The following is a 122,752-nucleotide window of genomic DNA, read 5'->3' on the forward strand; positions in this document are numbered from 1 at the left end:
GCGATAGGCAAGATGCCGAAAACGCCTATAAGGGGAGGAATGGATGATATAGTGTATATTTACGCATGTTCATTTTGTACATTTCTAAAAATAAAGTGATGGAAATGCTTAGGCCTATCCTTTCTCCCTGAATGATTTGCTCCTATAACATATTCATATATAGCAAACCATGATTTGATTTCTCATCGAACAGTAGTAGTTTATTACAGGTAAAAATAACTTACTAACAGTTGTAGGTACAGTTCGGTTAGTTAGCGTATAAAATATACGGCTGTACCGAGGCCATAAGACTGTTGTTCCGCTGAGAGAGAGCCGAAAAAAAGCACTGTTAGACATGGGCGGAGCCTCTCTGGTGGTTGACTAATCAGAACAGAGTGGCCGAGCTGACCAATCGGAGCACACTAGGCTCACAGGGAGGGGGGGGCAAGAGCTCCAACGCACCGTTTAGTGGAGAGAGTGAATACACATGCTTTACAGAGATGCTGTATGCGAAACCAATGTGAGTTTGGAAAATTGCACAGTTTAAATCTATTTTAGTGTACCTCAACAATGGAATTATGATTAGTGGAAATGGCCATGACATGGGCCCTTTAAGGTTAGTTGTGTGTTTCCTAAAGGCGGAAGTGACGACACGCAAAAAAACATCCAATCACGTTTTAGTGCGTCTCAAGTAGGCGGGGCTTATCAATAGGGCAATAACAACTTCAGAATGCATTTCATTTTGAGTTGTTTATTATATAGGATATCATTTCTACATATGTTGATGCTTCTCTGCATTTTCTTGGAGTTATGATGGGCTGGTTGACACAGAACCTGCTTTTACTAATATGTCACTTAAAATTGACCACAGAAGATGCAACACATTGATAAAAACAACTATATAAATAAATAGGCTTTTATTTATTTTGATTTGTTTATTTTTTCAAAATACACAAGTCGTTATTGTCATCCATCAATATAAAAGGCAGTACAGTACATTGATAAAACTGTGTTCCCTGGTCCTGGCCAAACAATGAACAAATGTACATAAGGTGCAAACGACAAAATGTAAACACTTGTAGAAAATATTCAGAGGTAGACAGAATAATTGCCCCAGAGGAGATCTGCCTTTGGCGTGTTGAGTCGGTGCTTCTTCGCTCTGCAAAACAAGTAAAGATTAACAGCTGCACATCCAGATCGACTACATTTGTTCAGACTCGATCACTTACCCCTTTTTACACCTGCAGGTCTTGAGTAGCTCTGACCTGGAGGATGCACACACTGGCCTCTGCAGGAACCATCTGCCTGGCTGGTTGTGTCACAAATCACTGCATCACAGTGGACATAGATCTGTGGACAGACAGGATGATTTACTACACAGGCTACATGCAGCAGTGGCCAAAAGACTCCAGATTTGGATTTACAAGTCTTACCTGGCCTTTCAGAACCTCGTATCTTTAGTGAAAGTGAACATCTTTACAGAGAAGCGCTTGATGTGGGACGGGACTAAAACTCTGGAGTCACTCACAACGGGATGGAAAATTGTTGCATAGCTGTCATCGCGATTCTCACAGCTAGTGAAGGAATTTGAAAGTTAAAATAAAGCAGCCGTTAAATGAAATTAGAATGCTTTTTAGTGGATTATTAAGACGTGTTTATACAACTCACTTCTGACCAAAGGTCTCAGTCGAGAACAGTAGTAGTTAGTTTTGCACAACATTACCTGTCCACAATGATGTCCCAGCTTGGCAGAGATGTCCTATCTTCATAAAGGGTTGCCCAACAGTTCTCAGCAATGAGTTCCAAGTAAGGGTCGGTAGAATGCATCAGCTCCACCTCAAAATACAGAGGCTGCCGCAGATATTTCACCACTGGATAATCCTCTGCTTGGTAGAAGAGCTCGTAGGATGGATCTGCAGGAGAAGAGTCCCGTTAGAGAAAGGAGGCCTGGACATTTACAGTGTTTTGTATGCATGAACAAGATTAGTAAAATTCCACCATGCCTTGGGCTAGCCTCATCTGCACCATCAGCTGCCCGGTGCCGATCTCTGCAGCGGGCTCATAGGTTCTTGGTTTAGCGCTGAAGGCAACAGTCTGAGTCTCATTGACACATAGAAGCAGGAAATGGTTTGCCTATTAGGGGAAAATAAAATATATAAATGCATACATTGAAGGTGTTCATCTCCAATTATACAGAATCAAATATTTTACCTGTAATCAGGATCAACTGGTGATGTGTTGGCTGCTCCTTTGGCGTTGTTGTAAGACAGGCGGATCTCATTTTCATACATCATGTAGTTGTCAAAGAACTATTTAACAAAAGAAACGCATTAACATTTGACAAAAAACCCTTTTGATATTTAAATGTGATTCAAACTCACCGTTCTGGTGGTTCCACAGGTATCCACACTGAAGGAGAAATATGCAAAGCGATCGTCGCTGAACTGTGGTGTGCAGGACTGGTCCTTTAGCGTCAGCTGACTTGGCTTCAGATTACGAGTGGATTCAACCTTCACAGCCAAAGCGGTCATTGTGCCATTGGGGTGGCACTCTGGAGGAAGAAGCAGGCAATGTGTAAAGCAACAAAAATCCATCAATTAAAGCAGCAAATATACTTACATGTTGCATCTTACCAGTTGCTTTTAAGGGGAAGTAGCAAGCCAGATAGAGATCAGCAAGCACCCAGTCGTTTGCACGATCCAACAGAAGCAGGTCAATTCTGGATTTGACTGATTCTGCAGTGAGCAGCTGTGGAAAAGAAAGTAAAGTTAGCCAATGCAGAAGATCTATGGTGGGATTTTGTAGTTTTCACATACCTCGAAAACAGCGTCCTTGGCAGTGTATGGCAGAATGAGGCTGAGGTGTGTGCCGTTCTCATAGAAATTGTAGTCTTCAGCCATCTCAGCAGTCAGCTCTCGAGGTCCAACGATAGCCTTGAAATTAGAGCCGTGACTCCCGAACTTCACGCTGATGTAAAACTGGTTCTGGTCACAGGTGCCAGACATGATGGGTAGCACTAGAGCAGTAAAACATGCATTATCCATTTGATTGTGTAGCTTTTACTCAATATGTTTTATTTAATTTTAGAAAAGACAATTTGCATAAAGATATTGTCAAAAGCAAATTCAATATGATCTCACCAACATCCTGCAGAGAGGCCTGCAGGTCGACCGGGAGAGCAAAAGGATTCTTCAGGCAGGATGATCAACCCAAAGATCAGAGAGGAGGAAGTAGGATGTAACCATGCGCTCAGGATTCTGCAACAAATGAAAGAAAAGCTCAGCAACACTGAAAATATGCTGGTACAAAGTGATGTTTGAATCTATAATGTCATACATGTTTTAAGACAACATCGGCATCAAAGGGCACTTGAAGAGAGAAGATCTTGGAGCCATTAGCCAAGCTGTGTTCCTGGACTGTGAAGCCTTTGGCATTGCTCTCCTCAACAGTGAGGACCCCGGTGGAGAAGGTGATGTTCCTCAGCTCAACGTCATGGAGGAAGGTTCCCAAGAGAACGCTGAACACCCGAGTCTCTGGGACAGTGTCTGAGGAACAGAAAGTGGCAGGTTTAAAATTCTAAACCAGCCTGAACGTTGAGAGAACAATTGAGTAGTTGGCTTGAGTGCTACTTTAAAAAAAAAAAACACTAAATAATTAAAAAAGGCACTCTTTGTAAGCAAAAGTGGATTATACTGTACTTGGCTTTCTTGAATTCCTATGCAAACACACCATTTTGCAAAAACTGACCACTGAAACAGGTGGACAGCCTCGAGTGTTTTGTGTCAGACTTGTTGATCCAAAGCTAGGTAAAAGTCTAACCTCTTTTTGGTCGCCAACATTTTTTCATACCCACTAGAAAATGTGACTTACCATCCTGGATTTGGGGAGATTGAGGCATCAGAGGGGTCATGATGGGGAACAAAACCTTGTATCTGGTATCATCTTGGGTGTCATCTGCCCTCCACAGTACCTCAAGCATGGGCTCCACGAAGTAGGTGATGTGGTACTGGTAATTGGGGCATGGCTCTGCAATCATTTATGACATTTCAATAAAACATGCAAATGCACTAGTGACTCTTGCATTTCTAATCTAGAGATTTCCCCAACCTTGTAGTAACCATCAGGCGAGCCCAATGGGATCTCAACGACGATGTGGAAGTCTGTGGTGCTCAGTGTGTACCCCCGTGCGGCATGCAGTAGGGTGGTTTGTGAACTACCTCTCTGAAAGGTCCCAATGCGTTCATTTTGATGGGCTGTCTTCTGAGTGGTTAAACATTACTAATGGTGTTCCTCAAGGTTCTGTTTTAGGTCCACTTTTATTCTCCATCTACATCAATAGTTTAGGTGAAAATGTCGATGGAGCAACCTTACATTTTTATGCGGACGATACCGTTATGTACTGTGCAGGTCCCTCCATTAAGGAGGCTGTTGTTGAATTGCAAGCTGTTTTTAACATTATTCAGACTCAGCTCTCTGAACTAAAGCTTCTTTTAAATGTTGATAAAACTAAGGTAATGCTCTTTTCAAAAGCTAAAAAGACACCAGAGCCTGTTTTAGATATTGTAACTACGCAAGGAATAAAACTTGAAGTGGTTACCTGTTACAAATACCTTGGTATCTGGCTTGATGAATGTCTCACTTTTAAACGTCATGTCAATAACCTGCTTAAAAAACTGAGGGTTAGGCTAGGTTTCTTCTACAGGAACAAGTCCTGTTTCTCGCTCGAGGCCAGGAAAAGGCTAGTCACTGTGACCTTTTTACCTGTGCTGGACTATGGTGATTTGATTTATATGAATGCACCTGCCAATTGCCTGGTCAAGTTAGATGCTGCATATCACAGTGCACTGAGATGTGTGACAAACTGTAAAGCATTAACCCATCACTGTACCCTGTATGCAAGGGCTGGTTTGCCTTCGCTAACTGTACGGAGGCTCAGTCACTGGTACATTTTTATATACAAAGCCATGTTAGGGAAACTTCCATCCTACATCTGCTCCCTGATCTCACGGCGAATTGTAAGTGGCTACTGCCTGAGATCGCATGCTGTGGTTTTATTAAATGTGCCAACTGCTAGGACTGTCTTAGTGAAGATAGCATTTAGATGCGCAGCTCCACTGTCTTGGAATAGTCTGCAATTTAAATGGAAACTGAGCAATCTGGTGCCACTAAATGTTTTTAAAGCTTGGTTGGATGCTACTCAATCGGAAGCTGTTGGTACCTGTTCGTGTGGATAGTTATGTAAATTGTAATCCCTGTAATGATGCTGTATGATGTCCTTTTTGTTGTTCTGTTTATGTTTTAATGTTTCATGTGGAACCTACTTGAGCAGGTCTCCCTTGAAAAAGAGATCAATGATCTCAATGGGATACTCCTGGATAAATAAAGGTTTGAAAAAGAAACAACGTTAGCTAACAGTTAGCTTTAGCCAGGGACACAGAATTGGACGGATAACAGAAGCTGTAACACTAAAACGACTACAGACTTGCTATACATCGCCAAAAAAGGAACAAACAGTACCTGGTCTGTAAGCAGGACGAGATAAACTTTGTGTACAGTAGTTCTGCACATTTAAAGTTCTGTTTTTTAAACTCAGAGTGAGCATGTTCAAGTATTTGAGGGTTGTCTTGCTCCATTGGCTGTGAATTCTGTTAAGGTTAGTTGTGTTTCCTAAAGACGGAAGTGACGACATGCAAAAAAACGTCCAATCACGTTTTAGTGCGTCTCAAGTAGGCGGGGCTTATCAATGGGGCAATAATAACTTCAGAATGCATTTCATTTTGAGTTGTATATTATATAGCAGAGGTGGGGACTCGAGTCACATGACTTGACTCGAGTCGCATATCTTTTGACTTGAGACTATTGATAAAAGACTTGACTTGAACTTGGTATTCATGACTTGAGACTTGACTTAAGCTTGAGACAGATGACTTGAAAGGACTTGACTGTTTAAAATTAAATATTTGCGTTTGTTTTTGTATTGAGATATTACGTTTAGTTTTTTCGAAAAACGTGATTGGGTGATTATAGCGCCATGCGCGCAAACCTGGCAACCCACTAGACGGCAGGAGTGTCAGTTAACATGGCAGCGGCTAGCGTTACTCCAAAAATAGTGAAGTTTGGATTCAAGGATTATGTTGTCGATGACGCCAAGAGAACAGCGGTATGCAGGGTCTGCAGCATAAAGATCAGTGACACGACCACCAAAACATCCAACTTCATTCGTCACTACAAAAAAACCCACAGAGAAAGGTGCGTGAATGTGTTAGCTAGAAAGCTAACGTTAAGTTTAAGCTACGTCAGACTTGGTTTCAAATCGATTAAGCATTACAAAGAGAAGACAAAACGGTAAATGAACACTAGAACCGCCAAGGGATTCATTTGTACTAACCCTGATACTGACGGGCTGTCAGGAGAGGGAGAGAGAGGAAAAGAGATGCCTCGTTTATTTCCCGTGTTATCAGAAGTTACTGTAAACTGTTGAATAATGTAGTTCATCTACTTTTAGTTTGTTTAAATGTTTTTATGTTGTTTGTTTGAAGTGCATCATTCCTTGATTTATTGTAAAATTAATCTGAACTTTTTGATCTGTTATGATAAACTGAAGCAATTTCTAAATTAACCCAATTAACTGAGTTTTAAATCGTCCTTAGTTTATAAGGAAATTATGAACAAATTAAATGATTTGAAAATGATATCTATGTAGGTGCTGATGCTGTTGGCGGTTCTAGTGTTTACAGAAATTTAAATTAAATATGTGAAATGGCAAATGCCATAGGCCTATACGATTTTCTTACCTGGAATTCCGCCTTTTTGATTGAGTCCTAGCTATATTGCCTGCAGTTCCAGGGTTAATATTGATCTAATATGATTGTTATCGGTCTAAATTAGATTTCAAATGATTAACTGTGTATGTGATGAAGATCATAGTGTGGGTTAAATCCATTTTCATAACCACTGTCTTTTAACCGATTTAAATGCGGAAACTGGGCTTATTCATCAGAATTTCGTATGACTTGACCTGAGCAATGACTTGCCTCTCACCACAGTGACTTGCACATGTAGGACTTACTCCCACCTCTGTTATATAGGATATCATTTCTACATATGTTGATGCTTCTCTGCATTTTCTTGGAGTTATGATGGTGCTGGTTGACACAGAACCTGCTTTTACTAATATGTCACTTAAAATTGACCACAGAAGATGCAACACATTGATAACGACTATATAAATGAGGCTTTTATTTGTTTATTTTTTCAAAATACACAAGTCGTTATTGTCATCCATCAATATAAAAGGCAGTACAGTACATTCATTGATAAAACTGTGTTCCCCTGGTCCCAAACAATGAACAAATGTACATAAGGTGCAAATGACTAAATGTAAACACTTGTAAAAAATATTCAGAGGTTAGACAGAATAATTGCCCCAGAGGAGATCTGCCTTTGGCGTGTTGAGTCGGTGCTTCTTCGCTCTGCAAAACAAGTAAAGATTACCAGCTGCACATCCAGATCGACTACATTTATTCAGACTCGATCACTTACCCCTTTTTACACCTGCAGGTCTTGAGTAGCTCTGACCTGGAGGATGCACACACTGGCCTCTGCAGGAACCATCTGCCTGGCTGGTTGTGTCACAAATCACTGCATCACAGTGGACATAGATCTGTGGACAGACAGGATGATTTACTACACAGGGCTACATGCAGCAGTGGACAAAAGACTCCAGATTTGGATTTACAAGTCTTACCTGGCCTTTCAGAACCTCGTTATCTTTAGTGAAAGTGAACATCTTTACAGAGAAGCGCTTGATGTGGGACGGGACTAAAACTCTGGAGTCACTCACAACGGGATGGAAAATTGCTGCATCGCTGTCATCGCGATTCTCACAGCTAGTGAAGGAATTTGAAAGTTAAAATAAAGCAGCCGTTAAATGAAATTAGAATGCTTTTTAGTGGATTATTAAGACAGTGTTTACACAACTCACTTCTGACCAAAGGTCTCAGTCGAGAACATGTAGTAGTTAGTTTTGCACAACATTACCTGTCCACAATGATGTCCCAGCTTGGCAGAGATGTCCTATCTTCATAAAGGGTTGCCCAACAGTTCTCAGCAATGAGTTCCAAGTAAGGGTCGGTAGAATGCAGCAGCTCCACCTCAAAATACAGAGGTTGCCGCAGATATTTCACCACTGGATAATCCTCTGCTTGGTAGAAGAGCTCGTAGGATGGATCTGCAGGAGAAGAGTCCCGTTAGAGAAAGGAGGCCTGGACATTTACAGTGTTTTGTATGCATGAACAAGATGTCGTAAAATTCCACCATGCCTTGGGCTAGCCTCATCTGCACCATCAGCTGCCCAGTGCCGATCTCTGCAGCGGGCTCATAGGTTCTTGGTTTAGCGCTGAAGGCAACAGTCTGAGTCTCATTGACCACATAGAAGCAGGAAATGGTTTGCCTATTAGGGGAAAAATAAAATGTATAAATGCATACTTTGAAGGTGTTCATCTCCAATTATACAGAATCAAATATTTTACCTGTAATCAGGATCAACTGGTGATGTGTTGGCTGCTCCTTTGGCGTTGTTGTAAGACAGGCGGATCTCATTTTCATACATCATGTAGTTGTCAAAGAACTATTTAACAAAAGAAACGCATTAACATTTGCCAAAAAAACCTTTTGATATTTAAATGTGATTCAAACTCACCGTTCTGGTGGTTCCACAGGTATCCACACTGAAGGAGAAATATGCAAAGCGATCGTCGCTGAACTGTGGTGTGCAGGACTGGTCCTTTAGCGTCAGCTGACTTGGCTTCAGATTACGAGTGGATTCAACCTTCACAGCCAAAGCGGTCATTGTGCCATTGGGGTGGCACTCTGGAAGAAGAAGCAGGCAATGTGTAAAGCAACAAAAATCCATCAATTAAAGCAGCAAATATACTTACATGTTGCATCTTACCAGTTGCTTTTAAGGGGAAGTAGCAAGCCAGATAGAGATCAGCAAGCACCCAGTCGTTTGCACGATCCAACAGAAGCAGGTCAATTCTGGATTTGACTGATTCTGCAGTGAGCAGCTGTGGAAAAGAAAGTAAAGTTAGCCAATGCAAAAGATCTATGGTGGGATTTTGTAGTTTTGACATACCTCGAAAACAGCGTCCTTGGCAGTGTATGGCAGAATGAGGCTGAGGTGTGTGCCGTTCTCATAGAAATTGTAGTCTTCAGCCATCTCAGCAGTCAGCTCTCGAGGTCCAACGATAGCCTTGAAATTAGAGCCGTGACTCCCAAACTTCACGCTGATGTAAAACTGGTTCTGGTCACAGGTGCCAGCCATGATGGGTAGCACTAGAGCAGCAAAACATGCATTATCCATTTGATTGTGTAGCTTTTACTCCAATATGTATTTCATTTTAGAAAAGACAATTTGCATAAAGATATTGTCAAAAGCAAATTCAATATGATCTCACCAACATCCTGCAGAGAGGCCTGCAGGTCGACCGGGAGAGCAAAAGGAGTTTCTTCAGGCAGGATGATCAACCCAAAGATCAGAGGGAGGAAGTAGGATGTAACCATGCGCTCCGGATTCTGCAACAAATGAAATAAAAGCTCAGCAACACTGAAAATATGCTGGTACAAAGTGATATTTGGAATCTATAATGTCACATACATGTTTTAAGACAACATCGGCATCAAAGGGCACTTGAAGAGAGAAGATCTTGGAGCCATTAGCCAAGCTGTGTTCCTGGACTGTGAAGCCTTTGGCATTGCTCTCCTCAACAGTGAGGACCCCGGTGGAGAAGGTGATGTTCCTCAGCTCAACGTCATGGAGGAAGGTTCCCAAGAGAACGCTGAACACCCGAGTCTCTGGGACAGTGTCTGAGGAACAGAAAGTGGTAGGTTTACAAATTCTAAACCAGCCTGAAAGTTGAGAACAATTGAGTAGTTGGCTTGAGTGCTACTTTAAAAAAAAAAAAATACCATCCTGGATTTGGGGAGATTGAGGCATCAGAGGGGTCATGATTGGGAACAAAACCTTGTATCTGGTATCATCTTGGGTGTCATCTGCCCTCCACAGTACCTCAAGCATGGGCTCCACGAAGTAGGTGATGTGGTACTGGTAATCTGGGGCATGGCTCTGCAATAATTTATGACATTTCAATAAAACATGCAAATGCACTAGTGACTCTTGCATTTCTAATCTAGAGATTTCCCCAACCTTGTAGTAACCATCAGGCGAGCCCACAGGGATCTCGACGACGATGTGGAAGTCTGTGGTGCTCAGTGTGTACCCCCGTGCGGCCATCTGAGATCCATCAAGCCTCTGCCCGTTGATGCCCATGTGCATTTCTGAGACTGTAATGCTGCCGTCCAACAGAGGAGTCACACGGCGAGGTACGTGCCAAGAGATCATATCCTCGGTGAAGAGGACACCACCTGTTAATGACAAAATGGAGCTGTTGAGGTTAACTGTGCAACAATTAAGCTTACTGTGAAGGCAATATGTTGCTCAGGACTCACCTTTGGGACAAGCAGCTGCCAAGTTCACTACATTCAGACCCTGTGGTGCCATGTAGTAGGTGCTCACCCTGAAAACTTCCATGGGGACTCCAGCCACCTAAAGAGAGGAGAGGTTTAAAATAATTGACAAGGAGGGAAAGGAAAGAAACACTGTATAGGAGTGGGTTGCTTACATCCTCTGAATAAGTCTCTGCTGTATTGTACGGGCTTCGCATAACCAGACGACTAGAGGTAGTTTTGGCAGCGTAGCCGGCTTGTTCAGCCTCTTGCAGCACCATGGCCACTGGTTCTGGGGTGTAAAACGTCATCTTCCAGATACCTTGTGATGCACCAGAGGCCTACAGGAAAGAAAAAAAGAATGAAATCCTCATTGGTGTAGAGAGGAATTAAACTAGTATCTGAACAGTTTAATTCAACATACTTCAGGATTGACGTTGAGCTGGTCGTCTTTACCATCCCGAGTCTGACCCTTAGCTTCAGCATCAAGGTTAGCTATGTGGTGCGAAACCTAAAACAGAAAATTGTGGTTTTAGCATTTGTTTCCATACACACAAGATGGTGGAATCATCAATGTAAAGATGACCTACTTCCATGTAGTTCCTGTCGCAGAGGACCTCCCTGGAGGCCCAGCGAGTATAGCTGCAAGTCTGAGACACGTCATGACTGACCACGTCTAATGGATTCTCGCCGTACATCTGGAGTCTCAAGCCAACTTTAAATGTAGCATCATCCTATAAATATAAAAAAAACTAAATTAAGTGAAACTCCCCAATATTCTTTGGTTCCAGCGTCTTTGTCATTGAAAATGTAATATCCTTCCCTTCAGGGACACATTTGAAGTCTAAATGGATATGTTTGTATGTAACAAATGAGTCAAGAAAGTACCTAGTAGAGGAATTGAGGAATACAGTTTTGAGTGGAGCAGTGTTAACATTTTAGGGATGTACCAAACAAAAAGGGAAATGTACTTTGTGTCTTGTAAGGGTAAGGGGTTAAAAATAAATTCAGGGAGCAACCATGTGCTTGTTGAGCCATTAATTTGTTACTTGAGACAGAAATAGCACATGTGGCACCAACTAAACTTGATAGAAAATTACATTGGATGCTGCTAAACCACTTTAGCTCTGATGAGTTTTTAGTTCTGATGAGCTTATCTCTATGTTTGTACACTAATATTGGATTCTGTTGCTCCTTTTACGCACCAAAGTTCTCTCTGAGCCGTGGCTAAATGACTGTACTCGTGCTCTCAGACGCGCTTGCAGGCGTGCAGAGAGAAAATGGAAAAAGGATAAACTCCATGTCTCCTTAGAAATCCTTCGTGCTTGCCTTTCTGACTACCAGACGGCAGTCAAAACGGAGCACATTTCTCTATTAATCTCCAAAAACCTCAAGTTCTTTTTAATGTCCTCAACTCGTTCATTAATCCCTGTGATGTTTCTCCAATTGTGCCATCGACTACTCTGTGATAAGTTTCTTACATTTTTTATTGAAAAAGTATCTGCTCTTAGGCTAGCCCACACTAGTGCTACCCCAGATCCTGCTCCTTTTCTGTGCCCTGCTGTCATCGACCACTTTGAGCCTGTATCCCTCTCTTCTCTCTCGGATGTAGTCATGCACCTGCGGCCGACAAACTGCACCTCAGACAGCATTCCCTCTCGCCTTCTCAGAGATGTCTTCGAATCAGTTGGAGCAAGTATTTTATTACTTATAAATACCTCTCTTAGCTCAGGATGTGTCCCAGCTGCCTTCAAACATGCCGTGGTCAAGCCACTACTTAAAAAGAAAAATCTCGACCCTTCCATTCTCGCAAATTTTAGGCCCATCTCCCAGCTACCTTTTATCTAAAGCCCTGGAGCGAGTAGTCTACGCCCAGCTGCAGTCTTTTTTAACCATGCATGGCATCCACGAAAAGTTTCAGTCTGGCTTCAAACCCATGCACAGCACTGAAACAGCCCTTTTAAGAGTTTTTAATGATCTGCTCCTAGCCGCCGACTCAGGTAGCCCAGCTGTCTTGGTGCTGTTAGACCTGACAGCTGCCTTCGACACTGTGGACCATAGCATCCTGTTGTCACGGCTTGAACAGTCCGCTGGCATCACAGGCTCTGCCCTTGCATGGTTCAGGTCCTACCTGACAGACCGTAGCTTCTTAGTGCAGCTAGGTGCCTTCTCCTCTGCCAAAGCCCCTCTTACCTGTGGGGTTCCCCAAGGCTCAATTTTGGGCCCCATCCTTTTTCTACTGTACATACTGCCCCTATAGGTTCAATTCTCACAAAACACAACATCCCCTTCCATGCCGACGATGTACAGATCTATCTGCCACTCAATTAAAATGTAAACTCATTACAGCTATTGATGGACTGCTTAGCAGAGATCAAATCCTGGCTGAGCCAAAATGTCCTCAACCTCAATGAGAGCAAGACTGAGGTTATCTTTTCTGGACCCCAACCTCTAGCCTCCCAGGTTGATATTCTGGGATCCCTCAAAAATAATATCCTCCCCTCTGTCACGAACCTTGGAGTGACCTTCAATAGCGCTTTTAAATTCGATAAGCAGGTCAGCAGCGTAGTCAAAACCTGCTTTTTTAAAATACGACTATTGGCCAAGACCAAGTCGTTTTTATCTTTTAAAGACCTGGAAAGGGTTATTAACGCCTTTGTTACCTCGAGGTTGGACTACTGCAACGCTCTGTACGTGGGTATGGACCAGGCGTCAATTAAACGCCTGCAGCTAGTGCAAAACGCAGCTGCACGTCTTCTGACTGGCCACAAAAAGCGTGACCACATCACCCCAATTCTGGCCTCACTGCACTGGCTTCCAATTCGGTTCCGAATTGATTTTAAACTCCTTTTATTTGTTTTTAAAGCACTAAATGGGCTGGCTCCGGCCTATATAGCTGAACTCCTCCAGCGCTACACCCCAGCCAGAGCTTTAAGGTCTGCTGACCAGCTGCTGCTGATAGTGCCCAAAACCAGAGGGCACCGAGCCTTCGCAGCAGCTGGCCCTAGGCTCTGGAACACTCTGCCCCTCCATGTGAGGTCGGCCCAGACCCTAGGGGTTTTTAAATCTACTCTTAAAGCACACTTCTTCTCCCTGGCCTTTTAGTTTTTTTTAATATATATCCGTTGTAATTTATTGTGATTGTAGTAATGTGTTTTTATGATTGTCGTATTTATTACATGTACAGCACCTTGGCCCGACCAAAAATCGCTTTTAAATGTGCTTTATAAATAAACTTTGATTTGAAAACAAACCTTGTTGTCCACAAAGCAGCCCATCAGGGAGGTGTAGATTCTGGTGTTACCCCACGGGTCAGACTCCATGCTGTATCCACACCGAGCAGCCATGCTAGGTGTCAACAAAATGTGCTTGGTGCCATCTGAGGGGAGAAAATAAGCTTTGTCAGGGACCCCTTTCCTCAGTGATGAACCAATCAGCTCATTATTAGCAGTTTAAATACTTACTGATAGCCTCCACCTCAAGCTGGTTTCCCACTGCTAAAGCCTTGTCCAACGACAGTCTCATTACATTTGCGGCACAGTCAGACCTTAACCCACTGCCTGTTCAAAGAAAAGGCTTGTGAGGATAATGTAAACCGAATTAACATGCTGTATAAAATGACTTAATGAGAATTGAAGCTTACTTGACTGCGAATGTAGCTTCACATTAGGCCTGGCTTTACCCAAGATGATAGCTGCAGCCATCCATAACAAACTTGAACACATAAAACACATCATTTAGAGACAATTAAGTATACACATAGAAAGAAATCTACAAGAAATGTAACTTACATGTTCCCAAGCCTCAGCATGTTGCAGTTCGTAAGCAGCAAAACCCAAAACTACAAGAATACAGCCAGTATCAGAGTGTGGCAATGTCCAGCACACCTTCCAACAAAAACACAAGACTAAAATGAAGGGGACTGGATGATTAACTGAGACATCAGCAGCTGCTTTATATTCCACTTAACGACAAAGCACAGGTGAGGCTTGTTAAGGATTCTACACACACACACACACACACACATGCGGGTTTTTGTGAACTAAAAGGACACTTTGACCCAAACACGTTTTTTCCATCATTAGGTGGACACCCCTTTCCACTAGCTTTACAAAGATGTTTTGAATATCAAAAAATCTATTTTGAGCCATACAACACAAATCCCACTTCAAATGTCCCATACACATAGCACAACTCAAAATACAACAACCTGACACCATGCTTCATTAAGAGGACAGCAGATAATGAGCTGCATAAGCCCCGCCCATGACACAATGGTTATTTGTGAGGACAGTAGCTATACAACACACAAACATGTCACTGAAGTGTATTAAAGGGACAAACATGATTAAATGGAACATAACTTTACACAAACGTGTTGGATTGTGCATTACAAGAACAAACCTTTTATAAACGGACAAAATGTTTTGCACAACAGCATAGGAATACCTGATTTGTGATGTAATATTTTAATAGACAATATAGTGCACCATAGATATATAGCTTAAAAGTATGTTAATGTGTTTTGGTTATTGCTTGCCTCCTGTTTGCAATCTGTTGTTTTCATGCAAATGTAGAACCACATTCTAATACTCTCCAGAGGGGTATACTACAAGCAGGTCTTCCGAGACTAATTAAATCCATTTGCAAGTAAATGCTTATATTTGCAGCACTGCTAATTGAAATTACATCATCGATATGAAAAGAACCGATAACCATTTTATAGCAAAGTGACCGAACTGGTTTATCACTAATACAAAATGCTATTTGCTCTACAAGACTGCTCATCTACTTGGAGCATTACCGTTTAAAAGCTGATACAAAAGGACATATTGCACCTTGCACAGTGAACAATGAGCCAAGTTTAATGGTTATTTTCACATAACATTTTCTCACATGAAAATTGAGCTAAGACTAAATCTTTATTATTTTAAACATATAACTCTCCTTCCAGCATTACCTTGGTACGACAGAGGATTAGGGCCACACAAAAAAGAAAAGATAGGAGAATAAAGTCTTAATTACGAGATTAAAGTAGCTATGTTAGGAGAATAAAGATGAAATTATCCCGGGGGCTGAGGGGTCATTGCAGCAGATCTTCAAGGAAGTTATATTGACAGATTGGAACTGGAACGGATCAATAACTCATAAACAAAACTTTGCTAAAACACAAACTAACTACCGTAATAAGGTAAACAACTATCCACAATCCAATTTTCATCAAAACAACCTCACACCGGCCGCCCTCCAAGCTGGACACATAACACAGGTGTCTGTCTGCAGCCGGAGGAGAGAGGAGGGGTCATGGACCGTCTACAAAGTGCAACGCTGAAGAAAATACTGCAAATAAACTACTAAAACCACCTATTTTCGCAAACTTGCATGTGTAGTTTAAGCAACAGTATATTATTGTGTGATTTAAAATGTGATGTTTGTAGCTTTATAACAGAGCAGTTATTGAGTATAGTATCTTTATTCAGCGTTGCACTTTGTAGACGGTCCCTGACCCCTCCTCTCTCCTCCGGCTGCAGACAGACACCTGTGTGATGTGTCCAGCTCAGAGGGCGGCGGGTGTGAAGTTGTTTTGATGAAATTGGATTGTGGATAGTTGTTTACCTTATTACGGTAGTTAGTTTCTGTTTTAGCAACGTTTTGTTTATGAGTGTTTGATCCGTGAAGTTCCAATCCTTCAATATAACTATCTGCTGCAACGACCCCTCAGCCCCCGGAATGATTTCATCTTTATTCTCCTAACATAACAGCTTTAATCTCGTAATTATCCTTATAATAAAACATTGCTCCTACATGTAACATAATAATGAAAAGTTTAACTGTGAACTGTCCTCACTGCATGTTCGATTAAATCTCATCATCTTTTTTGTAGCAGTGCTTTTTTCTTCTGAGCCGTGCCTTGGTTCCTGACGAAGTCTCTAATATTTTGCAAAGAGCGACCAGCCAGAATAGGATGCTCTGCTGCTTTGCACTGTCTGCATTCTATCATCGTGGCCAATTTCCCCTTGGCAATGTGTGCATTAAAGTGTCTCAAAACTGCTGCCACCTCTTTTGGAGACCACTTCTGTTTTTGCATCCTCCTGGGATTCCTCTCCACAGCATTTTCAAGAGACTCTACAAACAGAAAAAGAGATCAGTCAATGGTAACCACGTTAACACGTATTTTATTTAAGATGTATTATGTTACTTACTAAAACTATAACTACAAATGGGTTTGGGATGAAGGAATCGAACTGTCTTTCCGGCTTTCATTCTTCCAATTTCTGATATTGTGCTGGTTCTGAACAATAGCATGTAGGGATCAAATGCTAATGCTTGCTCTTTGCCATATTTAAACATCTGTAAGTCTAACTGTGCAGAGCTTGCAGGAATGATTCTTCTGTATGTAGGGTTACGTTTTCTTTTTTTACTTAAGCAGCTTAAAGTTAGTATTTGACATAATAATAGTACTAACAGGATCAAGTTTTCTGAGACTTGTATTTCGTCCTCACAATGTTTTTAAATGACTTCTTAACAGGAAAAAGACGCATGTAACAATATAGTTTCAGGAAACCATATTCTGATCATTTTTGGTCATGATAAACTCAAATCTTCCAGTTTAACAGAAAAATTCAGTTCATGGCTTTAACGTTTAACGCTTCACGATAACCTGAACCAGGGTTTAACCTCCATGCTTGAGAAAGTGACTCATTGGTAGTAGCAGAGTATTTTGTGTACATTTACCAGGTGGCTCATGCATGTCCCCTCTCCTGCCAGGCTCCTTGTCATTCTCATCTGCATTTGTGTTCAATGATAGAAAAGAAGAAGAAAACATCCATCTTAACCAAGAGATTTGTGTAAATATTCAATCTTCATTTCAGCTATTATGTTATTACATGATTACAAAAGCAGGGAGTCTACACCCGCACCTTGACAAAAAAGAAAGGTGATACTTAAAGTTGTGCACCTACTGAGCAGCTCTTACTGTGGATTAGCTTATTTTAAGTAAATGTTCCAGCTCAGCTCTTGTTCTTACAATGTTGTGTCGTTTATTGTAAGGCGCTTTGGACCAAAATTAACAAAATGTATGTAGCCTTTGCTGAGAGTGATTTTAAGATATCAAAAACATTTGAAGGAGCACCGACATTTAGATGATAGCAGCTTGATAGAAGAACAGCGGCTCTTCATCCTCCGCAGAATGTGGAGGTTCAACATGGACTCCAGGATACTCTGCAATTTTTACAGGTGCACCATAGAGAGTATCCTGACTGGCTCTTGTTGTGAGTTATTACAATCAGGTAGAAAGACACTGATTATAGTATTTAATATCTAAAGAGTATGATCATTAAGTTTAACAGAAGAAAAACAGCATTGAAACACAGTCCTCTTAGTGTCTAAAGCTGTCCAGTAGTGTTAAGCATATTTGTATATGAACAAAGTCATGTTTCAGTTCATGTGTATGACATCATCAGAATGTGCCTGAGTGAAAGAAACGTGGTCATGCTAATGAGCATGCGCAGATTCAATAAACGGCCCCGTACTCCAGGCCAAACTCTGAGCGATGTGGTCGTGTGTGTTTTTCTGTCCGTAGCATACTTACAAACTACTTTGGTTGACTGCAAACGTGGAGACTTCTGCTGAATATAATGTCTCACGCAACAGGTTATGGGCCCAGTCAAGGAGGCCAAAGGTGGTTTAAGTTGTTATTCGACGGTGACGAGAAAAACTTTGAGTTATGGGAGACGAGGTTTTTGGCGCACATGGAACTCCGCGGCCTCAGTGAAGTTATCCTGGAAGAGCCAGCGATAGACTACAACAACGAACAAGCACTTGAAGAAGACGCAACAAAGAATGCAGAAGCATATGCTGAATTAGTGCAGTGTCTAGATAATAAGAGTTTATCACTCATAATGAGGGACGCAAAACGAGATGGAAGAAAAGCGTTGGCAATACTCCGAGAGCACTACGCAGGAAAGGACAAACCACGAGTCGTGAGCCTGTACTGTGAACTCTCTTCTCTCCACAAAGCAAGCAACGAGACTGTTACTGATTATATTATTCGAGCGGAGACTATATTCACGTCTTTGAGAAGGGCCGAAGAAAATATCAGTGAGGGGTTGCAGATTGCCATGGTAGTGAAGGGGTTACCGGACTCATTCAACCCGTTTGTCGTGCACGTCACTCAAACCAACGACCGTCTAACGTTCGGTGACTTCAAAGCTAAACTGCGGAGCTATGAGAGCACTGACAAATATAGGACGAGTGACATGAATGCGGATGAGGACGGCGTTATGAGGACTAGCGGGGCAAGGACACGAGGACGTGGAAGAGGGAAGAAGATGGACTTGGCCGACACTGAATGCTACACATGCGGAAAGATGGGGCATATGGCCAGGACATGCCCTAACGAGATCCAAGCGAGGCGAGAGGAGCGACGGTGGGACACGCCACACCGAGGAAGGGGGCGAGGCCGAGGCAGAGGGCTGGGCCGTGATCAGGTGAAGAAGGCAGACGGAGACACGGAGGATGATACCGGTGCATCATTCTTTTTCAAAATAAGTGACTGTCAAAATCAAGTAGGAAATAAGAGAGGTCTTATGGTCGACTGTGGTGCCACGACGCACATGATTAATGACCCGGCAAAGTTTAAGACAATCGATAAGAGCTTTAGACCCGAGGACCATGTGATAGAGCTGGCAGATGGAACGAAAACGACCGGGATGGCGAAGATGAGGGGAGAAGCCGAAGTTGTTCTGCTAGACAGCGAGGGACGGCAAGTGAAAACGAGGCTCAAAGGAGCGCTTTACATCCCATCTTTTTCACAGGACATTTTCTCCGTGAAAGCAGCGACAGCCAGTGGAGCTGAGGTCCGCTTCAAGGACGGTGATGATTGGCTGATTCATCAAAATGGTACCAAGTTTAAAATGGATGTGTATGGTAGGCTATATTACCTTAGCACAGTAGAGGATGAAAATACTGATGATGTTTGTAATGGTTGTCATGACATCCAGACATGGCATAGAATACTTGGTCATTGTAATTTTGAGGATGTGTCTAAACTAGAGAAAGTGGTTAAAGGTATGTCGATCAAAGGGAAACATGACATGTCTAACCATAACTGTGAAATATGTACGCAGGGAAAATGTACTCAAAGCAGAAACAGGCAGGCAGATGTAAAAGCTAAGACAGTACTGGAGCTAGTACATACAGACCTATGCGGTCCAATAGAACCAGCAGATAAAGACGGGTACAGATATGCAATAGCATTTACTGATGATTATAGTGGGATGATTTTTCCCTACTTTATCAAAGCAAAGAGTGATACAGCAAAAGCTACTGAGAAATTCATAGCGGATACTGCTCCATATGGATACATTAAGTGCATAAGATCTGACAACGGTACTGAATTCACCGGGCATGAGTTTCAAACTTTACTTAGGACGAAAGGGATAAGGCACGAGACAAGTGCACCATACTCACCTCACCAGAACGGTACTGTCGACAGAGGTTGGAGGACCTTATTTGAGATGTCACGATGCATGCTATTAGAGAGTAACCTCCCAAAGCAGTTATGGACATATGCTGTACAAACAGCAGCACAGATACGTAACAGGTGTTACTGTAAGCGTCTAGAGCAGACACCATACCATGTTTTTACTGGCAAAACACCCAACTTGTCCAACATGAAAATATTTGGCTCTGAATGCTACGGGTATAAGCAGGATAAGAAGAAGCTAGATTCTAGATGTGCAAAGGGTATTTTTGTAGGATACGACAAATATAGCCCAGCATTCCAAGTATTTTATCCTGAGACAGGGAAAGTCCTGAAACATAGGCTGGTAAAATGTATCACAAAGAGTAGCGCAGATAGTCAGACTCAGACAAATCGTAATATGGATGATGACACTTATGGAGAAATTATTCCCACAACACCAGCAGGGACAAAAATGGTCAACCAGAATCAGAGAGAGCCTAATGTGGGTGTACAGTCCGATAGTGAGGAGAATATTGAGGCTAGTCAGATCCAGACAGATAGTACTCAAAGAGAACAGGGAGAGAGTGCACGACGCTATCCCACTAGACAAAGAAACGCTCCAGAATATTTATTGGAGTGTCAGTGTAAGGCTGATTGTAATGATGAAGGTGAAAATGTAGATTATTTCTACAGAGTTGCTTGTGACGTACCCAAAACATACATGCAGGCTGTAGGCTCTAAGAAATCAAAAATGTGGGCTGATGCAATGAAAGAGGAGATTAACTCTTTAACAGAGAATGAGACCTTCAGTCTGACCACACTGCCAAAAGGCAAGCAAGCAGTGGGAGGTCGTTGGGTATATGCAGTAAAGGAAAGCCCAGATGGATCTGAGATTTTTAAAGCCAGATATGTAGCTAAAGGCTATAGTCAAGTAGAGGGAATTGATTACAAGGAAACTTTTTCACCGACAGCAAATATGACTTCTGTACGTACATTGATGCAGGTGGCTATACAGGATGATCTTATCCTACACCAAATGGATGTGAAGACAGCTTATCTCCATGCACCAATAGACTGCGAGTTATATATGGAACAGCCCGAAGGTTTTGAGGCAAAATCTAAAACAGGGGAACACTTAGTGTGCAAACTCAACAAGTCATTGTATGGTTTAAAGCAATCCGGGCGGAACTGGAACAAGTTACTGCATGATCATCTTACAGAGAATGGGTTTGTGCAAAATGATGCTGATCATTGTGTCTACAGAAAAGAGTCTGAGAACGAAAGAGTTATTCTGTTGATATGGGTAGATGACCTACTCATAGCAGCCAATAACAACGGCTCACTCAGTGATGTCAAAGAGATGTTGAAGAGGAAGTTTAAAATGAAAGATTTGGGTGAACTTAAACACTTCCTAGGTATCGACTTTACACAGAGTGAGGGGGAGATCAAAATGAGCCAAAAGAGACACATAGCAAAGATGCTAGAGAGGTTTGGCATGTCAGAGTGCAAACCAAGGTCAACTCCATGCGAGCAAAAGTTACATTTTGACACTGAGGGTGAAGTTATCGATTCAACAGGATACAGAGAGATAGTAGGTAGCTTGATATACATTATGACATGTACTAGACCTGATCTGAGCTGGATTGTGAGTAAACTATCACAACACTTAGCAGAACCAAAACAACAACATTTGGCTGCAGCAAAACAACTGTTGAGGTATCTAAAGGGTACTATAGACCAAGAGCTACATTACAAGAAAAGTGAGGAAAGCCTAAAGCTTGAGGGATACAGTGATGCTGATTGGGCAGCCGATCAAAATGATAGGAGAAGCACAACTGGATATTGTTTCAGCTTAACTGAAAATGGTCCAGTTATATCCTGGAAAAGTAGGAAGCAGCCAACAGTGGCGCTATCGACCTGTGAGGCCGAGTACATGGCATTAGCGGCTACTACTCAAGAGAGCATGTACCTTGTACAGCTATTAAAAGGGGTAGACCTTAATAGCCCACATGTACCAGTGAAGATATATGAGGACAACCAGGGAGCAATAGCTCTATCCAAAAACCCTGTATCCAGACAGAGAAGCAAGCATGTAGACATCAAATACCATTTTGTACGATCTGCACATGCTGAGGGGAAGATATCTATTACATATTGTCCTACTGCAGATATGGTAGCTGATGTCCTAACCAAGCCGTTGACAAAGGCTAAATTTGACAAGTTCAAAGGGTATTTGTTTGGAGAGTAATGTGAATTGCAGGTGTAAAAATTGAACACTGCTAGAGAAGTTTTTTTTTGTTTATTTGGATTCTGTGTACCACTGTAGAGAGTTATTAACATGTCTTTGAGTGGGAGTGTTAAGCATATTTGTATATGAACAAAGTCATGTTTCAGTTCATGTGTATGACATCATCAGAATGTGCCTGAGTGAAAGAAACGTGGTCATGCTAATGAGCATGCGCAGATTCAATAAACGGCCCCGTACTCCAGGCCAAACTCTGAGCGATGTGGTCGTGTGTGTTTTTCTGTCCGTAGCATACTTACAAACTACTTTGGTTGACTGCAAACGTGGAGACTTCTGCTGAATATAATGTCTCACGCAACAAGTAGAGTGATACACAGGACCTGTGTATCTAACCTCAGCATTCACATCCAGTCTTCATGGTTTATAACTGGAAAGAAACATGTAACTAATACCAACATTGAGTTGTGGTTAACTCACCTGTTGAATGTCATCATAGTGGGACTCAGATGTCATGGCAGCATCTTCATACAGAGGCCGTTTCTCAATCGTGAGGATGCTTGCTTGGTAGCACAGCCGAGCCGAGCATCTTGCTTCAGAAGCGAGGCAAGAATACTTCCTGGCATTCGGAAAACAAAGTGTGGAACAGGCTAGCAAGTGTGCAGGTGTGCATCATATGAGAGGCCTCACCTTACATCTTCCGCCACAGATTTGGGGAAATTGGTCCATGCGCAAAGCATTGTGGGGATTTTAAGACCACGGAGTCTACTCATGTGCAGCCTCGAAATTTCCCCCAAACCATGGACGCGGCCTCGGTAGAATTCCAAGTATGGAACAGTCCTTCGGCGGCACTCGATGACGTAGCATCCTTGAAATATTGGCTTGGAAGCCAATATCCTCGCGATTGAGAAACGGCCAGAGTCTCTGCCTCAGTGGAAATCTTGTGGATGAAGAAGGACTAAGTTTAATCACGAAACATCCAGAGTAGTACACAAATGCTTCACTGGCTCTTGTTGTGAGTTATTACAATCAGGTAGAAAGACACTGATTATAGTATTTCATATCTAAAGAGTATGATCATTCAGTTTAACAGAAGAAAAACAGCATTGACACACAGTCCTCTTAGTGTCTAAAGCTGTCCAGTAGAGTGATACACAGGACCTGTGTATCTAACCTCAGCATTCACATCCAGTCTTCATGGTTTGTAACTGGAAAGAAACATGTAACTAATACCAACATTGAGTTGTGGTTAACTCACCTGTTGAATGTCATCATAGTGGGACTCAGATGCCATGGCAGCATGTTCATACAGAGGGTGTTTCTCAATCGCGAGTACACTTGCTTGGTAGCACATGTCTGCCGAGCATCTTGCTTCAGAAGCGAGTCAAGAATACTTCCTGGCATTCGGAAAACGAAGTGTGGAACACGCTAGCAAGTGTGCAGGTGTGCGTCATATGAGAGGCCCCGCCTCTTACATCTTCCGCCACAGATTTGGGGAAATTGGTCCGTGCGCAAAGCATTGTGGGGATTTTAAGACCACGGAGTCTACTCATGTGCAGCCTCGATATTTCTCCAAACGGAGTACGCCGGGCTCGGTAGATTTCCAAGTATGCTGGAGATTGGAACAGTACTTCGGCGGCACTCGATGACGTAGTATGCTTGAAATAGTGGCTCTGAAGCAGCTTTACTCGCGATTGAGAAACACCCAGAGTCTCTGCCTCAGTGGAAATCTTGTGGATGAAGAAGGACTAAGTTTAATCACTAAACATCCAGAGTAGTACACAAATGCTTCACTGGCTCTTGTTGTGAGTTATTACAATCAGGTAGAAAGACACTGATTATAGTATTTCATATCTAAAGAGTATGATCATTCAGTTTAACAGAAGAAAAACAGCATTGACACACAGTCCTCTTAGTGTCTAAAGCTGTCCAGTAGAGTGATACACAGGACCTGTGTATCTAACCTCAGCATTCACATCCAGTCTTCATGGTTTGTAACTGGAAAGAAACATGTAACTAATACCAACATTGAGCTGTGGTTAACTCACCTGTTGAATGTCATCATAGTGGGACTCAGATGTCATGGCAGCATCTTCATACAGAGGCCGTTTCTCAATCGCGAGGATGCTTGCTTGGTAGCACAGCCGAGCCGAGCCGAGCATCTTGCTTCAGAAGCGAGTCAAGAATACTTCCTGGCATTCGGAAAACAAAGTGTGGAACAGGCTAGCAAGTGTGCAGGTGTGCGTCATATGAGAGGCCCCACCTTACATCTTCCGCCATAGATTTGGGGAAATTGGTCCGTGCGCAAAGCATTGTGGGGATTTTAAGGACGCGAAGTCTACCCATGTGCAGCCTCGAAATTTCCCCCAAACTAAGGACGCGGCCTCGGTAGAATTTCAAGTATGGAACAGTCCTTCGGCGGCACTCGATGATGTAGCATCCTTGAAATATTGGCTTGGAAGCCAATATCCTCGCGATTGAGAAACGGCCAGAGTCTCTGCCTCAGTGGAAATCTTGTGGATGAAGAAGGACTAAGTTTAATCACTAAACATCCAGAGTAGTACACAAATGCTTCACTTGCTCTTGTTGTGAGTTATTACAATCAGGTAGAAAGACACTGAATATAGTATTTCATATCTAAAGAGTATGATCATTCAGTTTAACAGAAGAAAAACAGCATTGACACACAGTCCTCTTAGTGTCTAAAGCTGTCCAGTAGAGTGATACACAGGACCTGTGTATCTAACCTCAGCATTCACATCCAGTCTTCATGGTTTATAACTGGAAAGAAACATGTAACTAATACCAACATTGAGTTGTGGTTAACTCACCTGTTGAATGTCATCATAGTGGGACTCAGATGCCATGGCAGCTTCTTCATACAGAGTCTCTGCCTCAGTGGAAATCTTGTGGATGAAGAAGGACCAAGTTTAATCACTAAACATCCAGAGTAGTACACAAATGCTTTACTTGCCTGTTGTTGTGAGTTAACACACAATATCCACCTCATAGTTCAATAACAGGTCATCAAGTCAATGGCCATCATTTAAAATCATCTTTTGTATTAATAGCATTTTGTATAGAACTGTTGAAATTTCAATTTTCCATGTGACTAACATATTGGACATGGCAGAGCTAAGTTTGTTGTGAACATAGTGTTAAATGATAGATTTACATAGCAGAGTGTTGATACAAGACACCATTCGTAAATACCTTGCATCTCCATGGCCAATCAGAATCACTGTAGTCATAAGCTATCTCTTCTCCAGGACTGATGTCTTTGAGTGCAAAAAGACAAAGATGGGGCTTTCCATCCACTTTGTTCAATTTCATTTTGCAGTTCGGGTTCACATGGTCATCGTTGACAAGTCTCCCTAGGGAGTTGTCCTCTTTGGCAGCATCAACACTGATTGGGCAAGGACACAATTCTGATTACAAACTAACAGTATTACAACCACAGCAAACTAGCATTAGATAAAATACATATAGACAAAAAAAGGCTCAAAATGTACACTGTATGCCCAACTTAACATCAAGATAGCAGCGTTTGTATGTCTGGGTAACTACACATTTAGAAATAACATTACAATATTTACTTACCATAACTCTTGTCCATTTATACGAAAGTCAAACATGAAAACCTTAAGTGCACAATGGTATACTTGTTGCTGGTGTTCACGTTCAGATTTAGTTATGACTTCCCCTCTATATTCAATTAGGAAGTCTCCGTTTTGAAAGGGTCGGCAGCTGAACACTCCTCGACCTAACAAAGATCAGAGGATGGGTCAGGAGAAGTGATGAGGTTAAACAACAATACACATTTGTCATGCTAATGACAAGAATAGTAAGCAAATACTTTTGTCACTCACCTTTGAAGGAATTTATGAACTTCACATCAAATCCATCCTTGTCTTTGCACAAGGATGTAAAATGTGCAGCCTCTTCTCTAGGTTTAATCTTTGCTCTCCGGGGTCTTGCTGATGCCATATCCAGCAAAGGGTTCATTTTCACTGTTGGTGAGAAAACAGACCCTTTGATTATCTACGCAAGCCATGCCACTGAAACAGCTCAATATGTGTAACAATGGCTGCTAAGTCAGTGCATTTGGCATCTATAAACAAAATAAACTGTTCAGCTTCATGTTTTCACTGGATGCTTCCCTCACAATCTCAACCACAGTGTTAACGCTGTTATGTATAGGTTATTGTATGGGTTTAAATGTACTTTACACTCAGATGCAGAAACAGATGACTAACTAACAGGCTGCTTCCAGCAGCTAACAGCTTGAAAAGTGCAGACAAATGTAAGACATGGAAAGCTGTGATTATAAGACGGCAATAACATAGGTAACAGTCAGCAATCACGCTAAATATCTGAGATATTTCATCAACTTAATCAGAGCATAGTTCACTGTTTACGCAGCAACGGGCTAACAGCTATGTCTGTGAAGCATGCTACTTTTACAATGTTTTACTCACATGGAATTGGAACTTACCAGGATGAATTACTCTCATCAATATTATCTACAAATGCTTGCTCAATAAATGTATGGAAAAAACTGCCTTAAATAACATTATTTTGAATAAAAAATTCAAATGTAGGCCTACTGACTAGATGAATGCTGACACGTGTCCCCAATTAAGCTAGCATTAGCCGTAGCTGCTAACGTTTTAGCCTAAAACGTGTCTCTAATTCCAGTGTTTCCCCTACCATTGTCTTGGAGGGGCGCTGCGCCCCGCCTGAAATTCAAGGTGTTTAAAAAAAAAATTGCAACTAATCTATAGCCTATCTACTGTCACTTTTCACATTGAACATGTGCTCTTTTATTAAATAAACTACATGCTTTCATTTTAAGTTGTGAGTTTAGTGTTTTTGACCCTAAGAAACAATGACGCATTAATCAATAACAATAATCCACAGCTCCTCTCTCTGCTCCAGAGGATTTAAAAAAAATATATCCTAATGCCACCCCCCCACCCCCAAAGCAGTAAACCTAGGGGAAACACTGAATTCCATACAGTTTCAACAAGCTTCCAATATAAAAACATTGAGAAGCCTCGAAACAAGAATGAAAACATAACATATTAGCTGTGTCATTTAAGTTTTTACACCAGTCCTACCTTGAACTTCTCCTCACGTCTGGCGAATGAAATGCGAATATGCCCTGACTGTCACCGCAGTCCGGGGAGTCCCTCCCCCTTGTGAATTTCCACGGACTGCTGATTCCCAAACGTCAAGATATTATTAAGGGCAAATGTATACATTCACGATTGGATGCATGTAAACAAAGATAAAGTTACCTTATTAAAAGTAAATTATAATTTATTGTAACATTTAGCTGAGCTCCATGTAATCCGGATACTCTGCCTATTTTTCGGACGTATGATGATGCCTGCTCGGCCCGGGCCCGGACACAGAAATAATTTGCGTGGTTACCCGCTGGGGTATTGCGAACTAAAAAGTTGCCTGGCTGGTGCATGGGCTGGAGCTGCGAACCAAAACGTGAGAGGGTTACGTTGCAGGCTGTGGAAAGATTAACCTGAACTATATAGCGAGTACGGAGAAAACAATACAGTTGCTACATAAGCAGTAGAGCTGAGAACGCAGTGATTAAAACACAACCCCACATATTAATGTACATAGCCTATGTAGTAATGTTACGTAACATTAACCAGTACCCGTACATTTTCCACCACATTTTAGCTGACTATCCGTTACTATCATTGACCGTCATAACAGCGGCACAAGCCATTCTTCTGTTGTTGTTTTATACAATAATGACATAATATAGTATTAAACAAAAGCCTGATAATTAAATGTCTAAACTGCAATGAAATGTAGGTAGTATTAGACATAATAATAATAATAATAATAATAATAATAATAATAATAATAATAATAATAATAATAATAATAATAATAATTACATAATAATAACATAATAATAATAATTATTATTATGTTATTATTATTATTATTATTATTATTATTATTATTATTATTATTATTATTATTATTATTATTATTATTATTATTATTATTATTATTATTATTATTATTATCATTATTATTATTATTACACACACAGCATTTTTCACAGAAACATGAATTGTCAGGACCATCCGGCAGTCAGCCAATCAGAGCTCCTTCTGTGTGAATATTCATGAGCGGGTGCAATACCCAAAACCAGCTGTATGAGCGCTGTTCTGACACACAGAAAATACACAATTTCTGGGTTTTGTGTATAAAAAGGTATTTTTTTTTTTTTTGGGTATTTAAGCTTTCTACACCTATAGAAACACTTCTACGCTTTTAGAATTTGTATTTATTAGCAGGACACCGACCCTGTCCTGTTAATACAAAATGTCTGGCTAATGTCGGTGTGTATTCATACCAAAAGTCCTCTTAATTAACAAAGGTGCACACACACACACACACACACACACACACACACACACACACACACACACACACACACACACACACACACACACACACACACACACACACACACACACACACACACACACACACACACACACACCTAATGCTGGGATCGCACCACAACACAGACCGTCTGCACCCCTTTCTGGTGGATTTTAGTCCCATTTAAAGAAAGCTTGGTTTCTATAGTTCACTGAGCCAGTGCTGTGCTGTTTTGATTGATCATTTTACCAATCTATGTATCTACTGTACCACAATGTGACCATATAACTCCAAATCAATGCAGCATTGTATTAATACACCTGGATTTTAGTCAACCTATTCTATTTTATTTTATTTTGTTTCCTTTCTGGCATCATTATTTAGTGTTGCTATAATAACTGCCTTCACAAAAGTAATCTCTTCAGCCAATCAGACGTACGAACTATTTTCTCCCACAACAGTCCCTGCTCTCTAGCAGGGACTGAAAAGCGGGTCAGACGAACTCATTTGAACTACTTTAGTTCCTGGGGCTTTTTGGTGTGAACGCAAATATATCGTAGTTCTGATGAACTATTGTGGGAAAAGTACTCCAAAGTACTCCGGTGTGAACGCGCCTATAGTGAGCAGATGTATGCCTAGTTCATTAATGAATACATCAGCTCACCCTGTGTGTGTGTGTGTGTGTGTGTGTGTGTGTGTGTGTGTGTGTGTGTGTGTGTGTGTGTGTGTGTGTGTGTGTGTGTGTGTGTGTGTGTGTGTGTGTGGAGAATCCTTAACAAGCCTCACCTGTGCTTTGTCGTTAAGTGGAATATAAAGCAGCTGCTGATGTCTCAGTTAGTCATCCAGTCCCCTTCATTTTAGTCTTGTGTTTTTGTTGGAAGGTGTGCTGGACATTGCCACACTCTGATACTGACTGTATTCTTGTAGTTTTTGGTTTTGCTGCTTACAAACTGCAACATGCTGAGGCTTGGGAACATGTAAGTTACATTTCTTGTAGATTTCTTTCTATGTGTATACTTAATTGTCTCTAAATGATGTGTTTTATGTGTTCAAGTTTGTTATGGATGGCTGCAGCTATCATCTTGGGTAAAGCCAGGCCTAATGTGAAGCTACATTCGCAGTCAAGTAAGCTTCAATTCTCATTAAGTCATTTTATACAGCATGTTCAGTCGGTTTACATTCTCCTCACAAGCCTTTTCTTTGAACAGGCAGTGGGTTAAGGTCTGACTGTGCCGCAAATGTAATGAGACTGTCGTTGGACAAGGCTTTAGCAGTGGGAAACCAGCTTGAGGTGGAGGCTATCAGTAAGTATTTAAACTGCTAATAATGATCTGATTGGTTCATCACTGAGGAAAGGGGTCCCTGACCAAGCTTATTTTCTCCCCTCAGATGGCACCAAGCACATTTTGTTGACACCTAGCATGGCTGCTCAGTGTGGATACAGCATGGAGTCTGACCCGTGGGGTAATGCCAGAATCTACACCTCCCTGATGGGCTGCTTTGTGGACAACAAGGTTTGTTTTGAGCTAAAGTGGTTTAACAGCATTCAATGTAATTTTCTACCAAGTTTAGTTGGGGCCACATGAGCCATTAATTCAGAGACAGAATTAGCACAACAAGCACATGGTTGCTCCCATTTTTGTGTTTCCCTGAATTTATTTTTAACCCCTTACCCTTAAAAGACATAAAGTACATTTCCCTTTTTTGTTTGGTACATCCCTAAAATATTAACACTGCTCCACTCAAAACTGTATTCCTCAATTCATCTACTAGGTACTTTCTTGACTCATTTGTTACAGAACATATCCATTTAGACTTCAAATGTGTCCCTGAAGGCAAGGATATTACATTTTCAATGACAAAGACGCTGGAACCAAAGAATATTAGGGATTTTGTTTTTTTATATTTATAGGATGATGCTACATTTAAAGTTGGCTTGCGACTCCAGATGTACGGCGAGAATCCATCAGACGTGGTCAGTCATGACGTGTCTCAAACTTGCAGCTACACTCGCTGGGCCTCCAGGGAGATCCTCTGTGACAGGAACTACATGGAAGTAGGTCATCTTTACATTGATGATTCCACCGTCTTGTGTGTATGGAAACGAATACTAAAACCACCATTTTCTGTTTTAGGTTTCGCACCACATAGCTAACCTTGATGCTGAAGCTAAGGGTCAGACTCGGAATGGTAAAGACGACAAGCTCAACGCCAATTCTGAAGTATGTTGAAATAAACTGTTCAGATACTACAGTTAAATTCCTCCCTACAATCAATGAGGATTTCATTCTTATTTTTTTCTTTCCTGTAGGCCTCTGGTGCATCACAAGGTATCTGGAAGATGACGTTTTACACCCCAGAACCAGTGGCCATGGTGCTGCAAGAGGCTGAACAAGCTGGCTACGCTGCCAAAACTACCTCTAGTCGTCTGGTTATGCGAAGCCCGTACAATACAGCAGAGACTTATTCAGAGGATGTAAGCAACCCACTCCTATACAGTGTTTCTTTCCTTTCCCTCATATATATTTAATATTTATATTAAACCTCCTCTCTTTAGGTGGCTGGAGTCCCCATGGAAGTTTTCAGGGTGAGCGCCTACTACATGGCACCACAGGGTCTGAATGTAGTGAACTTGGCAGCTGCTTGTCCCAAAGGTGAGTCCTGAGCAACATATTGCCTTCACAGTAAGCTTAATTGTTGCAGTTAACCCCAACAGCTCCATTTTGTCATTAACAGGTGGTGTCCTCTTCACCGAGGATATGATCTCTTGGCATGTACCTCGCCGTGTGACTCCTCTGTTGGACGGCAGCAATACAGTCTCAGAAATGCACATGGGCATCAACGGGCAGAGGCTTGATAGATCTCAGATGGCCGCACTGGGGTACACACTGAGCACCACAGACTTCCACATCGTCGTTGAGATCCCATTGGGCTCGCCTGATGGTTACTACAAGGTTGGGGAAATCTCTAGATTAGAAATGCAAGAGTCACTAGTGCATTTGCATTTTTTATTGAAATGTCATAAATGATTGCAGAGCCATGCCCCAGATTACCAGTACCACATCACCTACTTCGTGGAGCCCATGCTTGAGGTACTGTGGAGGACAGATGACACCCAAGATGATACCAGATACAAGGTTTTGTTTCCCATCATGACCCCTCTGATGCCTCAATCTCCCCAAGTCCAGGATGGTAAGTCACATTTTCTAGTGAGTATGAAAAAATGTTGGCGACCAAAAAGAGGTTAGACTTTTACCTAGCTTTGGATCAACAAGTCTGACACAAAACACTCAAGGCCTGTTTCAGTGGTCAGTTTTTGCAAAATGGTGTGTTTGCATAGGAATTCAAGAAAGCCAAGTACAGTATAATCCACTTTTGCTTACAAAGAGTGCCTTTTTTAATTATTTCGTTTTTTTTTTATTAAAGTAGCACTCAAGCCAACTACAGATGAAGCGTCTTATTTTGGACAGTTTAAAATGCGAGGGTCGTGATCGGTTCGTGCACGTTCCGTGATGGCCGGCCGGCCCCCAGTCTGACTTGATACCGCCCCCGTGATAAATACATTTAATTATTGTGAAGCCAGCTGCAATGGATCATTGATCCACCAGGGGGTGCAGTGGGGTTCCACACTGGAGTCATGTGAAATCAACTTCTTTGTTGTTAAGATCCATATGTCACGGATAGGATCATAGTCTGTGCTAAATAAGACATGTAATCATTTAAATAATGTTGTTTAGTCGGAAAAAACGAACGAGCCGGCTCTCCCGATTTTTAATCCTAATTTAATCATCATCATTGATGTTTATGTTCGCCGAATTGACATGAAATCACTGACAAATATGAATATTCTGTATTCAACTTCATTGAAACGATCAGGATGGGTGTTATTTTTCCCCACAATGACCAAGTCGCTGCAAATGATCCCATGTATTACATGTACATGGCCACATTCTCAACAAAGTTACGTAACGAAACATTCTGTATTCCTTGCTTACTTTTTATTTAATGCTTTATAACGGCTGGAATAGTTCGTTTAGAACAGGCACCTCACTCGCAATCTGCTCCTCCGCAACGCCTACCACCTACCTCCGGCTGAAATTATGAATGCATAGTAATCATAGATAACACGGCAGGGTCCGTTACAGTTTGTTTTCATCTAATTGGTTCTGTTAGAAGGTGCGACGGGGGAGAGAGTTAGACGCTCGTGAATTGTCAACGGGGGGGGGCCTCTCTGCACGGAGGAGCCGCGGAGAAGTGAATCACAGTGATCTCATAAACATATGACCAATGTGCGAGGGTGATGACATCAGAGCATCGTCCTATGGGCTTAGCCCCGGACAGGTACAACAGGTATTCACTCAGAGGGGGGTAGTTACCCATTTACATGTCAAAAAGCAACAAACAGTGGGCGGGTGGGGGAAGTATACTGAGAAGTATATAATGAGAACTGCTACCAATGGTGGCCTATTTAGTTTATTAAGAAATGCATATTTGTAGCTTTTTTTTTTATCTGCAGTAGGAAATGCAGAGAGTAGCGACAGGGCTGGTCCAACCTGATCTGTAAAGTGATCTAACTAAGTGCTATTCATTTTCTTGACGGGGAAGTGCAGTGTAAATGGGGGGGCTTATATGCATTTGAAAAGCAATATAAATCACACAGTTCGTATACAATAGGCATTAAAAGCACCGTCGATAACCATTGCCCTTCTCCTATTCAAACCAAAAGAGAAAATGCAGATATTACACTCTGAAAAGAAAGGGTAGACATATCTGTACTCTTAGTGCCAAGTAGCTAAATAAATTCTCCAAATCAAACCAAGATATCTTGGGTATTCACTCAGAGGGGGGTCGGTGAACCGGGCAGAGTTTTTCGCCGGTCAACGTGTGTGAAAGTTTAAAGTTTATCATCTAAATTTGCCGAAACAAGTTTAATATTCTGAAAGCCAAGACTTTGTTTATTTGAAATCAGATGAAAACAAACTAACGGACCCATATTATTCATATTCCGAGTCATAAAGACTTTATTTAAAATAAACATTTATAACTAGTTTAGGTTGTTTGAGAGGTACAGCTACCATTCTTTAATTAGATGTTTGATAAGTGCATGCAGATCACATAAAACACGTACACAGATACATTATTTTGTATTTTTATTAAATTCGACAATGTCAATTTCACTTTCCACTATGTCCACCGTTGTTTTTCTCAACCAATGGCAGAACTTTATTGAGGCCTGTAATTAGTCAACTACAGGTCTCTTGAAGTCTTTTTCTTCCAAAAAGCTTGTGACAAGATGTTATTGCTCTTGGGGCATTAAAAACAAGATTTTAACTTTAGTTTTTTATATAATATCTGCATTGTCTCTTGTGAAAAACTAAGTCTTAGTTTGGCCATAGTTATTTAATATATAGCGCCATCTCCTGGTTAAACCCTGAAATTGGAGAATAGTGGGAGGGCCTAACATTCCTGAATACTGGTCTTTGGCAGGTCTTAGGCAGGTAACTGGCTGGCAGTAGGCAGGAAGCTGTATGCTGTGGTCCAAAATAAGAGGCTCCATTTTTTAAAGTAGCACTCAAGCCAACTACTCAATTCTCTCAACGTTCAGGCTGGTTTAGAATTTGTAAACTTACCACTTTCTGTTCCTCAGACACTGTCCCAGAGACTCGGGTGTTCAGCGTTCTCTTGGGAACCTTCCTCCATGACGTCGAGCTGAGGAACATCACCTTCTCCACCGGGGTCCTCACTGTTGAGGAGAGCAATGCCAAAGGCTTCACAGTCCAGGAACACAGCTTGGCTAATGGCTCCAAGATCTTCTCTCTTCAAGTGCCCTTTGATGCCGATGTTGTCTTAAAACATGTATGACATTATAGATTCCAAACATCACTTTGTACCAGCATATTTTCAGTTTTGCTGAGCTTTTCTTTCATTTGTTGCAGAATCCTGAGCGCATGGTTACATCCTACTTCCTCCCTCTGATCTTTGGGTTGATCATCCTGCCTGAAGAAACTCCTTTTGCTCTCCCGGTCGACCTGCAGGCCTCTCTGCAGGATGTTGGTGAGATCATATTAAATTTGCTTTTGACAATATCTTTATGCAAATTGTCTTTTCTAAAATTAAATGCATATTAGAGTAAAAGCTACACAATCAAATGGATAATGCATGTGTTGCTGCTCTAGTGCTACCCATCATGGCTGGCACCTGTGACCAGAACCAGTTTTACATCAGCGTGAAGTTCGGGAGTCACGGCTCTAATTTCAAGGCTATCGTTGGACCTCGAGAGCTGATGGCTGAGATGGCTGAAGACTACAATTTCTATGAGAACGGCACACACCTCAGCCTCATTCTGCCATACACTGCCAAGGACGCTGTTTTCGAGGTATGTCAAAACTACAAAATCCCACCATAGATCTTCTGCATTGGCTAACTTTACTTTCTTTTCCACAGCTGCTCACTGCAGAATCAGTCAAATCCAGAATTGACCTGCTTCTGTTGGATCGTGCAAACGACTGGGTGCTTGCTGATCTCTATCTGGCTTGCTACTTCCCCTTAAAAGCAACTGGTAAGATGCAACATGTAAGTATATTTGCTGCTTTAATTGATGGATTTTTGTTGCTTTACACATTGCCTGCTTCTTCCTCCAGAGTGCCACCCCAATGGCACAATGACCGCTTTGGCTGTGAAGGTTGAATCGACTCGTAATCTGAAGCCAAGTCAGCTGACGCTAAAGGACCAGTCCTGCACACCACAGTTCAGCGACGATCGCTTTGCATATTTCTCCTTCAGTGTGGATACCTGTGGAACCACCAGAACGGTGAGTTTGAATCACATTTAAATATCAAAAGGGTTTTTTGTCAAATGTTAATGCATTTCTTTTGTTAAATAGTTCTTTGACAACTACATGATGTATGAAAATGAGATCCGCCTGTCTAACAACGCCAAAGGAGCAGCCAACACATCACCAGTTGATCCTGATTACAGGTAAAATATTTGGTTCTGTATAATTGGAGATGAACACCTTCAAAGTATGCATTTATATATTTTATTTTCCCCTAATAGGCAAACCATTTCCTGCTTCTATGTGGTCAATGAGACTCAGACTGTTGCCTTCAGCGCTAAACCAAGAACCTATGAGCCCGCTGCAAAGATCGGCACCGGGCAGCTGATGGTGCAGATGAGGCTAGCCCAAGGCATGGTGGCATTGTACTACATCTTGTTCATGCATACAAAACACTGTAAATGTCCAGGCCTCCTTTCTCTAACGGGACTCTTCTCCTGCAGATCCATCCTACGAGCTCTTCTACCAAGCAGAGGATTATCCAGTGGTGAAATATCTGCGGCAGCCTCTGTATTTTGAGGTGGAGCTGATGCATTCTACAGACCCTTACTTGGAACTCATTACTGAGAACTGTTGGGCAACCCTTTATGAAGATAGGACATCTCTGCCAAGCTGGGACATCATTGTGGACAGGTAATGTTGTGCAAAACTAACTACTACATGTTCTCGACTGAAACCTTTGGTCAGAAGTGAGTTGTGTAAACACCGTCTTAATAATCCACTAAAAAGCATTCTAATTTCATTTAACGGCTGCTTTATTTTAACTTTCAAATTCCTTCACTAGCTGTGAGAATCGCGATGACAGCTATGCAACAATTTTCCATCCCGTTGTGAGTGACTCCAGAGTTTTAGTCCCGTCCCACATCAAGCGCTTCTCTGTAAAGATGTTCACTTTCACTAAAGATGACGAGGTTCTGAAAGACCAGGTAAGACTTGTAAATCCAAATCTGGAGTCTTTTGGCCACTGCTGCATGTAGCCCTGTGTAGTAAATCATCCTGTCTGTCCACAGATCTATGTCCACTGTGATGCAGTGATTTGTGACACAACCAGCCAGGCAGATGGTTCCTGCAGAGGCCAGTGTGTGCATCCTCCAGGTCAGAGCTACTCAAGACCTGCAGGTGTAAAAAGGGGTAAGTGATCGAGTCTGAACAAATGTAGTCGATCTGGATTTGCAGTTGGTAATCTTTACTTGTTTTGCAGAGCGAAGAAGCACCGACTCAACACACCAAAGGCAGATCTGCTCTGGGGCAATTATTCTGTCTAACCTTTGAATATTTTCTATAAGTGTTTACATTTTGTCTTTTGTTCATTGTTTGGCACCAGGACCAGGGGAACACAGTTTTATCAATGAATGTACTGCCTTTTATATTGATGGATGACCATAACGACTCGTGTATTTTGAAAAAATAAACAAATACAAAATAAATAAAAGCCTCATTTATATAGTCGTTTTTATCAATGTGTTGCATCTTCTGTGGTCAATTTGAAGTGACATATTAGTAAAAGCAGGTTCTGTGTCAACCAGTACCATCATAACTCCAAAAAAATGCAGAGAAGCATCAACATATGTAGAAATGATATCCTATATAATAAACAACTCAAAATGATAAGTTGTTTTAGGCGCTAAATGAAATACATTCTGAAGTTATTATTGCCCCATTGATAAGCCCCGCCTACTTGAGACGCACTAAAACGTGATTGGACGTAAACACAACAAACCTTAACAGAATTCACAGCCAATGGAGCAAGACAACCCTCAAATACTTGAAAATGCTCACTCCGAGTTTAAAAACCAGAACTTAAAATGTGCAAAACGACTGTATACAAAGTTTATCTCTTCCTGCTTACAGACCTCTCACTTGTCATTTCATTACATGGATTCTTTTAGAGACTTTCTTAACGCTGTTATATTTCCACAGGGAATGTGAAGCCAGTCATTTGGCCACTGCTTACAACAACCGCGGACAAAGTACCACGGGGTGGTTTTTGGTGAAGCAGTGGAGGACTTCTCTTTAGCGATACAGAGTGACAGAAGCTACGAGACACCTTCTACAACAGAGGACTCATCCACTATAGACTAGGTAAGGGTGCAGAGACCCCTTTTAGTCGAAAGTTCACAATGACACAGGAGCGAGCAACTTGTTATTTTCAAGCCTGATGGAACAGAATAATTGACTTCTGCTCTGCTTCAAAATAATTGTATATTTAGTTTGGATATTGGATTGATATTCATTTAGGTCCACAGACCGTCTGCACCCCTTTCTGGTGGATTTTAGTCCCTCTTATTTTTTTATATGAATATAAAACAAATCTTTCAACAAATGGCTTCCATATAATGTGACCTATTGACCCCAAATCAATGCAGCATGGTACAACATAACTAGACGAGAAGGATACACACCTCTTTCTAGAATTCAATTGCCTTTTATATGAATATTGTCATTGTTGGGGAATAATTTGCCCTGCATGTCCTCCTTCGCCCTCTGACGCAGCTGACCAACCTTGAGCAGCCATTATCTCCCATAAGGAGGGGCTGCCCTAGCACAGTGGTTCCCAAACTTTTTGGGCCCAAGGCACACCAAAGGACAAAGAAAAATCTCAAGGCACACCTATTGTGCAAAATAGCCCGTATAACACGTGTTATCACTCGTATCATGTAAAATATCTGTAAATGTGCATAATTATTTACTAATGCCAAATAAAATGTATTTATTAACGAAATATTTCAATTAATTTGAAACTTTATGAAATTAGGCTTCATCAAAGCAGCAACACACTCATTTAAACCAGACAGGTCACACAATAAAAAATGAGGCAAAGGAAACTCAGCAGAAATTCAGCACAGAGAACTGTCAATGCAAGGAAGCTGCACTGTCCATGGTCCTGAACTACAAATTATAAATATAACATTTCAGCAATCAGCATAGAAACATGTGCTATTGTAAATATTTTTGCCGACTTACCAATTAGTGAGATACATGTGCCTGTCGGGCGCGCAGATTTTTTTAATCCTTGGTGGCACTGAGGAGAGGGCCACTCGCAAGTCCTGTTCAACAGAGAGCTGTGACCTGTTGTTCTTCATGCCGCTCGCCCGCAGTTTCTCTGTCAATTGTTGCTCAATGTCTTCTGACATGTCGTCGATTCTTCTTTTGATGGTATTATCAGACGACGGCACTTTGGATAGCTCATTTGCGGCATCTGGACCCAGCATGATACCTACAATTTTTTTGCAAGCGGGGAGGATGAGTGTCTCCGCTATTGTGTGAGGTTTATTCTGCTTTGCAATGAGCTCACCTAGCATGTAACTAGCCTCCATTGCCTTTTCAGACACTTTCACACAATCCAACAAACGGTCTTGCTGCCTCTGGTTCAGATCCCGCGCTCTTATGAAGTAGGCCAAGTTTCTCTGAACATGGAAGGGATGTTTGGTTTCCAAGTGCCTCTTCAGCTTGCTTGGAACCATGTTCGCATTAGCTGACTTCTCCCGACAGACGACGCACTCGGGTTGAGGATTGTTGCCATCCCCGGTCCAACTGAAGCCATAAGACAGGTAACTGTCATGATACTGTCTGCTGACAGTTTTTTTCCTCTTTTCTTTCGGTGGTGGGTTTTCGGCAATCTCTGCACTGGTGGTTGGTGGTTTGCTCCGCACAAGAAAGCGCTCCATTTTCCCTCTTGCGTGTTTCTTTGTTTTAATGTTGTCCTTCAGCCTTCGGTGTGTCACGGTCGTATAATTCCCACCTGCAACTGCGTTACCTGCGAAATATGGGGTTCCGTGAGGATTTTTATTAAAAGAATTGTTTTTAGGTATAGAGTTTGCCTCTGTATTATGAAATGAGTGCATACAAAGTACTGATATAGTAAATTAAAAAATAATTATTTTTGTGTAGTTATATAATCACGTATGGTTGTCACAAAATCCCACGGCACACCCGGACTTGCCTCACGGCACACCAGTGTGCCGCGGCACACAGTTTGGGAACCACTGCGCCTAGCATATTGTTGTTGCCAGTTTATGACCGGGCAACTCTCTGTCAGATAGTTAATGTTGTGGGACACCTGGAACACATCCTTCACAGGGTGTAGATGACCCGAGCCATAAGCGACAACAACTGTGATTCAGTGTCCTCAGCTGTTTAGTCAATCTATTAAAGAATGTTGATTATTCTCTCTGAACTAGCTAAATACATGGGTCTGGGGTAGAGTTCTTCAGAATTGATTCTGGCATCTCAACCGTGTGGACAGATTGTGGCCCGTGACATGTCTTGTGAATTCTCCGGCCGAAGCTCCAAATAAACCGTCAGTGTTTGCCATCAAAGCTCCAGCTCTCCTCGTGTCTCTCTGAGTCCTAACTCCAATTGCTTCAGAAGTTTCCCCCACAAATTTCAAATCCACATTTGGTCATTGCCTTACCAGAGTCTGTGATTGACGGTATCCTAAAATTACCTGTGAAAGTGAGCGGTTGTGTTTCGTTTTTGGTTAATGAACATTTGGTGCTAGTAACCCCAGGGAATCAGTGTCTGGGGACTTTGTCCTGGCTGATTTTCTGTGTATGTGCCATACAACTGTGTGTGTTTGTTACTTACTTGCCAGCCAACCCTCCCGATTTTCGCGGGAGACTCCCGATTTCATTGACCTCTCCCGGTTTCCTCCCAGGGTCATATTTCTCCCGATTTCTGACAATCTGATTTACAGCTACACCATTGATTGGTTTCCATGGTAGCGCGTCTCTTTAGCAGCGCGCGCAACTCAAAGTCTGAGAGGGTGAGGAAGATAGTCACAGAAAACTGAACAAGAATCGACAACTCGACCCTCTACTCACTCCTTTCCTGTAAAATACAGGTCCAGCCCACACATATGCTCCATGGTGCTAGAGGCATTGCACTTACAACTACAATAAGCATGTTAATCTCCAGCTCCAGCGATCCACTAGCACCCGGAGTCTCTCCACCTGCAGACGCAGCCATCCTCCTCAACTAATGTAGCGTCACCTTGGATACGAGTCCAAACAACTCACTGACTGCATTGGGCTCTGAAATTGCCGCCTTATGACCATCAGATCTGACGACGCTGATTGGCTGAAATTATGTTTCGGCGGCATAGTTTACAGATAGCAACAGTCAGCAATGTGTTGGCTGCTGCTGCACTGACTGAGGGCTCCTTTCTTAGCGCCCAGACGAGAGAGGGTAATGATACTGTACACGCTGCGGCCAGGCAGGAAACATGTGACTTATCAGTAACTTTAGACATCGTAAAACCATTTTAAACGAGATTTTATTGTAGATTATACATTTTACTGATACCAACTATATAATATTTACCTTGTTCATTAAAAATAAAAAAAAAAATAAAAAATATATATATTGTTTAAATATATTTTAAATTTTTAATGACAATCAAACGTGTGGGAAGAGGGGGGGGGGCGGCGCCCCTAGCGCCCCTATGGGCCGGCCGCGACTGGTTAGCATATTAATCTAGCTGGCAAGCTAACGAACCGAAAACAACTAAGTTTCTCTAATATTTTGTGATTTGCATTTGATTTCGACACAGACAACACATGACGGGATGACCACTCTGATGCCTCGTCCTAAAAAGCCCCAGCACAAGCTTACAAAGCTGCGATAGGCAAGATGCCGAAAACGCCTATAAGGGGAGGAATGGATGATATACAGTGTATATATGTATATTTACACATGTTCATTTTGTACATTTCAAAAAATAAAGTTGGATGGAAATACTTAGTAGCCTTTCTTCCCTGAATTATTTGCTCCTATAACATATCATTGTTGATGTTCCGCTCAGAGCCGAAAAAAGCACTGTGTTAGACATGGGCGGAGCCTCTCTGGTGGTTGACTAATCAGAACAGAGTGGCCGAGCTGACCAATCGGAGCTCACAGGGAGGTGGGGGCAGGAGCTCCAACAAGCCGTTTAGGACAGAGAGTGAATACACATACTTTACAGAAATGCTGTATGAGAAACCAATGTGAGTTTGGAAAATTGCACAGTATAAATCTATTTTAGTATACCTCAACAATGGAATTATGATCAGTAGAAATGGCCATGACATGGGCCCTTTAAGTGCAAGAGATGATACAAGAGATGCATAAAGTGCAAGAGGAGATACCCCATATAACAGTTACGTAGCATATTTGATCCTCAAATTAGAGAAGTATAATTTAAAGAAATTGATATTCTATATTCAACATTAGATAAACACAGAAGAACCCTTTCAAAGTACCATAAGTAGATTTTCAGGTAAGTATGGCTAATAAGAATAATTAATTGAGTTAATTTGGTACAGATCAGTTGTAGCATTTACAAATGTATGAATTAAAGTTTTAGGAATGTTTAATCCTTCCTTTCAAGGTTTTTACAAATGTCTTTGAATATTTGCCTAACTTTTCCCTTTCAGATTTTGAAATGACATGAGTGATAGTTTAAGTAATGTAATTATGTTAACATGCCATAGTCTTTTGATTTAATATGTAATGAAGCTAACGTACATATAATCTTAAAGTGGACCTATCATGCTATATTTGAATAATATAGTGTAGGACCATACCTATATAAGGCATATTTATACTTTTTTTTTTTTCAAAATACCAAACAGATCATGCATTTTAGCCATGCCTCATTTTGCTCAATTTGACATTTTTTAGCTCTGTTTTTGCAAGGGCAGATTCTGTGAGCAACAGCACCACCTACAGGCCTGGCATATGTACTACAGCGTCTCCAGCGCTTTCGAACGGCAATGGCCGTGGCTGTCTCCTCCTGATTGGTGGAGTTGGCCCACTAGCCGTAGTGCCACTGTCCTGACATCAGGACAGTGTTCAAATCTGGATCAGTTTTTACAGTATCAGATCCGTTGCAGCCCCTTTTTTAGAGATTTGGGTATGGAGGAAAATAGAGAGGGTTGTGTTTTCTGACACTTGGTGTGTTCCCTGGAACACCGGGGACACATATTCATGTATAAAAGACGTACAAAAGTGCATTTTGCATGATAGGTCCCCTTTAAATTGAAGACACTGCAATTTTGCAGATTACAGATTGATTAGATCACCAGTGTGAATTGTTATACCTTAGCTGGATCTCTTATGATCCTGAGTTTTTAAATGCTTTGACTAGTGTTTGCCTTGAAGTAAATCTTTAAAGGGGACCTATCATGCAAAATACACTTTTGTACGTCTTTTATACATGAATATGTGTCCCCGGTGTTCCAGGGAACACACCAAGTGTCAGAAAACACAACCCTCTCTATTTTCCTCCATACCCAAATCTCTAAAAAAGGGGCTGCAACGGATCTGATAAAAACTGATCCAGATTTGAACACTGTCCTGACGTCAGGACAGTGGCGCTACGGCTATGGGCCAACTCCACCAATCAAGAGGAGACAGCCACGGCCATTGCCGTTCGAAAGCGCTGGAGACGCTGTAGTACATATGCCAGGCCTGTAGATGGTGCTGTTCTCACAGAATCTGCCCTTGCAAAAACAGAGCTAAAAAATGTCAAATTGAGCAAAATGAGGCATGGCTAAAATGCATGATCTGTTTGGTATTTTGAAAAAAAAGTATAAATATGCCTTGTAGGTATGGTCCTACACTATATTATTCAAATATAGCATGATAGGTCCACTTTAAGCTGCAAGCTAGTTTGGATGTTATAGTTTGATAAGTGAGATTAACTGAGTAAATGTTAAAACATATTAGTTTTCAAATAAATGTTTTTGCTATTATGTATCTGTGATTTTACGTGTGTTCATTATTATGCTTTTGACAAAAGATGCTCCAAACACTGACGAGAGATGATTTTTCTATTATGATTGGCTGTCTCAATCATTGTGATTGAATGTTTCAATCTTATTGTGTTATTATTAATGTGATTGTTATTAATGTGATTGACATTGTGTAAGTCCACACTCAATTCTGAAGATTCTCATTGATTTAAGTATTGAACAAATTATTATTAAAATAGGGTTTTTTAGGTTATCAAAATTGATAAAAAGAGAGGAACTGTTGGGGAATAATTTGCCCGGCACGTCCTCCTTCACCCTCTGATGCAGCTCACCAACCTTGAGCAGCCGTTATCTCCCATAAGGAGGGGCTGCCCTAGCATATTGTTGATTTAGCCAGTTTATGACCGGGCAACTCTGTCAGAGATAGTTATTGTTGTGGGACACCTGGAACACATTCTTCTCGGGGTGTAGATGACCCGAGCCATAAGCGACAACAAATGTGATTCAGTGTCCTCAGCTGTTTAGTCTATCTATTGAAGAATGTTGATTATTCTCTCTGAAATAGCTAAATACATGGGTCTGGGGCAGGGGCGGACTGGCCATCGGGACGAATCCCGATGGGCCGGTACTGAAGTGGGCCGGTCGGATAAGTCACTAGCACCCCCCCCGTTAGTATTTTACCGAGGTGGGCCGGCGGTACCGAAGTGGGCCGGTCGAGAGTCCCGGGCTGATTTGTAGTCCCAGTCCGCCCTTGCGGGGTAGAGTTCTTCAGAATTGATTCTGGCATCTCAACCGTGTGGACAGATCGTGGCCCATGACAGAAGTTTTCCCCACAGTCATGACAACTATGCAGTTTCTTTATTGGCTGCAATGTTCATTGGCTTCAATATGATATTTGTCCATTGTAGGATTAATATCTGGTTTGCTTTGGGGGGACAATGCTTCACATGATGCCAGAAAGGAAACAAAATAAAATAGAATAGGTAGACTAAAATCCTATAAAAAAGAGATGTATTAATACAAAGCTGCATTGATTTGGAGTCACATTGTGGTACGGTAGATACATAGATTGGTAAAATGATCAATCAAAAAAAAGCACAGCACTGGCTCAGTGAACTATAGAAACTAAGCTTTCTTTAAATAGCCTTTCCACAAGCTTCCTGTTGGTTGTTTTAGCAGAATACCTTGTGGCAGTGACTCTTTCTTGAGAAGTCAACCAGCTCTCTTTTAATATAGATCTATAACATCTGTCATTAACTGTGTTGTGGTGCGATCCCAGCATTAGGTGGGTTAATGCGTGTGTTTGAGTCAGTTGGTATGTTCTTCTTTTAACACCAGATGGAGCTGTGTACTCACTCGTTCTCATGATGCCCAGAACTTAAAACTGCTGACTCTTAATGAGCTAGTTTGGCAGTACATTACATATCATGACATTTTTATCTATGAACATTTTTAATGTCTTACAGGTTTTTTCGATGACGCCAAGAGTGACTTCCAACAAGTATTGAAGATGAATCCAGATTTTGAAGATGCCAAAGTGAGCCTGAAACAAACACTTCTGGACCAGCAGCACAAGATAGACAGGGGATACTGACAATTCCATAAACTATAAAACAAACATTTTTATAAATCCTGAAATCTGTTGGCTTGAAGAAACAATCTGTCAAGTTTTGTCAAATTATTTACAATAATGTACAGCTATCGTATAGAAAATTGGAATTGTATTTGATCTGAACATGAACCCTTTGATTAAAGATATCAGCATGAAGATGAACCTTAAAGTAAACAAAGACCACATCCAAAATAACCTACAAAAGGAACAGAAACAATGAAAATAAAACTATTGCTGCAAAAACATTCAGTTAGAACCTATAGAAATCCCACAGGGATGGGTGTGACATTTTTATAGGGTTTTTGTTAAGCAGAGCATTGATTATTCCTTCTTCTGCACTGACTCAACACTCTTCCAGTTGGAAAATATTGTTATGGCCTCATAAATGAACATATATCATTGCATAATTGGACAGAGCATGTCGACCCGGGTGAAACTGTCTTTAATAAATGTTAGTGCATCATCTTGCAAGGAGGTTTGAGAATATATACAAACAATAATCAAGTGTTAGATTACAGTCATTATGAGTCTCTTTAGCAAAGGAAAAATCAAAAGCACATGTGGTTTTAAGGAAAAGTTGAATTTATTATTAATTGTGGATTATTTTGTTGCTTCTTGAAATATAAAAATGTAATATATGTATAATACCAAATACAAATCTATATACTTTTGCTGAACAATAAATACTTTTTTTACACTACTGAAAAATGTGTGTTTTTCCTTTCCATACACATGTTTTTACAATATCTTCTTAATGAACTAGGCATACATCAGCTCACCCTGTGTGTGTGTGTGTGAGTGTGTGTGTGTATGTGTGTGTGCGTGTGTGTGTGCGTGTGTGTGTGTGTGTGTGTGTGTGTGTGTGGAGAATCCTTAACAAGCCTCACCTGTGCTTTGTCGTTAAGTGGAATATAAAGCAGCTGCTGATGTCTCAGTTAATCATCCAGTCCCCTTCATTTTAGACTTGTGTTTTTGTTGGAAGGTGTGCTGGACATTGCCACACTCTGGTACTGACTGTATTCTTGTAGTTTTGGGTTTTGCTGCTTACAAATTGCAACATGCTGAGGCTTGGGAACATGTAAGTTACATTTCTTGTTGATTTCTTTCTATGTGTATACTTAATTGTCTCTAAATGATGTGTTGTATGTGTTCAAGTTTGTTATGGATGGCTGCAGCTATCATCTTGGGTAAAGCCAGGCCTAATGTGAAGCTACATTCGCAGTCAAGTAAGCTTCAATTCTCATTAAGTCATTTTATACAGCATGTTCAGTCGGTTTACATTCTCCTCACAAGCCTTTTCTTTGAACAGGCAGTGGGTTAAGGTCTGACTGTGCCGCAAATGTAATGAGACTGTCGTTGGACAAGGCTTTAGCAGTGGGAAACCAGCTTGAGGTGGAGGCTATCGGTAAGTATTTAAACTGCTAATAATGAGCTGATTGGTTCATCACTGAGGAAAGGGGTCCCTGACAAAGCTTATTTTCTCCCCTCAGATGGCACCAAGCACATTTTGTTGACGCCTAGCATGGCTGCTCAGTGTGGATACAGCATGGAGTCTGACCCGTGGGGTAACACCAGAATCTACACCTCCCTGATGGGCTGCTTTGTGGACAACAAGGTTTGTTTTGAGCTAAAGTGGTTTAACAGCATTCAATGTAATTTTCTACCAAGTTTAGTTGGGGCCACATGAGCCATTAATTCAGTCACTTGAGACAGAATTAGCACAACAAACACATGGTTGCTCCCATGTTTGTGTTTCCCTGAATTTCTTTTTAACCCCTTACCCTTAAAAGACACAAAGTACATTTCCCTTTTTTGTTTGGTACATCCCTAAAATATTAACACTGCTCCACTCAAAACTGTATTCCTCAATTCATCTGCTAGGTACTTTCTTGACTCATTTGTTACATAACATATCCATTTAGACTTCAAATGTGTCCCTGAAGGCAAGGATATTACATTTTCAATGACAAAGAAGCTGGAACCAAAGAATATTAGGGATTTTCTCTTAATTTTGTTTTTTTATATTTATAGGATGATGCTACATTTAACGTTGGCTTGAGACTCCAGATGTACGGCGAGAATCCATCAGACGTGGTCAGTCATGACGTGTCTCAAACTTGCAGCTACACTCGCTGGGCCTCCAGGGAGATCCTCTGCGACAGGAACTACATGGAAGTAGGTCATCTTTACATTGAAGATTCCACCATCTTGTGTGTATGGAAACGAATGCTAAAAACACAATTTTCTGTTTTAGGTTTCGCACCACATAGCTAACCTTGATGCTGAAGCTAAGGGTCAGACTCGGGATGGTAAAGACGACAAGCTCAACGCCAATCCTGAAGTATGTTGAATTAAACCGTTCAGATACTAGTTTAATTCCTCCCTACACCAATGAGGATTTAATTATAATGTTTTCTTTCCTGTAGGCCTCTGGTGCATCACAAGGTATCTGGAAGATGACGTTTTACACCCCAGAACCAGTGGCCATGGTGCTGCAAGAGGCTGAACAAGCCGGCTACGCTGCCAAAACTACCTCTAGTCGTCTGGTTATGCGAAGCCCGTACAATACAGCAGAGACTTATTCAGAGGATGTAAGCAACACACTCCTATACATTGTTTCTTTCCTTTCCCTCCTTGTCAATTATTTTAAACCTCTCCTCTCTTTAGGTGGCTGGAGTCCCCATGGAAGTTTTCAGGGTGAGTGCCTACTACATGGCACCACAGGGTCTGAATGTAGTGAACTTGGCAGCTGCTTGTCCCAAAGGTGAGTCCTGAGCAACATATTGCCTTCACAGTAAGCTTAATTGTTGCACAGTTAACCTCAACAGCTCCATTTTGTCATTAACAGGTGGCGTCCTCTTCACCGAGGATATGATCTCTTGGCACGTACCTCGCCGTGTGACTCCTCTGTTGGACGGCAGCATTACAGTCTCAGAAATGCACATGGGCATCAACGGGCAGAGGCTTGATAGATCTCAGATGGCCGCACAGGGGTACACACTGAGCACCACAGACTTCCACATCGTCGTTGAGATCCCATTGGGCTCGCCTGATGGTTACTACAAGGTTGGGGAAATCTCTAGATTAGAAATGCAAGAGTCACTAGTGCATTTGCATGTTTTATTGAAATGTCATAAATGATTGCAGAGCCATGCCCCAGATTACCAGTACCACATCACCTACTTCGTGGAGCCCATGCTTGAGGTACTGTGGAGGGCAGATGACACCCAAGATGATACAAGATACAAGGTTTTGTTCCCCATCATGACCCCTCTGATGCCTCAATCTCCCCAAATCCAGGATGGTAAATCACATTTTCTAGTGTGTATGAAAAAAATGTGGTGACCTAAATTGGCTTAACATTTGAACTCCGCCTTGTTCGGATATATCCTAAAGACTGCTAAACCATTAACGTCTTCAGTTTCTGCAAAATGGTGTGTTTGGATGGGATTTGAAGCCAAGTACAAAATCCACTTTTGCTTACAAAAAGCACCTTTAAAAAAAATAGCACTCAAGCCAACTACTCAATTGTTCTCTCCGTTCAGGCTGGTTTAGAATTTGTAAACCTGCCACTTTCTGTTCCTCAGACACTGTCCCAGAGACTCGGGTGTTCAGCGTTCTCTTGGGAACCTTCCTCCATGACGTTGAGCTGAGGAACATCACCTTCTCCACCGGGGTCCTCACTGTTGAGGAGAGCAATGCCAAAGGCTTCACAGTCCAGGAACACAGCTTGGCTAATGGCTCCAAGATCTTCTCTCTTCAAGTGCCCTTTGATGCCGATGTTGTCTTAAAACATGTATGACATTATAGATTCAAAACATCACTTTGTACCAGCATATTTTCAGTGTTGCTGAGCTTTTATTTCATTTGTTGCAGAATCCTGAGCGCATGGTTACATCCTACTTCCTCCCTCTGATCTTTGGGTTGATCATCCTGCCTGAAGAAACTCCTTTTGCTCTCCCGGTCGACCTGCAGGCGTCTCTGCAGGATGTTGGTGAGATCATATTGTATTTGCTTTTGACAATATCTTTATGCCAATTGTGTTTTCTAAAATTAAATAAAACATATTGGAGTAAAAGCTACACAATCAAATGGATAATGCATGTTTTGCTGCTCTAGTGCTACCCATCATGTCTGGCACCTGTGACCAGAACCAGTTTTACATCAGCGTGAAGTTTGGGAGTCACGGCTCTAATTTCAAGGCTATCGTTGGACCTCGAGAGCTGACTGCTGAGATGGCTGAAGACTACAATTTCTATGAGAACGGCACACACCTCAGCCTCATTCTGCCATACACTGCCAAGGACGCTGTTTTCGAGGTATGTGAAAACTACAAAATCCCACCATAGATCTTCTGCATTGGCTAACTTTACTTTCTTTTCCACAGCTGCTCACTGCAGAATCAGTCAAATCCAGAATTGACCTGCTTCTGTTGGATCGTGCAAACGACTGGGTGCTTGCTGATCTCTATCTGGCTTGCTACTTCCCCTTAAAAGCAACTGGTAAGATGCAACATGTAAGTATATTTGCTGCTTTAATTGATGGATTTTTGTTGCTTTACACATTGCCTGCTTCTTCCTCCAGAGTGCCACCCCAATGGCACAATGACCGCTTTGGCTGTGAAGGTTGAATCCACTCGTAATCTGAAGCCAAGTCAGCTGACGCTAAAGGACCAGTCCTGCACACCACAATTCAGCGACGATCGCTTTGCATATTTCTCCTTCAGTGTGGATACCTGTGGAACCACCAGAACGGTGAGTTTGAATCACATTTAAATATCAAAAGGGTTTTTTGTCAAATGTTAATGCGTTTCTTTTGTTAAATAGTTCTTTGACAACTACATGATGTATGAAAATGAGATCCGCCTGTCTTACAACAACGCCAAAGGAGCAGCCAACACATCACCAGTTGATCCTGATTACAGGTAAAATATTTGGTTCTGTATAATTGGAGATGAACACCTTCAATGTATGCATTTATATATTTTATTTTCCCCTAATAGGCAAACCATTTCCTGCTTCTATGTAGTCAATGAGACTCAGACTGTTGCCTTCAGCGCTAAACCAAGAACCTATGAGCCCGCTGCAAATATCAGCGCTGGGCAGCTGATGGTGCAGATGAGGCTAGCCCAAGGCATGGTGGAATTTTACTGCATCTTGTTCATGCATACAAAACACTGTAAATGTCCAGGCCTCCTTTCTCTAACGGGACTCTTCTCCTGCAGATCCATCCTACGAGCTCTTCTACCAAGCAGAGGATTATCCAGTGGTGAAATATCTGCGGCAGCCTCTGTATTTTGAGGTGGAGCTGATGCATTCTACCGACCCTTACTTGGAACTCATTGCTGAGAACTGTTGGGCAACCCTTTATGAAGATAGGACATCTCTGCCAAGCTGGGACATCATTGTGGACAGGTAATGTTGTGCAAAACTAACTACTACATGTTCTCGACTGAGACCTTAGGTCAGAAGTGAGTTGTATAAACACTGTCTTAATAATCCACTAAAAAGCATTCTAATTTCATTTAACGGCTGCTTTATTTTAACTTTCAAATTCCTTCACTAGCTGTGAGAATCGCGATGACAGCTATGCAACAATTTTCCATCCCGTTGTGAGTGACTCCAGAGTTTTAGTCCCGTCCCACATCAAGCGCTTCTCTGTAAAGATGTTCACTTTCACTAAAGATGACGAGGTTCTGAAAGGCCAGGTAAGACTTGTAAATCCAAATCTGGAGTCTTTTGGCCACTGCTGCATGTAGCCCTGTGTAGTAAATCATCCTGTCTGTCCACAGATCTATGTCCACTGTGATGCAGTGATTTGTGACACAACCAGCCAGGCAGATGGTTCCTGCAGAGGCCAGTGTGTGCATCCTCCAGGTCAGAGCTACTCAAGACCTGCAGGTGTAAAAAGGGGTAAGTGATCGAGTCTGAACAAATGTAGTCGATCTGGATGTGCAGCTGTTAATCTTTACTTGTTTTGCAGACCGAAGAAGCACCGACTCAACACGCCAAAGGCAGATCTCCTCTGGGGCAATTATTCTGTCTAACCTCTGAATATTTTCTACAAGTGTTTACATTTTGTCGTTTGCACCTTATGTACATTTGTTCATTGTTTGGGACCAGGGGAACACAGTTTTATCAATGTACTGTACTGCACTGCTTTTATATTGATGGATGACCATAACGACTTGTGTATTTTGAAAAAAGAAACAGATAAAAAATAAATAAAAGCCTCATTTATAGTCGTTTTTATCAATGTGTTGCATCTTCTGTAGTCAATTTTTAAGTGACATATTAGTAAAAGCAGGTTCTGTGTCAACCAGCACCATCATAACTCCAAGAAAATGCAGAGAAGCATCAACATATGTAGAAATGATATCCTATATAATAAACAACTCGGTTATCACCGGTTCATCCGCCGGGCGGCCCACACCATGCGCCCGCTGTACGAGGCCCTCAAGGACAAGTCCCCCGGCCAGGCCATAGACTGGACGGCTGAAAGGGAGGTCGCTTTCAACGCCACCAAAGCCGCCCTGAGCAAAGCCGCCATGTTGGCTCACCCGTCACACAGGGCCCCTATTGCTATCACCACCGACGCGTCTGACTACGCAGTGGGCGCGGTGCATGAACAATGGGTTGACGGCGCCTGGCAACCGCTCGCCTTTTTCAGCCGCCAGTTGACGCCCAGGGAGCGCAAGTACAGCGCTTTCGACAGAGAACTCCTTGGTCTCTATTTGGCGGTTCGCCACTTCCGTTTCCTGCTGGAAGGCCGGGAGTTTGCGGCGTTCGTGGATCACAAGCCACTTACCTTCTGCATGTCCAAGGTGGCCGAGCCGTGGTCCGCCCGACAGCAACGCCAGCTTTCGTACATCTCCGAGTACACCACGGACATACGACACATCGCTGGTAAGGCTAACGTGGTCGCGGACTGCCTCTCCAGAGCGGTCATAGGAGCTGTGCAGCTGGGCCTCGATTACCTCCGCATGGGCGCTGACCAGGCCTCCGACCACGGGGTCCAGACCCTCAAGGCCTCGGTCACGGGATTGCGCCTGGAGGAGGTCACGGTCGGTGACTCGGGTGCGAAGCTGTGGTGTGACGTCTCCACGGGCCAGCCTCGACCGCTGGTCCCTGCGGACTGGCGCCGACCAGTTTTTGGTAGGAAGGAAGCCGTCCGTGAAGTAGGTGCCGCTGCGTGTCGGGGCCAGCACCTCAGGGGCAAAACGCTGGGTGGCCAGGAAGAACCGGTCAGCTTCTTCGGCTAAAGCGCGGGGCTCAGTGATAGCCGTGATGGCGAGCTGATATTGCGTTTGTTACTTTCGTTGCAGTTGTATGTCTTAAGTGTAATTTGGCATGCTTTTATTTTGAAGGCGAGTTCACGCTGTTGACAGGAAGTTGTTGCTATGGAAACAAGAAAAGTTTCACAGCGGGCGGAACTTGTCATAAAGTCCGCGATAATAAAACCCACCCTTTTAGAGGGAAGATATGATTGGTCAATTGTACTGTCATTTGACTTTACTCTCTCGTTCAGTTACTATAGCGGGCCCTGTGTGAATCGCAGAGAGGGCCAGACGAGCTTCTTTCATGTAACCCTTCACATTCAACAGACTGAACAGGCAGATTCGAAGGATTTATTTCTTTGGAAATGTTATTTTAAATACAATTAAATCAAGTTTTTTTTCGGTAAAACTAATGAAAAATATTATTAAATATATATTTTTTTTAAATGTTTTTAAATATTATTTTTTAGAATATCTTAGGCCCTGACGGCTCGCCACTGTTCAACGAGACCTGCGTCAGGGTCACCAATGTAGTGCCGAGAGAAAGGAGACGGAGGCGGTGTATCAAAGCTACATGCTAGGCTTTTATTTATCATCTGTACAGGAATGTAAACAACTTCCAGACGGGAAGTGAAGAGCCCGGAAACCGGCAGTCCGGTCCCTTAAATGGGCCGTGCGGAAACAATAACCCCACCCATAGATCCGTGGGTGAATAATGTCAATCACCACATTATTCTGTTATCCGTCCAATTCTGTGTCCCCGGCTAAAGCTAACTGTTAGCTAACGTTGATGTTTCTTTCACTTTGTTAGAAATTAAAATCAATATTCAATGATGTAATTTAGCGTAAACACATAGTAAGCTTTAAAAACTGTTTTATTCTGAAAACAGTTCAGAGTAAAGTTTATTTTGAAAAGCTGTATCTAAAGACGTTGACAACAATGACGACTTCCTGTGCTACAGTACTAACGGTCTCAGCCGTTAAAGAATGACCATTTCCGGTATTACTAGAGTAACGATTACAGCCGTAATAATGCATTAAATAAAAAGTAATGAAAGAGAGTAGTAGGAGAAAAGGCGTGTGGAAGTGAGCAATGAATACAAAATATCGAAATCCTCTGTTATGCGCGATCTCGGACATGAAGACCGAGGTGTGCGCCCCCCTACGTCACAGCCCCCCAGAGAGGAGGAGCGAAGGAGAGATACAGGCGGGAGAATCAACGTGTGCTGGCTCTCTTCTCTTGGTACCGCGGGACAACATCTGCTTTTGTCTCCCAACTACCCTTTGTTTGTTTCACTACCACGCTGCTTAAATTAAAGTAACCAATTTGAACCCTTTCAGAGACTCATTTGTCTCTTAATCTTTTAATTTCTTCCTGGACGCGAGAAGATCACGATTTATCAACAATTGGTGACCCGGACATGTGATAGCGACACCAGGAGAGAAGATGCAGTTTTTCAAAGGAGCTTGAAGCAATGCCGGCAGACATACACTCGGGCCCATACAGAAAGGTAAAGAAGTACCTGTTTATTCAAAATCTTCAATAGATTACATCGTAAATAATTAGGAGTGTGTGTCTGTCTGGTAAGTTGGACTCCTGAGAAGGACTGCCTAGTTTAATGTTAAAATATCCACATTTATAGCAAATACATATCACGTGGCAATGTTCTGAGACAAACCAAGGGTAAGTATTTTCCTTTCTTTGTTCATTAATTAACTGCATGATTATAATGTGTGTGTTTTCCAAGCCGGATATATATTAATGTGCTTTTAAGCCGGTATTTATATATTATATTGTGTTTGACGAGTTATAGATGGACTCTTCTCGTTAGTATATTCTCAAGACAGATGGTATCTTCTTGACAGAGAAATAGATGGTATCTCTTCTCGTTTTTATTAGCAAGTTAAAGATGGACTCTTCTTGTTAAAGAGTTAATTCTCGTTTTTAGTCTCAAGATCAGATGGAATCGTCTTGTTTCATTGTCACAAATAAGTGAGATGGTCTCTTGTTTAATTGGTGATAAGAGTCTGTGGAAGTCTGAAGTATACTCTTTAATCATTGCGTGTGCATTACGGAAAGAAACGCGGCATTCGTGCGTTAGATAGACGATATTCTTCTAATAGTGTTTGACTGGCTTCCCATTTGGTCGCATAATAGCGTGAGAGTTGCTCAGACGACCACAGACTAAATAGTTTTGATGGTCTCTAACTATTTTGTATTGTTAACTTGTTTAAATTGTTCAGCATATTGAGAGCGTCGTGCTGTTATACTGCTCTGAAGTTTAGCCTGGAATGAGGTTTCTTTGTTGAGATCAACACCTCAGGATTTCAACGCATCAGAGACAGCCATTCTTCTTGAAAAAAAACAACTCTTTGTTCTCCAGGTCAGCATTTGAAATCAGTTGCCATCTTGTTTTGACCTCATGTTGACAAACAATTACATGGCAGTCGCCATTCTGTGAAATGCAAATTCAGAGGACCAGTTGTTGTTTTTTTTAAATCCATTCAGTTTCACTCACATGAGGCTAATTCAATATTCATGACCTCCATAGTGTGTAGAAAAAATCATTCTTCTTGAGTCAAAGTTGGAATTAGATATTCCATTTTGCTGAATCAGGTTATCTATACCGTTGGAGTTTGGTTTTTGAAGAAAAGGATTATTGTATTTTCTAAAAAGCTCAAATCTGATTTTTGAAATATTAGTCCTTGCAAAGGAGTTTTACCTGCTTATGCTTTACTGTGCAAATGTGGTTTGGCTGGGATATGTTTTGTTGATTAATCCTAAAAATTGTGTGTGCAAATGTCTGATGGCTGTTTTATGCTTTGTCCATTAATCCTAAAAATTGTGCGTGCAAGTGTATTCGCTGGTTTAAGTTTGACTGTTTAATCATAAAGTGAATTTCTTTCCCATATCAAAGGTAGTTATTAAGAAAATAAGCTTCTTGTTAAAAAGAAGTCCGTTTTTAGAAGGGCTACCAAGGGTGAAAAAAGCTGAAAAATTACAACAGCGCACTCTGCTGGTTGTACAGAATTGTTGCACACAATAGGGGAAAAAAAGAAAAACGTATAAATACAACACCAATTGATTATAATGTCATATGCTAAAGTTTACTTTCAAGTGTTATAGATGAATACGTACTTCATCACACATAGATAGAATCACAGGTGGTTCCTGATATTAAGATAAGAAACCTTACATAATAGTCTTTCAACCTAGACTGTAGAATATCTAAACACCACATCATTGAAGTAAACATAGTTTATGACATTAGCATAATTTTATGCACTTTAGAATACACTATACACAGTAAAGCTAGATTTTTACAAGATTTCTATTTGCATATTTCAAAGCCAAGCCACTGTACAATTTTTATTTAAAAAAAAAAAAAAAAAAAATCTGATATTAAAAAGAATTTTTTTTTTTAATTTACTTTAATTAAAAAAAAAAAAAAAAAAAAAATCCCAGATATTGAAGTTAAGTTCGGATGACATAGGATTTTTTTTATCAGGAACGAAGGTACTATTCAGTAGATTAGTGATTCATCTTTGATACATTTAATAACTATATCCAACTACTTAAGAAATATGTCGCCAAAATACACTAAGTTAGGAGCACCCGCAGAGCCAGGGTCAACTGCAGACATCAAGGAAAAGGTACATGTCAGATCAGATGCCACAACACATGCATCAGACAGACAAAAGATCTGGAAACAGATACAGGAATTGTTTGATCAATGGCAGACGAGAGGATTGATTCCAGCAGATGATCAACCTGGCCCAACAAAAGCCCATAGAAAAGCTGTAGTTGACTATGAAAATGAGAGATACTTACACCAGCAAGAAGCATGGATCAACACCAGACACCCCTTTTGGTATGGACCTGAAAAAAGCGCTATGAACAAAGCTGAAAAAAGAAAAACGACAGTTACAAGTCTGCTGCTCCATCTGAAATATGCCAGCCAGGGATTGACAAACAGCATACATTTGTTAGAAGCGGCAGATGTGCCAGTGAAGGAAGACACAGCAGGAATAACAGAAGAGGCTCCAGTTATCCAAACTCAAGAGCAGAATCCAAGTCTAACTGAAGTGTCTTTTTCCAACATATCAGAGAACAACCCTATTCACCAAGCCCCTATAGGAGAAGTATTGGAGTTGGATGGACTCCCCACAGCTGCACGTGTCAAAGACTTGGAGTATGAAGTAAGGATGCTATCTCGTGAAGTTAACCAGCTGAAGGAGGAACTCAAAAGAAGAGAGGAAGACGGATCTCAAGACGCTACAACAGTAGCTATAGCTGGAAGACTCAAGAACTGCACAATCCACATGTTACCGGTGATAGCAGCTGGAGAAGGAGGATTTCAATACCAACCATGGACTCACAGGGACATGGAAACATTAGTGTCCAAGCTACCTCCACTCACCAAAGGAGGTCAGAAGTGGGTGAATGATCTGGAGAAGTACACTGTCCAAGACGACCTGTGCTTGGGAGACATGAGGGCACTGCTAAGACGGATAGAAGGAAGACTAAAGGCAAGAGCAGTAGATTTCGAGGCCCAATGCGCCAACTCTCCAGATGACATTTCATTCAACAAAATCAGGTCGAGCTATTGGGCTGCTATTTGTCACATCTACCCGACAGCATGCAGTTTACATGCCCTCACCAGCCTGAAAAAAGGAACGGAGGAAGACATGCATGCCTTCTTGAAGAGATGTGAAGGAGTGTGGGAGGACTGCACTGGAGAACGACATGACGCTTCTCCGGCTGTCGTGATGTTGTGGAAGAATGCGGTCATTAAAGCCCTTCCCCGATCTGTCCAGGCATGCCTGGAAGACAAGGTGGGATTAGACATTAAACCCATTGAAGAATGGAGACAACATCTTATTCACCACGATATGAAATACCAGACAATAAAGAGAGAACATGATGAAGAAATGAAAGCACTACAACTAAGACTTTTGAGAATACAGGTAGCTGAGGAAGATACCAAAGCTAATAACAAGAAAGCGGCAAGGCAGATGGCGGCTGAGATAGATATTCACATACAGAATCAACGAAGGGGCAGAGGAGGAGGACGTTTTCAATCAACAGCAAGAGGTTCCCAAAGTGAAGGATGCTTCAAATGTGGTCAGCTGACACATTGGTCCAGAGAGTGTCCGCAGAACATTGCACCAAACAACGGCCCTCCACACAGTTACCCAAGGGGAGGTTTCCATGACTATAACAGAGGCAAGGGGTCTCAGGGATGGCAAAGAGGAATAGTATTTCCAAACAAGAATGTGTTGAATGTTATTTAACAATAGTGAGTAGCATATTGCATTTAAATACAAATCATCCACAGATTAGTATAAGAAGATTAAAACATAGTAGAACATTTAGCAGACTATTTTTGTAATTATGAGAAGGAAAGAGATTACGAGTGATGTTGTTCCCCCACACAGAAAACTATTGTGCCCACACAGCTAGAGAGGTCAAGACAATGGGTTTTCGCCCAAAAGATGAAGATGAAAGCCTAGTCCTCGCCCAAGACGGAGGGTCCTTACCAAGTCCTCCTGTTTAAATCGACTGCAGTTCAAGGGGCAGTTCAGGCTACACCTGATGTGGAGCTGTTGAGACCTGAAAACAGAAACTCGATTCTGCTGTGGTGAAGTCTGGCTACAAAGGGAGGTGTTTCAATAAGATCGCTTGTCTCAAACCAGTGAAGAAGTCAACAAGAACCCAGCAGAACTAGAGAGTGACTGTTAGCGGGAGAACAGTGACAGTGTGACAGAAACTGGCACAACATTTACCAGCCCGTACATAGATAGACCCCGTCAGAAGACCGGGGCTGTGTTTAAAGGGGAACTTCATTTATTAAGTTGAGGTATATATGGAGTCAGATTACATTCTCTCATAAACACATTTTTATAATAGGTCTGAAGTTTCTGTTTTAAGGCATGAGCTGCCAACTAAATAACATAACACTGAGCTTGGATGAAGAAGTTGTAGGGTTTTTTACAACAGTTTCAAGAATCAGTCTTCATTTATTTATGTTCAAGTGAATTTGCTGATTTATAAAGTAGTGCATAAGGCAATATCTATTTTTAAGTGAGGGACATCAGCCCTTCCTGTTCTTCTGCGTGCAACCCTCTGTGAGAGTAGTTCGTATTTCCCTCTAGTTTAAAGAAATATTATTTTGTCATGATTTGTTTGTTTAACAGTGTCAGCCAATCTCCAATACTAGAGCTATTAAGACGTATTAGCAACACCAGTGTGGTTTTTTCGCAGCAACACTGATACATAGTACCATGACAAAAGCCATTATTGAACTAACAAGAAGTAAACTATATTTTTGTGCTAATGGCAGATTTTTAGTCAATGTGCATTTATACCATTGGAAGACGATACATCACACAACATCTTTGTACGCCTTGTGGGTACACAGAGGATTTATGTGTTTGCTACGACGTTAAGGGGTTTTCCATGTCCTATTCATAATAGAGTAATCATTGCGATATTAATTGAGCATTTTATGCTCAAAGGAGGGAAGGTCATGATTAGTCAGATAATGGATTTCGGTAACGTTGTAGTTGATAAATAATAACATGTTGTCAACAATAGGTCGCATAACAACAAAAGGTATACCAAAGCTTGGGCCTCCTCCAAGGAGGGGGTGGTCCAGTTTTAGATATTAGACAAATAGAAGTGGATGAATATGTCAGAGCTCTGAGTAATATTATCCAAGTTTTTGTCTACACAGGCTAGGAAAGACTGCACAGATACCAGACGAGACATCAGAAGAGACTCCTGTTCGGCCAGGTGATTGGGTGAGGGTGAAAGTTCCCAAAACAGAGTGGGCTGATCCCCGGTGGTCGGAACCGTGACAAGTTGTAATGAACTTCACACGCTCTCCGGTTTATAGGTAAAGAAAAAGGAGCAAATTGACACCACCTCACACATTGTCACCCTTCACTGGCAACTTCCAGAGAAGTATTGGAAGCTAGGACTGATTTGGCAGAGCTGGAACAAAACAATAAATAGAAATAAGATCAAGATAGAACCAGGAAAGACGAATTGTCTTTAGATATGTGGTGCTTGAAACATGTAAGTATTTCAATTTATAGAAGAAAATGGTTTCCTGAAAGAGTTGGCTTCAGTGTTCAGTGGCTGAAAGCAATGTTTAGGGATAAAGTAAAATTATTAGTATCAATTAATTGTGTTTAGATGGCATTTAACAACTAAAACAGATATTATGATTAGAAAATAGAGTGGAGAAGGTTGGATTTACTTTACCTCAGTGTGTTAGAATTTCTATAGGTAATACGTCCCGAGACCTGGACTCTCCCTCTCTGCCTGTCAGACTGCTACGACCCCTATTAGACAAAAGACCTCACTACAGGAGACTCCTCCTCCTTCTCCATCGAACAGACAGAGAACCAGAGCTGAACCAACAACGACAAGACTGCATCCAGAACCATCTCCACCCGAGGCATCCAGAACCAGAACAGCATGCTGACATAAAGAGGCATACTCTCATCAGTCCCTCCAGACAGGACATGAAGTTCCAAGCTGAGCCACGAGATTTGGCACAAGAGCAGAGTGTGGGACATGAAAGCAGAATACGCCCTCCATACAACAGCGAAGAGACTGTAAAGAAGGAGATGAAATGCAAAGCAGTTGGGCCACTGAAAAGAGTACCAGCGGAAGGATTCAAGAGCTGGTGGACTGAGGAGAAGACAGAACCGGAGAAGACAGAACCAGAGGAGTTGGCAATGGTCTAACAGAATGTGAGGGGGTCGTGGCTTGAGACAACAAGAGGAGGAGAAAAAGGAAAACGGGAGTGAGTGAGTTTATACATAAACACACTTATTCACAAACAAACTTGAATTGATTTGATAAATGTGAAAAGACAAAAAGATTTATTAGCCATGAATTAATAAATTGGCAAATTAAAATAGTAATAAAGAAGAAACTGTTAAAGTAAAATGAGGAATTAATCCTAAAACACACTGAGGGTACTGTGAGATAAAGGGGTAGACATGATGGAAATATTCACCACACTTTACACTTTAAGCAGTGAGTGTTTTGGGACTTAGGAGTACAGAGTAGAACATATTTTTCAATCTTTCCATCATGTAAACAAATTATTCCCCAAGACATTTTATTCATGGGTGAATTTGGTAGAGATCTAATGTGTTACAATATTGATCTCCAGCTAAAGGGATAGTTTTAGTGACCACTCTATAAGAGCAGACAAATCTGTGTTTGTTGGACGATGTTAAAGGGAGAGCTAATACCAAGCCAAATATAGTATCCCAATCTAAAGTATTGTTTTCGCCATTGTAGCATAGTTATTACCATAGGAGAACTGTTAAGGTGGAAATAACATTTGTTTGTCCAAGATGTAGAGTTTTAAAGGACACTGGGCAAAGAGCGATTGCAAATTTAATTTTGGAAAAAGCAATATAATTGGGAGTAATACATGCGGGGCCTTGGATCACTCATTGCAATGATGCATATTTTTGACAACCCATATCGTTTAGGGAGAAGGGGTCACTCAACCCACCCAGCAGTTGTTTTAAATCTTACTTGTAGCTTTTTATTTTTCTTGTAGGTTTTTATAACCTAAGGCCTTCTCTGAACTTCCTCCAACCTCAATGTCAGCTCACTTAAAATGAATACATCTATTGATAATTCAGAATGACCATTGTCTCTCTAACTCTGTGTGACCCAACTCCGTAACACACATCATATGGCTTAACATGTGACATTAAATGAATATACTAGAATTACGCTGTATTAAACATTCTGCTATAACACTCCCTCCTTTTATTAATTAATGTCACACAATCAAAAATAATAATTATTATTACAAGTAACCTACTGAGTTCCGCCCTTGAAAGCCCAAAATGACTTTCTGAAAAACATTTATCAATGGGTAATCATTTTACTCAAGGCAGAAGTCACAGGTCACCTGTACTGTACCTACTCACAAATAGCCAAAAAACCACCCTTTTGATTATACATAAAAGTGGAAGAAAAGACTATTGCGCTAATCTACTTTTACTAAATATGGGACATCGCTTTAGGAATATATATAAAAAACCTCTCTATAATTAAGAGGAAAAAAATGTGCTTTGTCCATTCAAATTTAACATACATGAATACATAAAAACACACGTATATTAGTGATAACATGTTTCAACACACTTCTTATTACTTATTGTAACAAGGAAAAACCCAAAACACAATGTTATATTGATTCAAATATAATGAAATCCTAAACTAACCTAATAATACATGTTATCACTTCCTATATTGGTTTACATGGCGCTGAGATCAGATAAGCTTATCATCCAGGTAGTCTTGTAAATCCTGAAAACAGTTATTTTCATCCATGTCTTTACATTCCTCATAGAACATTGCAGGAACTTGTACGTCAGATTGAATAGCTACAGCAGTCAAAGAGGTAGTAACACATCTATTAATCATTGCCTTGATACAACTTACAAAACAAATAGCAAACAAACAAATCATCAGAAGTGTTACAATCACAGGAAGTACAACCTGCAATATTCTCGTTCCCCAAGACCCAACAATACTAGCAAGCCAATCCTGGTCTGCTGCATCGAGTAAGCCAGACTTTTTACCTAGAGCAGATCTAAAATAGTCCAAGGCTGTAATAACATCAGTTAAATTATCTGTATTATCAGGAATCAATGTCATACAAGAACCATCAGTCAAATTTAAAGTTACACACAATCCCCCTGTTTTTGCCAACAAATAGTCTAAGGCTAATTGGTGTTTCAACAAAGTTAACCTGTGGGACTTTAAAGTGTCCTTGATGAGAGAGAAACCTTTTGTAGTTGCATTTGCAAAACCCCACATAGTATAAGATAGACTGTCGACATGGAGAGATAAGGTGAGTGTTCCTAATTGTGGGTAGAAGAAACTAAGTACTTTCTCATACCAGGGAACCTTATGACCAAATGAACCTGCCGAGAACTCAGAGAGTGACCTCTTTGCTCTAATATGAGTATCAGTCCATCCAAATGTGTCAGGTGATGATATGTTTAGCGCTGAATCTGACATATGAATTATATTAACCGGCATTGTCAAATGAGCATAATAACAGCATCCTGACCAATATCTAGGCAAATAATAATAATAATTTGTCCCCCCACACATAAAAACAAGATCCTCCACAATACTCGTAGCCATATGTCCTAAACCCAGTCCCCCATCGTTAACAATGTCTATAGTAGGTCCTTTTCCTTGAAATGTATGTTTACTAGGATAAGTGCCTACATATACTGTACAATCAGCAACTCCCATGAATACAGTTTCAATTTTTTGTCCTCCTCTTTGATATGGAGGTACTCCATCTTGATAGCAAATACAATGGGATGGCTTCTCTGTCACTCGTACTTGACCAACAGGCTCTGGTTTAACCCTAAGGTCAGTTAATCTGTGAAGCCGGATAAGAGGACCATATTTACTAGGACCACATCCAGCATCAAGGGGTTTTCCTACGTGCTGTGATGCAACTCGTTCCTCATATTTGCAAAGAACAGGAAACAATTCATTTCGTCTAAGAGGCCTTGCTACCGGACTCATACAAGTACCCATGCTATTACAAGGTGGCATGACCACTGCCGTCATACCATTTTTACCTGGAAAGGTGTGTTTTACCATATAAGACATCATCTCATACCAAACATTGCCTTTCGAACTTATGGGTAGCAGGTAGTCCTCCTCTTTTTCTTCCATGTCTTCACGGTTGATGATTGGCTCAATCAACACAGCTCTCTTAGTTCGTTCTGAAAGTTTTGTCAGTGAGTTATGTCTTTCCAGTCCTGACTCCTCAGGGTCTGCTGGCAATTGCTCCCGGGCAATGCTGGAATTTGACATACCCCAAGTAAGTGCTAGCATCCATACTAGCATGGTCATCATGGCGAATCTATGGTCAGCCATCCCTCTCTCAAGGTATCGGTGCTTTCTTGCAATGGGAAGCGTGTACCCAAGTGGTTCTCTCCTTCACTTTTATCGCAGTCGGTGTAGTAAGCAGAACCTGGAATGGGCCTCTCCAGCGTGGAGAATGCCAGTGACGTCTCCTCAAGTCCTTCACCAGAATCCAGTCAGCTGGATGGTAGGGGTGATTTATCTTTCCGTCCTCCAAGGGTGTAGGGAGAGCTGCTTTGACCTGAATGGAGATAGAACTCAAAATCTGGGTTAGCTTCCTACAGTAGGCCACTATGGCCTCATCCACAAGTATCTGATCAGTACTCCTACCTTTGTATAGATCTTGACCCATAGGCATAGTTCTACCTGTCAAAACCTCATGTGGAGATAAACCTATGGTAGAGTGGTATCTTCCCCTCATATACATTAACACCAGGGGAAGACAGGAAACCCAATCCATTTGTGTCTCAGCAATCATCTTTGTCAGTTTGTTCTTTAACACCCCATTAGCTCTTTCAACAGCACCCCCACTCTCTGGATGGTAAGCACAATGGCGTCTTAAATTAATGCCTGTCTTTTCTGCCAAAAATGATATTGTGTTGTTTACAAAATGAGGGCCATTGTCTGATGATAATTTTGTAGGGATTCCCCACCTGGGAATGAAATCCTGAAGTAAATGTTTTGCAGTTGATATTGCATCTGCATGTTTACAAGGAAAAGCTTCCACCCACTTAGAAAACATATCTACTACAACTAGACAATACTTATATCCTCTAGCTGGAGATAACTCAATGAAATCCATCATTAGATGTTGAAAAGGGCCACTTGGCACTGGAAATGCAGCTTGTGTTATGTGTTGTGACTTACCCACATTGTTTTGAGCACACACCAGACATCTCCTGCAAAAGTTTTCAGCTGTAGTGCTGAAACCAATTGAGTCCCAACTCTGTGCAATGAATTTAATCATACCAGTCTTGGAGACATGATCTAAACCATGAGAGAGCTTGGCCATGTAGGGAAAAAGTTGTTTAGGCAGACAAGGTTTGTCATTTGGACCTTTCCATACTCCTTCTGAATCATACTTACCTTGTTTCCTCCATGACGTTTTTTCCGCAGCACTAGCCATTGATTGAATGTCTTTCAGAGACATATGGGGATCGAAAACTGTCTGTGACTCAGCAGAGCCAAGAGGCATCTGAAGTGAATAAGTCTCACATGAAACAGCGGCAGACTTTGCTGCAGAATCAGCAAAAGAATTTCCTTTAGAAACATCATCGGTAACCCGAACATGGGCTTGACATTTACATACAGCCACCTGAGATGGGAGCAAAATGGCATCAAGAAGATAATGCTGTATAGGTGTGCCTTGTGATGTAAGAAAACCCCTGTTTTTCCACAGAGTTCCATAGTCATGCACAACACCAAAAGCATATCTGCTGTCAGTGTAGATGGTGACTGACTTTCCTTCTGAAAGAATACACGCTCGTGTTAAAGCAAAAAGTTCAGCAGCCTGAGCAGATAGGTGAGAAGGAAGTCTCGCAGACTCCACTACATCATGATCACTTACAACTGCATAGCCAACAGCTCCAACACCATCAACCCTACTAGCTGACCCATCAACATAATAAATAAGATCAGAGTTAGAGAGCGGTATAGTAGCAAGATCTTGTCTCGGAGTTACTGCTTCAGTAATTGCTGCCAAACAGTCATGAGGTTCACCATCTTCCTCCGTGGGAAGGAGAGTAGCTGGGTTTAACACATCACATCTTCTCAAGGTGACATGTGGCAAGTTCAAGATGTTGTAATAGTGAAGAGTAGAAGCAGGAGTAAAATGGGCCATTTTGGCTTGTAGAAGAATGGCAGCTACAGCATGTGGAACAAAAACAGTAAGAGGTCTGTAGGCTACCAAGGAGGCAGAAGCTGTGACAGCCGATGCTGCTGCAGCCACTGCTCTAGAACAAGTAGGAAGACCTCTCACAACTGCTGAAAGTCTCTGCGAATAGTAAGCAACTGGTTTAAGTTTGTCGCCATGTTTCTGAAGCAGGACAGCATTATAGTACCCATTCTTCTCATCCACTGCTAAGCTAAAATCTTTAGATAGGTCAGGTATGCCTAAGGCAGGAGCAGAAGCTAACGCTTCCTTCAGTTTTTCAAACGAGTCGGTAGCGTCAGAAGTCCAAGTCACTGAGTCGTTTGCAGTCAGTGTCGTCGCATGCGCAATGTCTGACAAAAAGAGCTCTTATATCTGGTAACAATCCATCCACCAAAGTCTGGACCAATTGTCTTTCCCATACTGAATCATCAACAGTAGTGGATGGTTGTTCATTTCCACTGTGTGCATTGAACACTTTAAGCTTTCTTGAGAAATAATCATCAAACATTTCCCCTGATTTTTGTGCACATGTGTTCACAGTTGTCATATTTATCATTGGCTTGTATTTAATCTCTAGTGACTGGCGTAAAGCTGCAAGCTGAGTCTGATAGGTGGAAGTATTGTCAGTACTCCATGCAGCAGTTGCATCCCAATTAGCAGGTCGGACTTCGCCCCAACCAAGACCCATCTTAGTTGAGCAGACATGGTCCATTTCAGCTGAAGTAGGTCTGCACTGTATCACAATTTTTTCCAGAGCGTTGGCAAATTCTTTCCCATTATTCTTTGGTTCTGGAAGTTTTTCAATAATGGCTTGTAATTCTGCAACTTTCCATGGCCTGTAAACATGCTGTACGCCTCCCGTACCGTTTGGACATTCTATCATTGGTCCAAGCATCAAGTTGTTTACTTCAGACTGTTCTTCAGACACAGATAAGAAATGTGGCTGTGGTGGTGCAGCTGACTGATAAACAGTTCCTCTTTTTGTCTTTCCATTGTTTGGAGTAGTACTGGCCCAGAAAGGGAAAGGGGATTTTACTGTGTTTGGAGAAGCAGGCTGCTTCATAGCTTGTTCTAGCAGACCCCTGTATGGTGGGGGTGATAAAGCCCCAAGGTTATTCACAGCAGTCTCAGCTTTGTTTATATTATCTCCCCCTTCAGCTCCTAAGTCTATCAGCAGATGAGGTTGCTGTGCAGCAGGCTGATCTCTGCTAATTTGTTGTGGAGGCTGTATTGGACAGTCCAGATCAAAGTCAACATTGTGAACACTGATCATCGTTGTTTTTGGTCGGCTATGAATCATCTGATTCGTGTGGCTGACCTTTCGACCCATGGCGCTCCAGACCCCAAGGCACTCTGTCATGTACTCAAAATCCCAATCAGGGGGGGCAACCCGGCGAGGCTGATCAATGAGGTCTTTCAACATTGCTATGTCAGATTTTTCAAAAGAGCCATCTTGAGACCATTTTGGCTCAAAATCTGCAACAACCCTACAAAATGGCGTTGTGTAATAAGTTGAGCCTGTCACCTCTTCAATCAGGCCTCGAGGAGTCATTTTTATCATCTTTTCACTTGCATCATCAGTACTCAATGAGACAAACATTCTAACACTCTTACAAACTTGCTCAACCCTCTTCCTATTTTCAGCTTCCTTTTCCCAAAGTTTCAAACTCTCAAGCTGTTTAGACCATTTCTTGTTAACTTTTCTGCAGGCCCTTACTTTTGCTTTTTTAATCTTTTCTTCAAATCTTTTCGACATTCTTTTTCGCAGTGATATCAAGGCGGCATGGTGAAAACTCCCACTCTGAGGAAATCCCAAATTGCCATGCCATTTTGGCAAAAATGTTATGGCTGATTTACCATATTTGTCATACATGCATTTGGCTGGACCTTGGAGGTCCTTCTGACGGCTGCTATTAGTGCCCATAGCGACCCCCTAATGATTTGTAACCCTTTGATTTAGTTATTCTTATTTTTACTTATATATCATATATATATAAAACAAAAATGTGTTGTACTCTTCTTTCTATATCTATTCTAGGTGAAAATAAAAACTAAATCTTTTTATTTCAACATAGCTACTTCATATACTCAGTACATCTCGTTTTACTTTCCCTTAATGTTACTGTATGTAATATAACTTTTTCCTTTGAAATATAATTAGGTACAATTCTTAGTTAAATGACAAATACCATGAAATTCACAATGCAATGCAATGGTAACAATCAGTTATCAAAGACTATGTTTAAATAGCAACAAATCATTGTCTCCTATTTATTTCAATATTTCTACTACTTCAAATCACACATTAATCTATTAATTTCAATGTATTCACTCCAACTTCAGATCACTCATTGATCTTCTACTCCTTATTTTTAAACAGGCATCAGAGAAAAGAGCAAACAGACACACTGCTGCTCTCACGGCTGATAAAACAAAGGGTCTCCTCTTCTACAGGATCGGAAAAAGGAGGGAAATACTTTCACAGACAAATACAGACACACCCCGGCTGGAGCTCTCAGCTTTTTCAGAAGAAAGGGGGGGGGCTTCTTTGACCAACAAACAACAAATTATGGTATACCAAAAACATTTAGCGCTTTATACTGAGTCTCTAACTCATTACGGCCTAACAAAACATGGTTTCCTCCACTTTTGTATTTAGTGAATTCACAGAGTCGCGAGCAGAGCTTTTTATATTTTTTAACCCCCTCGACTCAGATCGGGCTTATTAATCTCTTAATTACCGAACGGACCGGAACAAAATGTGCACTTGGCTCGCAAAGCAAATATGTATTCCTCAGCCAATAAATCTCTGAACCTTAAGACAAATCATTAGGATCTTCTCAGGCAGAATTCAAGACTACGAGCAAATACAGTGATTCCTCCAGCATAACATGTCATTACGGCTAGCAAAGATCCTATTCCCTCAGCCAACCTTAAGCTTCTCAGGCAGACTACGAGCAGAATACACGTGATCTCTTCAGCATAAACATTTATCAACATAAAACAAGACCTTTACGAATCAACAATGACAACCAACAGACAGAACAATCAGTTTTCAACCATAGATGCCTTAAATCCACTCCTCTGTTTTTTCTTTTTAACCAATACAACTTCAAAAGTCAATTTAATTCCAAATACGTTTTGCTTACTGTGAGTTGGTATCTCTTCTGTGGAAATCCCAAGTCTGGTTTCTCAATTCTTTGAGTTTACCACAGCCATCTCAGGGCTGCCTGGCCAAGGGGAGTTGAGACCCCCAGAGAAGGAACACAGCAACCTCCAGCATTGGCAATCTCGGTAGAACCTCCAAAATGTTGTGGCAATTTAGCACTCACAACAGGAAAGAATAAAACAGAGAGGAATCAATAAAACACAAACACAAATATAGTTGATCAATTATTATTTCGTTGTACAACAATCAATAATAACGAGGAAAACATTACCTCTGCTCTCAAGCAGTCCTACAGCAATGCTCTCCAACAGTAGAACTTTACAGAAACATATATAGGACTCCTGACATGACGCACACACATTTCCTTACATTAGCTAACACACAATATCACATGTTCTGCCTCTGAATGCTATACTTGTATGTTCCAGATGTTGAAAGTTTACTTATCTCATGACATCCTTTAGGAGTAGTCAACTAACAAAGGTGAACTGTTTTTATAACCTAAGGCCTTCTCTGAACTTCCTCCAACCTCAATGTCAGCTCACTTAAAATGAATACATCTATTGATAATTCAGAATGACCATTGTCTCTCTAACTCTGTGTGACCCAACTCCGTAACACACATCATATGGCTTAACATGTGACATTAAATGAATATACTAGAATTACGCTGTATTAAACATTCTGCTATAACAGGTACATTTCTCATAAGGGAACAGTTTCAATTGCTAGCAGAACAAGACGACCCAACCCATATACAGATATTGATGAAAATGATGTTAAATGATATGGATGATAAATGATGAGATTGTTCAAAGAATGTCCAAATCATGTGATATTTCAAATGATGAAATCATTAGAATGAAGAACCAGCTACAAAGTGGTATTACTTTGCACTATTCGAAAAAGGTTTCTAACTTTTATGTTTTATACTGTTATTAGTGATGCGATTTTTAAATAGTATGTTTTTATACTTTGTAAAACAAGTGCCTTAACACTGAATGTGGTATGGGAACGGTTTCTGTGAAAGGAGGGAGTAAGAAATGTTCTAATACCACAAGTTGCTGCTATTTTAAAAAGTGATATTGAATGTTAAAACTAAAAGTTATGCACAAGGGAAAACTTTTACATTAGAAGACCAACCAATATATTGTTTGTAATTTTGATGAAGGTTATTGAACCATTCCATTTATGATTGTATGTTTTTGATATGAGATATGTACTATGCAAAGTTCAGATGAAGAACTCATTGATTTCAGTATTGTGTTCACACCTTAAAAGGTGTGTAAGGAGGGATTGTTAGAAATTAAAATCAATATTCAATGATGTAATTTAGCGTAAACACATAGTAAGCTTTAAAAACTGTTTTATTCTGAAAACAGTTCAGAGTAAAGTTTATTTTGAAAAGCTGTATCTTTATTGGATGCAATGTTCATTGGCTTCAATATCATATTTGTCCAGTGTAGGATTAATATCTGGTTTGCTTTGGGGGGACAATGCTTCACATGATGCCAGAAAGGAAACGAAATAAAATAAAATAAAATAGAATAGGTCGACTAAAATCCAGGTGTATTAATACAATGCTGCATTGATTTGGAGTCATATGGTCACATTGTGGTACAGTAGATACATAGATTGGTAAAATGATCAATCAAAACAGCACAGCACTGGCTCAGTGAACTATAGAAACCAAGCTTTCTTTAAATGGGACTAAAATCCACCAGAAAGGGGTGCAGACGGTCTGTGTTGTGGTGCGATCCCAGCATTAGGTGGGTTAGTGTGTGTGTGTGTTTGAGTCAGTTGGTATGTTCTTTTAACACCAGATGGAGCTGTGTACTCACTCGTTCTCATGATGCCCAGAACTTAAAACTGCTGACTCTTAATGAGCTAGTTTGGCAGTACATTACATATCATGACATTTTTATCTATGAATATTTTTAATGTCTTACAGGTTTATTCGATGACGCCAAGAGTGACTTCCAACAAGTATTGAAGATGAATCCAGATTTTGAAGATGCCAAAATGAGCCTGGAACAGACACTTCTGGACCAGCAGCACAAGATAGACAGGGGATACTGACAACTCCATAAACTATAGAATATACCTTTTTATAAATCCTGAAATCTGTTGGCTTGAAGAAACAATCTGTCAATTTTTGTCAAATTATTTACAATAATGTACAGCTATCGTATAGAAAATTGGAATTGTATTTGATCTGAACATGAACCCTTTGATTAAAGATATCAGCATGAAGATGAACCTTAAAGTAAACACAAACCACATATAAAATAACCTACACAAGGAACAGAAACAATGAAAATAAAACTATTGCTGCAAAAACATTCAGTTAGAACCTATGAAACCAAGTAGAAATCCCACAGGGATGGGTGTGACATTTTTATAGGGTTTTTGTTAAGCAGAGCATTGATTATTCCTTCTTCTGCACTGACTCAACAATCTTCCAGTTGGAAAATATTGTTATGGACTCATAAATGAACATATATCATTGCATAATTGGACAGAGCAGACTAATCGACCCAGGTGAAACGATGAGCTCGGGTTTTACTGTCTTTAATAAATGTTAGTGCATCATCTTGCAAGGAGGTTTGAGAACAAACAATAATCAAGTGTTAGATTACAGTCATTATGAGGCTCTGTAGCAAAGGAAAAATCAAAAGCATATGTGGTTTTAAGGAAAACTTTAATTTATTATTAATTGTGGATTATTTTGTTGCTTCTTGAAATATAAAAATGTAATATATTTATAATACCAAATACAAATCTATATACTTTTGCTGAACAATAAATACTTTTTTTACACTACTGAAAAATGTGTGTTTTTCCTTTCCATACACATGTTTTTACAATATCTTCTTAATAAACTAGGCATACATTGGCTCACCCTGTGTGTATGAGTGTGTGTGTGTGTGTGTGTGTGTGTGTGTGTGTGTGTGTGTGTGTGTGTGTGTGTGTGTGTGTGTGTGTGTGGAGAGAATCCTTAACAAGCCTCACCTGTGCTTTGTCGTTAAATGGAATATAAAGCAGCTGCTGATGTCTCAGTTAATCATCCAGTCCCCTTCATTTTAGACTTGTGTTTTTGTTGGAAGGTGTGCTGGACATTGCCACACTCTAATACTGGCTGTATTCTTGTAGTTTTGGGTTTTGCTGCTTACGAACTGCAACATGCTGAGGCTTGGGAACATGTAAGTTACATTTCTTGTAGATTTCTTTCTATGTGTATACTTAATTGTCTCTAAATGATGTGTTTTATGTGTTCAAGTTTGTTATGGATGGCTGCAGCTATCATCTTGGGTAAAGCCAGGCCTAATGTGAAGCTACATTCGCAGTCAAGTAAGCTTCAATTCTCATTAAGTCATTTTATACAGCATGTTAATTCGGTTTACATTATCCTCACAAGCCTTTTCTTTGAACAGGCAGTGGGTTAAGGTCTGACTGTGCCGCAAATGTAATGAGACTGTCGTTGGACAAGGCTTTAGCAGTGGGAAACCAGCTTGAGGTGGAGGCTATCAGTAAGTATTTAAACTGCTAATAATGAGCTGATTGGTTCATCACTGAGGAAAGGGGTCCCTGACAAAGCTTATTTTCTCCCCTCAGATGGCACCAAGCACATTTTGTTGACACCTAGCATGGCTGCTCAGTGTGGATACAGCATGGAGTCTGACCCGTGGGGTAACACCAGAATCTACACCTCCCTGATGGGCTGCTTTGTGGACAACAAGGTTTGTTTTGAGCTAAAGTGGTTTAACAGCATTCAATGTAATTTTCTACCAAGTTTAGTTGGGGCCACATGAGCCATTAATTCAGTCACTTGAGACAGAATTAGCACAACAAGCACATGGTTGCTCCCATTTTTGTGTTTCCCTGAATTTATTTTTAACCCCTTACCCTTACAAGACACAAAGTACATTTCCCTTTTTGTTTGGTACATCCCTAAAATATTAACACTGCTCTACTCAAAACTGTATTCCTCAATTCCTCTACTAGGTACTTTCTTGACTCATTTGTTACAGAACATATCCATTTAGACTTCAAATGTGTCCCTGAAGGCAAGGCTATTACATTTTCAATGACAAAGACGCTGGAACCAAAGAATATTAGGGAGTTTCACTTAATTTAGTTTTTTTTTATATTTATAGGATGATGCTACATTTAACGTTGGCTTGAGACTCCAGATGTACGGCGAGAATCCATCAGACGTGGTCAGTCATGACGTGTCTCAGACTTGCAGCTACACTCGCTGGGCCTCCAGGGAGATCCTCTGCGACAGGAACTACATGGAAGTAAGTCATCTTTACATTGATGATTCCACCATCTTGTGTGTATGGAAACGAATGCTAAAACCACAATTTTCTGTTTTAGGTTTCGCACCACATAGCTAACCTTGATGCTGAAGCTAAGGGTCAGACTCGGGATGGTAAAGACGACAAGCTCAACGTCAATCCTGAAGTATGTTGAATTAAACTGTTCAGATACTAGTTTAATTCCTCCCTACACCAATGAGGATTTCATTCTTTTTTTTTCTTCTTTCCTGTAGGCCTCTAGTGCATCACAAGGTATCTGGAAGATGACGTTTTACACCCCAGAACCAGTGGCCATGGTGCTGCAAGAGGCTGAACAAGCCGGCTACGCTGCCAAAACTACCTCTAGTCGTCTGGTTATGCGAAGCCCGTACAATACAGCAGAGACTTATTCGGAGGATGTAAGCAACCCACTCCTATACAGTGTTTCTTTCCTTTCCCTCCTTGTCAATTATTTTAAACTTCTCCTCTCTTTAGGTGGCTGGAGTCCCCATGGAAGTTTTCAGGGTGAGCGCCTACTACATGGCACCACAGGGTCTGAATGTAGTGAACTTGGCAGCTGCTTGTCCCAAAGGTGAGTCCTGAGCAACATATTGCCTTCACAGTAAGCTTAATTGTTGCACAGTTAACCTCAACAGCTCCATTTTGTCATTAACAGGTGGCGTCCTCTTCACCGAGGATATGATCTCTTGGCACGTACCTCGCCGTGTGACTCCTCTGTTGGACGGCAGCATTACAGTCTCAGAAATGCACATGGGCATCAACGGGCAGAGGCTTGATAGATCTCAGATGGCCGCACGGGGGTACACACTGAGTACCACAGACTTCCACATCGTCGTTGAGATCCCATCGGGCTCACCTGATGGTTACTACAAGGTTGGGGAAATCTCTAGATTAGAAATGCATGAGTCACTAGTGCATTTGCATGTTTTATTGAAATGTCATAAATGATTGCAGAGCCATGCCCCAGATTACCAGTACCACATCACCTACTTCGTGGAGCCCATGCTTGAGGTACTGTGGAGGGCAGATGACACCCAAGATGATACCAGATACAAGGTTTTGTTCCCCATCATGACCCCTCTGATGCCTCAATCTCCCCAAATCCAGGATGGTAAGTCACATTTTCTAGTGGGTATGAAAAAATGTTGGCGACCAAAAAGAGGTTAGACTTTTACCTAGCTTTGGATCAACAAGTCTGACACAAAACACTCAAGGCCTGTTTCAGTGGTCAGTTTTTGCAAAATGGTGCGTTTGGATAGGAATTCAAGAAAGCCAAGTACAGTATAATCCACTTTTGCTTACAAAGAGTGCCTTTTTTAATTATTTAGTATTTTTTTTAAAAGTAGCACTCAAGCCAACTACTCAATTGTTCTCTCAACGTTCAGGCTGGTTTAGAATTTGTAAACCTGCCACTTTCTGTTCCTCAGACACTGTCCCAGAGACTCGGGTGTTCAGCGTTCTCTTGGGAACCTTCCTCCATGACGTCGAGCTGAGGAACATCACCTTCTCCACCGGGGTCCTCACTGTTGAGGAGAGCAATGCCAAAGGCTTCACAGTCCAGGAACACAGCTTGGCTAATGGCTCCAAGATCTTCTCTCTTCAAATGCCCTTTGATGCCGATGTTGTCTTAAAACATGTATGACATTATAGATTCAAAACATCACTTTGTACCAGCATATTTTCAGTGTTGCTGAGCTTTTCTTTCATTTGTTGCAGAATCCTGAGCGCATGGTTACATCCTACTTCCTCCCTCTGATCTTTGGGTTGATCATCCTGCCTGAAGAAACTCCTTTTGCTCTCCCGGTCGACCTACAGGCCTCTCTGCAGGATGTTGGTGAGATCATATTGAATTTGCTTTTGACAATATCTTTATGCAAATTGTCTTTTCTAAAATTAAATAAAACATATTGGAGTAAAAGCTACACAATCAAATGGATAATGCATGTTTTGCTGCTCTAGTGCTACCCATCATGTCTGGCACCTGTGACCAGAACCAGTTTTACATCAGCGTGAAGTTTGGGAGTCACGGCTCTAATTTCAAGGCTATCGTTGGACCTCGAGAGCTGACTGCTGAGATGGCTGAAGACTACAATTTCTATGAGAACGGCACACACCTCAGCCTCATTCTGCCATACACTGCCAAGGACGCTGTTTTCGAGGTATGTGAAAACTACAAAATCCCACCATAGATCTTCTGCATTGGCGAACTTTACTTTCTTTTCCACAGCTGCTCACTGCAGAATCAGTCAAATCCAGAATTGACCTGCTTCTGTTGGATCGTGCAAACGACTGGGTGCTTGCTGATCTCTATCTGGCTTGCTACTTCCCCTTAAAAGCAACTGGTAAGATGCAACATGCAAGTATATTTGCTGCTTTAATTGATGGATTTTTGTTGCTTTACACATTGCCTGCTTCTTCCTCCAGAGTGCCACCCCAATGGCACAATGACCGCTTTGGCTGTGAAGGTTGAATCCACTCGTAATCTGAAGCCAAGTCAGCTGACGCTAAAGGACCAGTCCTGCACACCACAGTTCAGCGACGATCGCTTTGCATATTTCTCCTTCAGTGTGGATACCTGTGGAACCACCAGAACGGTGAGTTTGAATCACATTTAAATATCAAAAGATTTTTTTGGCAAATGTTAATGCATTTCTTTTGTTAAATAGTTCTTTGACAACTACATGATGTATGAAAATGAGATCCGCCTGTCTTACAACAACGCCAAAGGAGCAGCCAACACATCACCAGTTGATCCTGATTACAGGTAAAATATTTGATTCTGTATAATTGGAGATGAACACCTTCAATGTATGCATTTATATATTTTATTTTCCCCTAATAGGCAAACCATTTCCTGCTTCTATGTGGTCAATGAGACTCAGACTGTTGCCTTCAGCGCTAAACCAAGAACCTATGAGCCCGCTGCAGAGATCGGCACCGGGCAGCTAATGGTGCAGATGAGGCTAGCCCAAGGCATGGTGGAATTTTACTACATCTTGTTCATGCATACAAAACACTGTAAATGTCCAGGCCTCCTTTCTCTAACGGGACTCTTCTCCTGCAGATCCATCCTACGAGCTCTTCTACCAAGCAGAGGATTATCCAGTGGTGAAATATCTGCGGCAGCCTCTGTATTTTGAGGTGGAGCTGATGCATTCTACCGACCCTTACTTGGAACTCATTGCTGAGAACTGTTGGGCAACCCTTTATGAAGATAGGACATCTCTGCCAAGCTGGGACATCATTGTGGACAGGTAATGTTGTGCAAAACTAACTACTACGTGTTCTCGACTGAGACCTTTGGTCAGAAGTGAGTTGTGTAAACACTGTCTTAATAATCCACTAAAAAGCATTCTAATTTCATTTAACGGCTGCTTTATTTTAACGTTCAAATTCCTTCACTAGCTGTGAGAATCGCGATGACAGCTATGCAACAATTTTCCATCCCGTTGTGAGTGACTCCAGAGTTTTAGTCCCGTCCCACATCAAGCGCTTCTCTGTAAAGATGTTCACTTTCACTAAAGATGACGAGGTTCTGAAAGGCCAGGTAAGACTTGTACATCCAAATCTGGAGTCTTTTGGCCACTGCTGCATGTAGCCCTGTATAGTAAATCATCCTGTCTGTCCACAGATCTATGTCCACTGTGATGCAGTGATTTGTGACACAACCAGCCAGGCAGATGGTTCCTGCAGAGGCCAGTGTGTGCATCCTCCAGGTCAGAGCTACTCAAGACCTGCAGGTGTAAAAAGGGGTAAGTGATCGAGTCTGAACAAATGTAGTCGATCTGGATTTGCAGTTGGTAATCTTTACTTGTTTTTGCAGAGCGAAGAAGCACCGACTCAACACGCCAAAGGCAGATCTCCTCTGGGGCAATTATTCTGTCTAACCTCTGAATATTTTCTCCAAATGTTTACATTTTGTCGTTTGCACCTTATGTACATTTGTTCATTGTTTGGGACCAGGTGAACAGTTTTATCAATGTACTGTACTGCCTTTTATATTGATGGATGACCATAACGACTTGTGTATTTTGAAAAAAGAAACGAATAAAAAATAAATAAAAGCCTCATTTATAGTCGTTTTTATCAATGTGTTGCATCTTCTGTGGTCAATTTTTTTAAGTGACATATTAGTAAAAGCAGGTTCTCTCAACCAGCACCATCATAACTCCAAGAAAATGCAGAGAAGCATCAACATATGTAGAAATGATATCCTATATAATAAACAACTCCAAATGAAATGCATTCTGAAGTTATTGTCCCATTGATAAGCCCTGCCTACTTGAGACGCACTAAAACGTGATTGGACGGTTTTTTTGCGTGTCGTCACGCCTTTAGGAAACACAACAAACCTTAACAGAGGGTGTTTCTCAATCGCGAGTACGGTTGCTTGGTCGCACATGTCTGCTGAGCATCTTGCTTTAGAAGCGAGGCAAGAATACTTCCTGGCATTCGGAAACGAAGAGTGGAACAGGCTAGCAGGTGTGAGTCATATGAGAGGCCCCGCCTTACATCTTCCGCCACAGATTTGGGGAAATTGGTCCGTGCGCAAAGCATTGTGGGGATTTTAAGACCGCGTAGTCTACTCATGTGCAGCCTCGATATTTTTCCAAACGGAGTACGCCGGGCTCGGTAGATTTCCAAGTATGCTGGAGATTGGAACAGTACTTCGGCGGCACTCGATGACGTATGCTTGAAATAGTGGCTCTGAAGCAGCTTTACTCGCGATTGAGAAACACCCACAATTCACAGCCAATGGAGCAAGACAACCCTCAAATACTTGAAAATGCTCACTCTGAGTTTAAAAACCAGAACTTCAAATGTGCAGAACTACTGTACACAAAGTTTATCTCGTCCTGCTTACAGACCAGGTACTGTTTGTTCCTTTTTTGGCGATGTATAGCAAGTCTGTAGTCGTTTTAGTGTTACAGCTTCTGTTTTCCGTCCAATTCTGTGTCCCCGGCTAAAGCTAACTGTTAGCTAACGTTGATGTTTCTTTCACTTCGGTGTCATTTTCGGAGACTTTCTTTAACGCTGTCATATTTCCACAGGGATTGTAAAGCCAGTCTTTTGGCCTCTGCTTACAACAACCGCGGACAGATAAAGTACCTCGGGGTGGATTTTGGTGAAGCGGTGGAGGACTTCTCTTTAGCGATACAGAGTGACAGCAGCTATGAGACACCTTTCTACAACAGAGGACTCATCCACTATAGACTAGGTAAGGGTACAGAGACCCCTTTTAGTCCAAAGTTCACAATAACAGGAGAGAGCTATCTTATTTTCAAGCCTGCGTCTGCGGCGCGTTACGGCTGCGCCGCGGTGCTCACGGCGATCGCGGCCACTCTAGTCAATGGGTGCTATTCCACCACACGCGGCGCGTTACGGCTCAGAAGCGTCCCAGAAGAGGCTCGGCGCAGGGCTCCTCTAAAATTAGGATGAATCCTATTTTTGACGCGGCGCAGCCGTAACGTAAGGTCGGGCAGGAAGTGGAACGTTCAGAGCATATATAGCATTTATATATATATATTGTTGGATATTCTTGAACCCCGAGAGCAGGAGAGACTGAAAAGAGTCAAGGCAAGCTTATACCAGTTAACAGCATTTAATTACACAAGATGCGGTGGTTTACAAAAGAAATGTGCTCATTGGTGGTTTGCTTCTGCCAGCTGTTTTGGCCGCGTCCGCCCTGGGTCAGCTGGGGGCAAAGAGAGAGAGAGATCCTTCTTGGGTCTCCCGGGTAAGACCTGTAGTCTTCTCCTATTGGCCGGCGTCGACGGGGGCGTGTCCAATGCAAATCCTGTCGGTTTCTGCTGCTGAATTACATCAATCTGATGTCTGTGGTCATCTAAACATTCCCTAATAAACCTCATTCCAGCGTCAATAAATGAGTGTTAAACTCAGGGTGTTTAGTGTACAACATCACGTTATTTCACCTTCAATTCACGGTTTGAAAACGTAGCATTTCGCCACAAGCTAATGCTAACCGGAAATGACGAAATTCACCAGCGGAAAAACCCGAAGTCACATGTGAATCTTCGGTTTTCAGAATAAAACAGATGTAAATGAAATAGTGTATTTCATTCAAATTACGCCACATCAACATTGATTTTAATTTCTAACAATCCCTCCTTTCACACCTTTTAAGGTGTGAACACAATACTGGAATCAATGAGTTCTTCATAAGACTGCTTTTAAACTGACGGTATGTTTTAGACTAAATTATGCCATAAAACATTGATTTTAATTTCTAACAATCCCTCCTTTCACACCTTTTAAGGTGTGAACACAATACTGAAATCAATGAGTTCTTCATCTGAACTTTGCATAGTACATAACTCATATCAAAAACATACTATCAAAATGGAATGGTTTAAATAACCGTCATCAAAAATACAAAAAATACTTCGGTTGGTCTTCAACATAAGTTTTCCCTTGTGCTTAAACTTCTAGTTTTAACATTCAATATCACTTTTCAAAATAGCAGCAATTAGCTTGGTATTTAACAATCCCTCCTTTCATACCCTTTAAGGTATGAACATAATACTGAAATCAATGAGTTCTTCATCTGAACTTTGCATAGTACATAACTCATAAAGGGTAGAAAATACAAATAGTAACAATACATATTCATCATAAATGCGAAGTTTTTCATTTGTGCATAACTTCTAGCTTAAACCTTTAATATCACTTCGTAAAATAGCAGCAATTAGCTTGGTATGGAAAACGTCGAACTCCCTCCTTTCACATCATATATATCATCTTCATACTGTATCTGGTGTAAAGGCACTTGTTCTTTCACAAAATATAAGAAGGATAAAACTATCTGAAAATATTACTCTTTATTTAAACAATCCTATCCTCTTCAGTGTTGCACACTCCCTTTTTCAACTAATGTCTAGCGCTATTCTATCGGTCTGTTTTTATCTGACTGTTTGTGTCATCCTTTTACTGTGTCTCTGGTGTGATTTAGGAATCTCTGCTGGTTATATCAGATATAGTTCTCCCCATCCACATTCTTGTTGGTTGTGGGACAGAGGAATAATAATTCAGAACCTGCTGATATCTGAATCTTAATACTCGGCATATGTTACAAACAAAATAAAACATCTTCATGGTGAACTAAATAACATATTTCAATAGCTCGGAATGTCTGATGAGCATCTGTGTTGTTCCTAAATAAAATCCTTGTAATCTTTTTCAAATCTAAATATAACAATGAACTATTCCTGTTTGTGGTAAAGACACACACTAACGTTATGTAATACAATTTCATTATGGATTCAAAAACAACTGAAGTCATAATGCTGTCAGAGTGTGGTTTCCTGAGTGTATCTGTCCTATAAAAGGTACTTCATTCTCTGCTTGGCTCGTGTGCAGAAATCCCATCAGTTGCACCTAGCAATACTGCTTCTACCTGTCTATTATCAAGCTGAAAAATGAATACAGAATTCCAACATACTGTCATCAAATGTCTTTCTATTATAAATTAAATGTATATCCCCATAATGACCTAAACAATAAAGTCCATGGCTTTTACTTCTATTTCTTTACCAGGCTAGTTACAAGATGTTGTCTAAAATAAATTCTGTGTCATTACATTACTATGTTTTAGCTTAACTGTAATATGTTCTTTCTATATTTCAAACCTCAGTTACTCTAATGTCTGTTAAAATATTACAAAATTGTTTCATTATCACAGGTCAACTTCTTCTGTATTCTATTCTGGAATTACATCTCTCACAGTAGCCCCTTGGCCACTGCATCTGTGTTACCTGTTCAAAATGCAATCAATATTTAGAAACATGTCAACATTCATCAAACAGTATCTTATCCCCAGATATGGAGCAGGTTAATTCTAAAACTATCATTCAATGCTCAGTTTGAACATCTAGGTTGGGGCGGAAGGTTTCTTTCAATCCCTAAAAGAAAAAATTTAAATTGTGAATTTGACAGCCATGTTGACGTTATACATTATACATTATCCACTCTCCCCCTTTTTACACATGAACTCATGTGTAACAAAATCCTGAAATGGGGAGGGGAGGAAAGAAAACTTTCAGTTACATTTTGGTTAGGGACATAGCAATTTTACATCCATTATTATTATCTTTCCACAGTAAACACCTCAGTGAAAATAAATGTTTCTCTTCATCTTTCAGTCTTAAAAGAAACAGAATCTTCAAATTATAGTTTGAGTTTTTCATTTGCAAAACGCCAACTCCTGTGGGAGTAAAATATCATCAAGTAGATTAGAAACGGGTCCCATGTGCGGTTTCCCTTGGAGCTCCAAAATAATATGTTAGTCCAAAAACATGCTTGGTTAGTTATTGTTTTAGAATCATGCAGTTACACTGATCACATGCCGGCATTCATTCACACTCATACCGTCTGGTTGTCAAGTCAGGTTCGGTCAGGTACACCCCAGAGTCAGTTATTGACAGTGCTTTTGTCACACTGTCAGTCAGGGTCAAAGGTAATTTGGTCTCGGTCTTTTGGCCATGTCGTGCTCTGCAGAGTCTTTTCAGAGGTAATTCAGCATAGGCGGGTACCCTTTATCTACAAAAATATGTCATATGCGGAGCGCCATTCCTTATTCATTCACGATTTCAACTATGATTTTCAAGATGGTTCTAACTTTTCATTGGGACTTCTGCCTCCCACCTTTCTTGAAATTTGGTACAAAATTCACTTCCTTATAGTACTACTACTGCAGTTTATTTACACCTAATTAGTATTAAAATGTCTAAAATATCTATTTCAGAAACTTATGTACATGTGGCTATTATCTTGAGTCAAAACATTATTAGGATCTGTGTAGCTCTGCTATGTATTTCATAACTCCTTATACTCATTTAAACCCCTTTTCTGGTCTACTTAAAAAACAATGTTAACCCCCTTAGCAGTGTGTGGAACCTTGGGTGTTCGAACATGCAGCAATTACTCCCTCCTTCATCAAGGATTTAAAACAGAAGTCATTTCGTATTTCCATCTTAAAGCCCTCCTATGGTGATAACTATGCCACAATGGTGAAATCAATACTTTAGATTGGAATATTATATTTGGCTTGGTCCTAGCTCTCCCTTTAACATTATCCATACAAATAAAGATTTGTCTGAACTTATACAGTGGTTCCTAAAACTATCCCTTTAATCTGTAGATCAATATTGTAACAAATTAAATCACCACTTTATTCACACATGAATAAGAATCTCTTAACGAACAATTTGTTAACATGATGGAAAGATTGAAGAATATAGTTCTACTCTGTACTCAAACACCCACTGCTTAAAGCGTAGTGAATGTTTCCATCATGTCTCCCCCTTTATCCCTCAGTGTGTTTTAGGATGATTCTCATTTACTTTAATAGTTTCCTTTTACTGCTATTTTAATTTACCAATTGATTAATTCATGGTTAATACATCTTTTTGTCTTTACGTATTTATTAAGTCAATTCAAGTTTTTTAAATGTGGTCACTTTATGTGCGTTTTGTGAATAAGTGTGTTTATGTGTAAACTCACTCATTCCCGTTTTCCTGTTCTCCTCCCCTGGTTTTCTCAAGCCGTGACCCCGGCCTCCTCACTTTCCAATCGACCATGCCAACTCCTCTGATTCTGTCTTCAGTCCATCAGCTCTTGAATCCATCGGCTGTAACTCTTTTAGGCAGCCTTTGGCCCGGTTACATCTGCAGCCCACATCATGCCACTGTTCTTGTACTGCTTTGCATTTCATCTCCTCCTTTACAGTCTCTCTACTGTTTTTATGGAGGGCGGATTCTGCTCTCATGTCCCACACTTTGCTCTTGTGCCAAATCTCGTGGCTCAGCTTGGAACTTCATGTCCTGTCTGAGGGACTGATGAGAGTATCTCTCTCTGTATATCAGCATGCCGTTTGGTTCTGGATGCCACAGGTGGAGTTAGTTCTGGCTGCAGTTCTGGATGCAGTCCTTGTTGTTGTTGTTGGTTCAGCTCTGGTTCTCTGTCTGTTCGATGGAGAAGGAGGAGTCCTCCTGTTGGGTTAGGTCTTTTGTCAGCTTGGAGGGTCGGGGTCGTAGCCTTTCTGACTCAGAGGGGGAGTCCAGGTCTCGGGACGCATTACCTATAGGAAGTCTAAGCACACTGAGGTTAAAAAATTCAAACCCTTTCCACTCTGTTCTTTTTCTAATCATACTATCTGTCTTAGTTGTTAAATGCCATCTAAACAACACATTAATGTCTACTAATGTTATTACAAAATTCTCCTTCTAAAAAGTATTTCAACCATTATTACATATTTACCCAACATAACTCTTTCAAGAAACCATTTTCTCCTATAAATTGAAATACTTACATGTTTCAAGCATCACATTCCCACACTACGAAAGAACTCTCCATACTTTTCTCAATATTGTATCCACTGTTTCTCAGGACAGTAAAAACCTGCAGAGGACACTAATCAGATCACAGTAATGTAAATTGACTCAAGTGTAAGCCCATGTCTACTTTCTATTATACTTATTACTTTTGGTGAACATTAAGTTTATATTATCTAAATTCCTTGTCTATGACTTGGAAATAGTTTGAGTGTAAAAATGTGTTTTTTCTCTGGTGGTGCCTTTCCTAAAAATGTTCAATTACTTAGTGTTGTACCAGTTTTTCCAAAATCAGTTCTAACTGCGCCGTGCCGTTTCTGGAAATGTGGCGGTACGGCTTACACAATTTGCAAGAAAGTGCCAACATGTTCCTTTGTTAACTCTGGATCCGGAGTGCATCTGCAGTGCGTTCTACAACTTCCCATGGTCCACTCCATACAGGTTGCAACGAGTTAATCTTGTGGATTTTTACTTTCCACCAATCACCTGATCCAACAGAAATATTCTTCATGGACCTGGCATATGCTTCCGCCTCAATTTTCCTAATATCTAACACTGTTCTCCTATGTATTGTGAGGGGCTACATTGTGGTGGATATTGCTGAGTGGGGCAATCTCTGGCCAAATGTCTACAATCACCACATATGAAGCAGCCATCATCCCTTCTCCCTCTTGATCGTTGCTTTCCTCTCCATTGTCCCTTTTGTTGTATGGGAGGGTATACCTGTGCTTGCGGCTGTACTTGGGTAAGAGGATATGCAGGTGTTTGATTCTTTGGTTCTTCCTGAGTTTGAACTGTTGGAGGTGTTCCCCCTGCCTTCTCTGCTAGTATGGCCATCTGCTTTGTCGATTTCTTGTTTTTATTAGCTTCGGCATCTTTCTCAACTTGGCATCTTTCTCAGCTTCTGCATCTTTCTCAGCTACTTGCATCTTCAAAAGTCTTAGTTTTAGTGCTTTCAATCATTTCGTCGTCATTTTCCGTCTGTGTTTGCCTGGTATGTCATGTTGTGGTGAATGAGCTGTAGTTTCCATTCTTCTGGAGTTTAGCTTCTAATCCCACCACGGCTTCCAGGCATACCTGAACTGATCGGGAAGGGCTTTAATGACCGCGTTCTTCCACACAACATTACGACAGCCGGAGAAACGTCATGTCGTTCTCCAGTGCAGTCCTCCCACACTCCTTCACATCTCTTCAGGAAGGTATGCATGTCCTCCCCCGGTTCTTTTCTCAGGCTGTTGAGGGCGTGTAAACTGCGTGTTGTCGGGTAAGATGCTACGAATAGCAGCCCAATAGCTCGACCTGATATTGTTGAATGAAGTGTCATCTGGAGAGTTGGTGCATTTGGCCATGAAATCTACTGCTCTTGCCTCTAGTCTGCCTTCTATCCGTCTAAGCAGTGCCCTCATGTCTCCCAAGCACAGGTGGTCTTGGACAGTGTACTTCTCCAGATCTTTCACCCACTTCTGACCTCCTTGGGTGAGTGGAGGTAGCTTTGCCACTAATAATGATTCCATGTCCCTGTGAGCCCATGGTTGGTAGTCAAATCCTCCTCTCTCAGCCGCTATCAATGGCATGAAGGTATGTGCACTGGTCTTGGTTCTTCCAGCTTTGGGGCATGTCCCAGGGTATTCGTCCCTACTATTGTTCTCTGAGGGAGATGCAAATCTGCGTCGTTGCTGTGACTGTTCTTGGTAGGGGGAGTGTCTACTGGTTACAAACTGTGTACTGCCCGTCGTCATCTTCATCTTCATCTCCTTTGGAATAGTCTTTGTCAGGAGAGTAATTTGTTCGGCGTTTTATTTGAGATTCTCCCCATTTTTTAGTTATTTGTTGTTTTCTTTCATCTGCAGAATGTGTTGTTTCAGGAGAGCAACCAGTTCGGTAATTTTTCTCTTCTTGCTCTTTTTCCCATATTTCCTTTCTTCTTGTTCTTGTCTTTCTTCCATTCTTTTGATGAGTTCTGCTTCCATTCTGATGAGTTCTGCTTCCATTCTTCTGTTGAACTCTTCCTCTCTGATGCGTTCTGCTTCCATTCTTCTTTTGAACTCTTCCTCTCTGATGAGTTCTGCTTCCATTCTGATGAGTTCTGCTTCCATTCTTCTGTTGAACTCTTCCTCTCTGATGCGTTCTGCTTCCATCAGCTGGTTGACACTGGATAGGATTCTTACCTCATATGCCAAGTCTTTCACATTTGGGGCTTGAATTGATGCTTGGTGAGAAGGGTTGTTCTCTGATATGTCGGGAGGAGGCACTTCGGTCAGGCTTGGATACTGCTTTGGAGTTTGGATAACTGGAGCCTCTTCTGTTATTTCTGCTGTGTCTTCATTTACTGGCAGATCTGCTGCTTCTACCAATGTAAGCTTGTTGTCAATCCCTGGCTGGCATATTTTAGATGGAGTATCAGACTTGTAACTCTAGCTTTTCTTTCTTCAGCTTGTTCATAGCGCTTTTTCCAGGTCCATACCACGAGGGTCGTCCAGCTTTGATCCATGCCTCTTGCTGTTGTAGGTATTCTCCATTCTCATATTCAACTACTACTGCTTTTCTATGGGCTTTCGTTGGTCCAGGTTTTATCATCTGCTGGAAATCAATCCTCTCGTTTGCCACTGCTCGAACAGTTTTCTCTATTCTGTTCCATGTCTTCTGTCTATCTTTTGGCGCTGTCATAGCATCTGACCTGATGTTTACATACCCTCTCCTTAATATCTGCAGTTGAGCCTGGCATTGAGAATGCTCTTAACTTAGTGTCTTTGTGGTGACATATTTCTTAAGTAGTTTGGATATAGTTATTTAAATGTATCAAAGATGAATCACTAATCTACTGAATAGCACCTTCGTTCCTGATAAAAAATATCCTATGTCATCCGAACTTAACTTTAATATCTGGGATTCTTTTTTTCGTTTTTTTTTTATTCGTTTTTTTAAAGTTTTAATAAAAAATTAATAAAGTAAATTAGAAATTAATGCAAATTTTAAAATCAGAAATTTAAAAAAATAAAAAATGTACAGTGTATGGTTTTGACTTTAAAATATGAAAATTCAAATAAACTGTGTACAGTGTATTCTTAAATTTATGAAATTATGCAAATGTCATAACTACAATACTTCAATTCAGAGAAACCACATGTAATCTTTATCTGTGTGTGGTGAAGAATGTATTGACTGTAACACTTATGTTCCGCTAGGGGAGCTGTTTTATTTTTAACTCCTTTCAAATGTATCAACTAATACTTTCCGGTTCATAAACCTACTTCCGTTTATTTACCCAAATAAAGTTCAAAATTACTTTCTTTTGAAAGCATGAAAAAACAAAAACAACTTAATCTACTCTCAATGTTCGTCTACACCATCCCTGTGTAATCCACCATCCCAGTAGTTTACCGAGTTGTATCACCTAGTAATGCCAACTGGCTAGCTAACTAGCTTAGCATTAACCTCATTGACGGGGGAAGGGGAGGGGAACAATGGATGCATTGAAAACCACACTGCTTGAAACACTCCAATACAAACTTCATTTATCTTAACTCTAAATTCTATAGATGCTGACCTTAAAAGCTGATCTTATACCAATCTTGTACACAATCTTTCGCGCTTAGAACATCACAACAAAAATATACTTTTCGGCTTAAGAACTCCACACAATATACTTTATTAAACGAGACTACGCCGGGTTTAACACATCAAACATATAAACTAACATGAACGGGAACCCAGTCCAGTGCTAAACAGAGCATGGCTCGTACCTCCCCAGAGATGTTAAACACTATTTGGAGCCAGTCCAATGTAAAACCAGATAACCTCTAGTGCCTTCCCAAAGGTCTTAATATTCACATTAATCGGGCGGCGCCGAAGAAACACTATAAACAAAACCGCACCCACCACCAACGCTGCACCTAATGTAAGTTATTTAACTATACAGTTTTTTAATTAAACAGGTAACTGTCTCACCTTTATTTAGGCCCAGCCAAAAAATCCTCTGTCTGCCGCCTGTTGTGATGCTAGTTAGCTGCATCTTTCCCCTCTTTCCAGTACTCTTCCAGTCTCAGAGTCCCTTCGTGGTTGCCAATTGTTAGTTATTCTTGAACCCCGAGAGCAGAGAGACTGAAAAGAGTCAAGGCAAGCTTATACAAGTTAACAGCATTTAATTACACAAAAGATGCGGTGGTTTACAAAAGAAATGAGCTCGTTGGTGGTTTGCTCCTGCCAGCTGTTTTGGCCGTCCGTGCTGGGTCAGCTGGGGCAAAGAGAGAGGAGATCCTTCTTGGGTCTCCCGGGTAAGACCTGTAGTCTTCTCCTATTGGCCGGCGTCGACGGGGGCGTGTCCAATGCAAATCCTGTCGGTTTCTGCTGCTGAATTACATCACTGATGTCTGTGGTCATCTAAACATTCCCTAATAAACCTCATTCCAGCGTCAATAAATGAGTGTTAAACTCAGGGTGTTTAGTGTACAACATCACGTTATTTCACCTTCAATTCACGGTTTGAAAACGTAGCATTTCGCCACAAGCTAATGCTAACCGGAAATGACGAAATTCACCAGCGGAAAAACCCGAAGTCACATGTGAATCTTCGGTTTTCAGAATAAAACAGATGTAAATGAATACAGTGTATTTCATTCAAATTACGCCACATCAACATTGATTTTAATTTCTAACAATCCCTCCTTTCACACCTTTTAAGGTGTGAACACAATACTGGAATCAATGAGTTCTTCATAAGACTGCTTTTAAACTGACGGTATGTTTTTAGACTAAATTATGCCATAAACATTGATTTTAATTTCTAACAATATATATATATATATATATATATATATATACACACACACAAACTAACTTTGCAGACCCTATCCCCTCCGTAGTCTTTCAAGTAGGAGGAGAAATGCCAGCGTTCTCCTCCGTTTACAGGCACTGTGTAAATTATATATTGTAGTGATCACTGATTAATACACTGGGTTACATAATCCAATCATGGAACTACAGGTTGGGGGTATTGTTTCCGCACGGACATATATGTTGTTGACTGTATTTATGGCGTGCCCTCCCTTTCGCTTTCTTCTCTTCCTGGCTGCGACCGACAACATGTCCGTTTCTGCTGCTCATTAAAGTTCCCATTTGCACCTTCGAAGCACCGCCTCCGACTCCTATCTCTTGGCACTACATTGGTGACCCCGACATAAGTCTCGAAGGGTCCGAGACTGAATCGAACACGGCAAAAAACATACTGTTTTTTCGCTCGAAATGCCGGAGATTTTTGGAGACGTCCGTGGCTGCCACGTGCACACGGACGTGGCTCGGTGCGCCCTCCGGAATGGCCGCGGACGACGCTCGCCATTTCCACGGCTTTTCGGCACTGGGGGACAGCAAGCCTTCCATGGAGCCGATACACGACGATGCCTGGTTTATTTGTGACATGCGGCTGCATGTCCGGCTGCGCTCGCTAACGGCTAACGGACACGACACTGAGACTAGCTAGCGGCTAACGACATCCGACTTTAGCCCCCTTTTTTTTTCTTCTTTTTTTTTTTTTGGTGCCGGAGAGGAGGTTCGATCAAGTCTGGTCGGCCTCATGTGGACCCTCTCGCTTTTTCGCCCACCTGTTTTTAATCGTGGACAGGACGACCCTTCCGAGTTTTTTTTCTGGTGCCTGAGAGGAGGTTTGACCATGTCTGGTCGGCCTCGTGTGGACCCTCTCGCTTTTTCGCCACCTCGACGGCGGCTTCGGGCGTCGCCCATGCCTTCTTCGGCCCGTGGGTGGCGCGCTTCTGGCCTCTTCCTTCGCCTCGGCAGCGGCTTCGGATGTCGCCCACGCCTTCATCGGCCCGTGGGTGGCGCGCTCCCGGACCCTGCCTGGCCTCTCCTCTAACCGCGGCTCACGGTTCGGCTCACGGTTCGCCTCGACGGTGGCTTCGGACGTCGCCCCGTCAGACCCCGTCTGGCCTCTCCCCTGTCCACGGTTCCTTCCGCCCGGGGATGCTGCTCCTGCCCCCCGGGGATACCGCTCCTTCTTTCCGGGGACTTCGTACCCGCCGCCGCTGTGCCTTCGCCTGCGGCCGGGCAGCGCTCCTCCCGGCTGGGGGCCACCGGGATATTCACGCCCGTCGCAGCACAGCGGCCCTGTTTTCTACGGCTGGCGGAGGTTTTCTTCATTCGCCACGACGCCTACCGCGGCCCCCTTACGACGGCCCGTTCCGGGCCGCCCCCCACCCCCAGTGGGGATGCCCTCGCCCTCGTACAATATATAGAATAATTATGATGATGAATGCATTTTTTTACCACTAAAATACAGCAACACATCTTTGATTCATGTTGTTTATAACTGGAATATTACAGTTATTATTAACTTTGTCTGTACAAAGTAGCCTGTCCAGGAAATATGCCCAAATCAACAAAAACTGCGAGCCGGCAGGCAAGACGCTCCGCTTCTGAAATGCTTCTGAAACGCGCCTGGTAGGGTATGACGCCGGAGGAGGCCGGACCAAAACCGCGACGCAGACGGACCCGGTGGAATCTAGGGGTGACAGAGTAAAAAAGAATTAACTTCCGCTTTGCTTCAAAATAAATGTCAAAAATAATTGTATATTTAGGTTGGATATTGGATTGATATTCACTTGTGTTTTCTAGGTCTGCTTCACTAACTGTCGGAACCTCTTTTGTGGATTTTAGCCCATTTTATTTTTTAGATGACTAAAACTAACAATAAATAAAACGTTTTATTTTGCAATAGCTTCCATATAATGTGACCTATTGACCCCAAATCAATGCAGCCTTGTACAACATAACTAGACGAGAAGGATACACTAGTGATGGCAAAATGAAGCTTTGAATGAAGCATCGAACCACTTGGACAATTGTGTCAGAAATAGGTTAATTTCTCGAAGCTTCAGTTACAGCGACCTCTCCTGGCGAAGTGCAAGGCTGCAGTGGGTTTAACGTATCTTTGCCTTGAAAAATATTCGATGCACACACACACTAAGACTGAATATCATGTTCTATTTGCAATTAAAGATTGATAATTGTGTGTATTGGGTTATTGAGAAGAGACTAGAGAGTGCTGGACATTTTTTTGGGCGGAGAGGGCCTTTGATCAGTTATTAAAGTATTAAAGTTGAAAAGCAATGATTAAAAATTCACCCATTCCGGGCTTAGAACCAACTGCGCGGAGGACATCGCCGCAATGGTGCCGGCGGCTCTATCCACTGGGCTATCTATTCCTTAAACTATTGAACTGTTTTTATATTAGTCATAATTGTCTTTTTGTTCACAACTTCTCCACATTTCAAAGTGTTTCCCGAGCCAGAACGACCTATCTTTCTTCCTGGCTTGCTCTATAATGACCCAATTAAAATGCAATACCAACAACAACTCAACAGCAACAACGTAAACTACGACAACAACCCACACATTGCGCATTGTTTAGAGCGGTTATAAAGTGTTGAAGAGCTCAAATTCGAAACTGTTTCAACCTGTCACCTGTCAGAATAGAGACGAGGCAGTGCATTGAATCACCTGATTGGACGGCGAACCAGTGAGTTGATTCATTCAGGAAATGAAGCAGTTAATGGTTCGGACGTCATATGTCACGTGATTTGAAGCAGTTGCTGCTTCTGACGTCATATGTCACGTGATTTGAAGCAAGCTTCGAATCACTGCTTCTATGGAATAGGAAGTCCAGGGTTGAAGCTCCGTTCGAAGCTTCAGTGTCAAACTGCCATCACTAGGATACACACCTCTTTTAAATTTAAATTGCCTTTTATATGAATATTGTCATGACAACTATGCAGTTTCTTTATTGGATGCAATGTTCATTGGCTTCAATATCATATTTGTCCAGTGTAGGATTAATATCTGGTTTGCTTTGGGGGGACAATGCTTCACATGATGCCAGAAACAAAATAAAATAAAATAGAATAAGTCGACTAAAATCCAGGTGTATTAATACAATGCTGCATTGATTTGGAGTCATATGGTCACATTGTGGTACAGTAGATGCATAGATTGGTAAAATGATCAATCAAAACAGCACAACACTGGCTCAGTGAACTATAGAAACCAAGCTTTCTTTAAAGTGGACCTATCATGCTATATTTGAATAATATAGTGTAGGACCATACCTATAAGGCATATTTATACTTTTTTCTTTGCAAAATACCAAACAGATCATGCATTTTAGCCATGCCTCATTTCGCTCAATTTGCACTTTTTTTTAGCTCTGCTCTGCAAGGGCAGATTCAGTGAGAACAGCACCATCTACTGGCCTGGCATATGTACTACAGCGTCTCCAGCGCTTTCGAACGGCAATGGCCGTGGCTGTCTCCTCTTGATTGGTGGAGTTGGCCCAATAGCCGTAGTGCCACCGTCCTGACGTCAGGACAGTGTTCAAATCTGGATCAGTTTTTATCAGATCCGTTGCAGACCCTTTTTTAGAGATTTGGGTATGGAGGAAAATAGAGAGGGTTGTGTTTTCTGACACTTGGTGAGTTCCCTGGAACACCGGGGACACATATTCATGTATAAAAGACGTACAAAAGTGCATTTTGCATGATAGGTCCCCTTTAAATGGGACTAAAATCCACCAGAAAGGGGTGCAGACGGTCTGTGTTGTGGTGCGATCCCAGCATTAGGTGTGTGTGTGTGTGTGTGTGTGTGTGTGTGTGTGGTGTGTGTGTGTGTGTGTTGTGTGTGTCAGTTGGTATGTTCTTCTTTTAACACCAGATGGAGCTGTGTACTCACTCGTTCTCATGATGCCCAGAACTTAAAACTGCTGACTCTTAATGAGCTAGTTTGGCAGTACATTACATATCATGACATTTTTATCTATGAACATTTTTAATGTCTTACAGGTTTTTTCGATGAAGCCAAGAGTGACTTCCAACAAGTATTGAAGATTAATCCAGATTTTGAAGATGCCAAAATGAGCATGGAACAGACACTTCTGGACCAGCAGCACAAGATAGACAGGGGATACTGACAACTCCATAAACTATAGAATATACCTTTTTATAAATCCTAAATATGTTGGCTTGAAGAAACAATCTGTCAAGTTTTGTCAAATTATTTACAATAATGTACAGCTATTGTATAGAAAATCGGAATGTATTTGATCTGAACATGAACCCTTTGATTAAAGATATCAGCATGAAGATGAACCTTAAAGTAAACACAAACCACATACAAAATAACCTACACAAGGAACAGAAACAATGAAAATAAAACTATTGCTGCAAAAACATTCAGTTAGAACCTATGAAACCAAATAGAAATCCCACAGGGATGGGTGTGACATTTTTATATGGTTTTTGTTAAGCAGAGCATTGATTATTCCTTCTTCTGCACTGACTCAACACTCTTCCAGTTGGAAAATATTGTTATGGCCTCATAAATGAACATATATCATTGCATAATTGGACAGAGCAGACTAATCGACCCGGGTGAAACGATGAGCTCGGGTTTTACTGTCTTTAATAAATGTTAGTGCATCATCTTGCAAGGAGGTTTGAGAATATATACAAACAATAATCAAGTGTTAGATTACAGTCATTATGAGTCTCTGTAGCAAAGGAAAAATCAAAAGCACATGTGGTTTTAAGGAAAAGTTTAATTTATTATATTGTGGATTATTTTGTTGCTTCTTGAAATATAAAAATGTAATATATTTATAACACCAAATACAGATCTATATACTTTTGCTGAACAATAAATACTTTTTTTTACACTACTGAAAAATGTGTGTTTTTCCTTTCCATACACATGTTTTTACAATATCTTCTTAATAAACTAGGCATACATTGGCTCACCCTGTGTGTATGATGTGTGTGTGTGTGGTGTGTGTGTGTGTGTGTGTGTGTGTGTGTGTGTGTGTGTGTGTGTGTGTGTGTGTGTGTGTGTGTGTGTGTGTGGAGAATCCTTAACAAGCCTCACCTGTGCTTTGTCGTTAAGTGGAATATAAAGCAGCTGCTGATGTCTCAGTTAATCATCCAGTCCCCTTCATTTTAGACTTGTGTTTTTGTTGGAAGGTGTGCTGGACATTGCCACACTCTGATACTGACTGTATTCTTGTAGTTTTGGTTTTGCTGCTTACAAACTGCAACATGCTGAGGCTTGGGAACATGTAAGTTACATTTCTTGTAGATTCTTTCTATGTGTATACTTAATTGTCTCTAAATGATGTGTTTTATGGTTCAAGTTTGTTATGGATGGCTGCAGCTATCATCTTGGGTAAAGCCAGGCCTAATGTGAAGCTACATTCACAGTCAAGTAAGCTTAAATTCTCATTAAGTCATTTTATACAGCATGTTAATTCTGTTTACATTATCCTCACAAGCCTTTTCTTTGAACAGGCAGTGGGTTAAGGTCTGACTGTGCCGCAAATGTAATTGAGACTGTCGTTGGACAAGGATTTAGCAGTGGGAAACCAGCTTGAGGTGGAGGCTATCAGGTAAGTATTTAAACTGCTAATAATGAGCTGATTGGTTCATCACTGAGGAAAGGGGTCCCTGACGAAGCTTATTTTTCTCCCCTCAGATGGCACCAAGCACATTTGTTGACACCTAGCATGGCTGCTCAGTGTGGATACAGCATGGAGTCTGACCCGTGGGGTAAACACCAGAATCTACTACCTCCCTGATGGGCTGCTTTGTGGACAACAAGGTTTGTTTTGAGCTAAGTGGTTTAACCAGCATTCAATGTAATTTTCTACCAAGTTTAGTTGGGGCCACATGAGCCATTAATTCAGTCACTTGAGACAGAATTAGCACAACAAGCACATGGTTGCCTCCCATTTTTTGTGTTTCCCCCTGAATTTATTTTTAACCTCTTACCCTTACAAGACACAAAGTACATTTCCCTTTTGTTTTGGTACATCCCTAAAATATTAACACTGCTTCTACTCAAAACTGTATTCTCAATTCCTCTACTAGGTACTTTCTTGACTCATTTGTTACAGAACATATCCATTTAGACTTCAAATGTGTCCCTGAAGGCAAGGCTATTACATTTTCAATGACAAGACGCTGGAACCAAAGAATATTAGGGAGTTTCACTTAATTTAGTTTTTTTTATATTTATAGGATGATGCTACATTTAACGTTGGCTTGAGACTCCCAGATGTACGGCGAGAATCCATCAGCATGGGTCAGATCATGACGTGTCCCCCCCCCTCAGACTTTGCAGCTACACTCGCTGGGCCTCCAGGGAGATCCTCTGCTGACAGGATACTACATGGAAGTACGGATCATCTTTACATTGATGATTCCACCATCTGTGTGTATGGAATGACGAAATGCTAAAAAACCACCATTGTTCTGTTTAGTTTCGCACACACATAGCTAACCCTTGATGCTGATGCTAAGGGTACAGACTTCGGGGCTGGTAAAGACGACGAGCTCAACGTCAATCCTGAAGTATGTTGAATTAAACTGTTCAGATACTATTTTAATTCCTCCCCTACACACAACCAATGAGGACTTCATTCTTTTATAATTTTTCCTCTCTTTCCTGTAGGCCTCTAGGGCATCACAAGGTCTCTGGAAGATGACGTTTACAAACCCCAAGAACCAGTGGCCATGGTGCTGCAAGAGGCTGAAACAAGCCGGGGCTACGCTGCAAAAACTACCTCTAGTCGTCTGGTTATGCGAAGCCCGTCACAATACAGCAGAGACTTATTCGAGGATGTAAGCAACCCACTCCTATACAGTGTTTCTTTTCCTTTCCCTCCTTGTCAATTATTTTAAACTTCTCCTCTCTTTAGGTGGCTGGAGTCCCCATGGAAGTTTTCAGGGTGAGCGCCTACTACATGGCACCACAGGGTCTGAATGTAGTGAACTTGGCAGCTGCTTGTCCCAAAGGTGAGTCCTGAGCAACATATTGCCTTCACAGTAAGCTTAATTGTTGCACAGTTAACCTCAACAAGCTCCATTTTGTCATTAACAGGTGGTGTCCTCTTCACCGAGGATATGATCTCTTGGCACGTACCTCGCCGGTGTGACTCCTCTGTTGGACGGGCCAGCATTACAGTCTCAGAAATGCACATGGGCATCAACGGGCAGAGGCTTGATAGGATCTCAGGATGGCCGCACGGGGGGTACACACTGAGTACCACAGACTTCCACATCGTCGTTGAGATCCCATCGGGCTCGCCTGATGGTTACTACAAGGTTGGGGAAATCTTAGATTAGAAATGCAAGAGTCACTAGTGCATTTGCATGTTTTATTGAAATGTCATAAATGATTGCAGAGCCATGCCCCAAATTACCAGTACCACATCACCTACTTCGTGGAGCCCATGCTTGAGGTATGTGGAGGGCAGATGACACCCAAGATGATACCAGATACAAGGTTTTGTTCCCCATCATGACCCCTCTGATGCCTCAATCTCCCCAAGTCCAGGATGGTAAGTCACATTTTCTAGTGGGTATGAAAAAATGTTGGCGACCAAAAAGAGGTTAGACTTTTACCTAGCTTTGGATCAACAAGTCTGACACAAAACACTCGAGGCTGTCCACCTGTTTCAGTGGTCAGTTTTTGCAAAATGGTGTGTTGCATAGGAATTCAAGAAAGCCAAGTACAGTATAATCCACTTTGCTTACAAAGAGTGCCTTTTTAATTATTTAGTGTTTTTTTTTTTAAAGTAGCACTCAAGCCAACTACTCTATTGTTCTCTCAACGTTCAGGCTGGTTAGAATTGTAAACCCTGCCACTTTTGTTCCTCTAGACACTGTCCCAGAGACTCGGGTGTTCAGGTTCTCTTGGGAACTTCCTCCTGACGTTGAGCTGAGGAACATCACCTCTCCACGGGTTCCTCACTGTTGAGGAGAGCAATGCCAAAGGCTTCACAGTCCAGGAACACAGCTTGGCTAATGGCTCCAAGATCTTCTCTCTTCAAGTGCCCTTTGATGCCGAGTTGTCTTAAAAATGTATGACCTTATAGATTCAAAACATCATTTGTACCAGCATACTTTTCAGTGTTGCTGAGCTTTTTCTTTTCATTGTTGCAGAATCCTGAGCGCATGGTTACATCCTACTTCCTCCCTCTGATCTGTGGGTTGATCATCCTGCCTGAAGAAACTCCTTTGCTCTCCCGGTCGACCTGCAGGCCTCTGCTGCAGGATGTTGGTGAGATCATATTGAATTTGCTTTTGACAATATCTTTATGCAAATTGTCTTTTCTAAAATTAAATAAAACTAATTGGAGTAAAAGCTACACAATCAAATGGATAATGCATGGTTTTGACTGCTCTAGTGCTACCCATCATGTCTGGCACCTGTGACCAGAACCAGTTTTACATCAGCGTGAAGTTTGGGAGTCACGGCTCTAATTTCAAGGCTATCGTTGGACCTCGAGAGCTGACTGCTGAGATGGCTGAAGACTACAATTTCTATGAGAACGGCACACACCTCAGCCTCCATTCTGCCATACACTGCCAAGGACGCTGTTTTCGAGGTATGTGAAAACTACAAAATCCCACCATAGATCTTCTGCATTGGCTAACTTTACTTTCTTTTCCACAGCTGCTCACTGCAGAATCAGTCAAATCCAGAATTGACCTGCTTCTGTTGGATCGTGCAAACGACTGGGTGCTTGCTGATCTCTATCTGGCTTGCTACTTCCCCCTTAAAAGGCAACTGGTAAGATGCAACATGCTAAGTATATTTGCTGCTTTAATTGATGGATTTTGTTGCTTTACACATTGCCCTGCTTCTTCCTCCAGAGTGCCACCCCAATGGCACAATGACCGCTTTGGCTGTGAAGGTTGAATCCACTCGTAATCTGAAGCCAAGTCAGCTGACGCTAAAGGACCAGTCCTGCACACCACAGTTCAGCGACGATCGCTTGCATATTTCTCCTTCAGTGTGGATACCTGTGGAACCACCAGAACGGTGAGTTTGAATCACATTTAAATATCAAAAGAGTTTTTTTGGCAAATGTTAATGCATTTCCTTTTGTTAAATAGTTCTTTGACAACTACATGATGTATGAAATGAGATCCGCCTGTCTTACAACAACGCCAAAGGAGCAGCCAACACATCACCAGTTGATCCTGATTACAGGTAAAATATTTGATTCTGTATAATTGGAGATGAACACCTTCAATGTATGCATTTATATATTTTATTTTTCCCCTAATAGGCAAACCATTTCCTGCTTCTATGTGGTCAATGAGACTCAGACTGTTGCCTTCAAGCGCTAAACCAAGAACCTATGAGCCCGCTGCAGAGATCGGCACCGGGCAGCTAGATGGTGCAGATGAGGCTAGCCCAAGGCATGGTGGAATTTTACTACATCTTGTTCATGCATACAAAACACTGTAAATGTCCAGGCCTCCTTTCTCTAACGGGACTCTTCTCCTGCAGATCCATCCTACCGAGCTCTTCTACCAAGCAGAGGATTATCCATGGGTGAATATCTGCGGCAGCCTCTGTATTTTGAGGTGGAGCTGATGCATTCTACCGACCCTTACTTGGAACTCATTGCTGAGAACTGTTGGGCAACCCTTTATGAAGATAGGACATCTCTGCCCAAGCTGGGACCATCCATTGTGGACAGGTAATGTGTGTGCAAAACTAACTACTACGCTGTTCTCGACTGAGACCTTGGTCAGAAGTGAGTTGTGTAAACACTGTCTTAATAATCCACTAAAAAGCATTCTAATTTCATTTAACGGCTGCTTATTTTAACGTTCAAATTCCTTCACTAGCTGTGAGAATCGCGATGACAGCTATGCAACGAATTTTCATCCCGTTGTGAGTGACTCCAGAGTTTTAGTCCCGTCCCACCTCAAGCGCTTCTCTGTAAAGATTGTTCACTTTCACACTAAGATGAGCGAGGTTCTGAAAGGCCAGGTAAGACTTGTACATCCAAATCTGGAGTCTTTTGGGCCACTGCTGCATGTAAGCCCTGTATAGTAAATCATCCTGTCTGTCACCAGATCTAGGTCCACTGTGATGCAGTGATTTGTGACACAACCAGCCAGGCAGATGGGTTCCTGCAGAGGCCAGTGTGTGCATCCTCCAGGTCAGAGCTACTCAAGACCTGCAGGTGTAAAAAGGGGTAAGTGATCGAGTCTGAACAAATGTAGTCGATCTGGATTTGCAGTTGGTAATCTTTACTTGTTTTTGCAGAGCGAAGAAGCACCGACTCAACACGCCAAAGGCAGATCTCCTCTGGGGCAATTATTCTGTCTAACCTCTGAATATTTTCTCCAAATGTTTACATTTTGTCGTTTGCACCTTATGTACATTTGTTCATTGTTTGGGACCAGGTGAACAGTTTTATCAATGTACTGTACTGCCTTTTATATTGATGGATGACCATAACGACTTGTATTTTGAAAAAAGAAACGAATAAAAAATAAATAAAAGCCTCATTTATAGTCGTTTTTATCAATGTGTTGCATCTTCTGTGGTCAATTTTTTAAGTGACATATTAGTAAAAGCAGGTTCTCTCAACCAGCACCATCATAACTCCAAGAAAATGCAGAGAAGCATCAACATATGTAGAAATGATATCCATATAATAAACAACTCCAAATGAAATGCATTCTGAAGTTATTGTCCCATTGATAAGCCCTGCCTACTTGAGACGCACTAAACGTGATTGGACGGTTTTTTTTGCGTGTCGTCACGCCTTTAGGAAACACAACAAACCTTAACAGAGGGTGTTTCTCAATCGCGAGTACGGTTGCTTGGTCGCACATGTCTGCTGAGCATCTTGCTTTAGAAGCGAGGCAAGAATACTTCCTGGCATTCGGAAACGAAGAGTGGAACAGGCTAGCAGGTGTGAGTCATATGAGAGGCCCCGCCTTACATCTTCCGCCACAGATTTGGGGAAATTGGTCCGTGCGCAAAGCATTGTGGGGATTTTAAGACCGCGTAGTCTACTCATGTGCAGCCTCGATATTTTTCCAAACGGAGTACGCCGGGCTCGGTAGATTTCCAAGTATGCTGGAGATTGGAACAGTACTTCGGCGGCACTCGATGACGTATGCTTGAAATAGTGGCTCTGAAGCAGCTTTACTCGCGATTGAGAAACACCCACAATTCACAGCCAATGGAGCAAGACAACCCTCAAATACTTGAAAATGCTCACTCTGAGTTTAAAACCAGAACTTCAAATGTGCAGAACTACTGTACACAAAGTTTATCTCGTCCTGCTTACAGACCAGGTACTGTTTGTTCCTTTTTGGCGATGTATAGCAAGTCTGTAGTCGTTTTAGTGTTACAGCTTCTGTTTTCCGTCCAATTCTGTGTCCCCGGCTAAAGCTAACTGTTAGCTAACGTTGATGTTTCTTTCACTTCGGTGTCATTTTCGGAGACTTTCTTTAACGCTGTCATATTTCCACAGGGATTGTAAAGCCAGTCATTTGGCCACTGTTTACAACAACCGCGGACAGATAAAGTACCTCCGGGTGGATTTTGGTGAAGCGGTGGAGGACTTCTCTTTAGCGATACAGAGTGACAGCAGCTATGAGACACCTTTCTACAACCGACTCATCCACTATAGACTAGGTAAGGGTACAGAGACCCCTTTTAGTCTAAAGTTCACAATAACACAGGAGAGAGAGCTATCTGTTATTTTCAAGCCTGCGTCTGCGGCGCGTTACGGCTGCGCCGCGGTGCTCACGGCGATCGCGGCCACTCTAGTCAATGGGTGCTATTTCCACCACACGCGGCGCGTTACGGCTCAGAAGCGTCCCAGAAGAGGCTCGGCGCAGGGCTCCTCTAAAATTAGGATGAATCCTATTTTTGACGCGGCGCAGCCGTAACGTAAGGTCGGGCAGGAAGTGGAACGTTCAGAGCATATATAGCATTTATATATATATATTGTTGGATATTCTTGAACCCCGAGAGCAGGAGAGACTGAAAAGAGTCAAGGCAAGCTTATACCAGTTAACAGCATTTAATTACACAAGATGCGGTGGTTTACAAAAGAAATGTGCTCATTGGTGGTTTGCTTCTGCCAGCTGTTTTGGCCGCGTCCGCCCTGGGTCAGCTGGGGGCAAAGAGAGAGAGAGATCCTTCTTGGGTCTCCCGGGTAAGACCTGTAGTCTTCTCCTATTGGCCGGCGTCGACGGGGGCGTGTCCAATGCAATCCTGTCGGTTTTCTGCTGCTGAATTACATCAATCTGATGTCTGTGGTCATCTAAACATTCCCTAATAAACCTCATTCCAGCGTCAATAAATGAGTGTGTAAAACTCAGGGTGTTTAGTGTACAACATCACGTTATTTCACCTTCAATTCACAGGTTTGAAAACGTAGCATTTCGCCACAAGCTAATGCTAACGCGGAAATGACGAAATTCACCAGCGAAAAACCCGAAGTCAACATGTGAATCTTCGGTTTTCAGAATAAAACAGATGTAAATGAAATAGTGTATTTCATTCAAATTACCGCCCACATCAACATTGATTTTAATTTCTAACAATCCCTCCTTTCACACACCTTTTAAGGTGTGAACACAATACTGGAATCAATGAGTTCTTCATAAGACTGCTTTTAAACTGACGGTATGTTTTAGACTAAATTATGCCATAAAACATTGATTTTAATTTCTAACAATCCCTCCTTTCACACCTTTTAAGGTGTGAACACAATACTGAAATCAATGAGTTCTTCATCTGAACTTTGCATAGTACATAACTCATATCAAAAACCATACTATCAAAATGGAATGGTTTAAATAACCGTCATCAAAAATACAAAAAATACTTCGGTTGGTCTTCAACATAAGTTTTCCCTTGTGCTTAAACTTCTAGTTTTAACATTCAATATCACTTTTCAAAATAGGCAGCAATTAGCTTGGTATTTAACAATCCCTCCTTTCATACCCTTTAAGGTTATGAACATAATACTGAAATCAATGAAGTTCTTCATCTGAACTTTGCATAGTACTAACTCATAAAGGGGTAGAAAATACAAATAGTAACAATACATATTCATCATAATGCGAAGTTTTTCATTTGTGCATAACTTCTAGCTTAAACCTTTAATATCACTTCGTAAAATAGCAGCAATTAGCTTGGTATGGAAAACGTCGAACTCCCTCCTTTCACATCATATATATCATCTTCATACTGTATCTGGTGTAAAGGCACTTGTTCTTTCACAAAATATAAGAAGGATAAAAGCTATCTGAAAATATTACTCTTTATTTAAACAATCCTATCCTCTTCAAGTGTTGCACACTACTCCCTGTTTTCAACTAATGTCTAGCGCTATTCTATCGGTCTGTTTTTATCTGACTGTTTGTGTCATCCTTTTACTGTGTCTCTGGTGTGATTTATGGAATCTCTGCTCTGGTTATATCAGATTAGTTCTCCTCCCCATCCACATTCTTGTTGGTTGGTGGGACAGAGGAATAATAATTCAGAACCTGCTGATATCTGAATCTTAATATACTCGGCATATGTTACAAACAAAAATAAAACATCTTCATGGTGAACTAAATAAACTATTTCAATAGCTCGGAATGTCTGATGAGCAATCTGTGTTGTTCCTAAATAAAATCCTTGTAATCTTTTTTCCAAATCTAATATAACAATGAACTATTCCTGTTTGTGGGTAAAGACACACACTAACGTTATGTAATACAATTTCATTATGGATTCAAAAACAACTGAAGTCATAATGCTGTCAGAGTGTGGTTTCCTGAGTGTATCTGTCCTATAAAAGGTACTTCATTCTCTGCTTGGCTCGTGTGCAGAAATCCCATCAGTTGCACCTAGCAATACTGCTTCTACCTGTCATTATCAAGCTGAAAAAATGAATACAGAATTCCAACATACTGTCATCAAATGTCTTTCTATTATAAATTAAATGTATATCCCCATAATGACCTAAACAATAAAGTCCATGGCTTTTACTTCTATTTCTTTACCCAGGCTAGTTACAAGATGTTGTCTAAAATAAATTCTGTGTCATTACATTACTATGTTTTAGCTTAACTGTATATGTTCTTTCTATATTTCAAACCTCAGTTACTCTAATGTCTGTTAAAATATTACAAAATTGTTTCATTATCACAGGTCAACTTCTTCTGTATTCTATTCTGGAATTACATCTCTCACAGTAGCCCCTTGGCCACTGCATCTGTGTTACCTGTTCAAAATGCAATCAATATTTAGAAACATGTCAACATTCATCAAACAGTATCTTATCCCCAGATATGGAGCAGGTTAATTCTAAAACTATCATTCAATGCTCAGTTTGAACATCTAGGTTGGGGCGGAAGGTTTCTTTCAATCCCTAAAAGAAAAAATTTAAATTGTGAATTTGACAAGCCATGTTGACGTTATACATTATACATATATCCACTCTCCCCCTTTTTACACATGAACTCATGTGTAACAAAATCCTGAAATGGGGAGGGGAGAAAGAAAAACTTTCAGTTACATTTTGGTTAGGGACATAGCAATTTTACAATCCATTATTATTATCTTTCCACAGTAAACACCTCAGTGAAAATAAATGTTTCTCTTCATCTTTCAGTCTTAAAAGAAACAGAATCTTCAAATTATAGTTTGAGTTTTCATTTGCAAAACGCCAACTCCTGTGGGAGTAAAATATCATCAAGTAGATTAGAAACGGGTCCCATGTGCGGTTTCCCTTGGAGCTCCAAAATAATATGTTAGTCCAAAAACATGCTTGGTTAGTTATTGTTTTAGAATCATGCAGTTACACTGATCACATGCCGGCATTCATTCACACTCATACCGTCTGGTTGTCAAGTCAGGTTCGGTCAGGTACACCCCAGAGTCAGTTATTGACAGTGCTTTTGTCACACTGTCAGTCAGGGTCAAAGGTAATTTGGTCTCGGTCTTTTGGCCATGTCGTGCTCTGCAGAGTCTTTCAGAGGTAATTCAGCATAGGCGGGTACCCTTTATCTACAAAAATATGTCATATGCGGAGCGCCATTCCTTATTCATTCACGATTTCAACTATGATTTTCAAGATGGTTCTAACTTTTCATTGGGACTTCTGCCTCCCACCTTTCTTGAAATTTGGTACAAAATTCACTTCCTTATAGTACTACTACTTGCAGTTTATTTACACCTAATTAGTATTAAAATGTCTAAAATATCTATTTCAGAAACTTATGTACATGTGGCTATTATCTTGAGTCAAAACATTATTAGGATCTGTGTAGCTCTGCTATGTATTTCATAACTCCTTATACTCATTTAAACCCCTTTTCTGGTCTACTTAAAAAACAATGTTAACCCCCTTAGCAGTGGTGTGGAACCTTGGGTGTTTCGAACATGCAGCAATTACTTCCCTCCTTCATCAAGGATTTAAAACAGAAGTCATTTCGTATTTCCATCTTAAAGCCCTCCTATGGTGATAACTATGCCACAATGGTGAAATCAATACTTTAGATTGGAATACTATATTTGGCTTGGTCCTAGCTCTCCCTTTAACATTATCCATACAAATAAAGATTTGTCTGAACTTATACAGTGGTTCCTAAAACTATCCCTTAATCTGTAGATCAATATTGTAACAAATTAAATCACCACTTTATTCACACATGAATAAGAATCTCTTAACGAACAATTTGTTAACATGATGGAAAGATTGAAGAATATAGTTCTACTCTGTACTCAAACACCCACTGCTTAAAGCGTAGTGAATGTTTCCATCATGTCTCCCCCTTTATCCCTCAGTGTGTTTTAGGATGATTCTCATTTTACTTTAATAGTTTCCTTTTTACTGCTATTTTAATTTACCAATTGATTAATTCATGGTTAATACATCTTTTTGTCTTTACGTATTTATTAAGTCAATTCAAGTTTTTTAAATGTGGTCACTTTTATGTGCGTTTTGTGAATAAGTGTGTTTATGTGTAAACTCACTCATTCCCGTTTTCCTGTTCTCCTCCCCTGGTTTTCTCAAGCCGTGACCCCGGCCTCCTCACTTCCAATCGACCATGCCAACTCCTCTGATTCTGTCTTCAGTCCATCAGCTCTTGAATCCATCGGCTGTAACTCTTTTAGGCAGCCTTTGGCCCGGTTACATCTGCAGCCCACATCATGCCACTGTTCTTGTACTGCTTTGCATTTCATCTCCTCCTTTACAGTCTCTCTACTGTTTTTATGGAGGGCGGATTCTGCTCTCATGTCCCACACTTTGCTCTTGTGCCAAATCTCGTGGCTCAGCTTGGAACTTCATGTCCTGTCTGAGGGACTGATGAGAGTATCTCTCTCTGTATATCAGCATGCCGTTTGGTTCTGGATGCCACAGGTGGAGTTAGTTCTGGCTGCAGTTCTGGATGCAGTCTTGTTGTTGTTGTTGGTTCAGCTCTGGTTCTCTGTCTGTTCGATGGAGAAGGAGGAGTCTCCTGTTGGGTTAGGTCTTTTGTCAGCTTGGAGGGTCGGGGTCGTAGCCTTTCTGACTCAGAGGGGGAGTCCAGGTCTCGGGACGCATTACCTATAGGAAGTCTAGCACACTGAGGTTAAAAAAATTCAACCCTTTCCACTCTGTCTTTTTCTAATCATACTATCTGTCTTAGTTGTTAAATGCCATCTAAACAACACAATTAATGTCTACTAATGTTATTACAAAATCTCCTTCTAAAAATTATTTCAACCATTATTACATATTTACCCAACATAACTCTTTCAAGAAACCATTTTCTCCTATAAATTGAAATACTTACATGTTTCAAGCATCACATTCCCCACACTACGAAAGAACATCTCCATACTTTCTCCAATATTGTAATCCCACTGTTTCTCAGGACAGTAAAAACCTGCAGAGGACACTAATCAGATCACAGTAATGTAAATTGACTCAAGTGTAAGCCCATGTCTACTTTCTATTATACTTATTACTTTTGGTGAACATTAAGTTTATATTATCTAAATTCCTTGTCTATGACTTGGAAATAGTTTGAGTGTAAAAATGTGTTTTTTCTCTGGTGGTGCCTTTCCTAAAAATGTTCAATTACTTAGTGTTGTACCAGTTTTTCCAAAATCAGTTCTAACTGCCGTGCCGTTTCTGGAAATGTGGCGGTACGGCTACACAATTTGCAAGAAAGTGCCAACATGTTCCTTTGTTAACTCTGATCCGGAGTGCATCTGCAGTGCGTTCTACAACTTCCCATGGTCCACTCCATACAGGTTGCAACGAGTTAATCTTGTGGATTTTTACTTTCACCCAATCACCTGATCCAACAGAAATATTCTTCATGGACCTGGCATATGCTTCCGCCTCAATTTTCCTAATATCTAACACTGGTTCTCCTATGTATTGTGAGGGGCTACATTGTGGTGGATATTGCTGAGTGGGGCAATCTCTGGCCAAATGTCTACAATCACCACATATGAAGCAGCCATCATCCCTTCTCCCTCTTGATCGTTGCTTTCCTCTCCATTGTCCCTTTTGTTGTATGGGAGGGTATACCTGTGCTTGCGGCTGTACTTGGGTAAGAGGATATGCAGGTGTTTGATTCTTTGGTTCTTCCTGAGTTTGAACTGTTGGAGGTGTTCCCCCTGCCTTCTCTGCTAGTATGGCCATCTGCTTTGTCGATTTCTTGTTTTTATTAGCTTCGGCATCTTTCTCAACTTTGGCATCTTTCTCAGCTTCTGCATCTTTCTCAGCTACTTGCATCTTCAAAAGTCTTAGTTTTAGTGCTTTCATCATTTCGTCATTTTCCGTCTGTGTTGCCTGGTATGTCATGTTGTGGTGAATGAGCTGTAGTTTCCATTCTTCTGGGAGTTTAGCTTCTAATCCCACCACGGCTTCCAGGCATACCTGAACTGATCGGGGAAGGGCTTTAATGACCGCGTTCTTCCACAACATTACGACAGCCGGAGAAACGTCATGTCGTTCTCCAGTGCAGTCCTCCCACACTCCTTCACATCTCTTCAGGAAGGTATGCATGTCCTCCCCCGGTTCTTTTCTCAGGCTGTTGAGGGCGTGTAAACTGCGTGTTGTCGGGTAGATGCTACGAATAGCAGCCCAATAGCTCGACCTGATATTGTTGAATGAAGTGTCATCTGGAGAGTTGGTGCATTTGGCCATGAAATCTACTGCTCTTGCCTCTAGTCTGCCTTCTATCCGTCTAAGCAGTGCCCTCATGTCTCCCAAGCACAGGTGGTCTTGGACAGTGTACTTCTCCAGATCTTTCACCCACTTCTGACCTCCTTGGGTGAGTGGAGGTAGCTTTGCCACTAATGATTCCATGTCCCTGTGAGCCCATGGTTGGTAGTCAAATCCTCCTCTCTCAGCCGCTATCAATGGCATGAAGGTATGTGCACTGGTCTTGGTTCTTCCAGCTTTGGGGCATGTCCCAGGGTATTCGTCCCTACTATTGTTCTCTGAGGGAGATGCAAATCTGCGTCGTTGCTGTGACTGTTCTTGGTAGGGGGAGTGTCTACTGGTTACAAACTGTGTACTGCCGTCGTCATCTTCATCTTCATCTCCTTTGGAATAGTCTTTGTCAGGAGAGTAATTTGTTCGGCGTTTTATTTGAGATTCTCCCCATTTTTTAGTTATTTGTTGTTTTCTTTCATCTGCAGAATGTGTTGTTTCAGGAGAGCAACCAGTTCGGTAATTTTTCTCTTCTTGCTCTTTTTCCCATATTTTCCTTTCTTCTTGTTCTTGTCTTTCTTCCATTCTTTTGATGAGTTCTGCTTCCATTCTGATGAGTTCTGCTTCCATTCTTCTGTTGAACTCTTCCTCTCTGATGCGTTCTGCTTCCATTCTTCTTTTGAACTCTTCCTCTCTGATGAGTTCTGCTTCCATTCTGATGAGTTCTGCTTCCATTCTTCTGTTGAACTCTTCCTCTCTGATGCGTTCTGCTTCCATCAGCTGGTTGACACTGGATAGGATTCTTACCTCATATGCCAATTCTTTCACATTTGGGGCTTGAATTGATGCTTGGTGAGAAGGGTTGTTCTCTGATATGTCGGGAGGAGGCACTTCGGTCAGGCTTGGATACTGCTTTGGAGTTTGGATAACTGGAGCCTCTTCTGTTATTTCTGCTGTGTCTTCATTTACTGGCAGATCTGCTGCTTCTACCAAATGTAAGCTTGTTGTCAATCCCTGGCTGGCATATTTAGATGGAGTATCAGACTTGTAACTCTAGCTTTTCTTTCTTCAGCTTTGTTCATAGCGCTTTTTCCAGGTCCATACCACGAGGGTCGTCCAGCTTTGATCCATGCCTCTTGCTGTTGTAGGTATTCTCCATTCTCATATTCAACTACTGCTTTTCTATGGGCTTTCGTTGGTCCAGGTTTATCATCTGCTGGAATCAATCCTCTCGTTTGCCACTGCTCGAACAGTTTCTCTATTCTGTTCCATGTCTTCTGTCTATCTTTTGGCGCTGTCATAGCATCTGACCTGATGTTTACCCTCTCCTTAATATCTGCAGTTGAGCCTGGCATTGAGAATGCTCTTAACTTAGTGTCTTTTGGTGACATATTTCTTAAGTAGTTGGATATAGTTATTAAATGTATCAAAGATGAATCACTAATCTACTGAATAGCACCTTCGTTCCTGATAAAAAATATCCTATGTCATCCGAACTTAACTTTAATATCTGGGATTCTTTTTTTTTCGTTTTTTTTTTTATTCTTTTTTTTAAAGTTTTTAATAAAAAATTAATAAAGTAAATTAGAAATTATGCAAATTTTAAAATCAGAAATTTAAAAAATAAAAAATGTACAGTGTATGGTTTTGACCTTTAAAATATGAAAATTCAAATAAACTGTGTACAGTGTATTCTTAAGTTTATGAAATTATGCAAATGTCATAACTACAATACTTCAATTCAGAGAAACCACATGTAATCTTTATCTGTGTGTGGTGAAGAATGTATTGACTGTAACACTTATGTCCGCTAGGGGAGCTGTTTTATTTTTAACTCCTTTCAAATGTATCAACTAATACTTCCGGTTCATAAACCTACTTCCGGTTTATTTACCCAAATAAAGTTCAAATTACTTTCTTTGAAAAGCATGAAAAACAAAAACAACTTAATCTACTCTCAATGTTCGTCTACACCATCCCTGTGTATCCACCATCCCAGTAGTTACCAGTTGTATCACCTAGTAATGCCAACTGGCTAGCTAACTAGCTTAGCATTAACCTCATGTGACTGGGGGAAGGGGAGGGGAACAATGGGATGCAATTGAAAACCACACTGCTTGAAACACTCCAATACAAACTTCATTTATCTTAGCTCTAAATTCTATAGATGCTGACCTTAAAAGCTGATCTTATACCAATCTTGTACACAATCTTTCCGGCTTAGAACATCACACAAAAATATACTTTTCGGCTTAAGAACTCCACACAATATACTTTATTAAACGAGACTACGCCGGTTTAACACATCAAACATATAAACTAACATGAACGGACCCAGTCCAGTGCTAAACAGAGCATGGCTCGTACCTCCCCAGAGATGTTAACACTATTTGGAGCCAGTCCAATGTAAACCAGATAACCTCTAGTGCCTTCCCAAAGGTCTTTAATATTCACATTAATCGGGCGGCGCCGAAGAAACACTATAAACAAAACCGCACCACCAACGCTTGCACCTAATGTAAGTTATTTAACTATACAGTTTTTTAATTAAACAGGTAACTGTCTCACCTTTTATTTAGGCCCAGCCAAAAAATCCTCTGTCTGCCGCCTGTTGTGATGCTAGTTAGCTGCAGCTTTCCCCTCTTCCAGTACTCTCCAGTCTCAGAGTCCCTTCGTGGTTGCCAATTGTTAGTTATTCTTGAACCCCGAGAGCAGGAGAGACTGAAAAGAGTCAAGGCAAGCTTATACAAGTTAACAGCATTTAATTACACAAAAGATGCGGTGGTTTACAAAAGAAATGAGCTCGTTGGTGGTTTGCTCCTGCCAGCTGTTTTGGCCGGTCCGTGCTGGGTCAGCTGGGGCAAAGAGAGAGAGAGATCCTTCTTGGGTCTCCCGGGTAAGACCTGTAGTCTTCTCCTATTGGCCGGCGTCGACGGGGGCGTGTCCAATGCAAATCCTGTCGGTTTCTGCTGCTGAATTACATCAATCTGATGTCTGTGGTCATCTAAACATTCCCTAATAAACCTCATTCCAGCGTCAATAAATGAGTGTTAAACTCAGGGTGTTTAGTGTACAACATCACGTTATTTCACCTTCAATTCACGGTTTGAAAACGTAGCATTTCGCCACAAGCTAATGCTAACCGGAAATGACGAAATTCACCAGCGGAAAAACCCGAAGTCACATGTGAATCTTCGGTTTTCAGAATAAAACAGATGTAAATGAAATACAGTGTATTTCATTCAAATTACGCCACATCAACATTGATTTTAATTTCTAACAATCCCTCCTTTCACACCTTTTAAGGTGTGAACACAATACTGGAATCAATGAGTTCTTCATAAGACTGCTTTTAAACTGACGGTATGTTTTAGACTAAATTATGCCATAAAACATTGATTTTAATTTCTAACAATATATATATATATATATATATATATATATATACACACACACAAACTAACTTTGCAGACCCTATCCCTCCGTAGTCTTTCAAGTAGGAGGAGAAATGCCAGCGTTCTCCTCCGGTTTACAGGCACTGTGTAAATTATATATTGTAGTGATCACTGATTAATACACTGGGTTACATAATCCAATCATGGAACTACAGGTTGGGGGTATTGTTTCCGCACGGACATATATGTTGTTGACTGTATTTATGGCGTGCCCTCCCTTTCGCTTTCTTCTCTTCCTGGGCTGCGACCCGACAACATGTCCGTTTCTGCTGCTCATTAAAGTTCCCATTTGCACCTTCGAAGCACCGCCTCCGACTCCTATCTCTTGGCACTACATTGGTGACCCCGACATAAGTCTCGCGAAGGGTCCGAGACTGAATCGAACACGGCAAAAAACATACTGTTTTTCTCGAAATGCCGGAGATTTTTGGAGACGTCCGTGGCTGCCACGTGCACACGGACTGTGGCTCGGTGCGCCCTCCGGAATGGCCGCGGACGACGCTCGCCATTTCCACGGCTTTTCGGCACTGGGGGACAGCAAGCCTTCCATGGAGCCGATACACGACGATGCCTGGTTTATTTGTGACATGCGGCTGCATGTCCGGCTGCGCTCGCTAACGGCTAACGGACAGCTGACGACTAGCAGCTAGCGGCTAACGACATCCGACTGTTAGCCCCCTTTTTTTTTTCTTCTTTTTTTTTTTTTTGGTGCCGGAGAGGAGGTTCGATCAAGTCTGGTCGGCCTCATGTGGACCCTCTCGCTTTTTCGCCCACCTGTTTTTAATCGTGGACAGGACGACCCTTCCGAGTTTTTTTTCTGGTGCCTGAGAGGAGGTTTGACCATGTCTGGTCGGCCTCGTGTGGACCCTCTCGCTTTTTCGCCACCTCGACGGCGGCTTCGGGCGTCGCCCATGCCTTCTTCGGCCCGTGGGTGGCGCGCTTCTGGCCTCTTCCTTCGCCTCGGCAGCGGCTTCGGATGTCGCCCACGCCTTCATCGGCCCGTGGGTGGCGCGCTCCCGGACCCTGCCTGGCCTCTCCTCTAACCGCGGCTCACGGTTCGGCTCACGGTTCGCCTCGACGGTGGCTTCGGACGTCGCCCCGTCTGACCCCGTCTGGCCTCTCCCCTGTCCACGGTTCCTTCCGCCCGGGGATGCTGCTCCTGCCCCCGGGGATACCGCTCCTTCTTTCCGGGGACTTCGTACCCGCCGCCGCTGTGCCTTCGCCTGCGGCCGGGCAGCGCTCCTCCCGGCTGGGGGCCACCGGGATATTCACGCCCGTCGCAGCACAGCGGCCCTGTTTTCTACGGCTGGCGGAGGTTTTCTTCATTCGCCACGACGCCTACCGCGGCCCCCTTACGACGGCCCGTTCCGGGCCGCCCCCCACCCCCAGTGGGGATGCCCTCGCCCTCGTACAATATATAGAATAATTATGATGATGAATGCATTTTTTTACCACTAAAATACAGCAACACATCTTTGATTCATGTCGTTTATAACTGGAATATTACAGTTATTATTAACTTTGTCTGTACAAAGTAGCCTGTCCAGGAAATATGCCCAAATCAACAAAAACTGCGAGCCGGCAGGCAAGACGCTCCGCTTCTGAAATGCTTCTGAAACGCGCCTGGTAGGGTATGACGCCGGAGGAGGCCGGACCAAAACCGCGACGCAGACGGACCCGGTGGAATCTAGGGGTGACAGAGTAAAAAAGAATTAACTTCCGCTTTGCTTCAAAATAAATGTCAAAAATAATTGTATATTTAGGTTGGATATTGGATTGATATTCACTTGTGTTTTCTAGGTCTGCTTCACTAACTGTCGGAACCTCTTTTGTGGATTTTAGCCCATTTTATTTTTTAGATGACTAAAACTAACAATAAATAAAACGTTTTATTTTGCAATAGCTTCCATATAATGTGACCTATTGACCCCAAATCAATGCAGCCTTGTACAACATAACTAGACGAGAAGGATACACTAGTGATGGCAAAATGAAGCTTTGAATGAAGCATCGAACCACTTGGACAATTGTGTCAGAAATAGGTTAATTTCTCGAAGCTTCAGTTACAGCGACCTCTCCTGGCGAAGTGCAAGGCTGCAGTGGGTTTAACGTATCTTTGCCTTGAAAAATATTCGATGCACACACACACTAAGACTGAATATCATGTTCTATTTGCAATTAAAGATTGATAATTGTGTGTATTGGGTTATTGAGAAGAGACTAGAGAGTGCTGGACATTTTTTTGGGCGGAGAGGGCCTTTGATCAGTTATTAAAGTATTAAAGTTGAAAAGCAATGATTAAAAATTCACCCATTCCGGGCTTAGAACCAACTGCGCGGAGGACATCGCCGCAATGGTGCCGGCGGCTCTATCCACTGGGCTATCTATTCCTTAAACTATTGAACTGTTTTTATATTAGTCATAATTGTCTTTTTGTTCACAACTTCTCCACATTTCAAAGTGTTTCCCGAGCCAGAACGACCTATCTTTCTTCCTGGCTTGCTCTATAATGACCCAATTAAAATGCAATACCAACAACAACTCAACAGCAACAACGTAAACTACGACAACAACCCACACATTGCGCATTGTTTAGAGCGGTTATAAAGTGTTGAAGAGCTCAAATTCGAAACTGTTTCAACCTGTCACCTGTCAGAATAGAGACGAGGCAGTGCATTGAATCACCTGATTGGACGGCGAACCAGTGAGTTGATTCATTCAGGAAATGAAGCAGTTAATGGTTCGGACGTCATATGTCACGTGATTTGAAGCAGTTGCTGCTTCTGACGTCATATGTCACGTGATTTGAAGCAAGCTTCGAATCACTGCTTCTATGGAATAGGAAGTCCAGGGTTGAAGCTCCGTTCGAAGCTTCAGTGTCAAACTGCCATCACTAGGATACACACCTCTTTTAAATTTAAATTGCCTTTTATATGAATATTGTCATGACAACTATGCAGTTTCTTTATTGGATGCAATGTTCATTGGCTTCAATATCATATTTGTCCAGTGTAGGATTAATATCTGGTTTGCTTTGGGGGGACAATGCTTCACATGATGCCAGAAACAAAATAAAATAAAATAGAATAAGTCGACTAAAATCCAGGTGTATTAATACAATGCTGCATTGATTTGGAGTCATATGGTCACATTGTGGTACAGTAGATGCATAGATTGGTAAAATGATCAATCAAAACAGCACAACACTGGCTCAGTGAACTATAGAAACCAAGCTTTCTTTAAAGTGGACCTATCATGCTATATTTGAATAATATAGTGTAGGACCATACCTATATAAGGCATATTTATACTTTTTTCTTTGCAAAATACCAAACAGATCATGCATTTTAGCCATGCCTCATTTCGCTCAATTTGCACTTTTTTTTAGCTCTGCTCTGCAAGGGCAGATTCAGTGAGAACAGCACCATCTACTGGCCTGGCATATGTACTACAGCGTCTCCAGCGCTTTCGAACGGCAATGGCCGTGGCTGTCTCCTCTTGATTGGTGGAGTTGGCCCAATAGCCGTAGTGCCACCGTCCTGACGTCAGGACAGTGTTCAAATCTGGATCAGTTTTTATCAGATCCGTTGCAGACCCTTTTTTAGAGATTTGGGTATGGAGGAAAATAGAGAGGGTTGTGTTTTCTGACACTTGGTGAGTTCCCTGGAACACCGGGGACACATATTCATGTATAAAAGACGTACAAAAGTGCATTTTGCATGATAGGTCCCCTTTAAATGGGACTAAAATCCACCAGAAAGGGGTGCAGACGGTCTGTGTTGTGGTGCGATCCCAGCATTAGGTGTGTGTGTGTGTGTGTGTGTGTGTGTGTGTGTGTGTGTGTGTGTGTGTGTGTGTCAGTTGGTATGTTCTTCTTTTAACACCAGATGGAGCTGTGTACTCACTCGTTCTCATGATGCCCAGAACTTAAAACTGCTGACTCTTAATGAGCTAGTTTGGCAGTACATTACATATCATGACATTTTTATCTATGAACATTTTTAATGTCTTACAGGTTTTTTCGATGAAGCCAAGAGTGACTTCCAACAAGTATTGAAGATTAATCCAGATTTTGAAGATGCCAAAATGAGCATGGAACAGACACTTCTGGACCAGCAGCACAAGATAGACAGGGGATACTGACAACTCCATAAACTATAGAATATACCTTTTTATAAATCCTTAAATATGTTGGCTTGAAGAAACAATCTGTCAAGTTTTGTCAAATTATTTACAATAATGTACAGCTATTGTATAGAAAATCGGAATTGTATTTGATCTGAACATGAACCCTTTGATTAAAGATATCAGCATGAAGATGAACCTTAAAGTAAACACAAACCACATACAAAATAACCTACACAAGGAACAGAAACAATGAAAATAAAACTATTGCTGCAAAAAACATTCAGTTAGAACCTATGAAACCAAATAGAAATCCCACAGGGATGGGTGTGACATTTTTATATGGTTTTTGTTAAGCAGAGCATTGATTATTCCTTCTTCTGCACTGACTCAACACTCTTCCAGTTGGAAAATATTGTTATGGCCTCATAAATGAACATATATCATTGCATAATTGGACAGAGCAGACTAATCGACCCGGGTGAAACGATGAGCTCGGGTTTTACTGTCTTTAATAAATGTTAGTGCATCATCTTGCAAGGAGGTTTGAGAATATATACAAACAATAATCAAGTGTTAGATTACAGTCATTATGAGTCTCTGTAGCAAAGGAAAAATCAAAAGCACATGTGGTTTTAAGGAAAAGTTTAATTTATTATATTGTGGATTATTTTGTTGCTTCTTGAAATATAAAAATGTAATATATTTATAACACCAAATACAGATCTATATACTTTTGCTGAACAATAAATACTTTTTTTTACACTACTGAAAAATGTGTGTTTTTCCTTTCCATACACATGTTTTTACAATATCTTCTTAATAAACTAGGCATACATTGGCTCACCCTGTGTGTATGAGTGTGTGTGTGTGTGTGTGTGTGTGTGTGTGTGTGTGTGTGTGTGTGTGTGTGTGTGTGTGTGTGTGTGTGTGTGTGTGTGTGTGTGTGTGTGTGTGTGTGTGTGTGGAGAATCCTTAACAAGCCTCACCTGTGCTTTGTCGTTAAGTGGAATATAAAGCAGCTGCTGATGTCTCAGTTAATCATCCAGTCCCCTTCATTTTAGACTTGTGTTTTTGTTGGAAGGTGTGCTGGACATTGCCACACTCTGATACTGACTGTATTCTTGTAGTTTTTGGTTTTGCTGCTTACAAACTGCAACATGCTGAGGCTTGGGAACATGTAAGTTACATTTCTTGTAGATTTCTTTCCATGTGTATACTTAATTGTCTCTAAATGATGTGTTTTATGTGTTCAAGTTTGTTATGGATGGCTGCAGCTATCATCTTGGGTAAAGCCAGGCCTAATGTGAAGCTACATTCACAGTCAAGTAAGCTTAAATTCTCATTAAGTCATTTTATACAGCATGTTCAGTCTGTTTACATTCTCCTCACAAGCCTTTTCTTTGAACAGGCAGTGGGTTAAGGTCTGACTGTGCCGCAAATGTAATGAGACTGTCGTTGGACAAGGATTTAGCAGTGGGAAACCAGCTTGAGGTGGAGGCTATCGGTAAGTATTTAAACTGCTAATAATGAGCTGATTGGTTCATCACTGAGGAAAGGGGTCCCTGACGAAGCTTATTTTCTCCCCTCAGATGGCACCAAGCACATTTTGTTGACACCTAGCATGGCTGCTCAGTGTGGATACAGCATGGAGTCTGACCCGTGGGGTAACACCAGAATCTATACCTCCCTGATGGGCTGCTTTGTGGACAACAAGGTTTGTTTTGAGCTAAAGTGGTTTAACAGCATTCAATGTAATTTTCTACCAAGTTTAGTTGGGGCCACATGAGCCATTAATTCAGTCACTTGAGACAGAATTAGCACAACAAGCACATGGTTGCTCCCATTTTTGTGTTTCCCTGAATTTCTTTTTAACTCTTTACCCTTACAAGACACAAAGTACATTTCCCTTTTTGTTTGGTACATCCCTAAAATATTAACACTGCTCTACTCAAAACTGTATTCCTCAATTCCTCTACTAGGTACTTTCTTGACTCATTTGTTACAGAACATATCCATTTAGACTTCAAATGTGTCCCTGAAGGCAAGGATATTACATTTTCAATGACAAAGACGCTGGAACCAAAGAATATTAGGGAGTTTCACTTAATTTAGTTTTTTTTTATATTTATAGGATGATGCTACATTTAACGTTGGCTTGAGACTCCAGATGTACGGCGAGAATCCATCAGACATGGTCAGTCATGACGTGTCTCAGACTTGCAGCTACAATCGCTGGGCCTCCAGGGAGATCCTCTGTGACAGGAACTACATGGAAGTAGGTCATCTTTACATTGATGATTCCACCATCTTGTGTTTATGGAAACAAATGCTAAAACCACCATTTTCTGTTTTAGGTTTCGCACCACATAGCTAACCTTGATGCTGATGCTAAGGGTCAGACTCGGGATGGTAAAGACGACGAGCTCAACGTCAATCCTGAAGTATGTTGAATTAAACCGTTCAGATACTAGTTTAATTCCTCCCTACACCAATGAGGACTTAATTATAATGTTCTCTTTCCTGTAGGCCTCTGGTGCATCACAAGGTATCTGGAAGATGACGTTTTACACCCCAGAACCAGTGGCCATGGTGCTGCAAGAGGCTGAACAAGCCGGCTACGCTGCCAAAACTACCTCTAGTCGTCTGGTTATGCGAAGCCCGTACAATACAGCAGAGACTTATTCAGAGGATGTAAGCAACACACTCCTATACAGTGTTTCTTTCCTTTCCCTCCTTATATATATATTATTTAATATTTATATTAAACCTCTCCTCTCTTTAGGTGGCTGGAGTCCCCATGGAAGTTTTCAGGGTGAGCGCCTACTACATGGCACCACAGGGTCTGAATGTAGTGAACTTGGCAGCTGCTTGTCCCAAAGGTGAGTCCTGAGCAACAGATTGCCTTCACAGTAAGCTTAATTGTTGCACAGTTAACCTCAACAGCTCAATTTTGTCATTAACAGGTGGCGTCCTCTTCACCGAGGATATGATCTCTTGGCACGTACCTCGCCGTGTGACTCCTCTGTTGGACGGCAGCATTACAGTCTCAGAAATGCACATGGGCATCAACGGGCAGAGGCTTGATAGATCTCAGATGGCCGCACGGGGGTACACACTGAGCACCACAGACTTCCACATCGTCGTTGAGATCCCAATGGGCTCGCCTGATGGTTACTACAAGGTTGGGGAAATCTCTAGATTAGAAATGCAAGAGTCACTAGTGCATTTGCATGTTTTATTGAAATGTCATAAATGATTGCAGAGCCATGCCCCAAATTACCAGTACCACATCACCTACTTCGTGGAGCCCATGCTTGAGGTACTGTGGAGGGCAGATGACACCCAAGATGATACCAGATACAAGGTTTTGTTCCCCATCATGACCCCTCTGATGCCTCAATCTCCCCAAGTCCAGGATGGTAAGTCACATTTTCTAGTGGGTATGAAAAAATGTTGGCGACCAAAAAGAGGTTAGACTTTTACCTAGCTTTGGATCAACAAGTCTGACACAAAACACTCGAGGCTGTCCACCTGTTTCAGTGGTCAGTTTTTGCAAAATGGTGTGTTTGCATAGGAATTCAAGAAAGCCAAGTACAGTATAATCCACTTTTGCTTACAAAGAGTGCCTTTTTTAATTATTTAGTGTTTTTTTTTTTAAAGTAGCACTCAAGCCAACTACTCTATTGTTCTCTCAACGTTCAGGCTGGTTTAGAATTTCTAAACCTGCCACTTTCTGTTCCTCAGACACTGTCCCAGAGACTCGGGTGTTCAGCGTTCTCTTGGGAACCTTCCTCCATGACGTTGAGCTGAGGAACATCACCTTCTCCACCGTGGTCCTCACTGTTGAGGAGAGCAATGCCAAAGGCTTCACAGTCCAGGAACACAGCTTGGCTAATGGCTCCAAGATCTTCTCTCTTCAAGTGCCCTTTGATGCCGATGTTGTCTTAAAACATGTATGACATTATAGATTCAAAACATCACTTTGTACCAGCATATTTTCAGTGTTGCTGAGCTTTTCTTTAATTTGTTGCAGAATCCTGAGCGCATGGTTACATCCTACTTCCTCCCTCTGATCTTTGGGTTGATCATCCTGCCTGAAGAATCTCCTTTTGCTCTCCCGGTCGACCTGCAGGCCTCTCTACAGGATGTTGGTGAGATCATATTGAATTTGCTTTTGACAATATCTTTATGCAAATTGTGTTTTCTAAAATTAAATAAAACATATTAGAGTAAAAGCTACACAATCAAATGGATAATGCATGTTTTACTGCTCTAGTGCTACCCATCATGTCTGGCACCTGTGACCAGAACCAGTTTTACATCAGCGTGAAGTTCGGGAGTCACGGCTCTAATTTCAAGGCTATCGTTGGACCTCGAGAGCTGACTGCTGAGATGGCTGAAGACTACAATTTCTATGAGAACGGCACACACCTCAGCCTCATTCTGCCATACACTGCCAAGGACGCTGTTTTCGAGGTATGTGAAAACTACAAAATCCCACCATAGATCTTCTGCATTGGCTAACTTTACTTTCTTTTCCACAGCTGCTCACTGCAGAATCAGTCAAATCCAGAATTGACCTGCTTCTGTTGGATCGTGCAAACGACTGGGTGCTTGCTGATCTCTATCTGGCTTGCTACTTCCCCTTAAAAGCAACTGGTAAGATGCAACATGTAAGTATATTTGCTGCTTTAATTGATGGATTTTTGTTGCTTTACACATTGCCTGCTTCTTCCTCCAGAGTGCCACCCCAATGGCACAATGACCGCTTTGGCTGTGAAGGTTGAATCCACTCGTAATCTGAAGCCAAGTCAGCTGACGCTAAAGGACCAGTCCTGCACACCACAGTTCAGCGACGATCGCTTTGCATATTTCTCCTTCAGTGTGGATACCTGTGGAACCACCAGAACGGTGAGTTTGAATCACATTTAAATATCAAAAGGGTTTTTTGTCAAATGTTAATGCGTTTCTTTTGTTAAATAGTTCTTTGACAACTACATGATGTATGAAAATGAGATCCGCCTGTCTTACAACAACGCCAAAGGAGCAGCCAACACATCACCAGTTGATCCTGATTACAGGTAAAATATTTGATTCTGTATAATTGGAGATGAACACCTTCAATGTATGCATTTATATATTTTATTTTCCCCTAATAGGCAAACCATTTCCTGCTTCTATGTAGTCAATGAGACTCAGACTGTTGCCTTCAGCGCTAAACCAAGAACCTATGAGCCCGCTGCAGAGATCGGCACCGGGCAGCTGATGGTGCAGATGAGGCTAGCCCAAGGCATGGTGGAATTTTACTAAATCTTGTTCATGCATACAAAACACTGTAAATGTCCAGGCCTCCTTTCTCTAACGGGACTCTTCTCCTGCAGATCCATCCTACGAGCTCTTCTACCAAGCAGAGGATTATCCAGTGGTGAAATATCTGCGGCAGCCTCTGTATTTTGAGGTGGAGCTGATGCATTCTACCGACCCTTACTTGGAACTCATTGCTGAGAACTGTTGGGCAACCCTTTATGAAGATAGGACATCTCTGCCAAGCTGGGACATCATTGTGGACAGGTAATGTTGTGCAAAACTAACTACTACGTGTTCTCGACTGAGACCTTAGGTCAGAAGTGAGTTGTATAAACACCGTCTTAATAATCCACTAAAAAGCATTCTAATTTCATTTAACGGCTGCTTTATTTTAACTTTCAAATTCCTTCACTAGCTGTGAGAATCGCGATGACAGCTATGCAACAATTTTCCATCCCGTTGTGAGTGACTCCAGAGTTTTAGTCCCGTCCCACATCAAGCGCTTCTCTGTAAAGATGTTCACTTTCACTAAAGATAACGAGGTTCTGAAAGGCCAGGTAAGACTTGTAAATCCAAATCTGGAGTCTTTTGGCCACTGCTGCATGTAGTCCTGTGTAGTAAATCATCCTGTCTGTCCACAGATCTATGTCCACTGTGATGCAGTTATTTGTGACACAACCAGCCAGGCAGATGGTTCCTGCAGAGGCCAGTGTGTGCATCCTCCAGGTCAGAGCTACTCAAGACCTGCAGGTGTAAAAAGGGGTAAGTGATCGAGTCTGAACAAATGTAGTCGATCTGGATGTGCAGCTGTTAATCTTTACTTGTTTTGCAGAGCGAAGAAGCACCGACTCAACACGCCAAAGGCAAATCTCCTCTGGGGCAATTATTCTGTCTGACCTCTGAATATTTTCTACAAGTGTTTACATTTTGTCGTTTGCACCTTATGTACATTTGTTCATTGTTTGGCACCAGGACCAGGGGAACACAGTTTTATCAATGTACTGTACTGCCTTTTATATTGATGGATGACAATAACGACTTGTGTATTTTGAAAAAATAAACAAATGCAAAATAAATAAAAGCCTAATTTATTTATATAGTTGTTTTTATCAATGTGTTGCATCTTCTGTGGTCAATTTTAAGTGACATATTAGTAAAAGCAGGTTCTGTGTCAACCAGCACCATCATAACTCCAAGAAAATGCAGAGAAGCATCAACATATGTAGAAATGATATCCTATATAATAAACAACTCAAAATGAAATGCATTCTGAAGTTGTTATTGCCCTATTGATAAGCCCCGCCTACTTGAGACGCACTAAAACGTGATTGGATGTTTTTTTGCGTGTCGTCACTTCCGCCTTTAGGAAACACAACTAACCTTAAAGGGCCCATGTCATGGCCATTTCCACTAATCATAATTCCATTGTTGAGGTACACTAAAATAGATTTAAACTGTGCAATTTTCCAAACTCACATTGGTTTCGCATACAGCATCTCTGTAAAGCATGTGTATTCACTCTCTCCACTAAACGGTGCGTTGGAGCTCTTGCCCCCCCCCTCCCTGTGAGCCTAGTGTGCTCCGATTGGTCAGCTCGGCCACTCTGTTCTGATTAGTCAACCACCAGAGAGGCTCCGCCCATGTCTAACAGTGCTATTTTCGGCTCGCTCTCAGCGGAACAACAGTCTTATGGCCTCGGTACAGCCGTATATTTTATACGCTAACTAACCGAACTGTACCTACAACTGTTGTTAGTAAGTTATTTTTACCTGTAATAAACTACTACTGTTCGATGAGAAATCAAATCATGGTTTGCTATATATGAATATGTTATAGGAGCAAATCATTCAGGGAAGAAAGGATAGGCCTAAGCATTTCCATCACTTTATTTTTAGAAATGTACAAAATGAACATGCGTAAATATACATATATACACTGTATATCATCCATTCCTCCCCTTATAGGCGTTTTCGGCATCTTGCCTATCGCAGCTTTGTAAGCGGCTTCCGGGGCTTTTTAGGACGAGGCATCAGAGTGGGTCATCCCGTGTGTGTGTTGTCCGCCAGATAGGCCAGGAGTTTCCTGATCTGGCTGGACGAAATCAAATGCAAATCACAAAATATTAGAGAAACTTAGTTATTTTAGATTCGTTAGTAGTTGTAGGAGTGTGTATCTATCTAATCTATCTAATCAACACAGTTAGCTTGCCAGCTAATATGCTAACCTACGTTTGCTAGTTGTTCAGTGTAATATGCCAATCTACTATGAACAACAGCTAGTCTAGGCCAGCGCCATATAGATAGATCTCTCTATGGCGCTGGTCTAGGCTAGCAAGAACATGTTTACAATTGCAATCTTATACGGGTAGTCTGCTACGTTCGGTCATTCATTGTAGTTGGCATGAAAACAATGTTTTCCCTAGCATGTCTAGCTCTAGGTAGCCTAGTTGTTTAGCTATGTAGCATACACGCTATGAACGGTAGCTTGGTAGCATATGTGGCACCCCTGGGATGTGTGACCACATTAATATAATAAGTATTATATTTAGAGTTAGAACATGCATTTATTTTGTACATCTGTTATTTTCATTTCACTAACGGGGTCGATAGATGCAGTGAGTAGTGAGGCGAAACGTTTGTGTTCGATTCAATGGTTCCGGGGTACCGATTAAAGCGACGGACGTTCCCGGGGTTTCCTCAGAAGTAATCTGGAAGGAAACTGAACACAAGGTGTCCTCATTACTTCTGTTTCACCTGCACCATACAGGTTGGTAAACTGTGCATAAATCACAATGAATCCCCCATAAGGTTTGCGAAGATAATATGTAACGGCCCGCTAACAGTTAGAAGACTTTGTACCGCTGTTTACATGTGTAAAACCGTTAAATAGTGTGAGTGTATTAGCCTAGCTTCCCCGGTACGGCGCCATTTTGGGGACAACGTGGTCTGACGCAGTAAGGATACAAGTTTGTCAGTATATCTGAAGCCTCCCGTACACTGAGTATTAACATGCATGTATAGTGATTGTGAGTTTGTAATAAATATGTACTTTGTAAGGGTTATAAGTTAGTTACTGTTGGTAAAACAGTAAGGTTGTTTGTTACACTTAAATATGTTTCAGTAATGCATTTTAGTGACCTGCCATTAATGGCAGAAGGTAAATAGTCAACATGACAGGTTAGAGGGGTCATGAAATACTACTTTTAAGTGAAAGTAAAAAGAAGAGTAGTATTTAATACAGGTTAATACTGTATACAAATGTATTTAAGGTACAACAGATTTTATTGAATGTGAAATTCAATTCGACATATGTGTTTATCACATAAAAGAGTAACATACAGACAGAGTGAAGGTATGTGAATGGTTATTGAGGAATGTAAGTCGAAACTGAAATGCATAAGATAATTGATATGTTTATATGATTTTGTGTAATAAAACAACCTCAGGAGAAGTAATCTGGAAGGAAACTGAACACAAGGTGTCCTCATTACTTCTGTTTCACCTGCACCATACAGGTATCATAACCGTTACTGTGGTCCTCATATCGGGGACCCGTAACACATACACGCCAGGAACGCCAACTATAATGTACTGACCGTACGGTAAATCAGGGGTTCCCAACCTTTATTGTGCCAAGGACCGGCAGATACATAAAAAAAAAATCGCGGACCGGTTGTCAATTTTAACTGATTTTAATATTTACTCACCAACAGCAGGTAGCAACAGAGGCTAATTGTATGTAACAGCCTGAACAAATACTAGAACAATATGCATCCAAAACATATTAACAAAGTTTAAAAAAGAACCGGTGTCGTTTTTTGGTTTTTTGGAAAATCAAAGAACCGACGTTATTCAGTTTTTAAACCAAAACGGGAAAACAGATTTACGGATAATCCAGTGAATGCTGGGAAAACGAGGAGAAGACGCATTATGAAGGAGATGTCCGGTCGCCTGTGTGTGTGTGTGTGTGTGTGTGTGTGTGTGTGTGTGTGTGTGTGTGTGTGTGTGTGTGTGTGTGTGTGTGTGTGTGTGTGTGTGTGTGTGTGTGTGTGTGTGTGTGTGTGTGTGTGTGTGTGTGTGTGTGTGTGTGTGTGTGTGTGTGTGTGT

At 41.4% G+C, this 122,752-nt stretch overlaps 7 protein-coding genes and 4 pseudogenes across 7 annotated transcripts; 8 read left to right on the forward strand and 3 right to left on the reverse strand.

The window, feature by feature from the left end:
- LOC117492898 overlaps positions 1–3,996 on the reverse strand; it is a 6,167-nt pseudogene extending 2,171 nt beyond the window's left edge.
- A 3,201-nt stretch (positions 3,997–7,197) lies between these two features.
- LOC117492734 lies at positions 7,198–14,404 on the reverse strand. Its single transcript, XM_034143121.1, has 21 exons — positions 14,277–14,404; positions 14,129–14,199; positions 13,950–14,045; positions 13,740–13,864; positions 11,076–11,219; positions 10,910–10,996; positions 10,662–10,826; positions 10,489–10,585; positions 10,187–10,404; positions 9,949–10,105; positions 9,638–9,846; positions 9,438–9,555; positions 9,116–9,315; positions 8,933–9,047; positions 8,681–8,850; positions 8,511–8,608; positions 8,301–8,431; positions 8,020–8,209; positions 7,727–7,868; positions 7,522–7,642; positions 7,198–7,451 (listed from the first exon to the last, which is right to left on the reverse strand). Exons 1-21 carry the CDS (start codon positions 14,294–14,296, stop codon positions 7,381–7,383), a joined length of 2,745 nt encoding a protein of 914 aa, XP_033999012.1. The 5' UTR covers positions 14,297–14,404; the 3' UTR covers positions 7,198–7,380.
- A 10,897-nt stretch (positions 14,405–25,301) lies between these two features.
- On the reverse strand, positions 25,302–26,741 carry LOC117492746 (N-lysine methyltransferase KMT5A-A-like). The gene is made up of 3 exons (XM_034143130.1): positions 26,063–26,741; positions 25,794–25,956; positions 25,302–25,599 (listed from the first exon to the last, which is right to left on the reverse strand). The coding sequence occupies exons 1-3, from the start codon at positions 26,196–26,198 to the stop codon at positions 25,365–25,367; spliced, it is 534 nt and encodes a 177-aa protein (XP_033999021.1). The 5' UTR covers positions 26,199–26,741; the 3' UTR covers positions 25,302–25,364.
- Positions 26,742–29,470: 2,729 nt separating this feature from the next.
- Positions 29,471–36,885, forward strand: LOC117492742. The gene is made up of 21 exons (XM_034143128.1): positions 29,471–29,596; positions 29,674–29,744; positions 29,828–29,923; positions 30,009–30,133; positions 30,532–30,675; positions 30,755–30,841; positions 30,931–31,095; positions 31,177–31,273; positions 31,356–31,573; positions 31,655–31,811; positions 34,267–34,475; positions 34,556–34,673; positions 34,796–34,995; positions 35,064–35,178; positions 35,261–35,430; positions 35,503–35,597; positions 35,676–35,806; positions 35,898–36,087; positions 36,239–36,380; positions 36,465–36,585; positions 36,656–36,885. The coding sequence occupies exons 1-21, from the start codon at positions 29,577–29,579 to the stop codon at positions 36,724–36,726; spliced, it is 2,742 nt and encodes a 913-aa protein (XP_033999019.1). The 5' UTR covers positions 29,471–29,576; the 3' UTR covers positions 36,727–36,885.
- Positions 36,886–37,194: 309 nt separating this feature from the next.
- LOC117492748 lies at positions 37,195–44,781 on the forward strand (annotated as a pseudogene).
- Positions 44,782–45,751: 970 nt separating this feature from the next.
- On the forward strand, positions 45,752–51,050 carry LOC117492740. Its single transcript, XM_034143126.1, has 21 exons — positions 45,752–45,877; positions 45,955–46,025; positions 46,109–46,204; positions 46,290–46,414; positions 46,831–46,974; positions 47,054–47,140; positions 47,226–47,390; positions 47,467–47,563; positions 47,648–47,865; positions 47,947–48,103; positions 48,387–48,595; positions 48,676–48,793; positions 48,919–49,118; positions 49,187–49,301; positions 49,384–49,553; positions 49,626–49,723; positions 49,802–49,932; positions 50,024–50,213; positions 50,365–50,506; positions 50,591–50,711; positions 50,782–51,050. Exons 1-21 carry the CDS (start codon positions 45,858–45,860, stop codon positions 50,850–50,852), a joined length of 2,745 nt encoding a protein of 914 aa, XP_033999017.1. The 5' UTR covers positions 45,752–45,857; the 3' UTR covers positions 50,853–51,050.
- Positions 51,051–71,128: 20,078 nt separating this feature from the next.
- Positions 71,129–76,457, forward strand: LOC117492736. Its single transcript, XM_034143122.1, has 21 exons — positions 71,129–71,259; positions 71,337–71,407; positions 71,491–71,586; positions 71,672–71,796; positions 72,214–72,357; positions 72,437–72,523; positions 72,612–72,776; positions 72,853–72,949; positions 73,034–73,251; positions 73,333–73,489; positions 73,806–74,014; positions 74,095–74,212; positions 74,338–74,537; positions 74,606–74,720; positions 74,803–74,972; positions 75,045–75,142; positions 75,221–75,351; positions 75,443–75,632; positions 75,784–75,925; positions 76,010–76,130; positions 76,202–76,457. Exons 1-21 carry the CDS (start codon positions 71,240–71,242, stop codon positions 76,270–76,272), a joined length of 2,745 nt encoding a protein of 914 aa, XP_033999013.1. The 5' UTR covers positions 71,129–71,239; the 3' UTR covers positions 76,273–76,457.
- Positions 76,458–77,133: 676 nt separating this feature from the next.
- On the forward strand, positions 77,134–91,698 carry LOC117492750 (tetratricopeptide repeat protein 32-like). The gene is made up of 3 exons (XM_034143132.1): positions 77,134–77,249; positions 77,430–77,596; positions 91,571–91,698. Exons 1-3 carry the CDS (start codon positions 77,134–77,136, stop codon positions 91,696–91,698), a joined length of 411 nt encoding a protein of 136 aa, XP_033999023.1.
- Positions 91,699–92,796: 1,098 nt separating this feature from the next.
- Positions 92,797–98,044, forward strand: LOC117492745 (annotated as a pseudogene).
- Positions 98,045–98,775: 731 nt separating this feature from the next.
- On the forward strand, positions 98,776–113,354 carry LOC117492747 (annotated as a pseudogene).
- Positions 113,355–114,390: 1,036 nt separating this feature from the next.
- LOC117492739 lies at positions 114,391–119,741 on the forward strand. The gene is made up of 21 exons (XM_034143125.1): positions 114,391–114,516; positions 114,594–114,664; positions 114,748–114,843; positions 114,929–115,053; positions 115,471–115,614; positions 115,694–115,780; positions 115,866–116,030; positions 116,122–116,218; positions 116,303–116,520; positions 116,602–116,758; positions 117,084–117,292; positions 117,373–117,490; positions 117,616–117,815; positions 117,884–117,998; positions 118,081–118,250; positions 118,323–118,420; positions 118,499–118,629; positions 118,721–118,910; positions 119,062–119,203; positions 119,288–119,408; positions 119,479–119,741. Exons 1-21 carry the CDS (start codon positions 114,497–114,499, stop codon positions 119,547–119,549), a joined length of 2,745 nt encoding a protein of 914 aa, XP_033999016.1. The 5' UTR covers positions 114,391–114,496; the 3' UTR covers positions 119,550–119,741.
- The last annotated feature ends 3,011 nt before the right edge of the window (positions 119,742–122,752 follow it).

This window comes from Trematomus bernacchii, unplaced genomic scaffold (assembly GCF_902827165.1).
Source record: "Trematomus bernacchii unplaced genomic scaffold, fTreBer1.1, whole genome shotgun sequence".
NCBI lineage: Eukaryota > Metazoa > Chordata > Actinopteri > Perciformes > Nototheniidae > Trematomus > Trematomus bernacchii.

Excerpts from the sequence above, each read along its gene's own strand:
- LOC117492750 (XM_034143132.1), top strand. The coding sequence starts at position 77,134 with ATGGAGCAAGACAACCCTCAAATACTTGAAAATGCTCACTCTGAGTTT. Across the intron at positions 77,250-77,429 it reads TCGTCCTGCTTACAGACCAG|GGATTGTAAAGCCAGTCTTT; the intron begins GTACTGTTTGTT and ends ATATTTCCACAG. Across the intron at positions 77,597-91,570 it reads ACTCATCCACTATAGACTAG|GTTTTTTCGATGAAGCCAAG; the intron begins GTAAGGGTACAG and ends AATGTCTTACAG.
- LOC117492742 (XM_034143128.1), top strand. The coding sequence starts at position 29,577 with ATGCTGAGGCTTGGGAACAT. Across the intron at positions 35,179-35,260 it reads CTTCCCCTTAAAAGCAACTG|AGTGCCACCCCAATGGCACA; the intron begins GTAAGATGCAAC and ends TTCTTCCTCCAG. Across the intron at positions 35,598-35,675 it reads CCAGTTGATCCTGATTACAG|GCAAACCATTTCCTGCTTCT; the intron begins GTAAAATATTTG and ends TTCCCCTAATAG.
- LOC117492736 (XM_034143122.1), top strand. The coding sequence starts at position 71,240 with ATGCTGAGGCTTGGGAACAT. Across the intron at positions 72,950-73,033 it reads GGCAGCTGCTTGTCCCAAAG|GTGGCGTCCTCTTCACCGAG; the intron begins GTGAGTCCTGAG and ends TGTCATTAACAG. Across the intron at positions 74,538-74,605 it reads CCAAGGACGCTGTTTTCGAG|CTGCTCACTGCAGAATCAGT; the intron begins GTATGTGAAAAC and ends TCTTTTCCACAG.
- LOC117492739 (XM_034143125.1), top strand. The coding sequence starts at position 114,497 with ATGCTGAGGCTTGGGAACAT. Across the intron at positions 116,031-116,121 it reads CAGAGACTTATTCAGAGGAT|GTGGCTGGAGTCCCCATGGA; the intron begins GTAAGCAACACA and ends TCCTCTCTTTAG. Across the intron at positions 118,421-118,498 it reads CCAGTTGATCCTGATTACAG|GCAAACCATTTCCTGCTTCT; the intron begins GTAAAATATTTG and ends TTCCCCTAATAG.
- LOC117492734 (XM_034143121.1), bottom strand. The coding sequence starts at position 14,296 with ATGCTGAGGCTTGGGAACAT. Across the intron at positions 9,847-9,948 it reads ATCTCCCCAAATCCAGGATG|ACACTGTCCCAGAGACTCGG; the intron begins GTATTTTTTTTT and ends TCTGTTCCTCAG. Across the intron at positions 7,869-8,019 it reads TGGGACATCATTGTGGACAG|CTGTGAGAATCGCGATGACA; the intron begins GTAATGTTGTGC and ends TTCCTTCACTAG.
- LOC117492746 (XM_034143130.1), bottom strand. The coding sequence starts at position 26,198 with ATGAACCCTTTGCTGGATATGGCATCAGCAAGACCCCGGAGAGCAAAG. Across the intron at positions 25,957-26,062 it reads GTTCATAAATTCCTTCAAAG|GTCGAGGAGTGTTCAGCTGC; the intron begins GTGAGTGACAAA and ends GATCTTTGTTAG. Across the intron at positions 25,600-25,793 it reads ATAAATGGACAAGAGTTATG|TGTTGATGCTGCCAAAGAGG; the intron begins GTAAGTAAATAT and ends TTGCCCAATCAG.
- LOC117492740 (XM_034143126.1), top strand. The coding sequence starts at position 45,858 with ATGCTGAGGCTTGGGAACAT. Across the intron at positions 46,205-46,289 it reads GCTTGAGGTGGAGGCTATCG|ATGGCACCAAGCACATTTTG; the intron begins GTAAGTATTTAA and ends TTCTCCCCTCAG. Across the intron at positions 48,794-48,918 it reads GGCGTCTCTGCAGGATGTTG|TGCTACCCATCATGTCTGGC; the intron begins GTGAGATCATAT and ends TTGCTGCTCTAG.